Source organism: Argopecten irradians, chromosome 13, assembly GCF_041381155.1.
Source record: "Argopecten irradians isolate NY chromosome 13, Ai_NY, whole genome shotgun sequence".
NCBI lineage: Eukaryota > Metazoa > Mollusca > Bivalvia > Pectinida > Pectinidae > Argopecten > Argopecten irradians.
In genome coordinates this window covers 23,114,923-23,249,948 of record NC_091146.1, presented here as the reverse complement: position 1 = coordinate 23,249,948, position 135,026 = coordinate 23,114,923, and the positions used below count along the sequence as shown (strand labels likewise).

The 135,026-nt window shown below is 34.5% G+C and overlaps 2 protein-coding genes and 1 pseudogene across 2 annotated transcripts; all 3 read right to left on the bottom strand.

Moving 5' to 3' along the window:
- Positions 1-17,004: 17,004 nt before the first annotated feature.
- Positions 17,005-37,384, bottom strand: LOC138306654 (uncharacterized). The gene is given in 17 exon segments (XM_069247095.1): positions 17,005-17,358; positions 17,415-17,653; positions 17,963-24,846; positions 25,099-25,397; positions 25,814-26,122; positions 26,884-26,911; positions 27,021-27,472; positions 27,475-27,693; positions 27,696-27,904; positions 28,085-28,434; positions 28,634-28,752; positions 31,096-31,323; positions 31,467-31,517; positions 32,960-33,013; positions 33,260-33,823; positions 34,087-34,147; positions 35,296-37,384. Coding segments are annotated over 15 exon segments (3,048 nt in total). The 5' UTR covers positions 35,395-37,384; the 3' UTR covers positions 17,005-17,358; positions 17,415-17,653; positions 17,963-24,840.
- A 2,241-nt stretch (positions 37,385-39,625) lies between these two features.
- On the bottom strand, positions 39,626-90,290 carry LOC138306655 (ankyrin-1-like). Its single transcript, XM_069247096.1, has 12 exons — positions 90,200-90,290; positions 89,288-89,374; positions 88,163-88,246; positions 87,094-87,177; positions 62,928-63,011; positions 59,461-59,544; positions 55,319-55,402; positions 51,881-51,964; positions 49,908-50,007; positions 47,714-47,799; positions 47,282-47,365; positions 39,626-40,897 (listed from the first exon to the last, which is right to left on the bottom strand). Exons 1-12 carry the CDS (start codon positions 90,212-90,214, stop codon positions 40,799-40,801), a joined length of 975 nt encoding a protein of 324 aa, XP_069103197.1. The 5' UTR covers positions 90,215-90,290; the 3' UTR covers positions 39,626-40,798.
- A 12,256-nt stretch (positions 90,291-102,546) lies between these two features.
- On the bottom strand, positions 102,547-127,204 carry LOC138305530 (disintegrin and metalloproteinase domain-containing protein 10-like; annotated as a pseudogene).
- Positions 127,205-135,026: the final 7,822 nt, after the last annotated feature.

Sequence of the window (135,026 nt, the reverse complement as noted above, 5' to 3'; positions counted from 1 at the left end):
TTATAGCTATATATTATAGCTAGTGTAGTGAGCCAATTTATGTATTGTTAAATTTATAGGTTTTTAAAGTATAATTACGATAAAACTCTGTGAGCCAATTTTATACATGGCTTATGGACATATACTGTAAGAACTGTAATCCTACATAACCCATGGGCTGAATGACACAAGGGAATATCAACAATTTTTTTTATTTGAGGTATTTTAAAGTAATAATGAGAAAAAACAAAGCACAAAAAATTGGAGATACTTGTGTACACCTGGTCTCTTCTCATATCAAATATACATATATATTTAAAAGTACAATAATATGTATGTATGTATGTATGTATGTATGTATGTAGTATGTATGTATGTATGTGTGTGTGTGTGTGTGTGTGTGTGTGTGTGTGTGTGTGTGTGTGTGTGTGTGTGTGTGTGTGTGTGTGTGTGTGTGTGTGTGTGTGTGTGCGTGCGTGCGTGCGTGCGTGCGTGTGTGTGTGTGTGTGTGTGTGTGTGTATGTATGTATGTATGTATGTATGTATGTATGTATGTATGTATGTTTGTATGTATGTATGTATGTATGTATGTATGTATGTATGTATGTATGTATGTATGTATGTATGTATGTATGTATGTATGTATGTATGTATGTATGTATGTATGTATGTATGTATGTATGTATGTATGTATGTATGTATGTATGTATGTATGTATGTATGTATGTATGTTACTGACTGTGTGTATGAAAATGGTGTAGGTATGTATATATGAAATGAAAATTAATCATAATCTTTTCCCTCCAAAATACAACAGGTTATCATATTATTATTTTTTATTGTATAACTGATTTATATGACAGTGGAAGTGATTTTGTTTTGTTTGTTGTATTTTTTTTGATAAATGTCTATGTTTATGGTATGAATGTGATGAGTCATCTAGTACATGTATGTAAGCGGTGTGGCGAATGAGAGACCTCCTGTGCAGGGACATTTGTGTATATTTTTGAAGGCTGACCCCAAGGTCCCAACCTTGGCAGCCTTCAGATATATAACATGTCTGGGATATTAAATGCTATTTTTTAACTCTATTTTATTGTACACTGAAATGTCTGTCAGGTGTAAATGAATCATTAGATGCACCAACCGAGTACATTATCGTTATATTTACTTACCTAATCCTGTAACCATGCTAACATTGGTGTCACGTGTGTCGTTCTTACGTCATCAGCTCTGACCTCTCTATCACTACACTGTATGGGATCCCGAGACGTATATACTAAATATAACAGTGGAACTTTTATTATTTTATAGTGCTATCTCACTGAATCATACTGCCAGAAAGACAAAACAAGCACACCCCACACGGTCACATCATACTGACAACAGATATACCAGTCGTCCATCTCCTGTTATGCTGAGTGCTAAGCTGGATCAGAAACTGCACAACATATTTTAACGCGTTAACATTGTTTTCACTTTCTTTTTTCTAGTGTCTCTCTTGACATCGCCTCGCTTGTGTCCAAGAGTTAACGCCCGCCTCTCTGAAGAAGTCTTTTGGTTCTTTGGTTCTTTTGGTACCCGAGACACAAATATGAAAGGTCGTTTATGTCAAAAACGACATACTTTTAACGCGATAAATGTTAACGCGTTAAAATTAACATTTAACGCGTTAAAGGTCACTTTTAACGCGTTAAAAAGTCACCTTTTACGCGTTAAATCTTAATTTGTTTTAACGTGTTTTTGTTAAAGTGATGAGACTCCAGTTTGAGATATGTCTGTCTGTCTGTCTGTCTGTCAATATCTTATTAATTAGTAAATATTGAAGCGATGAAATTTGTTTTGCAAACTGTGTGAATAGGCGTAGCAGATTCTTGCAAAAGTTTGCTAACAAATATGTTTTCATAACTTGATGAAATCACAAGAAAAAAAAACTGTAACTTCAATGCTGATAATAATTTTTTAGACTATTTGGTCACACAAAATACATATAACTGTACGATTCAAGGGATTCAATACGCAACGTCAATGTATCTATTGTGAATTCACAATAACGTCAGGTGATTTCGGATGAAACCAAGGAAAAATATGATCTTGTGTGAATGTGTATTTACCTAAGGTAAGTTAGACTTCGTACCTGTGCTATCAGTACTTTATGAAGTATATAAATACAATGTTTTGTTAAACTTGACCCGGGATTACCCCTACAAAGCATATCTCCGCTACAGGTATACACAAAAATGTACATTGTATAACATCTAGTGGTACTATGTTTGCTGTCATTTTTAATATTTACCAATGTATTAAGAACAATGTTTTCGTATTGATTCTGTAATTTGAAGATTTTATGTCATTGTAGAAACTGTGCAAGAGGAATTATTGCTTTATTGAAAAAGTACCTATTTGTCGTCAAATTTCCCAAGGATAACATCAAGTTATTATCATTGTGTTATTCAAAATTATATCACCAACATATGTTAAGGTGACAATGCATACGGAATCGACAATTTGAGATATATCTGATAGTCTGTCAAAGTTTGACTAGTTAGCATACATAGCGTTACAGTATTTGTTAGAGGTTAGCGCCATTTTACAGGTACATTCTACATGTGGTTTTCTATCTAACTCAAATTCACGTACATACTGTGTAACCATATGATAAGCAGGTGAACTGTGGACATGTAAATATCACCTTTGATATATTAATAAACATGACTCAGAATGACCTTCAACACACGCTAGCATATTTCCCTCAGCTACGTAGTGATAAATATGACCCATCCTACCCGTATCTTGTCTAGTGTATAATTGAAAAATACATAAGTGTTATATCGTTACATTGTGTAGCCTTTTAAAAGTGTGCCCGTGTAATCTAGCGATACTCTCATTAAGGATTTGATTTGAGACTTGATTCATAAATGTTACAAGAGATCATGCAGCCATTTAAGATAATATACATATCACCTTTACCTTATCATATGAAGTTGTATACATATTATCGTCTGTAATCCACTTCTGAGGGTTTCTGTGGGGATATGGAGTTGTAAAATGAAGTTTATGACGAACAAATTTTATTATATTAAAGAGCATTAAAAACCAATGAAAGACAAAAACTGCAGAAATATAATATTAAGTTTTGGATATATGATATGTGTCATCATAATGTATTAGGGATTAGACAGAATATTTTTTTTCTCGTTATGAATATGTTTCGCATATCATCATAACCATATACACCTTATTATGATATTTTCTTTATTTATATCATAACATGCTTTGGGTTAAGCGTCTGTAAACTGATATCCCAGATGTCTCAAACTTTAATACGGTATACAAATACCACAGATACACTATTTTAACAATACACCACAAGTACATTGTGAATTTCACAATACCTCCATATACAGGTCTAATAATATTTGTAAGTTTGATAATTTGTCTTGCAACCTAAATCGAAAGAAAATGACACCAATTCTGTGTAACCATTCGAAAGTGATACCAGTAGTTTTAGTCAATAAAAATGCAAATACCCAAATACAGCCGAGGTGACATGTAGGTATTTCAATAAGTCATTTTCGATCTTGACCTGGAGCTACCATCTACACCTGCTATCTCTGCTAAATACTATACAGGATTCGGATTTATTAGTTCAACGTGCTATTAACAGCCAGCGTCATGTAAGGACGTGCCAGGTCTGTTGGTAGAGGATAGCCGGAATATCCGGAGAAATGTCACCGACCAGCGATCAGTACCTGGCAACTGCCCCACATGGGATTCAAACTCGCGACCCAGAGGTTGAGAGCCTGTGGTAATATGTTGAGACATCTGAACACTCGCCCACCGCGGCCCCATATATATTACTATACAGTGGTATATCTCAGAGACATCACTCTAGTAGATCGTGTATTCAATAATTCTTCTTCAAGTGCCACATAAAACTGATAATTTAATTCAATTACAAAATATCAATTTCATACTTTGACTAATAATTCAGAACAACGATAGAAAAGTTTCAATCAATGAAAAAAACCCCGAAAATTTGAGTATTCACTTCCTGATGAATGGTGATGGATCTCAAAAATAGAATATTTATAACCCAAAACAATTAATTGGGTGATGCATAAATTGATCATTCATGGTTTTGTTCAGTTCTTTTTGAAATCAAATACAAACATAGAAGATCCAATGTTATCAATAGGAATGAAAATTTTAAAATATAACTTAAGATTGTGTTTAGAAATATTGAAATATATTTTGACTGAATTAAATTGAATAGCATTAAATCAATTCGTATTTTCATAAACTTTTTAAAATTTGTTTTCAATGATTGAACAATGTATGGTACGGAACGAAATCACGAAATCCTTTCAGTTTTTTCGGATGGCTTAACACAATGTAGAATAAGTTATTCAAAATATTGATGGATGCATTTATCAAAGTGGTAGAAAGTACATTAGATAACAATCAAATATTATCCAAAACCTAATGGCCAATATTTGAAAACATCAAAAAGAAAACTTCATATAGACAAATATTTCAGAAGCGATAGGTGATTTACCGTCGAGTATTTGTGAATTTGCTGTTTAAATCTAAGAGTTAATAACTGATTTATGAACGTCAATTTTATGGAAGGCATTGTAGCGCGTTTTCCGTTATAAATCTAAATTAAATATCAATCACATTATTGATATCGTATATATATTTGATTATATGTTCAGTACAAATGTGAACCAATATTTCCATTGCCCCAGTATAGTACTTTTATGGTGTTACTAAACCAAATCTATGTCAATTTTCAGTATTTACATTGACAGTTACCGTGCGTTCCATTTATGGATTCCTAACATTTATACTTAAATTCATACGGCAACGGAAATTGGAACGCGTTTGAATTTTTACATGATGGCGGCACCAATATGAAAGACACGCTTTGAATATAAAGCCAAGTATTTTCGATGTTGACAATAAAATGGACAAAATAGTTGCGGCATACATTGAAATAAATTGTCCATGTAATCCTAATTGATATAAATACTTTCTGTCATGTTTTCAACATTCCAATGACAAATAAAAAATCTCGCCTCCGCCATCTTGGATACAAGTGGTACGATTCTGAAAACGAACCACTTGTACCGGTACATATTCTCTGGTACGGCGCGTTCCATTTGTGATACAGCTGCAAATGGAACGCACGGTATGGCTCTGGCGGCGTACTAATAGACATCTCTAACGTCGATCAGACACTGTTTTCAGGGATCTTTTGTTTGTTTGTTTGATTGTTTAAAGTCCTGATTTAGGTTACAACCTCTACTCTGGACTTGTTAGTAACCAGGGGTTATCCCCTCCTCCTTTCTCAGCACGGGCTTGGGACCGGCTACGGCGGAGTTTTTTTTTTTTTTTTTTTTTTTTTTTTCAGGGATCTTCTCAAAATGTTTAATGTAAATTGTTTGCTCGGACGTCGCCGAGGACATCCCAGCGGTGTATAATTTGTCGTTGTTACATACGATATAATGTTTATTGGACAAACGGATATCCCATAAGGCACGAGATGTAATGGTCTTGGGTTCGATCTTCACTTAATCCATATTATTTTTACTTTTCTTAATTATTTTTATTTGTGTCTTTTTATAATACCCATCAGCAACAGTCACCATACTGCTTTGTTGGCAAATAAAGATAATTCATTATCACCTTGATTAAGCATTTTTTTTTATATCTTTAAAAAGTTTTTAATTTTGTTTCAGTTATTAACCATATTTTATAACTATAACACTTTCCCACTATCAAGAATCTCTACAAAATTTAAACAAAAGTTATTCCTTATGGTTATAGTGTTGTAGCTATAAATAAAAAATGTGCCCATTTGTCCAACATATATTCTATACATATTCTTCATAATGTTTGTTATCCCTGCATCAAGTCATTGACAACTTCTAAGATTTAACAGCCTATTCAATCGGATTTCTGACCCTGCAGGTACGGCGTTAGAATTGTACCTGCTGCCCCTATTGCATGATCATAAAAGGCGACTAAATTTAGGATCTTATCTTTTCTCTTCTTCCTAACTGATTTTATCCTTCCTAATGCCTCCCTTGGCACCGCCTCACTTTTTACCTTGAGTTGAGCGTTCGCCCCAGTGAAGAAGGCTCTGGGTTCTGTCCCCTGGCCGAGACACACCAAAGTCTATAAAAGTGGTAGTTTCTGCTCCTGCTTAGCGCTCAGCATACAGGGAGTAGGACGACTGGTTCGCCCGTTGTCAGTATAATGTGACCGGGTGGGGTGTGTTGCTTGGTGTCTTCGGCGGCATGCTTCAGTGATATAGCACTATAAAAAGGGCAACAGTTCCACTATACAAGAAGACACAACATGAATATACCGCAGTCTCCCAAAACACGCACCTCGCACAACATACACGTAACACACCGCATACATGGGAGGCCGTCCTTACATGACCATAGCTGTTAATAGGACGTTAATTAATCAAACAAAGAAACGAACAAATCAATCGGATTTAATTTTCTTTTCATTAAGTATTCCGATTGCAGAGAGTGACGTTTGTATTAATACCCACTCATAGAATCAATTTTTTCGCTGTTCTATAATTATGCACTCATATGTTTATAACATTTGTATAAAAAATGGTAAATGTCATTGGAAACATTTAACATAAATATTTTGATTGAGAATGAGTTTTCAAAGTTTCTTTCTTTTTAAGAAAAAGCGCTTATTGATTTGATTTATTGATTTCACTGTTTCTTTCGGTTTAACTTATTTCAAAATACACGTATCTCTAAATTGCTTAATATTTGAAAACAGACGTTTATGCCACGTTTTGGGGTTGTACAAACTTAAAACCATGTCTGCACGATATAAAAATATGTACTTTATTTTACATCGATTGCAAAAGAAGTTATACAACTTATACAAATCACTTTCGATGGCCCGGATGAAAGAGCGAGCAGGGTCTTGGAGTGAAAGGAAACCGGAGTGCCCGGAGAAAACCAAAGTGATCGGGTAGGCGACCTTTGAGCTTCTCGCACGATATACGCACGATGTCTGAATCGAATTAGAGTGCGAATTGAACATTAAGAAATACTTTTTTCACGAAGCACTAAGTTGCCATCAGAGCTCAAGTTACGGTGACCTCTCGGATTGGCCAATCATAAAGGTAAAATGAAATATCGCCCAGAGCTAACATAATCTTTTTGTATATGTATAGTCGTTTCTCACTTACAGCATATGTATGATGTGATGTATGAAATAACATGTTCATATGATAGTATATCCAGCTTAAGAAAACGCATCTCAGCCGAGATTAGTGTACACGATTAGCGAATATGTAACTTTAGTGTAAGAGAAAGGTAAAAAGATAAGTTAATAATAAATTGTTATGCATTGTGAGATGACCCCTCAAGTCGTAGTCCGAGTCTGTGTCTCTGTCGATGTTAGAAAATGTCTATTACTTTCCTTCAACAAAACGACTGGGTTTACGTCAGTGTGAGGTTTCACTGACGAATATCAGAATAACATTAAAATTGATCAACATGAAGATATATTCTAGCTGAAATACGCTCATTGGAAATGCACCCAATGTATGTTTTACACAGATGCATGTAAAATATGACAACCGATACTTAATGATTGTAAACACGAACACCGAAGTCAAACGTGAACCTATTCTTGACCCATATTTACTGATAAATAATGATAACAAATCTGATCTACAGTACATGTATGACACAATTCATCATATATAGAACATGTATACATATACACGTGAATCTACAGTACATGTATGACACAATTCATCATATATAGAACATGCATAAATATGCACGTGAATCTATAGTACGGGTATGACTCAGATATCACATAATATATTACTGATATGTACGTGAATTTTAATTGGTTACATAAGATAACGGCTAAACCAATAGATCGACCCGTGGGTGTATACCCCAGACGGACATAAGTTACGTTCTGGACATTGATATTATCATTTGACTCATTATTTAGTATAGGTAAAGGGGTCGATTGAAATATGACTGGTTATTCAGATACAATTAATTGGGCAAGCACAATGTAAATGATCAGTTTGAAGCTGAAAAAGGGAAACCAAGATTTGAGGTGACATAGCGGATCAAGGTAAGCACTCTCTATTGTATTCATTTATCCCTTCAATGATATTTAGGTTGTTTGATAAATGATGACGGATATGGAAATATGAAGAATATACTTCTGGTTTTCTCTCTCTATGACTTCATAAACCAGAAAGACATTTTGAATAATGCTTAGATATCATCACCTTACTTTAAACCTTTACAAGATGATGGACGTCCCTTTAAGACCATTCCATCCACAGAATGTGGTTATTCTAGTACTGGAAAAGTTAATTTGAGATTCGGGGACATCAGGTCAAGATCTAGGTCCACTGATACTCAATCTGTTCTATCTTTGATTCAAATTATCTGGTAAGGACTTCGGCTTAGTATCGTTCTTATGGTCGCACTCTTTCCTGACGTAAGAAGTGATTCAAAACATATGCAATGCGACTTTCTAGATAAAAAACATGTTTTAAGAAATATAATAGATATGGAGAGAATTGTCAAAGTCAACGCTTAACATCCATTTCAAAATTGTACAGATACCATGTCCATAACTAGATATGTGCTAAGGCAAAATAGGGAATTAGCATCCACGATATGATACCTGCTTTATCTTGTATGACTTTATGAGTTTTAAAAGCCAGCGCTGTTAATGCTTAATGTCTCACCTCAAAATGCAAATAGTGAAACGAAATATAACTTAATTTATCTAGTTTTCTTTGTTTTTAAAATTCCTTCTTAAACTCAGTGTAAGTTAATTGACACTGTTCATTTCTGACACTACTGACGCACCAACTCCCAGACTTGGAAAGGGTTTGGAATATGTTTAGGTGATATTTGAACACATCTTCATCATTTTTCTAGATATCTCAAATTAAGTATATGAATTATACAGAGCAATCTTTTCGTTAATTAGATTTGGTTCATTATTTTGGTTACTAAGTTTTTTTGGTTAGTATCGTTTTCTCTAAACCAAATATAACTACGCACACACAGCATGGCGTAACAATCAATCCTATATAGCTAAAAATAATACAAAAGTAGGACATCAGTATTTATACATATGTAATTATATCTCAGTATATCAGATATAACAATCATAGCATCATTTATTTCCTTTTACAGAATTATTGAAAACAATGAATTTGTAACAACAAGCATCTTGACAATCAAACACAAACAGAAAAGAAACTGTCATCAAGATGGCGTCGGCCGCAATACCAGTCCGCGAGAAAAGTCAAACGACGTGTGCTCATCACAAGGGGAGACAACTTGAAATGTATTGTGAAAAATGTAACGATTTAATTTGCATGAAATGCCTTTCCTCCATTCATAAATCCCATACAGTTTGTGAGCTTAGTGAAATGACTTCTCAGAAGAAACAGGACATTAAAAACTTCATAGACAGAATAGAACAACAAGATTTGGTTCAAATTGGAAAATATTTCGCCGCTACTGATGAGCTTAATAAAGATAATGACAGTATTTTTGAAAATCTGTCACGTCAGTTAAGGAAGCAGACGGAGAAATTGAAACAGGAACTTGACAAGCTTGCAACAGAAGCACTGTCCTTTTATCAAAAATTGAAAGAGGACAATACTAAGCTGATACATAAATATAAACAGGACCTGGAGATTTACGACAACCAGCTGAAACAACAGATACAGGAATGTCACATGACGCTACAACAGGGATCTCACATAGAAATATACGACACCGAATGTGAAACAGATTCCCGGTTACATCTTCCTGTGAAACCTGTCTTAGGTACTGTAATCTATATCCAAAACAAGAATTTTCAGAGTCACCTGGAACACGCCTTAGGAAAAGTTGTGACCTCAGGCCAAGATCAAACATCCATTGAGAAGGATCTCTCTTTAGACGGTCAACCTCATGCCATTACACAGCAGCAGGAAGGGAATAACGATAACGAGCAGAGACAAGGAACACACTACTGACGGAAACCAGAGTGGTGGAGGAGTGGAAGTCTCCATGTTACATCACTTCTATATGTCCCACAGCTGATGACCAGGCCTGGGCCAGTGGCTTCAGTGAAACATTAATTTTGCTAGACAGGAAGAGTAAAGTGATACAGAAGATCGTACACAACAGTGTGATCAAGGATATTAGTTTATTACGTACAACACAGAGACTGTGGGCCTGTGATAGAGAAAACAATGTCCTGGAGCTGGTATCAGGGCGACTTACACAGAGATTCAGAACCAATGAGGTACCTAAATGTATATGTGTTACATCTAGTGACCACGTCATTTGTGGGCATGTCCAGAAATATCTCCAAATATAGCCCACACGGTCAGGTGGTGCTAACTACTGAGACTGCAGGGCCAGGGAAACGCTTAGTGTGTTCACCATGGAGGATCACAGAGTGTCCTCTAACTAACATCATCGCAGTGATTGATCATAGGAATGAACATGATGGAGGTGATGAAAACAGACGTGTTGTTGCTATGGATACTGACTTCCAGGAACTGTTTGTATACAAAGGTGAAATTCCCGCTTTATACACAAAAACACCACAAACAGTAGACAAACCATTTTACCCCCGGGGTATAGTGTATGACAGTCAGGGGAACATCATCATAGGAGACTGTAACAACAAGAGGATACTCATTTTAAGTGGAGACGGTGAAGCACTGAGGATGCTACATACATACAAAGACAGTGTATGGTCAGTTGGTATCGACAGACATGGTCTAGTGTGGTCAGTGTTTGGTAATTTTCTTGCTAGAATGTTTGGAGGAATGTCTGTTAAACTCCTACAATACAGTGATAAAACATAGCATTGACGGTGATAACTGTTGTACCAAAGTTATTAAAAACATTATACATATTCTTTTATACATCTTAATTTCAACTACGTCTACAAATGCTAACAATATCGGAGTTGAATTTAACTTGAATTTTTGTTGATAGTTACGTTTAGTGTGGCTTTAAGCATCAAAAAATTGATACTTTAAATATTATTGGAAAAACATAGATAAGGTATTTTGTTAAGCATCAGAAAATTTAATGGAAAGTAAGATTGACGATTATTGTTTTCCCAAATAGAATTCATACTAGATCACGTTCTACATTTGTATCAATCGTATTTTTAATCCATCTAATTAATTGTTTCCAAAGAGTTTTGATTTCATCATATTCCCAAAATAAATGAATGATACTTTCTGTTTCTATCTTATATTAAATTACTTTTGTTGCAATTCCTAACTCCAAGCACATATTTAGAGGAAAAATTCTATGTTGCAGCTTCAATTGGCATTATTATATAACAATGACTTAGTGTAAATTGGTTACCAATTTTCTATATGACTGCTGGGATTTAATTGCCATTTTAATTCTGCAGTGTTAACATTTTGTGTTAATTAAAAAGATTTCTATATATATCCTTGTATCCCTACCTGTGTTTTTTAAGAATATGTATATGAATTGTAATTAAAGTTTAATTTTTAATACTGCTTGATATTTTTCTATCTCATTTAACCTTAAGGCAGTTGTAATTGATCACACATACATCCATAAAACAAGAAATTTGAAAATTTGTTGTTGTGAAAAAAAAGTTTTGATCTGAATCTAGAAAGTTAGATACATATTTAACTTCTTTCTGATACCATTCTATCTGAAAGATACATAGACTAGTTTAGAGCTGTTCGTTGTGTAGTTTTCTTACATAACCTGCCTCAATACTAGTATCCATTACATTTAAAGTGCTGAAATGGTCTATTTCAAATAGACTGATCCATTTTCTTTCATCGGTCAATATTTAGGTTTCGCATCCAGGTTAAGTTTCAGACTTTTTATGATTTGATTGAGGTCAATCATATGTACATGTAATTTCCATTCTTCATAGTTCTTAACAAGTGTTTCGCGTTTTATTTTATCAACAGGCGATTTCCATACAAAATTAAATAATTGCTTTTATTCAACATACCATTTTTGTCTATATTGGGATTAGGAAGGGATAAAAGGATGGTTTTATTTTGCAATCAAAATGGATTTTAGCAGTATGGTTAATACACGTGTGATTGTTTATATGGAAGATATTATTTATGAAAGACACGGTCAATGGCTTCTGTATAGTTAATAAATTTCGAGGGTGTAAAATATCGCGATGTACTGTTTAGAACTTATTCGCGGGGGGTTATTTTCGCAAATTATTTTTCTAACCTTTTAAAGTCCCGTTATTACAACAGTCTATAATACGTGGAACCATAATTTTCATAAATATCAGGAGGTATTAAATATCGCGATTTTGGATGAATCCGCAAAATTAGCGAAATTAAAACCCCAGCGAATATCAGCAACTATACAGTATGTTATTGTACACTTAAATGACTTTCATATGTTAATAAACCATTAAATAAATCACCTAAACTAATTTTCCGTTATTTTTGTTAACACACTGTAGTTAAGTAAAACTAAATCTACAATTTAATGCTCTAAGTATCATTTTAGTTGGAAGAACGACCCATTTGATCAACCCTTGCTGTGTTATTTTGCTTTCAGTATCAGTAGTAAATTGTGTTATATACATGTAACTTGAGTAACTAGTCTAATTTTGCGTTATGTCATGTCATTGCTAATTGAGTACTGTATGGAATTTCATTAAAAAACAGTGACAGTTTTCCAATTCAGGATGGTATCAACTATCAGATTCCTTTCAAACTTTGTTCGGTTTAGCTTAAGCTCTGCTTAACACACTTATATACCAATGAGGAAAGGAAGGTGAAATAAAACATAGAGTCATATCGATAACTAATTTTATTACTGCAATTGTCTCAATAACCGGATATCGTTTAAAAAAAAAACCTCAATTATTGTTTTACGATACCGATACACACGGAAATAATTTTGTTATGTGCTAATTACATGTACTATTAAGATGTGTCGCCAGTAACACCAGGTGATGAAATGTGATCAATTTTGGTTGTCATATTTATTACGACTTGTTGAGATGGGAATTACTCTTTCTTCTTTAGACTTTTGTATTAGTAGGCATACTTACAATAAGCGATATACATATACGCATACGGATATAATGATATATATTGGAAGGGGAGCGACCATTATTCTTAAAATATTTCTTATTTTATATTTTCGCGTTTTGAATATTGAATTTGAAATAAACACATACTACTGTAATTTTCATGGTAGAACTACACTACTCGATTAGCGTGTCAATACATATATTATTATCTCTGGATCTCTGGAAGGCTACCCGCTCAATCGAATACGCACAATCACTGCATGACTGCCGTATATATTGTTTATTGTCACAGTGTGAACCGTGTGATACCAAAATAAAGGATAGGAGTATACAGTTGTTAAAACCCACTTTGAAAAATTAACGCACTTTGAAAAATTATTTTAAAGTGTGTTAGATATGGTGCAGGTTCAACGCACTTTGAAAAATATTTCATTATTTCATTTTGCGCTAATATGATACATATCAACGCACTTTGAGAAAAGTAGTTACATGTATGAAACAACCCTCATTACTTAAATATACAATTTAGACACATATACTAATGTAAAGGATATTTTTATACAAAATTAATGCATTTTATATAGATTTACATGTATGCTACAGAGCTAATGCGATAGGAATGAAATATTATTCGAATTATAGTTAGTTAACTTGAACCATATTATCTTTAAATCATAAGTACATAATATTTATTAATTATGCAGATTTGGTGAGGTCAATGTTGTGATATCACCTTAAACATCGAGGGTTTAGCCTTAGCTTATTACCATATAAAGCGAATCAAAGGCTCTTTTTTATATAAGATTTAAAGTTATTTTGCTTTTTATTAATTTGGAAAGGAATCTTTGATGTGCCTGTTAAATGGAAAACGATGGCCATCGGAGATCACCCTAATGAACGCACATTTGGGCAGTGGAGTGTCAAACTGGTTGCGATGTTACAATTTTAAATCTTTAAATCTTTATGGAGGGACATAGAGTTGATATGATTTATGCATACCCTTCTTGTGACAATGATATATTAGCCTATCATAATACTGGAAAATTAGAGCATATTACATATTTGAAAATACACGCCGCAATGCCAGTTAGATTATGTCTTATCGTTTCCACAGACAATTTTGAAAATTCAATATAATTTATTATGTCAGTTATAGCGTAAAACTTTTTGTAAGAAATTCTACCACAAGTTTGCGATTTTGCTTCTGTTTCACGTAATAACGTATATATTTTCTCAAAAAATGCTCCAGTTAATAGTGATATGTTATACATATAAAGATATGGTGGCATGCATCTGGCATCACATAGCGGTATAGTTAATACGACCTAGCTAGACAGTAAGTCGATTTGGCGAAATAATAATGTCTAGATGATTAATGTGTTTCGTTTTCATTAAAGATGCTCCACCGCTGACAAACGGTATTTTTTTCTCTACGATAAACAATAGCAGACGAATTAGTATTTTTCTTCGGTTGCAATTAAAAGTTTTGAGCTTCTAGTTTTACTTCAAGATAAAAATAATTAATTGCGTCCTGAAAAAAATCCGTAGCATTATGTCCTATATGGAATGAAGTACTGATTGTGCTACACCGAAAGCAACGTAAATTATTTTATATTATATTTTGTTTTAATCAGACATATACGTACACAATTAAACACCCATTACTGTTCAAATGAGGAATATCGTTTATGCTTTGTCGGCGGTGGTGGAGCATCTTTAAATTATCTTGACTTCACCTGACTTTGTTCAGAACTGCTATATTGCAAACGCGTTGAAAAACAAAAAATCAAGTGACTTGTCCCATGACGTAAATAAGCTGACTTCGATGTCTCGCTGTGTGGTGACAGGTACATGCCACCATATAAAGGCAGTGAAGTTAACATTGAATTACAGCTAGAAATATATGTTTCATCCGTCATAATAGTGTACACAGGAAGGGGAGATGACTCCGTGTGAAAGATGGGCCGCCACTTTGGGGGCAAACACCTTAGATAAACAGGGTGTTTCAACTTCAGACATCGTTATAAATATGAGGTATAATAATATAGTCAAATTTAATAACCTTACACAAATACTCAATGAATTGATTTTATTTTCTGTTGTTTACTGGTGTGTAGATAGTATTTGGTGGACAGATATTTTAAATGACGCGCGTTAACTGTCAAACAAATGCAGTTTACACACCAGTAAATAACAAAAAATAAAAATCATTCCTTGTATTTACATTTCAACCGACTATTTCTTATACATTTAATGTTCCGATGAAATAAAACGCGCGGAAATGTTGTAAAGTTCAGAAAGTACACAAAATATAGTTCCACGATAACACTATCTTTTTCATTCCATCGATGCAATATTTCTCAAATATTTTATTTTCTGAAATATATTCATTACATTCAAATTGTTTAATAGAAGAATAGAAAATACAGAAACAATATAGGCCAAATATCATGAGCATTAACACTACTTGCGGAAGTCAGTGTTCCGGTGTATGTATTTTTGAGCGAAAACCAACTGCGTTTACACAAGTGTAAACGATTTCCAAGTTGGTAAGGTTATATAGCAAATAAAAACGGAAATTTAAATATTCTTTCACTCAAGTGCTTTTGAGTAAATGGCATATCAGCTAAGGATGCAGACTGAGAAATTGAAACAGAGACTTGACAAGCTTATAACAACGACGCTGTCACACTATCAGAAAATGAAGGACAACAATGCCACTCTAATACAGGTAATACAAACAGGACCCGGAGATGTACGACAAACAAAAATTCGGGAATGGAAGTCATTCAGCAAGGCTCTCACAGAGAAATCTACGACACTAAATGTGCAATTGATTCTAGAATATACATCCCTGTGAAACCTGTCCTGGAAACCAAGAGCTTCATCCCGACCAAAAATCCTAATGTTCACCTGTAGCCATCCTCGATACTCCAGGGGTAATTATCACTGACGTTATATCAACCTCTGGACTATCGCATAGTAAAAACAGTAGATACAGGTAATTTGATCGTTTGATGTACATCGGTAAAACGGTACACTATGGTTGAATGTATTACTTTAAAGTTGGGCGTCGCTCTCTTTGAAAACTTCGAAGGAAGTCTCAGCAGACACGTAATTTATCTTTTTTTTCCTCTCGAACTGCCTTCACTATGCCTTACTATGATATAGTACAGGGATGGGTATAATGTCAGTGATACCCCTGGAGTATCGAGGATTCTCTTGAATAAACCTTAGTTAAGGTCATTGCACTAACGACAGAGACCAGGGTGATGGAAGAGTGGAAGTCATTGTGTTCGATAAATCATATCTGTCCATCCACAGTTGACTAATCCTGGACACGTAACCATGATAAGACAATAAATCTCCTTGATAGGAAACGCAAAAGTTGTACTGGTGGCGAAGAACTATGATCAAATACTGAGCATCACTCTATCAAAAACATCACACAGATTGTGGGCCTGCGACTGAAGTAACGATATCTTGGTACTCGTGTCAGGACAACTCCAACGAAGATTCAAAGCCTAGAAACTTAGCCGTATCACTTAAACGATCAAGGCAAATTACAAAAAAAATAAAATTAAGCGCAAATACACCGGAGCCCATCAATGCCTGACTAACTTATTTTTGTATTACTTAATATATGACATTAGATCAGGATATGAGACTCTTTACTGTCTCTCTGAATCTAAAACTAACTAAGGCTAACAGTACGACTGTCATCCGTGTGCGATCTAAGTGCAAGTTAAGTCATTACTTACAAGTGGAATGCAGTTGACTTCCGATGTTTAATAAGTACACCCAAATTCAAATTTATGTTCCAGAGATCTATGCTCAACTTCATGCCCTTTTGATGGTAATTATCTATAGAAACACTGTTCTTGGTTAAGATAAAAAGCAAAAAAAGAAACAACATACCATTCAAGTATATATTTTACTCCAATTTAAATCAGACAACATATTTAAGCATTACTATCAATATATTTTGGGTTATGAAGTATGAAGTATTGCTTCACAAAATTACACTCCTACTGTATCGCTGCCTCGCACAGTTACACCCTTATAACATATCGCTCCCTCACACAACTACCCGCATGTAGTATCGCTGCTTCACACAATTAAACCTTAACATTATCGCTGCCTCATACAATTAAACCTTAACATTGTCGCTGCCTCATACAATTACACCCTTACATTATCACTTCCTCACAGAATTACACCCTTACATTATCTCTGATTCACACAATTAAACCTTAACATTATCGCTGCCTCATACAATTACACCCTTACATTATCTCTGATACTTAAACTTAACATATCGCTGCCTCATACAATTACACCCTTACATTATCTCTGACTCACATAATTACATCTTTACATTATCTCTGACTCACAGAATTACACCCTTACATTATCGCTTCCTCACACAATTACACATTTAAAGTCTCTCTGCCTCACACAATTACACCTTTACATTATCTCTGACTCACAGAATAACACCCTTACATTATCGCTGCCTCAAACAGTTACATCTTTACATTATCTCTGACTCACAGAATTACACCTTTACAATTATACAATTACGCCCTTACATTATCGCTGTCTCATACAATTACACCGTTACATTATCGTTGCCTCATACAATTACACCGTTACATTATCGTTGCCTCATACAATTACATCGTTACATTATTGTTGCCTCATACAATTACACACCTTTACATTATTGTTGCCTATACAATTACACCGTTACATTATCGTTGCCTCATACAATTACACCTTACATTATCTCTGATTCACACAATTACACCTTTAAATTATCGCTGTCTCATACAATTACACCTTACATTATCGCTGCCTCATACAATTACACCTTTACATTATCGTTGCCTCATACAATTACACCTTTACATTATCGTTGCCTCATACAATTACACCTTTACATTATCGTTGCCTCATACAATTACACCTTTACATTATCGTTGCCTCATACAATTACACCTTTACATTATCGTTGCCTCATACAATTACACCTTTACATTATCGCTGCCTCACACGATTACACCTTTACATTATCGCTGCCTCACACAATTACATCTTTACATTATCGTTGCCTCATACAATTACACCTTTACATTATCGTTGCCTCACACAATTACACCTTTACATTATCGTTGCCTCATACAATTACACCTTTACATTATCGCTGCCCACACAATTACATCGTTACATTATCGTTGCCTCATACAATTACACCTTTACATTATCGCTGCCTCACACAATTACATCTTTACATTATCGTTGCCTCATACAATTACACCTTTACATTATCGTTGCCTCATACAATTACATCCTTACATTATCGTTGCCTCATACAATTACACCTTTACTTTATCACTGCCTCATACAATTACACCTTTACATTATCGTTACCTTATACAATTACACCTTTACATTATTGTTGCCTTATACAATTACACCGTTACATTATCGTTGCCTCATACAATTACACCCTTACATTATCTCTGACTCACAGAATTACACCCTTACATTATTGTTGCCTTATACAATTACAACCTTACATTATCTCTGACTCACAGAATTACACCCTTAACATTATCGTTGCCTCATACAATTACACCCTTACATTATCGCTGCCACGGATAATTACACCCTTTCAAACCCTCGGATAATTACAGTCTTACAAAATTGTAATCCATAACCACACACTTACAAATCTACAGTGTATTATAATTACAAGGAAACTAACATAATCATAGCCCGCTCCCACACGATGACACAACTACATAGTCGCAGCACCATAGTTCTATCGATACAGTACATGGGACACTCGATAATCCGGACACCGATTGTCCGGAAACCTCACACTGCGGATGGAAGTCGGGGAACATATTTAATGATTAACTAACAAAGCTAATTTCGTCACTCCAGAAAAACTTACAATCCAGACAGTTTGGACTGATTATCGAGGATTCACTGTCCGACATTAAAATAATAGATTTTGATGTTAATTCCATTCTAACATAATCAACACTAATATAATTACTCATGCATGTTTCAAACAAATATTACTGTTCTATGCCCTTCGGTTAAATATGCTTCACCGCTGACAAATGATGTTATTTTCTTTAACAATAACAGGTTCAGACGAATAAGTATTTATTTTCAGTTACAAAAGTTACGTACTTTACACCATTATTACCATTGAAAAAGGTTGAGCTTTTCATTGTACTTCAAGATAAAAATTTAAGAAAAAGTAAGAACTAATTGCAATTGATTATTTCCAGAAAAAAACCGTGGCACTATGTCCTATATGGAATGGAGTACTGATTACGCATACACCAAAAGCAAAATAAAGTGTTTTATATTATTTTTTGTAAATTAGACTGTATAATATACACGATTAAACATCACTTATTGTTCAAATAATGAGTATCGTTTATGCTCTGTCAGCGATGGATCATCTTTAAGCCATCACACATTCATTATACTTAGCCATCACATAATTTCAGTATAAAATACAAAGACATATCATTTCATGTAGTCCCGAATCCAGTCAATTTCAGTAAAGATCTAGCCTCACCCAACTTTATCATTTAAAAGCAGTGTAACCTATAACCATACACAATAGTACCGTTGTCTGTCACCTCAATGACAGTATTAAACAAATTATATAACATTACAATAACACTTTCCATTAAGTACCTTTTACTATTAAACTCATTAAAATATCAAAGCAGATTGCTACAAAACAGACTTTCTCGTGAAAACACTTTTAACTAGTAAGAATGCATCATACAAAAAACTCTTAAAATGGAAAAAAACGATAATTACATGTACAATGAAAATGTGTGCGGAGATTGTTAAACTCTGCCATAAGTTATTAATACAGCATTTTTGATATCGAATAAAAAGCACACAAGGCGATATTCAGTCTCTGTTAGAATAAAGTTATACAGTGATAATAATATAATTATTATACCTCAAGTAAGAATCCTGCATTCTGATTGGTCGAGAGATATTTGGTATTTTACACTATCACACGGCAGGTAACATTAGAACAATAGGAAACAATAGACACGTTCGCAGCAACCCCCTAGCAACGGGTGATAGTGTATTTTTGACAATGCAAAATATTAACCGCCCGAAAAAGATGCGCACTCGTTTCTTTTTTTCGACGCCATCTTTGTGTTTTGAAGCGACGCTTCAAAATTTATCTGGAGCTATTTAGTAACAGTTTTGCCAAATTAGTCTGTTTATCAATAAAAAAATCATATTAAGGACGGAGCTTTCCGTCCACGTCTTTTCGCTTACCGTCACAGCGCTATATGTCGGTTTTTATGAACCCGTCGGTGATTAGGTGAACGGAAGACATGCGATTTCAAGCGTCTTCGTGACGTTGCTAATGTTGTAAACAGACGACGGGACGAAACCAAAATTCATTGAGATTTACAAAAACGTTAAGATTTAAACAAACGCAGGAGACAAGACAACAAGAATTTTCACTAAATGCTTATTGTGAGTATTCTTTTTTTATAATGCAGTGCTAGTTAGCGCTACTGAGTAGAAGCTGATATACTGCCAACGTGACTGTTCGACTTTTGCTAAAATCAGTTAAAATGTTTCAATAGATTGTAAATACTTGAAAACTACTTTTGTTTCTAGAATTTTGGTATAATTAAATAAAGTGTCACCCCTCGGAATATCACTGTCACCCTCGGCTTCGCCTCGGGTGACAGTGATATCCTCGGGGTGACACTAGGCACTGTCACCCTCTAATGCAGGTAGTATTTATATATTAAAACATTTCAAGAGCTCTCCCTTGGAAAACTGAAAATACAATTTCAACAAAACATTTAACACATTTCTGCCGTTGTATTTATGCACATTATTTTTGTCAAGAAACCAAAACATTTAGTGTAAGGTACTAGATTATACCATTAATGATATTCTAGCCAATCACGATAACAGCAATAATATACATAGTACATGTAATATCGAATGGATACAAATAAAATAAATTCACTTTTGATAGGAACCTTAAGTTGTTCTTGTAACATGAAAACCCTATACAGATACCTTTCATTATTTAGCTATATAAACCATATTTCCATGTAAATAATGTCTATAATACCTTATATTTATATCGTCAGCATGTTTACATCAACTGCATATCTATTCTTACTTATATACAAAGCAATCTCTAGATCCGTCTCATTAAAAATTGATTTTGTGATTACATTGTTGCTATCACAATAAACCAATTTTACATATCAGCCTATAAGTAAAGCCGATGTAATAGGATAACCAGCAATCTGCGTATATAGCTCATCTTCTAAGAAATACGGATAATGTGGAAGTCAATACTAAAACATAATAAACAATTCCTTTAAACGATGGCGATAAAATATTAAAACAAATATATACATAAAGGCCCGGAATTGTATGACACATGAAAAAAAAACCATCCACCGGATAATTTCCTTTTTTAATCCTAATAACAAGTATGTATATTTAATGAAATGATAAAATTTAGATCTTCTATCAAGCCAAATTACCCAAGTCAGCTGTCTTTTATTGCCAAACGTTAGTTTCGAACTTACCGACCATGGGTACTACGCACAACAAAATGGAGTAATCACTCACACGAAAACACGACCAAATTGCCCGAATCTACTATTGTAGTCCTACATATCACCTCACCTTCACGTAGACATTCGGATAGTACCCAACAATACATTTTCTACAAATAGGGTTGCAAAATTCAAGTTAAAACTGCATTTGTGATGTTAATTTGAATTGTCCCAGGAAATTTTAAGTAGGTCATTATGACCTAATTTTGCAAATGTAGTGTTATATTATAGTAGATTGACTCTCTTGTAGAGTATACTTGCACTGATCAGTCTTGAAGATATAAAATAAATGATAATAATTATAAAACACATCTGTAAGGTAACTGTCCTGGCAGTCATCTTGAGAAAACAAATTCGCTTCAAATTAACAAATGGTTGATTAGGATTTTGTAAGTAGCCATACCATGTAAATTTCATAGCACTCTGTTGCGAAAGATAATAACCAACGCACGACGCATGACATGCGACAAATGCTCCTTCATAGTAATAATTCACACGATACTTTGGTGACATCAACATATATACACCGCGTCAAACGTTAAACACCATACATTTCAAGGATCGTTTAGGACTCCATAGCAGAGCAAGTGATCACTCAGTTCAAAACTTTCAAGATTTAAAGGCGGTACTCCATGAGGAATGAGGAAGAATCCCGATGATTTGGATATGTCTTCTGATACGTAGTATGAGAACAGAAACACTTACTGTTACCAGATATCGACACAACAGCTGTTTATAGATATATAAATATTTAAGTGATGGTGTCTGTTACTTTTGTCATTTATTTGAATGAAATTAATGTTTCATTTTTTGTTGTAATGATCATAGCCATACCATCTTATTTTGCAGTTTTGTCGAGTGTTTTTTTTCTGCTGGATGTCCTGACAGTTAAAGATGCTCCACCGCCGACAGAGCATAAATGATATTCATCATTTGAACAATAATTGGTGTTTAATCGTGTATATATATGTCTAATTAACACAAAAAATAATATAAAATAATTAATTTCGCCATTGGTGCATGCGCAATTAGTACTTCATTCATATAGGATATAGTGACACGAAATTTTTTCGGGATGCAATAAATTGTTTTTTATATTTTTAACTTAAAGTAAAATTAGAAGCTCAAACTTTTCAATGGCTGTAATGGTGTAAAGTAAGTAACTTTTGCAACTGAAGTAAAATACTAAATCGTCTGCTCCTGTTTTTGATAGCGAAAAAATACCATTTGTCAGCGGTGGAGCATCTTTAATAATGTTTGAACCTAAACCAATTCACTGAGAAAAGTTATGTGCCATTCTATCGTAAAATCAAACGATAATGTATAGAAAACCTGTTGTTTGTTTATTCGTAACATTGAAATTTGTCTGCGTTTAAAACATAGGGTGGTGCTAAATTTTTGACGCTGTGTATATATCAATTTCACTAAAAACAACTAAAAAGTGTGTGGCGGCTTATGTAGGACTTTTGAGGTTCCGTAAGCTTTTCTTGATAACACTTCATACGATATACCAAAATGTTCGATGACAAAGGTCATCTGATCAGATATGGCATTATACCATTATTTAACTCATTTTCGTTTTATTTAAGCCCTTTTAGTACGCTATCACTATATAGTGGAATGCTTTATGAGACTTGTTAGATAATTTTTTTAAAGAAAAAATAAATTTAGGTCATTTTATGGAAACCTGAAGGCACGTGAAATAAGACGCGTGATCTTATGAAGTTGAACATACTTCAGAATGATAAAGTATGTCTTTTAGAAATAAACCGAAATCAAAACATCGCTATATTCCATATCACTCCGCGCAACAAACGTTAGACGGGTAGTTTGCTTATGGGGTGGGGATTCAAAATGCAATTTGAGTACTATCCAATGCTTAGTTTCAGGGATGAGGTCATGTATATAGAAACAGACTAATTGTCTCTTTTAGCCCAAACCCTCTAGCCTCCGGGTCCTCAGATCAAGCATTTGTACAATTGTGTATACCCATTTCATAGGGATGCTATTATTGCAATACGCGTGTTTTCCTACACTTAGGTTTAGAAAAGAAGTAGTTTATATAAAAAAATAGCCAAATCGATCCCTTAAGCCCCCGCTCTCAGAAAATTAAATAAGTGGAAACGTATATAGAAAATGAACGCTATGGAAAATTAAAACTATGAATAGATGGTCAAGTCGCGCATATCAATAACATTGATTTAGAGTGAATATTTCATAAAAAGCATTTGGTATGACATTTGACCCTGACTCTGTCTGAGCCTTTCCCATATAATTCAATTATAGGCCGACAAAAATATTCAGTGAATAAATTAGAGATGTGACATATATTGAAGAAACAAAATTAAGCTACTTCCTTTAAAAGTTGAAGTATAATCTCACCCCCACCAGTTTTTACTGTAGTAGTTTTATTTTTTCAGCAAATATGGTAATAAGCTTGGAACCATCATTTGTATCGAAGAGGGTGACCTACTGAACATTTGAATATAAGGTGTCAACCTTCAACCAGAAAAGGTCTTGGAATAACATAAACTATCACTTTATAATATGCAATGTATCAGTTGTATTAACCTATAGTGCTTTGCTTTCTAATACTGAACGCAACATTATAATTCTAATGGATATAGAAATGCATTTAAAACGCATACGATAATAATGTACAACTCATTAGATATGGAACACATGTCTTGATATCAAATTAGAATAATAGAATGTCTGGATAACAAAATTGAGAATATATTACGGTCGGAGTCTGCCCCTGAGACTGACAATGCAGGCACGTGTACTAAGGACAATACTATAACAATCAACGCCGGGTTAAATCATTCCGATTTCACTCGGCATATATTTACATCAGATATATCTTAAAGGCTATAATAGCTATCATCTTTTTCTTCCATCAATTTGGCAAATTACTTGTTCGTTGTTTGAGTATTGTTCGCTTATAAATCTTACTAATGTCGACTCACTTTTTCCTTAAACGGATATAGAACCGGAGAACAATATATACAAATCGTCGTTCCATAAAGAATTAAGCTGGCTTTGCTCTGATGAAAGGACTGTTGTCTCCCATACACATAGCAGAAACCGCACGAAGTTAATTCTACAAACAGAAAAGTTTTCAAAAAAATGAGTTATCTCAAAGCATATGATAGAGCTGCAGAACTATATCCAATTTGACAACAACAACGGCAACAGATGTAACAATAATCGATCGTGATGGAGAAATACTTGATAAAAAGCAAACATTTTCAATAAAAGTTCCTATCATTAGATTAAGACAATTTTGATATGATTAAAGCAATCTAAGTAAAAAAAAAAAAAAAAAAGCAATCTAAGTAAATCTAAAAATTACCTTTACAAATGCATTGATTAAGGATTCTGTGTCCATGATACATTCCTGCATCGCAAGTAAAATTGTGTTCCTGGTAGGACGGGGTTTCGTCTCAGAAATGAAAGCTTCAAGCATGGCTGTTATCATATCGCTGATGGACTTGTTTCTATACTCGAGGTCAAATTCGTCGATCCATTTTGGCTGTAATCCGAGCTCCAGGAACAGGTTGAAGTATGCTTTTACGCCAATGTATTGTTCAATAATCGGGACATCCTTTTTAGAGAGAGTTTCTTGCAACCATTTATCAGGTAACCTTTCGTCTAAAAAGATATTACCACATTTAGAGAAAAATCGCATTGCTCAAAAGCTAATCGCAAATTAAATTTTATATTTATGAATCAGATATATGGCAGAGGAGTTACATATCCCCATACATAATTTCATGTTTCGATACTACAGAATATAAAAGTAGCGTTCATAATTTGAACACTCACATTGAAATCTGTATTGAAAACCGATTCACAGCTAAGCGAGACAGAGTATAATTATGTGAAGAACACAAGACGTTATGTTCATTCAAGATAATATTATAATTTTGGCATTAAAATATCATGTACGGACAAATAGATAGAAATATATGAAACAGTCTGGATGGTATGCATGTCTTTGTAATAGTAATTTGATCGAATGGGACACTCAGGAAGCAGACATTAACATTTTCGGCTAACATTCTTACCTATGTACCCGCTTTCTCTGTTAGAGTCAATGATATCGTTAAGCTTCTCTCGGTCCATCCCGTTTTGCGTCATTGCCTCGGCCATTGTCGTGAATGTTATACACGCTTTCATATTCATGAGTTTCAGGAAAATCTTCGTTATCCTAGATCTGAAAGCGAGATGTCTGTGTTCCTCCATCTCCTGCTCAAGCAACTCACTGGGACAGCCAAGTCCGACCAGGAATGTCTGATAAGCACTACCAATATATCTGGAAACTCTTCCGATTTCTTTGACCGTCAATTTTCTGTCTGGTAAATTACCAGATATCTCTGGAATTAATTTTAATCTTCAATAAAAATTACACATAATGATATGTATCTAAATCTGATTAACATAATCCTGTGCTCCTGATAATTTTTTTTATTTCAAAGTTTGTTAGCAACAAATTAATCGTTTAAGAATAACTCAATAACTTGATGATCCTAACTACTGTGCCAGTGAAACTTCTTTAACACGAACTATAACAAACCCTGTTAATAGTTCGGTGAATACGGGATATTCGAGTCATCAGAGGTTGGCCATCGACAGCCAAAAACTATAATATCAAAATATTAAAAACATGTCAATAGCATTTGAACAATTTGTTTTAAGCCATTTTAGTTTCTTATAAAGGTTTTCTAATCGTGGTAATAATAGCCTTGGATATAGTCCAAATACAAATATTGTAGAAAAAACAAAGTTAAATGGCCAAAACCTGTTCTATGCATTTGAAGGAAATGGGGATATATTTCTCTTAGGAAAATCAAGGATATTCGACGAATAGCTGTTGGAGCTATTCGGACTATTCGAACATGAAATATGAAGGGGGAATGTCAGGAGGACAGAGATCTGTTGTATTTAAAGTGTACTACATTATAGTTACTCATGCAACGTTTAGCAGCACCCCCTTTTCTCAGAACTATGAACGGTTAAATTAGTAATTATGTGAATGTTAATAATTTTTATTCTGCTCCAAGTTCTATGAAAGGGCACACATATTGATACCAACTTTGAGGAAACATTGGCAATGCAACTAAAGAAAAATGCTCACCAGCAGGTAATGCTGTAGTCCGGATTTCCTGTAAAAGCAATATCATAATGTCAGAACACGTTATTGTGAATAAAATATAAAATATAACTTGGTACAAGTTCTGTGCAACGAATTCACAATGCATTGCTATTACTCACCTCTCTTCCATGGTCTTTAAACCAGACGTACATATCGTCTTTGTTTACCCAGTCCTGATCTTTCGGTCCATTACATTGCAGGGGCGAGAACTTTTCAAGATCCTCTATTTTCACCATCTTTTCATCTGATGTCAAACGGTAGTTGTTGTGTAGAAACAACTGATACTTCAGGTGGCTTTGCTGATTTTGTTCAAGGATTCTATGCAAAAGGTTTTGGAGAATGCAGAATAAACTTGTTCCAGCTCCCAATGTTGAAGCGTGAGTGGCCTTGGTAAACATTGTAACCTTCATTGCATTATCCTTGCAGTGGATGACCATATTCCACAGTGCATTTACTGCCAGACAAATAAAACCACGTTGTATGAGCTTTATGCCATCATATCCTGGCTCATAGAGTCGTTGGAATCTATGAACGCATGATGCGATCATCTTGTCCCACACGGCTTGTGGATGAATGGGTTGTCGAATTTCAGGCAGAGAGTAGCTGTGGTGACAGTATCGGGTTCATCAAGTAATGGACGTATGACTCCGGGATTCGCCTTCTTGAGCATGCATGGTACTATGTAGTAATCAGCAACAGCATCAAGATCATCTGAAATTGGCTTTGCAAGAAGGTTAAGGGTTTCCATCACTATGAAAAGCGACTCCATATTTTCAGAGAACCTTTCTTTGCCCAAAGTTGCTTTAAGAACTCCACTTGAATAACGCCGGTTTTTTCATATTCGTTCCATTGAAGTCTCAACATGGTAGGTAGGTTGCTTGTGAACTTTGGATCGGTGATAACCAACTTGAACGCATCAATGGTCCATTGTGCTTGAAGGATGACGAAAGGCTTATTTCCATGGAGGTCAAAACATTGAAAGGATCCACTGAGACGCAGGTCTCTGTAAAGGACAAGTTAATGTTCTAATTCATAATGGGATAAAACATTGTATGATCCATATCTGCTCAATTCCGAAACGCAAATTGTTTGAATTTGGGAGGTCGAACTAAAGCCAATCAAATATATAAATAGTAAATATGACAATAAAGATATAAACAATCAGATGATAAAACAAGCTTACTTGAGCAAAGCCTTGATTTCCCTTTCTTCCAATGGAACTGGCAGCTTAAAGTTTATGTCAAGTAACTCATCATATGACAAGACGATGACACCCTTGTGCTTACGACGTAAGAGTTCGTGCTGTAGTGCAGTCCATTTGGCTGGCACTGGCTTTTCCCACTGTGACTGAAGGTGGGCGATCGCCAGAACTTTTTGCCAAATGGACTCATACAGTTCTTTGTTCCTCATGGAATCATTTAAGTTGGCAATGGCGAACACTGCTTGGACATGCTTGTCCATGATATCTTGCAAAATTGGATCTTGGTGGAGAGTTTCTAAAACCTTTAAAAAGATAGCTTCTTGTTCCTCTTTCTGTGGTGTAAATGAATGTATTGTAAAGTATTGCTGGTTTCAAACATTATTACAATGTACTTAATATGCGAATCATAATATACATATATCAAATGGGTTATACCTTAATGCTGCATACACTATATGGAATTTAGCTCTAAAGTAAGATTTAATATTTTTAGATATCAGACGACCATTCATTGATAAACTGATCACTTACGTTGGATGTCACCTGGTCGAGGTGTGAGCCGACCAGGATCACAGGTGGTGTTCTGACGTCATTTGCAGCATCATCGATCGCATAGGTGGCAATATTTTTTAACCACCAACTGGTTATTTCTGTCAACAGTAATTCATAGAAGTTACACACTACCATACGTGAACGAAAGGAATCTATTACATCATAGTGTAAACAGACGATATATTTGGGACTTAAAATATACACGTAGGTAATATAACCCGATACTTTTGAGAATACGATGGTTTGCTTAAAATTATGTTAGTTCACAAACTAAGTATTTCTATTTATTTGACTGTGTAAACCTTTTTTCCTCACTTTTTAAGATTGTTTAATATGGGCCTGGGCCAAATAATTGGTATCACGATTGTTTCCCGGCAATACTGGATCTTCACAAACGTATGTTTGTTGGATACAGAGTATGTCAATTAATAGTCACGGTAAGAAATCGTGTGATACGAGTAATGCAACTTTCCACGTTTTTTTTATATGATTTACTATCCAAAGCACACCCTGCTTAATGCTCAAATAGTGCATGGGTCATGTGGATTAATATGATCTTCCCCTACCTTAAAGAAAAATGTATATTTCTAAGAAGGTGATGTCCTGTTGTCCTACTGTCTAGGTACGGTAAGATTATAACACTCTTTTATATGTATACATGGAGGATAGGGATATTCCACCCGAGGGGTTCATAAAATGTGGTAAAACCCGAGGCTTTTTGTGACCCGAGGGTGGAATATCCCCTATCCTCCATGTATACATAATGAAAGTGTCTTATTATTACCAAATTTCCGTTAAAATACCTTCAGGTCCTTAGTTTTACTTCATTTTTCAGATTTTTTATTATTACATAAATTTATGTTAAAACAATAAGATATTCTTAAAGAGCATACCCGTTTTTGGCAAACTGAATGTTTGCGGACAAGATAAGATTATTTTGTTGTATCTTATGTAGGTGAATGTTTAATTCTCTGAAAAATTATTCATGACCTGACCGACTTTTTTCTTGCATCCGATCACATCGTACACGTATGCGCACATCCGCGAAATATTTAGCGCCAATATCCAAAACGAAAAAACAATCAAAGAGAGAATATTGATTTTATGTTTTACATGTATTTCAATTCTATGTTGACATTTTGAAGATATGTAGCGGTAGATTTTACTGTTTTGTCACTTCAGTCAAAGTACTGCGTCATACGTGACGTCACGACTTTCGTCGGAATTCCATTCATATATTGGCGGTCAAGGCTACTACGAGTCGCTCTTGATCACCATGATCAGACGATGTTTTGGTTCTGGAGCTTGCTTGGTTATATTAACATTTATTTCATGTTGTTCATATGGGATCCAGCGAACAAGATTTTGATATGAGTGTCCGACCTTTGTTGTGATACAGGATTGTACGTATTTAAACGGGATTCTTGTTTTGAAGTGAAGCGGAGGACTGTTCTCGCTCAGATTGTAGGCTACCGTACGCTAACTCTGTGGTTTTTATGTTCGACAGCATGTTTGAATAATAAATGTGTCTATCATTAAGAGTTCTATAATTATTCTTATTCAGTGATTGCGTGTTTTGTTGTCAGTAAGTTAATAGAAAATTGGAGGGTACAGTACGGGGCATGTTGGTCATTTTTGGTCTAACCGTACGTGTATCACGTTCACAACAGGCACATGGCACGCAAAATATTCACTAGGTATAATACACCTCTAGTCGATATACAAGTACGTCATATCCTAATAGGATACGATTCACCGTACTGATGCATGATCAAAATATTATGTTAACAGCATTTACGTGCCCCTGTATAACATGTAGACCTAGAAGGTATATCAACAGTTGTCTCCATACTTACACAAATTAATCCGCGCGCTATCTTACATAGCTATCTTACATGGGTAAACTCTATATAACATAGCGTGATATGATAGAAATGTTTTTCTGTCCTTGAAATTTCTAAATGAATCATTAGAAAGAATCCAAATACCCGAATATACAAAATACATATAAATAGAAATATGTGGTGACAAGCTGACGTCAGATTGTGTCATTAGGTCAAATTGCGCCTTAAGCACGAGGTAACAGGTGATATTGAATGTCCAAATGGATTACACAATCATGTTAATGTAGCTTACACATGACGTTTCAAAACTTCCGGACTATCATCGGAGTATGTTCTACGCGTGCATCCTTGCTGCCCTGGGTAAGACACATATATCTTGCCCTTACTGGAAATATATTATCTCTGTACGATGGGTCAGAAAAGGATATATCAACCTGAGTGAAATATGTTGGCAGGTCAATCTGAGACTAGACTTATTAAAACATAGACAAGACAGTGTATTATCGCCCAATTAATATATGACGTAAGCCTGGCGGTTGTAGTATGTAGCGAAGCCCTATAATTGCGGTTTTAGGAAGTCGTTAATGTGATACTTACCATAGCCCGCTGCTGATCGTTCTGGGTCTAGGCACATCCCTACGTCAAACACTACAACAAACACCATATTGCTTGATATGAAGCAATGGTGAGTGTTGTAGAAGACTTCCTCACCGCCGAAGTCGTATATTGTTATGAAGCCCTTTACGTCGTCGTCGTCGCCTTCTAGGGTTTCTCTGCCCATGACATCATTTATAACTTCACCTTGTTCTTGAGAAACTTTCACACCTATAACAAATATACAATAAGGCAGACAATTCTAACTTATTTATTCAATATTGATGTTAAGATCATTTCGATATTTTAGTGTACGTCTAAATACGGTATTAACGTAATTTATTTCAATTATACAACGAACATATGATACTGACCTTTTTTTCTTCGTAATTTTTGTATACTGTTTCTCATTGCCTTGCCAATTCCTGTCGTACAAAAATAGCTCATAGTACTAAAAATACGAAATACAATGTCATATTGCAGTCAGCACGAATACAGCCATTTTTGGTATACTTTACTTCCAATTCATGTTATATGCTTTGAGATTTCCTTGAGTTAAACATAATCGATAATGTGGGATAAGTTATACTAATGTTTTATTGAAAATAAGGCAAGTATGTGCAAGACGTTTGAGGGGTTCAACTCTGACTGCATGAGACCTCTAACAAATGTGCCCGGCTTATGTAGAACCTGACCAACATGTGTCCAGCATTAATGTGATTATCTACACACTACGGTTGGTGATGATAGTTTTATGTGGCATTCAAACTTGTCAATAAGTCATCCGTGATTGGTACAAAACATAACCGAAATGTTCAAGGCCAAAAGTAAGTTTATTCACATAGAAGACTTAAATCCATATATATGAACAAAGATCTCTGGCAAATAATCTATAAAATATATATAGGATCTTTCATGAGTAGTCATTTCATATGAAATTTTATGAAAGAGTCTAAGAGGTTTTTATTTTTGTGAGCCTTGACGAGCAAAAATTAAAACTTCGAGACGAGCGTCATAAAATTTCATATGAAATGAACACAAATTTAAGATACTTTTTATCACATAACTACAAATACCTACATAACAAAGAATATTTCACGTCATAATGTATTCCGAAAATCCAACAGAGACCGCCATTTTGTCCCGCCATCCTCGTAAACCTGACGTCACGTCATTTTTCTTGCCGTCATTATATTGTTTCTGTCCGACGTCACAATGAATTTCTAGCCAATGAAATTCGCCCCAGGTCATATTACACTAGTGACATACGCAAAAATATTACACTGGCAAAATCACTGGATATCAGTCGGATTATGTGATAAAATATAATATTATCGTTAGTCTTATTACGATGTTATGCTACTTTTTATATAGCTGGTCCAACGTATTACTTATACATATATAAATACGAGTGTACAAATACGGTTTACCGTCGATTGGTCGCCCTTCCGGTAATTATTACGTCACAAAAATCATGTCAAATTATTTTATCGCCTCATCAACAATGAAACACAACGCCATGCGTATTTTACTTCAAAATATAAATTCCTAATCAGATACAAATAAATCAAAACCATAACGAAATTTCAAAAATACTAGTCCTCCAGCGGGAGAATTTATATATCAACTTCAAAGAGTATAAATGTCTCTCACAAATTTTCGGCCTCTTGGCCATTTTCAGGTACAAAGAAACACAAGAAAAGCTAAGTGAAATCCATAACGAAATGTTTCTTATACATATATTTGCCAAATATCACTCCGATCGCCCCAATACATATCCACCGTACTATGTTGTTATAATATGCACGAGATCAATGTATGCGTTTGTTTAAATATTGGAATACAATTATAAACAATAGATACTGACCTGTTGTTCGCTTTCGAAATCTGAGGAAACCCTCTCCTAATATCTGCTTGATATCTATCATACAAAAACAAATTAAAAAATAATGCACCATGATTATATGGGCCATATTACATTATTTCGAAAAAAGATTTTTTGTTTTGTTGTATTAAGAAACATGATGATTTTGAGATAAGCTTGCAATATGTATGATGAAATAATAATGAATACTACTATCTTTGGCATTTTTATCTCTTTGGACCCTCTTAAAAACATTAATAGCAATCAATTATTTTTCCAACAGAAATAAAAAATAAATGTTACTTCTTGTTTCCGACGATGACGCGATAGCCGATGCAGATGTGACCATAGATTGCGATGTGCGAGTATTCTGGTAAGATAAATGTAAATTTGGTTCAGATTTCCCCACATCAATGTTGTTGCCTCTAGAACTTGTTTCTGCTCTATATTTATTGTGATGAGGTAAAGCAGATTCGCTTTTTTCAGCCATCTCGCCTGGTCGATGACTGATTGCTGTGTCCATAGAAGGTTGAACTGGTTCTGGCTCTCTTTCAATAAATTTCTCCCCTTTTCGGTATCGATGGATGACCTGTTGCAGTCGATGAAGACTAGCTTCCATCTCTCCATTCTCGTCAAGCTTTTGTCTTACACATGTGTTCGGGTTGTAGGCAATGAAATTTACGTAAAAGTCAGCCGTGTCTGTAGAGCCAGGTCCACCTTTCGGGATACTTTCTTGTTGCAGTTGTTTTACCAAACACGATTTTCCGACTCCTTTATGGCCCACGACAGTAATCGTAATATTGCAGGGTTTCTCGACAGCCTCCTTTATTCCTTCAGTATATTCCATCTGCTGCTTTTTTATTCGTCCTAAATATGTCGATCGATTATGAGTGCCATAGATACATTAGAACATGGTAAAATACGCAATTAAAAAGAAATTGCGGGACAGAATATGTATAAAACAAATACATATGTTATAACGATGTATTTAATACCAAGTTATATATTCGAAACATTTAATTTTACATTAACTTTCTAGCTCTAGCTCAGAGAATTTACAAATTTTGATCAGTAACACACTGTCCAATTTATGTATCTTAGGTTATTAATTAAATGCAAATGCAATTCACCTTGTTCTTTTGTGAGTACTCTTTTTGATCGTTTAGGATTCTCGAAGAACTCATTATCCAGCTGCAAATATTAAGACAAGTGTATTGTTGGGTCTTTATTGGGTCTATAATGCGATTCGATAATCAATTGAGAGATATTTCACACTACAGTTAGCATTAGAACAATAGAAGACTATTGGCACGTTCGTAGCAACCTCTAGCAACGGGTGATAGACTATCATTTTTGACAATGCAGAATATTAACCTCTTGAAAAAGATGCAAACTCGTTTCTTTTTTCGATGTCGTCTTTGTTTTTTGAAGCGACACTTCAAAATTTTGTTTGAAGCTATTTATTAATATGTTTTGCCAAATGTGTTTGTTTATCACTAGTTTCTTTTTTAAAATAAGTCCACAGCTTAAAAACTGGCGAGCAAAACTAACAACTTTAAGACTAGTATTATCAATTCTGAGTTGACATGAACACAGATTTAAGTTATATTGCTAGAAAAAAACCACAATATTTTGAAGACTTTTAACGTCAGCATGTGTTAAACCCCAACAGTGACAGCCATTTTACCTCGCCGTCCTCAAACCATGACTACATATCCTTGTTACTGGACGTCACTTCATTGTTTATCGCGTGTTTTTCAAGTTAATTTTTTTTCGTAAATTCTTAAGCTGGCAAACACTTGGCAAAGTTTCGTGTTTGACAACTTAAGAATTTTACCCTTTCAGTTGAGATTATCCTGTCACACCTAACAGGAGGTGAAATATTCTATATTTTTTCCTAACAACGGGAGGGCAACTGTCAAGTTTGGGATGAAGTCCTGTCCACGTTATGTTTACATCGTCGGTGGGCGAATGGATTGGAAATGTCCATGTCGCCTGTACTGTAACTAATTTAGTTACCAGTTATTTCTCAGTTACTTCCTTTACACTTAACAAGAGGCCCATGGGTCTTAATGGTCACATGAATATGACATATGACATAACTTTAAACTGTAATACTCAAGTTATTGTGTTCAACAAGAGGCCCAATCGGTATTTTTAACATTAAACGATTGATGTAACGACCAGTCAATTGATGGAATCCCGAAATAGTTGGCTTAAATTTACTTATATATAATTTAAGATTTCCATTATATTCAAACTGTCTTTTAAGCCATTTAAGCAATGAGAAATTAATAATGGTTGGAAATGTAATTGCATCTGATGGTTTGTATACATACCTTATTGGGGTCTGCTCCGTAGATTAATAACAGTTTTGTGATGTCCATATGACCTGTCTCTGCTACATAAACACAGCGCGTTACCCTAAAACAATACATGTCACTGGTTGTTGTTGGAGATTAAAAGAGATTAACTTATCCACAGGGATCTGGCACGATAAATTTTAACCAATAGTATACATATATATATTATAGTATCAAGGGTATGAACTCGGCGGTCGAGAAAAAACGGACCTATTTTTTTAAAACCGTGATTATTTTAATAAATGGGTTCTTTACAACAATGACGGATATCTTACCTTAAAGAGAAATAATATATCTTTCCATTGAGTTCTTGATGAACAAAATTGGCCAAGTATTGACGAAGTTATGGCTTGATGAATCGGGAAATTTACGACAAATATGCTAGGTAGACATTTCCCTGTCCGGTCGAAATGTTGTCTCGGCTCTAATGGGTACCTCAAAAACTAAGCCAAAATCTACGCTTGTGGTGGTAAACAGTACCCATAACTGTGTTCATCCACAATCTCCTTTGGAGGTGTCATGACCCGTACTTTGTAGAAACTCCATTTAAACATCGTGTAGCTCACTTACTTTAACCGTCGCCGCCATGTTCATTTTTCTCTCGGAACGCTTCTCGACTTTTACATATCGTGACTACATTATGCAAATTATGTAATGTTGTGCTTGTGGGTAAAGTCGAGAAGGGTTCCGAAGAACATTCTGAAATACTACTACACAAAATCAGTTATGATATGAAAATGTTTTACTTAACTGTCATTTGTATATCAAAACAGAAAGGAGTGTTAATATGCACTGTACACAACACACGTTTTATTCATTTGCGTGTTTTTCTGATTTAAGTAACTAATTCCTGGTTAATTACATTTGACTACTTAATAGTACGTCTATTTCATAAAAAATATCCTTCCAAGCATGTCGTGCTGCAGACGATCAGACAAAAGAGTTTTATAACCCCCCCCCCCCAAAAAAAAAAAAAAAAAAAAAAAAAAAAAAAATCAAATAAAACACAAAATCGAAACTGATATTTGAAACATGCTATATAATTAGAAACGAAATGAAACAATATAAACCCACAAGTGTTGTAATATAGCAATATAGTATGTTCCCGGCGGGCACGGCTATCCCATTTGCCTGAAACGTCGTGTGCCGTGGAAGTTTGGTCATTCGTTCATTTGCGTTCAAGTTGAGCTAGCTTTTGCCAAGTTTTTTTATGGATTACGTGGGTAGATATGAGGAAACTGTTGCTCCCGGAGGTTAAAGGCACGCTACGGTTTGGCCTACAACAGATGCCACTTTCAGAAAGATATAACGATATATGGCACTACGTATTATTCTTTCACTTACTACTTACTTTGTATATTGCCCAGAATAACATAATACCGTAGTATGACGTAACACGCTGTAGCGCGTCAGGATAGCAACTGTGGATGTGCCTTGATAGAACGCGACGAAACGGATACCATACACATTGACTTGCCGTGGAAACCGTGACAAAGCTGGACAAAACGCAGCAAAACGTTGAAAAACTTTAAAAGCACCATGAAGTACCGGGGAGTATATTGCTGCCCGTTCCACTAAGCACCGTCAATACTTCTGCTTAGGTTTTTAGGTTTTCTTGAACTTCACAAGAAATCATTTGAAGATAACAGGAGTATTGGCGCTGTGAACTTGAAGATGGCTTATATAGGGCTACATATGTATATAATATATGTAGGGTATATACAGGTTATCTTTTGTATAAGGATTAAATGTGTGTGAGGTCGTTTGTGTGTATGGGTTGTCAGGACGGAATGTGTATTTTCAAACATTTATTTTTGTATTTACATTGTATATATGAAAAAATTGTTAATTTGTTTGACATGTGTTGTGAAATCTATTCTCTGATAATGGCCGGTACCCATGATTCTTGTCAATTACCTAGATGAAATGCACGAAAACAATATATCTGACTTAAGTTAGTCAATAAGTTTTACTGTCAGTCAATTTGTTATATAAAGAAGATATTGAGGTGTTTAAATCAAAATATTATAACAGAATCTGACAAGGAGAACAAATTATCTCGATTTGATGAACCCCGCCCTACCCGCCCTTTGGGCCTATATCCATGGTTTAAACAAAATTGATTTCCTTATGTCTTTAGCAAAGGATGCTGCAGACCAACTATGAACCAAATGCTCCATTCCTAATGCAGAAGAGAAAAATGATTACATTTCAGAACTAGCAGTTATTCAAAGGAATGGTTGAGGGACACTTAAATGATACAGTCGGAACAAAATTGATCCAAATGTCAATGAGTTTTTGCTACAAAACCTGTAAATAGTGACCAGGTTACCACGGCAACCATGATTTCAGTAAATTAATAACTAGAACAGCCTCTACAATCCAAGTCGTATTGAAATCATCGTTGATCTTGCGAATCTCATAATGGATTCAGAATTACTCTACTTAAAAGCTTCTCTGCAACTTTGATTACAATTGTGTCTATTAATGAGAACATCTGCATGACTAGAATTAGCATACGACGTAAACACAGACAAAACATGGCAACTTGCTAGACCGAACCAGTACTTCATATAAGGGTTTTTCCATTGCTTATTGCGTGATGGCGGATATTGCCGAGTAGTGACCTGGAATGTTCCGAGAAGTGTCGAGCACTTTCACTTTCACATCGAACTATATTTATTTCACAGCGGTCGAAACACCTTTATTCTTCAAACGATTACTTGTGAAGTGATGGAATGCCTAGATACTTATATATATATATATATATATAGCATGCTGACATAAATGGCTAACACGTTTGTTTCTATGAATGACCTTGACCTTCATAAAGGTCACATTGGTCAAAAATCCTTAAATCTTTAAACTTCTTCTAGTCAAGTTCGTAAAGACTTAGGGACATTAAATTGGACCTGTAGTGTGTTGAGAAGAAAAGCTACCAAGTTTGTTATAATAATATCCTTCACCGAAATTCTGTCTTGGTAAAAACCCCGTCAATTTCTAGTTACAATCTGTAGCACAATTGTCACAAGAGTGAATTAGTGGGTTTGTTCCAGTACAAAATATGCCAACAACTGTTGACGGTATGTATGGCAATTTAAAAAAAAAAAAAAAAAACCAAATACCCGACAACATATGGAAACACGTAAATGTACTGGCTATTATATAATATAGATTTATACTGTAAAGTAATAAATCTATGTACAGGTATTTATTTATTTGTAATTCCACAATATTTGAAAAATCAGTACCTACACACAAAATTAACAAACTACTCTACTGTGTTGTAACAATAAATATATCTACTTTGAAATTTACTTCCTCATTTCAGCCTTGACACTCCTTCAGGTGTATTACTAGTTGCAAAAACATATATTTTCCTGTCAGGCTAAAGCACATTAATAATTGCTAGATATGTGATTGCAGCTGATGATTTGTAATATGCTTACATTATTGGCGTCTGCTCCGTTACTTAACAACAGTTTAACGATGTCCACGTGGCCTTTCATTGCTGCATATCCCAATGCATCACCCTAAAACAAAACGTGTCGGGAGTGTTGGTAGAAATCAAAAATAATTCGCGTCTTCAATCATACTTTATAACTGTATAAGTGTGTTTATAATTCATAGATAAATAGGTTAGGACTAGTTCTACATTTTTAATATATTATTTATTTATTGTTCGTTTTTGTTTTTTGTATTCGTAAACATTATTGTTTATAGCTGCTTGGTGAATGCATATACCGTTACGAAATTTAAACAATTGCTATTAATACACTTATATAAACAAATCGTATTACCGATCACTCGAGCGGTCAGTTAATTCCATTGTCTATGTGCGCGCGCTTTTGCACAGCTCGGCAACAGCATTAACAGGCAATTAACTTCCTCTCGTTTTCCTTCTTGTGACACGATGATAAAGGACAGACTACCAAGGTAAGTTCTCAGATATTTTGTTTACATGTACATGCACACATTCGCCAATATAACGATAGTCAAGCGTACGTAAAGAGATCATATTATGTAATCGGATACTCGGCGAAGATGAAGTAAACACTTGTGTTTTTAGTTGGGCATAAGCATGTTTGCGTGTTTCGTACTGTAAATAATGCATACATATATAACTATTTACATCAATAAAAAAGTTTTAATGATTGTAATAATGGTTTTTCACTCACTTAAAGAGCATTTTCTTGCCTGATTTCAGATATGTAAACAATGGAATGCACGGAGGCTGAAGTCAATATACTCACATTTTACTTCGTTCAAAGTAATACTAATTTCTGACAGACGAGGGAACATGTGAACACCGAACTAGATGAACAGTGTTGTGTCTTTTCATTTAAGGATATTACCTATATATATGCGTTTTGTTTCTTGCTTATATGTACATCTTCATAGGCCTTGAACGACAATTGTCAAAATGATATTTCATAATTATATATTGTTTCATTAATATTAAGTGGTAAGAAGATGACATTGCCTGTTTAAAATGAAGTTTAATACTTTCAAGTAACTGGAAAAAATGAAAAATACATTCAATTGAGGACAAAACTTAAATATTTAACTCAAAGGTTCATGTCAACTAATAAATCAAGATTTTTTTTGTCTTTCATAAGTTAAAAATCGTTCTGAATCAAGGATGTATATTGGAAAGATAATGATTCAGTAAGTATTAGAATTAAAAGTGAATCATGCTATTATATCTAAAGTTTTTAAAGTAAAAGATATATACCATGCATTTTTGTTTAAGAAATTAAATTTGTAAAATATACAGTTAAATTGCAATTTGTGTTATTTTTATATCACTTAGTACCTGAAGATGAAATGATTTATTCAAGTCAGTGTTAAAAATGAATGCAAATGTGCCAAGTGTCTTAATTTAATGTTAACAATATCAGTACTGTTGAGTTTAATTTAATTAAAAAAAGTATATATCATGAATTGCTGCAGTTTTGCATTCATTTTTATCACTGACAATTGAAAAGGACAAACTAGCTATGGATGTCTAATTAACACGTCAACATATAACGTCCATATCACGTCAAAACCTGAAGTCAGATTACAACGTCTATACAAGGTCAGATTCTGACGTCTACAAACTTTCACATCCAACTTGTATCTGACCAAAATCCAACGTTGGATTCTGTCGTCCCTCTGACGTCTATGTGACGTCCATGTGCCTGCTGGGATGGTATGCCTACCTTATTTTCGCGATATATAGACGTTCAGACTTTTACAAACAAAGTTTATACATGTGCAAAATATTATGCATAGAGAAAATATCGGGATTACGCGATCTTCCCTACGCGTACATTTCCACGTTAACATTATTTTTAAGAGTAAAATCTCTACTCCGTATATCACTTCATATCTTCCGTAACATTTCTTTGGATGTCACCCTACTGGTGTTAACCTATATTTTGCTTTCGGGGCACGAATAATTAACAATGGCTAGAGATGTGTTTGTAACTGATGGTTATGGTACACATACCTTATTGGGGTCTGCTCCGTTGCTTAATAACAGACCTGTGATGTCCATATGACCTTCCGCTGCTGCATTTTCCAGTGCGTAACCCTAAAACAATACGTGTCACTGGATGTTGATAGAGATTAAAATTTTACATTGCAATTCAATAACACATCAAATACGTAAACTATAAAGGAAAACAATTTGGTCTTTAAGACATGAACGCATCCTTCTGTAATATTATACAGAGGCTAATTTTGCCCAAAATATTTGTTTTATTTTCATTTTCTATATTAACATTAAATTCAATTTATGTATTAAAGGTATTATGCTTTCATTCATACATAGTTGCATTTATGTGTCTTTTTAATTTTGTATGTAAAAGAATAACGGAGCTATTTTTCTGAAATACAGTGTACTAACCAAAACTAGTTAAAATATGGAAAATTTTTACCTAACTGTCATTTTTTTATCAAAACGGAAAGGAATGTTAATATTTACTATACACATCACACGTTTTATTCATCTGCATGTTTTTCTGATTTAAGTAACTAATTCCTGATAATAGTACGTCTATTTCATAAAATTTTACCTACCATGTATGCCGTGCCGCAGGCGATTAGACAAAACAAATTTATGTATCACATCGGAATGTATACCTCACTATACTTAATCTTAGATAAAATTAAGGCATATGTGCAACAAGGTATCTATTGTAGAGTAATTCTTTGATTGGTAATTATTGTATTTTCATATTGTTTCAGGGATAGTACACATATACTTATACTTTTCCCACGATAGTAGGAAGGAGTATACTCTTACTTGGTTTAGTGAAAGAATCTTTTCCTTCATCAAAGATCATCTCTCTTCAAACGAAGACAAGTACATAACTGGCAATTTGTTTCTGTTTTGAATGGCATAATGGTTGCAGGATAAATTGAATACATGGTTACTATCGACACGAGCAAAGCCTCGTCATCTCATCTAAAACTTTCAAGATAAATCTACACAAAAACATTTATAAAAATGTCTAATTAGCTTTTATTTTTTGCGAGCAGAATTCGAGACGAGTTTCATAAAATCTCAGATGACATGAACACATATATAAGATACATAGCTAGAAAAATCCACATTTTTTTTAGACCTTTAACGTCAAAATGTGCACAACCCCATTGTGGTCATTTTGCCCTGTCATGCACCAACCCTGTACCCATGCCTTCGTTTCTTTACGTCCCTTGATTGGATTTCACGTTTCACGTTGCGGCACCTCTGACTAACCTTTCACGCAAAGGACAGCCGAACAGAGTAATCTGGACAAATGCGCAGGACATAGTCTTCAATACTCTTAAGAAACTACTGTCCCAAGATCCGATTCTGAAGCTTCCTGATTTAGACGCTCCCTTCATACTGCGAACAGAAGCGTCCGATTACGGAATCGGAGTGATCCTTCTTCAGGAAGAGCATAGCATTCCACACCCAGTCGATTATGCGAGCCGGAAGCTCAAAGGAGGAGTAATGTCATATTCTGTCATAGAGAAAGAGTGTCTAGCAGTCATACAGGGAATCGCCAAGTTTGAGAAATACCTCTTTGGAGGACAATTCGTATTTGAGACGGATCACCAACCCTTGCTCTACTTGAATAAGTCGAAAGGAACTAATGCTCAACTAATGCGATGGGTCCTGCAACTGCAACATCACAGATCCCGTATCCAGGCCATTAGGGATAAAGATAGGCGCAGATTTTTTTTTGAGTATGATGCAGACTATTTCCTTAGATTTTTCTAGAGATTTTCCAGTAAATATATCGTGACCTTCTTGCAAAATAAAAATTGTTGTATGCACCCCAACGTTTATTCTTTTAGCGGGGGCATATTTTTCGGTCACATATATATTATTTAACCATTTTACAGTTTTTATTATTTCATGCATTGTAAATACGGAATTTAGTTATCCACTCACGGGTCTATTAATAGCTATAACTGTGTAGCGACAGGCAGATAGCCATGCGTGAATGGTAGACTCAACGTGCAGAACAGTATACCAGCACAAACTACAGATTGTGGTGCGTTGTTACACATTTGCTAATAATATCTCGTGTATATATTTGCTATCTGTGAGTCTAACAAGTGACATGTTTAACTGATATAATGTAGCAAATCATTGTATAGATATAACATTTATGAAGTAAGTTAGTTAATAATTGTTTACTATTATTAGATGTTTACAATGCCACGTTAAATAACCATATAATCGTCACGGTTGAGTGAACCGCACCTGTTGGAATGCACAAGCCGTTAAGGCGGAATGAACCATCATTTTGAATCTTGGTGTTAGGTAAATATATATTGCTAAATAATATATTTTATTATCCTTTATAGTGGTATAAATAGAGGTTCCCCAACAAATGGCTGTTGTTTATCATTTTATCAAACTCGAGTTAGTTAATAGGTTTGGACTTTGATCTACGACAGATACCACTATGTTCTATCTAGGCCCTTAACAATCTAAATAGGTTTCCTACTTTTTACGCGTGTTGATCTAGGTCTTCCACGTTTGTCACGGTGCGTCAAGGCCGGGTAGTTTTGACGCAGGTATGTGTCCATAGTATAAAAGGAGATGAGTTATAATTAGAAATGCAACATTATTTATTGCTGGAAATGTAATTTCAAAAATGTTTAATTACAACAAATGTGTTACAAGAACGGGAATTCTATTATGCACTAATGAGTTAAGCTATAACAGCTGGGAAACAGGTCAACTTTACCATTCTATGACTCCCCAACGAGGTTACCAATGCCTTTCTAACGATATTTCTAATGCTGTCTTGGAAATAATTAATCTTGCCAGAAAGATATAAGGATAGAAGGCACAAAGTATTATTCCTTCACTTACTACCCTTACTTTATATATATTACCCCGGAATAACGTAAGACCTAAGTATGACGCAACACGCCGTAGCGCGTCAGGATAGCAAACGTTACAACTCGGGATGTGCCTTGATAAAACGCGACGAAATGGCTACCAAACACATTAACTTGCCATGGAAAAGCTGGACAAAACAGGATAAAACGCACATTCAACATGCATCAACCATGATAAAACACGAACAGAACGCTGCAAAACGTTGAGAAGCACCGTGAAGAACCGGTAAGTATATCCACCACGGACCGTCTCTAAATTCTGGTACGTCCTTCCACGTACTGTCAAGTCTTGTTGCTTCAAGTCTGTTTTATTGCGTCATGTTACGTTCACCATTTATACTGTGGCAATTTTTCTTGACAGTTTAAAAATTTAAACGGCATCCCCGGTAATCACGGCCGCTCACGTTTGTATATCACGTCCTTCTGTGACATCTCGGGCTGTCTCACGACCACTCCGTTTTGTTCACGATGGCTTGAAACGTGATTGCCGTGGTCGCCGGGAACATAGTGTAAACCTAATGCTAGGTTTACACTATGTTCCCGGCGACCACGGTAGCCCAGTTTGCCCGAAACGTGGCGCGTCTTGGAATTTTGGCTATTTTTGCATTTGTATTCAAGTTGAGCTAGGTCTTCTTATGTTTTGCCACGGTATTTTACGAATTACGTGGTGGATCGTTGCTATAGTGGAAAGGGCAGTTCCCGGAGGTTAAAAATACACTACGGCTTTAGCACGGTCTATCAAGGATACCACTGGCGTTCTCTCTAGGCCTGTTACGATATTATGAGGTCTGCTATGTTTTACACATTGTAAATTACCATTGTTTGAGTGTTTGAGAAAAAACAACCTCTGACATGTTTTCAGATATGTTTCTATCTGAATTATTTTGCTGATTCTTGCTATTAATGCACCACATTATCGTACATGTGCATGTAGGGGTCATTTTGATTCTGCTGTTGGATATGAGTAGTTAACGATGGTGTTGTTCATTGTTGAATGCTCAACCTTAACATCAAGATGGAGAATTGCAATTAAATCGTCACTAAAGATTTAAAAAGTTTAATATAGCCAAGTGTTTCAACGCAAATATTTTTGGTCTGTAATGGTTCTCACTTAATCTGCCTTTTGCAATGATAGCTTTGGTATTCCGAATTTGCATATTACAGAGTTATCTGCACTTGCGGGTAGGTATTGATTGTGACGTCATGTGTTTGCGATCGTAACGTCATACGTTTCGGAGACAACAACGTGAATTGTGCTCACAAAATAATGACGTAACAATCGATACCTACCCGCAAGGGAGCTAACTCTGTAATATGCAAAGACGGAATACATATACTGGTTAAAATGGGTTTGATAATGACTATTTGTATTTATTAATACAAATAATTCCAAGAGGTATCAAATATGTACCAGGCCATTATATATTGCTTGCAACGTAAGACCGTAATAGGACGCAACACGCCGTATCACATCGGGCTTTCAACCGCTACAAGCCGTGATGTGCCTCGACAGAATGCATCGAAATGGCTATCATCCACCTTGGCTTGACGTGAAAACCGTGACAAACCTGGACAAAACAGTACAAAACGTGCAGCCAATCTGCATCAACCGTGATAAAACGTGGTAAAAACGCTTCTCGTTCCACCACGGACCGTCTGCAAAGTTTTGTTATGGCCTCGTACGCGCTGTTACTTTTTGTTACGTCAATCCCGTTTTGTCACGTCTTGTGACGTTCACCATCTGTACCATGAATGCCGTGGCAAATTGTTTGACAGTTAAAAATCTGGCAGGGCACTCACGGTAATCACGGCCGCTCACACTTGTCTATCGCGTCCTTCTGCGTTGTCTCATGTTGTCTCATGTTGTCTCACGGTCACCACGTTTTGTCTACGGTGGCCTGAAACGGGCTGCCGAGGCCGCCTAGAACATAGTGTAAAACCTAGCATAACATAACGTCATAATGTATTTTCTGCTCTGTGCATCCATACAAAATCGTTTCAGATTATAACTCTTGTGCACAAGAATTACTATCAAAATGTCCTCATACGTATATATTGATGTAGTACCTGTTTCCATAAAGTGAAATACACAGTTTTCAGGAGACTGTGCTGAGGTATGAGAGATTGTAGTGTATGTGCAGTCATTTCAACCAGAGACAGCGACCAGACCAGTCACTTGTCAAGGACTGTCAAGAGGCTTATATTGAAGTGCATGAAATGCAAGGAGCTGAGGGTTTCTCATAGTAGGACTGTGTCCTCATGTAGCCACCTTAAATATTCCATTAATTACTATTAGACAGTTTAGCTGTGTGCTATGATATAAGATATTGTACTGTACTCAAGTTGTGTGCTTGTCAAGGAAGCTGTATGCTTGGAAACAGTTTAGTGAAATTAGTAGAGAGCTGTGTGCTCTTAAACTGCATTTAGAAGCTGTGTGCTATGAAGAAGGATGTGTGTTCATGAAGCTGTGTGCTAAATGGGAAAGCTGTTTGCTCGAGAAGACTGTAAAGTAAGTAAATGATTTGTACAGAATATGAGTTAAATGTGTAATTTAAGTATATCTATTGTATTGAAGATGTAGAGTTAGGTTAGAGAGATAATATGTCAGAAAATATCCCATATATACATGTGTAGCTGTATATGCCAGAATGTAGAGTAAAACGTTGCAAATCCATGAGTATGTGTTGGAATACTGTGCAGGAAAGGTTGTTTGGACATAGACTTAGTTTATGCATATCATTGTAGGTGACCATGATACTCGGGAGTCCTTGTCGTTATCTCGACCAACACCCCAGAAGTAAGGATAGCCTGTCACAGCGTGGGACAGTGGATCCAAATCCTTAGTGTGAAATATCAACGATGGTATGTGTTATGAGCAGAGACTTTTAGTGCTTGCGTGGGAAATGAAACCTTCTTATGAATGTATAACGCTACATGTGTATATGATATATGTAAGGTAATTATAGGTTATATTTTGTATAAGGACTATATATCAAATAGGATTAAATATATGTGAGGTCGTTTGTGTTTGGGTTGACAGGACAGAGTGTGTATTTCCAAACATACATGTGTTGCTAATCGCCGATACTCCTTATTCTTGGAAATTACCTAGGGGAAATGCGCAAAAACAATTTCAATCTGAATGTCCTCGGTGGGTGTCTCATTATCCAAGATCCTAGTAATTCAATAGGTTTAACTTTAAGAAGATATTGAGATGTGGTTTTAGATCAAAACATTATAACATAATTTGATCAGAGTTACAAGTTACCTCGTTCTGTGACATTTCGTTTTATGTTTTATGAGTGAAATATAATTTTGATTTTTAGAGGGACTAACTTTATTTTTCTTTTAAATCACTGCATTTTTTTTTAGTTTGAATTTTTTTAACTGACAGTCTACTCTACTCTACCGTAACAGTAAATATCTCGACTTCGGAATTTGCTCCATGGTTGCAACCCTGACACTCTTCGGGTGTATTACTAGGTGCAGAAACATACATTTTCCTGTCAGGCAAAACCACATTAATTATTGCTAGATATGTGATTGCAGCTGATGGTTTGTAATTTATTACATTATTGGCGTCTGTTCCGTTCCTTAAGAAAAGTTCTACGATGTCTATGTGACCTTTCTTTACTGCTTCTCCAAATGCATTACCCTAAAACAAAACGTGTCAGGAGTGCTGGTAGAAATTAAAAATGATTAGCGTTTTGAATCATACTTCATAGCTATATAATTAAGCTTTAAGAATTGTTCATTACTTTGTTAAAGTAATTTATATGCTTTTTAACAGGCGTTTTCGGTGAACTGTACAGCACGTATGATGATTCACGAACATGTTTCATAAGTATTGGATTTGAGTACCGTGGTAGTCTAGGCCGAATTGTCGATCATGTGCTAAAGTTTTTACCAAGGTATTACCAAGGAGAAAATAAAACCTTTCAGTCCACGACAAATCAATAATGGCTACAGATGTGATTGCAACTGATTCTTATGGTATACGTACCTTATTGGGGTCTGCTCCGTTGCTTAACAATAATTTTGCGATGTCCATATGACCTCTCTCTGTTGCGTATTCCAGAGCGTAACCCTAAATGGATGTTGTTAGATATTAAAAGAAATTAACTTAAACTAATCTATGTAAATATTGCGATACATTTATATATGCGATGCATTCAATTTTATATTGTAATTCAAAAACACATCAAACACGTATAAAGGCGAAACATATATTTTCTCTAAGACATCACTCTGTAATATTAGACAGAGACGTTTTTGTCCCAAATATATTTTGTTAAGCATTCACTTATTAGCCTTTGTATATATTTGTTTATTTTCACTTTCTTTATTGACGTTTTTTTAAATATGCATTTATTCATACATCGTTGTGTTTTATAACTTTGGCAATAGTAATCTATTTGCTTTAGAAATAGGCGTTAGGTGGCGATTTGTCAAATAGTTCACTACTATTTTAATACTTATTTTGACCATTACATGTACTAGCATTTTTCGTGAAACTGTATTGCACTTAAGATTCATGTATTGTAACGTTTATTATCTCTATATTTCATAAATATTGGATTTGAGTATCTAAATACTCCAGGACGAATTTTCGATCATTGGTTAATGTTTCGATATAGGAACTCTTCAATATGCCGTGGTAGAAAAAATGTATAAAACGCAGAAGCATCGATGCACAAATGCAGTGGATTAGGGTAGATAAAAAAAAACCCAAATCGAAACAAATATTTGAAACATGATACATGAGAAACGAAATGAAATGCGCCATTAACCTAGTGTTGTCATGACGTCATCATAATGTATTTTCTCCGCTGGTAGCTTCAGATTTAATTACACTTGTAAGAATATACAGAAATACAGTAAAACCCCTCTAACTCGAACCCGGATTCCTCGAATACCCCCTATTCGTCGAACTGGTCGTACGGTCCCGACCGTGTCCCTATATAATCTATGTAACAAAACCCCGGATAGCTCGAACAGCTATTCGTCGAATACCCCTCATTCCTCGAACAGAAATATGTCCCCGTTTCATCAAATACATAGTATTTACCCATGTTTTTTTCAACTTGATATTGCTATCAATAAAACACTTGAATAAAGAAATCCAAAATGCTGAAAGATAGGGTAATTAAAATTTCATTGCCGTGCATTGTTTGTCATAGTTTGAGACCGGACATTTTGACTGTCGATAGTAACGAACCTCGGATGAGTCGAATACCCGTATTTCTCGAACTATTGACCTGGTCCCCTGTTGTTCGAGTTATAGGGGCTTTACTGTATTACCTAGTAAAAATACATTAATTATCATGTGGTTTATGACAAAAAAAAATGTTTCATTTGTATGTAAGACTAACACTCATAAACAATCGTTCACAACATTTTGTCTTAAGGTTTTCACCCCCAAACGTCCTTGTTTCAAGTTTCGATGTATAAAAGAAGAAAAATAAGACTGTTTTATCTACCTGATGAACTGTTTCCGTACCTTCTTATGGACTGATACCGACTAATGAAATCGCCACCTGACCATTCGAGTGAATTGATCTTTATCAACCTTAACGTGCATAAAATATGTATAGGTTTTTACCTACATAATGAAATCGCCTTTCACGCCTCCTATTGCTCGTATAGAATTATCTTTACCGACCAATGAAATCGCCCACTGTACACTGGAATGGGATGATCTTTACCAACATAATGCAAATCGTCCACTGGTATGGATTGATCTTTTACAATATATTCCCACATATGAATAAATCTTTACCAACATGATACATTCGCTCGGATATCCTTTGATGTGAATTGATCATTAGCAAAATGGCGAAACCAGCTCGTAACGATTGATCTTTATCAAACTGAAAGAATCTCTTCCCGTATGAATTATGCGTTTCTAACCTGATGGGATCGCCACTTGTTCCCTCGTATTCATTGTTCTTTACCAACCAAATGCCGCCCTCCAATCTACTCTGTACGTGTTTATTTTCGCGAATTGCAGATATTTCGGAGTGTTTTCATTTTCGCGATATATACACGTTCAGACTTTTACAAACAAAGTTCATACATATATAAAATATTATGCACAGAGGAGATGTAAATTTCCATGTTTACAGTATTTAAAAAGACAATTAATAATGACTACAGATGTGTTGCAACTGATTGTCATATGTATAGTATACATATTTTATTGTAATCTGCTCCGTAGCTTAACAACAGTTTTGTGATGTCCATATGACCCCTCTTTGCTGCAATTTCCAGCACTTGACCCTCAAACAATACGTGTTGCTGGATGTTGTCAAAGATGAAACGATTAAGTAACCTATGTAAACATTACAATGGGATTGCATGCACGGTATTCAATTGATATTGTAATTCAATAACCCACTCTCGTTAGTTCAATTTCGAGAAAAACAAATAAATAAGAAATTGAAAAAAGGTAAACGATCGTTCAGAACAATTCGTCTGAAGGTTTTCACCCCCAAACGTCATTGATTCAGGTTTCATTTTAAAAAAGAAAGAAAATAAGACTGCTTTATCCATCTAATGAAATGTGTCCCTGCCTTCTTATGGACTGGTAGCTACTAAAGGAATTGCCACCTGACCATTCGAATTGGTTGATCTTGTTCGAATTATTGCAACCGGAACGTGCACATCATATGAATTGGTCTTTACCAACCAAATGAAATCACCCCTCTCGTCTCCTATTCCTCGTATGGAATTATATTTACCAACATAATTAAATCGCCAACCGTTCACTGATATGGGATGATCTTTATCAACATTATGAAATCGCCAACTGTCCACTGGAATGGGATGATCTTTAACAACATAATGAAATTGCCAACTGTCCACTGGAATGGGAGGATCTTTATCAACATAATGAAATCGCCAACTGTCCACTGGAATGGGATGACCTTTATCAACATAATGATATTTCCCACTGTCCACTGGATTGGGATAATCTTTATCAACAAAATGAAATCGCCAACAGTCTACTGGAATGGGATGATCTTTATCAACAAAATGAAATCGCCAACTGTTCACTTGAATGGGATAATCTTTATCAACAAAATGAAATCGCAAACTGTCCACTGGAATGGGAGGATCTTTATCAACATAATGAAATCACCAACTGTCCACTGGAATGGGATGATCTTTATCAACATAATGATATTTTCCACTGTCCACTTGAATGGGATAATCTTTTTCAACACAATGAAATCGTCAACTGTCCACTGGAATGGGATGATCTTTATCAACAAAATGAAATCGCCAACTGTCCACTGGAATGGGAGGATCTTTATCAACAAAATGAAATCACCAACTGTCCACTGGAATGGGATGATCTTTATCAACATAATGATATTTTCCACTGTCCACTTGAATGGGATAATCTTTTTCAACAAAATGAAATCGCCAACTGTTCACTGGAATTGGAGGATCTTTATCAACATTATGAAATCGTCAACTGTCCCCTGGAATCGGAGGAACTTTATCAACATAATGAAATTTCCCATTGTCCCCCGTGTAGATATATTGTGATCATTGTGTTTTTATCTTCACTGTTCCCACGTATAAATTCATCTTTACAAAGATGATAAATTTGCTCGGATATTCTTTGATGTGAGTTGATCATTGGCAACATGACGAAATCACTTCGTAACAATTGATCATTATCTAACTGATGGAATCTCTTTCCATATGAATTGAGTTTTTAAACATAATGGAATCGTCACTTGTCCCGTCGTATGGATTGTTCTTTACCAAACAAATCGATCCCCTTGCGCCCTCCAATCTGCTCTATACGTGTATATATGCGCAAGTGTTTATTTTCGCGAATGCATATGTAAATATTTCGCAGTGTTGTTATTTACACGTTATATATACACTTTCAGACTTTTACAAACAAAGTTCATAATATACAAACTATTATGAGCAGGGTTTTTTTCTGGGATTAAGCAATCGTCGCCAAAATTTCAACGTTTACAGTATTTTCAAGAATATAATCTCTACTTCGTAACTTACTTCATTTCATCTGTAGAATTCCTTCGAGTGTAACCCTACTGGTATTATCAAGGCGAAAATAAAACGTTTCAGTCCACGACAAACTAATAAAGTCTAGAGATGTGATTGCAACTGATGGTTATGGTATACATACCTTATTGGGGTCTGCTCCGTTGCTTAACAACATTTTTGTGATGTCCACATGACCTCTCTCAACTGCATAGTCCAGCGCGTAACACTAAATGGATGTTGGGAGAGATTAAAAGAGATTAAGTACAGGTCCACGTCAGAATCAGGCAGTTAATGTGTAAACGGTGATACATTCTATACGACTAAATTCAAATTTTTAGTGCTTTTTATTATAAAGAAATGTAAATAAAATTGGGGCAAATATTGTTTTTAGCCCAAGATATTTTTCTGTGAAGAAACTGTGTTGTTAATACCAAGATTTACAGAGGGATATTCCCTAGCAATATATAGTAAAGCACTTTAGTGGGGGAGGAGAAATGTACCCATCCTCTGACAGGTTTTTCGAAACATGTTTTTTTTAGGACCGGTATGATGCCTAGTTTCATTTTATGCTTGTTGCCATTGACAACTAATGTCCCATGGGGGTCATATGGCGGCCATCTTGGATTTCAGGTATCAAAAATGGCCAAAATGACACATTCGCATATATGCGCATAGATAGAGAACCAGACAACATTCAGAGGCAAATAAACACATTTTTTGATATGATTGAAACATGCTGAATACGATTAAATCATAATGATGACGCTACGTCTTCTCATTTTTTGTGAAATGACGGGAAAACAATAACATTTTCAGCTTTTTTTCCCTAAAAAATCGATAAATGTCATACTTTTTATCACAAGTAAAAAAAAATGATGGACAAATCACCTTGTAACAGTCATTGCGAATTGCACTAACCCTTGTGTAAACATATGTGTAATATAAAATGATAGATCACATCAATGATGTCGGAAAAAAAGAGGGACCCCCCCATAAAAATTTATCAAAAAATGTCCAAAATGATACATTCGCATATATGCGCATAGATAGAGAACCAGACAACATTCAGAGGCAAATAAACACATTTTTAAATATGATTGAAACATGCTGAATACGATTAAATCATAATAATGACGTTACGTCTTCTCATTTTTGTGAAATGACGGGAAAACAATGAAATTTTCAGCTTTTTTTCCCTAAAAAATCGATAAATGTCATAATTTTTATCACAAGTAAAAAAAAATGATGGACAAATCACCTTGTAACAGTCATTTCAAATTGCACTAACCCTTGTGTAAACATATATGTATTTTAAAAAGATTTTATGTTTTTTAGCAGAAGAATCGTGGACATCCCCCCTCCCAACACTACTCATAGAGAAACAATCTTATAATTATTATTACATAAATTACATATTTCCTGATCTATGATGCAGACAGTTCCAAACTACAATTACATTTTTAACAGCCAGGTTCATGTAAGGATGTGCCAGGTTTATTGGTGGAGGAAAGGCGGAGTTCCCGGATAAAAAAACACCGCCAGCAGTCAATGCCTGGCAACTGCCCCTGTATATTCGAACAAGCTAGCCAGAGGTAGAGGGCTTGTGGTAATATGTCAAGACATCATACCCATCGGCCATCGCGGCCCCAATTACAATTAGAACGTGGTTAGAGCCGTAATAATCCACTCTCTTTCAGTGAACAACTGGAAACATAGAATTTTTCATAAATTTTCGGCTCGTGCCAGAACGAAACGTACCACTGTGTTCGAATTATTATCCTTGATTTTTTTTTGTCCTGAATAGACGATGGTATAGCACAACTCATTACCACAAAACTAAATCCTTTCGGTATCACGACTGATACTTTGGTTTCCATGAATCTGCTGCAGGTTGGCGTAGGATTTCATCACTCCAGGAAAATAAATGTACACATCTATTTCGACGATTCCCTCATACTTCACCGAGTCTAGAAATGGTTGGCGTCTTACCTCGACGACCATTGCCATTCGGGGGAGTGGTCTGGGGATCAGGTCTCCGAGCACATCAACGTACTGGAGATAAGGCTGTTCGTTTGGCTCTGCAGGCTTTTCTCTTCTGTCAGGAAATGCGGTTGACTCTCTTAGTCAAGCATCTTCCAGACAGGTTGAATGTTCTGGCGGATATTCTTTCCAGACGTTGCAAGCCGATTGTGACAGAAAGGCAGCTAAATCTCCCGATCTTCGAGGGCATTTACTAGGTGTAGAACATACCTCATATAGACCTTTTCGCCACTTCGCCACTAATTATCTACTTTTGTCTCTCCGGTGCCAGACCAAATGACTTGGGATGTGGAGGCTCTATCTCTAGATTGGGAGGGGATACATGCTTCTGCATTCCCTCCATTCAACCTGGTGGGCAGGGTTCTAATAGAAGTTTCGGGAGCATAATTTCCCCCTCCTTCTGATAGCGCCCCTGTGACCGAAATCCTGGTTTCCGCAGCTTTTTTCGTTTCTGTTGGTGGATATTCCTCTGGTTTTCCCACTCACAACCAATCTCCTGCACGAGCCTCGGTCCCAGAAGATCCATTTAAGAGCGTGCAAGCTATCTCAGGAGGCCTCGCTCAGTACGGCTTCTCTTAAGACGTGTCAGCTCGCATCGCCCGATCGAATTGACTATATAGGGGCATATGTAAATATATGAAATTGCCCACTGTCCACTGGATTTGGAGGATCTTAATAACATAATGACATTGTCCAATATCCACTGGCATGACATGAATTTTACCAACATAAAGAAAACGTCCACTGTCCCCTTGTATAGATTGATCTTTTACAATATATTTTCATCGCCCCTGTTCTCACGTATGAATTAATCTCTTACCAATCTGATAAGTTCGATCGGATATCCTTTGATGTGAATTGATCATTGGCAACATGACGAAATCACTTCGTAACAATTGATCATTATCTAACTGATGGAATCTCTTCCCGTATGAATTGAGTTTGTTAAACCTGATGGAATCGCCACTTGTTTCCTCGTTTGGATTGTTCTTTACCAACCAAATGTAATCGATTCCCTTGCGCCCTCCAATCTACTCTATACGTGTATATATGCGCAAATGTTTATTTACGCTAATTACATATGTAAATATTTCGGAGTGTTTTTTTTTTTCACGATATATATATACACTTTCAGACTTTTACAAACAAAGTGTATACATATGCAAACTATTATGATCAGGGGAAATTTTTTCTGATTAAGCGATCTTCGCCCTGCAAGCAAAACTTTTTCCCTCGTGTATTTCAACGTTTACAGTATTTTCAGGAGTATAATCTCTGCTTCGTAACTCACTTAATTTCATCCGTAGCATTCCTTCGGGTGTCACCCTAATGGTATGTGCCACGACAAAATAAACAAAGGCTAGATAGGCGATTGCAGATTTCTGGAGAGGATATATATAGGTTTTGCCTGTTGTCTAATCCATTTATCAATACAATAATATAATATCGTTCTCTGTAATTCCTGTATAACTTGTATTGTTTAATAAAACATTTTTTTAATCAAATATGTGATTGCAACTGATGGTTATGGTATACATACCTTATTTGGGTCTGCTCCGTTGCTTAACAACAGTTTTGTGATGTCCATATGACCTCTATTTGCTGCATAATCCAGCGCGTAACACTAAATGAATGTTGGTAGAGGTAAAAAGAGATGAAGTTTAACTAATCTATATAAATATTGCGCTATATTAGAATGCGAGGCATTCATATTTATATTGTAATTTAAAAACACATCAAACACGTAAACTATAAGTGGAAAAAAATATTTTCTTTAAGACAGGGACGCATTCCTCTATAATATTAGACAGATACTTTTTTGTTCAAAATATATCGTTGTGCATTTATTTATAAAACTTTGTATACATTTGCTTATTCTCACTTTCTATAATGACATTATTTTTCAAATTTACTCATTTAAGTTAATATGCATTTATTTTATACATCGTTGTATTTTTTCATAATTTTGGTAATAGTAATTAATTTGCTTTTGAAATAATTTTAACCATCACAAGCATTTATTGTGAAACTGTATGCACTTATTATGATTCACGAATAATAATCTTTATTCTCTCTATGTTTCATATGTTTATATTTGAGTAACTTAATAGTCTAGGGCGAATTTCCGATCATAGGTTAATGTTTCGATAGCGGAACACTTCAATAATCCATGTTACGGAATAGCATACAAAGAAACATTGATGCACAAATGCAGTGAATCAGAATAGATTTAAAAAACCCAAACCGAAATAGATATTTAAAACATGATATAATAGAAATGAAATGAAACACGCCAATAACCAAGCGTTGTCATGGCGACATAATGTATTTCCTGCTCTGGACACACAATAATAAAAATCGTTTCATATTTAATAACACTTGTGACAATATGCAGAAATATTACCTAGCAGAAATACAATAATTATCAAGTGGGTTATGAGAGATAAATGGTAGGACTATTTCATTTGTATTTATGTCTATATAACGCCGAACTTGCTTTCCTACTATGTGGGTGTATGATACTCATGAATTTAGTAATTTGGTTAACTTCTCAACAAATATGATAACCAAATTTGACAAAAGTATCATATAAACGTGATTTTATGACAAGTATATTATTATTAAAATAGTATACAGAAAAAATTGAATAGAGTTACTTGATTATATCATTGCTAGCTACTACAGGTTTATGATACCAAGACAATCATGATAGGGTTTCAAAAAACAGGCTTGGAGATTTCTCGGTTATCTTTAACATACATATGTAAATATGTAAATTGTACGTTCCTCTAACTTACTTTTTCTTTTTTTGGACGGAATTCGAACAACATTGTATGCACAAAAGATACTATTATGTATTGCCAACAACAAATTATAAGATATACGTTTGATCTAATAGACCTTTTTTGCTTGTATTTACTTTACAATTGAAGGTTGTATTCAGGCAAATATTAATCAAAAATAATTTTATATAACACACGGTTATTATCTTACAGTATACAGGATACTGTTGTTCTCGACACGGAGAGCTTAGAAGACTCGGTAAAGCCTCTGCTTTTCGGTTTTACGAAGTAGCATACGTTTCAGTTGTAATTATTTGAGCAGGCATTTTATTTTGAAGATTATTGACATTCAGTAATGTAATAATATAGCATATCATGAGATATAAGAGTAAATAATAGGCATATAACTGTACATATGATAAATGTTTGACATATTAAATTTTTGTGGTCTAGAAAAAAACTCAGTAATTAACAATTTCTTGTTGAAGCAATAGAGGCAGATGTTGACTATGATCAGGTGGACATTCTCTTAACAACCAGTGTCATTAAAGTTGTGCCAGGTTTTCAAACATGAAAATGGCTAGTAATAGACATAAATCGCCGGGATACTTTGACTTCATAGCAATAGAGGCCTTTATTTGAAAGTCTTCAGCTTCAGCTTGCAACCTAGGTTAATTAGCCTAAAGGACAGGGCAGCTATTTAAGATAACAGGTTTGTTTAGTTCCATCCCATCCCATTTCAAAACATCGCCCCTCAGCTCAAATATCGCTTGATCTTTACCAACCTGATAGAATTGTCCTCTCACCTCTCGTATATGTGAATTTTTAATAACCTAATGAAATCGCCCCGTTCCTCGTATTGATTGATATTTACTGATATAATGAAATGGCTCCCATTTCCCCTCGTTTAGTTCAATCGTAACCAACATAAATAATTTGCCGTTAAAACTCAAAGTATATTGCTACGTATCGCGTAAAACCACTTATCACACGCACTTTTTTGATTTTTAGATATTGCAAGATATATATAAAATTGTGATAATAAGTTATCAACATTGTGAAGTTCAAAGGACAACGTCATCAATTAAAAATGTTCAGTTTTTCAGTCGGCATCTTTTTAAACTCAATAAAACATCCTGCAGTCATTATCAAATGAAAATTTTGTAAGAACCCAAAGTATTACTTCTTACCTCCAGTTTCAACAGAATTAATCAATATTTCAATATCTCCTGAAATAAGGGAGTTTTGACGATTATTCAACACCGATACATTATTGGCGTCGTTTGGCGTATCTATAAGTTAAGGGATTAAACAGTAAATATAGAAGAATACGTGTAGCGCTAACCATGTTCAAAAGTTAATTTATACATGAAATTTGCATCACCAGGAAAAATGGAATATATCTATTTGTACAATATTTGAATAATCAGTACCTACACACAACCTGACAGAAAAAAAAAACCCCTCTAAATGACGATCGTTTGTTGACAATTATTATTTGTTTCCGAACAACCTCGATTCTGGTTTTCTTTCTAAAAACAAAAAGCTGAAATTGTAATTTAAAAGCATTTGAAGAAGGCAAATTTTGCATTGCCAATCAGAACCGCCAAAATGTGTCAAACGACTGTGAAAATAAGTTTATGGAGATATTTTCAAATGTTTTATTGTAAGATAGAAAGAAAAACAACGGCGTAGGAATTAATCTTAACCAATCTGATGAAATCACCCTGTCCTTTTGTATGAATTTATCTTAACCAACAGAATTCATTTACACATTGTCCCTTCGTATGGATTCGTCTTTACCAATCAATAAAATCGCCCCACGATGAAATCGCCCCCTGTCACCTTGTATAGATTGACGTCTACCAATCTAGGATATCGACACCTGTCACATTGTATGGATTGATGTCTACCAATCTAAGAAATCGCCCCCTGTCATATTGTATGGATTGATGTCTACCAATCTAAGAAATCGCCCCCTGTCATATTGTATGGATTGATGTCTACCAATCTAAGAAATCGCCCCCTTTCACATTGTATGGATTGATGTCTACCAATCTAAGAAATCGCCCCCTGTCACATTGTATGGATTGATGTCTACCAATCTAAGAAATCGCCCCCTTTCACATTGTATGGATTGATGTCTACCAATCTAAGAAATCGCCCCCTGTCACATTGTATGGATTGATGTCTACCAATCTAAGAAATCGCCCCCTGTCATATTGTATGGATTGATGTCTACCAATCTAAGAAATCACCCCCTTTAACATTGTATGGATTGATGTCTATCAATCTAAGAAATCGCCCCCTGTCACATTGTATGGATTGATGTCCACCAATCTAAGAAATCGCCCCCTGTCATATTGTATGGATTGATGTCTACCAATCTAAGAAATCGCCCCCTTTAACATTGTATGGATTGATGTCTATCAATCTAAGAAATCGCCCCCTTTAACATTGTATGGATTGATGTCTATCAATCTAAGAAATCGCCCCCTGTCATATTGTATGGATTGATGTCTATCAATCTAAGAAATCGCCCCCTGTCACATTGTATGGATTGATGTCTACCAATCTAATAAAATCGACCCCTTTCACCTCGTATGTGTTATGGTCTAACAATCTAATGAAATCGACCCCTGTAACCTTATATGCATTTTTATTAACTATAACCCGCGGGTACTTTCGAGATTAAGCGATCTTCGCATAATAAGCGAATCTTTTCCCTCGCGTAAATTTCCTCGTTTTCAGTGTTTTTGCGAGTAAAATATATACTTAGTAAGTGACTTTATTCCATACGTAACATTTCTACGGGTGTCATCATACTTGTATTGCCAAAGAGTTAATAAACCTTTCAGTTCACAACAAATAAAAAATATGATGGTTATGGTATACATACCTCATTGGGGTCTGCTCCGTTGCTTAACAACAGTTTTATGATGTCCATATGACCTTCAGCTGCTGCATATGCTAGTGGGCAACCCTAAATGGATGTTAGATATTGCAAGGTATTATCTTTAGCAAATCTATGTAAATATTGCGCTATATTATAGAATGCGAGGCATTCACATTTATATTGTAATTTAAAAACACATCAAACACGTGAACTATAAGTGGAAAAAAAGTATTTTCTCTAAGACAGGGACGCATTCCTCTATAATATTAGACAAATACTTTTTTGTTCAAAATATATCGTTGTGCATTCATTTATTAAACTTTGTATACATTTGCTTATTTTCACTTTCTATGATGACATTATTTTTCAAATTTACTCATTTAAGTTAATATGCATTTATTTATACATCGTTGTATTTTTTCATAATTTTGGTAATAGTAATTAATTTGCTTTTGAAATAATTTTAACCATCACAAGCATTTATTGTGAAACTGTATGCACTTATTATGATTCACGAATAATAATCTTTATTCTCTCTATGTTTCATATGTTTATATTTGAGTAACTTAATAGTCTAGGGCGAATTTCCGATCATAGGTTAATGTTTCGATAGCGGAACACTTCAATAATCCATGTTACGGAATAGCATACACACAAAGAAACATCGATGCACAAATGCAGTGAATCAGAATAGATTTAAAAAACCCAAACCGAAATAGTTATTTGAAACATAATACAATAGAAATGAAATGAAACACGCCAATAACCAAAGCGTTGTCATGGCGACATAATGTATTTCCTGCTCTGGACACACAATAATAAAAATCGTTTCATATTTAATAACACTTGTGAGAATATGCAGAAATATTACCTAGCAGAAATACAATAATTATCAGGTGGGTTATGAGAGAAAAGTGTTAGGACTATTCTATTTGTATGTATGTCTATATAACGCCGAACTTGCTTTCCTACTAGGTGGTTGTATGATACTCATGAATTTAGTAATTTGGTTAACTTCTCAACAAATATGATAACCGAATTTGACGAAAGTATCATATAAACGTGATTTTTTGACAAGTATATTATTATTAAAGTAGTATACAGAAAAAATTGAATAGAGTTACTTGATTATATCATTGCTAGCTACTACAGGTTTATGATACCAAGACAATCATGATAGGGTTTCAAAAAACAGGCTTGGAGATTTCTCGGTTATCTTTATCATACATATGTAAATTGTACGTTCCTCTAACTTACTTTTTCTTTTTTTGGACGGAATTCGAACAACATTGTATGCACAAAAGATACTATTATGTATTGCCAACGACAAATTATAAGATATACGTTTGATCTAATAGACCTTTTTTGCTTTTATTTACTTTACAATTGAAGATTTTATTCAGGCAAATATTAATGAAAAATAATCTTATATTACACACGGTTATTATCTTACAGTACACAGGATACTGTTGTTCTCGACACGGACAGCTTAGAAGACTCGGTAAAGCCTCTGCTTTTCGGTTTTTTTCGAAGTTGCATACGTTTCAGTTGTAATTATTTGAGCAGACATTTTATTTTGAAGATTATTGACATTCAGTAATGTAATAATATAGTATATCATGAGATATAAGAGTAAATAATAGGCATATAACTGTACATATGATAAATGTTTGACATATTAAATTTTTGTGGTCTAGAAAAAAACTCAGTAATTAACAATTTCTTGTTGAAGCAATAGAGGCAGATGTTGACTATGATCAGATGGACATTCTCTTAACAACCAGTGTCATTGAAGTTGTGCCAGGTTTTCGAACTTGCGATTCAAACCTGAAAATGGCTAGTAATAAATATAAATCGCCGGGATACTTTGACTTCATAGCAATAGAGGCCTCCATTTGAAAGTCTTCAGCTTCAGCTTGCAACCTAGGTTAATTAGCCTAAAGGACAGGGCAGCTATTTAAGATAACAGGTTTGTTTAGTTCCATCCCATCCCATTTCAAAACATCGCCCCTCAGCTCAAATATCGCTTGATCTTTACCAACCTGATAGAATTGTCCTCTCACCTCTCGTATATGTGAATTTTTAATAACCTATTGAAATCGCCCCGTTCCTCGTATTGATTGATATTTACTGATATAATGAAATGGCTCCCCTTTCCCCTCGTTTAGTTCAATCGTAACCAACATAAATAATTCGCCGTTAAAACTCAAAGTATATTGCTACGTATCGCGTAAAACCACTTATCACACGCACTTTTTTGATGGAATCTTTGTTTCTGAAATTGTTTTTGTAGATATTGCAAGATAAATATAAAATTGTGATAATACGTTATCAACATTGTGAAGTTCAAAGGACAACGTCATCAATTAAAAATGTTCAGTTTTTCAGTCGGCATCTTTTTAAACTCAATAAAACATCCTGCAGTCATTATCAAATGAAAATTTTGTAAGAACCCAAAGTATTACTTCTTACCTCCAGTTTCAACAGAATTAATCAATATTTCAATATCTCCTGAAATAAGGGAGTTTTGACGATTATTCAACACCGATACGTTATTGGCGTCGTTTGGCGTATCTAGGAGTTAAGGGAATTAAACAGTAAATATAGAAGAATACGTGTAGCGCTAACCATGTTCAAAAGTTAATTTATACATGAAATTTGCCTCACCAGGAAAAATGGAATATATCTATTTGTACAATATTTGAATAATCAGTACCTACACACAACCTGACAGAAAAAAAACTCTAAATGACGATCGTTTGTTGACAATTATTATTTGTTTCCGAACAACCTCGATCCTGGTTTTCTTTCTAAAAACAAAAAGCTGAAATTGTAATTTAAAAGCATTTGAAGAAGGCAAATTTTGCATTGCCAATCAGAACCGCCAAAATGTGTCAAACGACTGTGAAAATAAGTTGATAGAGACGGTTTCAAATGTTTCATTGCAAGATAGAAAGAAAAGCAACGGCGTAGGAATTAATCTTAACCAATCTGATGAAATCACCCCGTCCTTTTGTATGAATTTATCTTTACCAACAGAATTCATTTACACATTGTCCCTTAGTATGGATTCGTCTTTACCAATCAATAAAATCGCCCCACGATGAAATCGCCCCCTGTCACCTTGTATAGATTGACGTCTACCAATCTAGGATATCGACACCTGTCACATTGTATGGATTGATGTCTACCAATCTAAGAAATCGCCCCCTGTCATATTATATGCATTTTTATTAACTATAACCCGCGGGTACTTTCGAGATTAAGCGATCTTCGCATAATAAGCGAATCTTTTCCCTCGCGTAAATTTCCTCGTTTTCAGTGTTTTTGCGAGTAAAATATATACTTAGTAAGTGACTTTATTCCATACGTAACATTTCTACGGGTGTCATCATACTTGTATTGCCAAAGAGTTAATAAACCTTTCAGTTCACAACAAATAAAAAATATGATGGTTATGGTATACATACCTCATTGGGGTCTGCTCCGTTGCTTAACAACAGTTTTATGATGTCCATATGACCTTCAGCTGCTGCATATGCTAGTGGGCAACCCTAAATGGATGTTAGATATTGCAAGGTATTATCTTTAGCAAATCTATGTAAATATTGCGCTATATTAGAATGCGAGGCATTCACATTTATATTGTAATTTAAAAACACATCAAACACGTAAACTATAAGTGGAAAAATCTATTTTCTCTAAGACATGGACGCATTCCTCTATAATATTAGACAGATACTTTTTTGTTCAAAAAATATCGTTGTGCATTCAATTATTTAACTTTGTATCCATTTGCTTATTTTCACTTTCTGTAATGATATTATTTTTCAAATTTACTCATTTAAGTTAATATGCATTTATTTATACATCGTTGTATTTTTTCATAACTTTGGTATTAGTAATTCATTTGCTTTTGAAATACTTTTAACCATGACTAGCATTTATTGTGAAACTGTTTTGCACCTATTATGATTCACGAATAATAATCTTTATTCTCTCTTTGTTTCATATGTTTATATTTGAGTAACTTAATAGTCTAGGGCGAATTTTCGATCATAGGTTAATGTTTCGATAGAGGAACTCTTCAATAATCTATGTTACGGAATAGCATACAAACAAAGAAACATCGATGCACAAATGCAGTGGATCAGGATAGATAAAAAAAACAACAAAATTGAAACAGATATTTGTAACATGATACATGAGAAACGAAATTAAACACGCCATTAACCAAGTGTTGTCATGGCCACATAATATATCTCCTGCTCTGGACACACAATAATAAAATCGTTTCAGATTTAATAACACTTGTGACATTATGCAAAAATATTACCCAGCAGAAATACAATAATTATCAGGTGGGTTATGAGAGAAAAGTATTCGGACTATTTCATTTGTATGTATGTCTATATAACGCCGAACTTGCGGTGGTTGTATGAATGCTCATGAATTTAGTAATTTGGTTAATTTCTCAACAAATATGATAGCCTAGCTGTTATAATCCATTGAAAAGTAAATAAGTATAAAGTACAAGGCAGCTTAAGATAACAGGTTTGTTTATTTCCATCCCATCCCATTTCAAAACATCACCCCTCTTCTCAAATATCGATTGATCTTTACCAACCGATAATGAAAGGGCTCCCCTTTCCCCTCGTTTAGTTTAATCGTAACCAACATGAATAATTCGCCGTTAAAACTGGCAATATATTGCTACGTATCCCGTTACACCACTCATCACACGCACTTATTAGATGAAATCTTTGTTTCTGAGAAAATGTTTTTTGATATTGCAAGATAAATATAAAATTGGGATGATAAGTTAATCAACATTGTGAGGTTCAAAGGACAACGTCCTAAGTTTATGGAGATATTTTCAAATGTTTTATTGTAAGATAGAAGAAAAACAACGGCGTAGGAATTAATCTTAATCAATCAGATGAAATCACCCTGTCCTTTTGTATGAATTTATCTTTTTCAACAGAATGCATTTACACATTGTCCCTTCGTATGGATTCGTCTTTACCAATCAATAAAATCGCCCCAAGATGAAATCGCCCCCTGTCACATTGTATGGATTGATGTCTACCAATGTAAGAAATCGACCCCTGTCACCTTGTATGGATTGATGTCTACCAATCTAAGAAATCGCCCCCTGTCACCTTGTATTGATTGATGTCTACCAATCTAAGAAATCGCCCCCTGTCACCTTGTATGGATTGATGTCTACCAATCTAAGAAATCGACCCCTGTCACCTTGTATGGATTGATGTCTACCAATCTAAGAAATCGCCCCCTGTCACCTTGTATGGATTGATGTCTACCAATCTAAGAAATCGCCCCTTGTCACCTCGTATGTGTTATGGTCTAACAATCTAATGAAATCGACCCCTGTAACCTCGTATGTATTGTTATATACTATAATCCGATGTTACTTTCGAGATTAAGCGATCTTCGCATGATAAGCGAATCTTTTCCCTCGCGTTAATTTCCACGTTTTCAGTGTTTTGCGAGTAAAATATCTACTTCGTAAGTCACTTTATTCCATACGTAACATTCCTTCGGATGTCATCATACTTGTATTGCTAAAGGGTAAATAAACCTTTCAGTTCACAACAAATAAAAAATATGATTGCAACTGATGGTTATGGTATACGTACCTTATTGGGGTCTGCTCCGTTGCTTAACAACAGTTTTGTGATGTCCATACGACCTCTAGCTGCTGCATATACTAGTGCGTGACCCTAAATGGATGTTGTTAGATATTGCAAGGTATTAACTTTAACAAATCTATGTAAATATTGCGCTATATTAGAATGCGAGACATTCACATTTATATTGTAATTTAAAAACACATCAAACACGTAAACTATAAGTGGAAAAATGTATTTTCTCTAAGACATGGAGGCATTCCTCTATGATATTAGACAGATACTTTTTTGTTCAAAATATATCGTTGTGCATTCATTTATTAAACTTTTTATACATTTGCTTATTTTCACTTTCTATGATGACATTGTTTTTCAAATTTACTCATTTAAGTTAATATGCATTTATTTATACATCGTTGTATTTTTTTTCATAAAGTTGGTATTAGTAATTAATTTGCTTTTGAAATACTTTTAACCATGACTAGAATTTATTGTGAAACTGTATTGCACTGATTATGATTCACGAATAATAATCTTTATTCTCTCTATGTTTCAAATGTTTATATTTGAGTAACTTAATAGTCTAGGGCGAATTTTCGATCATAGGTGAATGTTTCGATAGAGGAACACTTCAACAATCCATGTTACGGAATAGCATACAAACAAAGAAGCATCGATGCACAAATGCAGTGAATCAGAATAGATTTTTAAAAAAACCCAAACCGAAATAGATATTTGAAACATGTTACAATGATACTAAGACAATCATGATATGATTTAAAAAAACAGGCTTAGGGATTTCTCGGTTATCTTTATCATAAGAACATAATAAGATATACGTTTGATCTAATAAACCTTTATTGCTTTTATTTACTTTACAACTGAAGGTTGTATTTAAGCAAATATTAATAAAAAGTAATTTTATATAGCACTCGCTTATTATCTTACAATATACAGGATACTGTTGTTCTCGACACTGAGAACTTAGAAGACTCGGTAAAGCCTCGGTTTTTCGGTTTTACGAAGTTACATACGTTTCAATTGTAATTATTTGAGCAGGCATTTTATTTTGAAGATTTTTAACATTCAGTAATGTAATTATATAGTATATCATGAAATATAAGAGTAAATAATAGGCATATAACTGTACATGTGATAAATGTTTGACATGTTAAATTTTTGTGGTCCAGAAAGAACACTCCAGTAATCAATTACCAATTTATTTTTGAAGCAATAGAGGCAGATGTTGGCTATGATCAGGTGGACATTCTCTTAACAACTAGTGTCATTAAGGTTGTGCCATGTTTTCGAATTTTGGTTTCAAACCTGAAAATGGCTAGTAATAAATATAAATCGCCGGGATACCTTGACCTCATAGCAACAGAGGCCTCTATTTGAAAGTCTTCAGCTTCAGCTTGCAACCTAGATGTTGTGAACTAGCTGTTAGAATCCACTGAAAAGTTAATAAGCCTAAAGGACAGGGCAGCTATTTAAGATAACAGGTTTGTTTAGTTCCACCCCATCCCATTTCAAATCATCACCCCTCAGCTCAAATATCGCTTGGTCTTTACCAACCTGATAGAATTGTCCTCTCACTCCTCGTATATGTGAATTTATAACAACTTGTTTAGTTTAATCGTAACCAACATAAATAATTCGCCGTTAAAACTCAAAATATATTGCTACATATCGCGTAAAACCACTTATCACACGCACTTTGTTGATGAAATCTTTGTTTCTGAATTTTTTTTTGAAGATATTGCAATATCAACATAAAATTGGGATTATTAGTTATCAACATTGTGAAGTTCAAAGGACAACGTCCTCAATTTAAAATGTTCAGTTTTTCAGTCGGCATCTTTTTAAACTCAATAAAACATCCTGAAGTCATTATCAAAAGAAAATTTTGTACGAACCCGAAATATTACTTCTGATCTCCAGTTTCAACAGGATTAATCAGTATTTCCATATCTCCTGAAATAAGGGAGTTTTGACGATATTTAACACCAACACGTTATTGGCGTAATTTGGCGTATCTGGTAGTTAAGGGATTAAACAGTAAATATAGAAGAATACGTGTAGCGCTAACCATGTTCAAAAGATAATTTATTCATGAAATTTGCCTCACCAGGAAAATGGAATATATCTATTTGTACAATATTTGATAATCAGTACCTACACACAAACTGACAGAAAAAAGACTCTCGATGATGATCGTTCGTTGATAATTCTTATTTTTCTCCGAAAAAACGTTGATTCTAGTTTTCTTTTTAAAAACAAGTAGCTGAATTTCAATTTAAAAGCATTTGAAGAAGGCAAATTTTGCATGGCCAATCAGAACCGCCAAAATGTGTCAAACGACTGTGGAAATAAGTTTATGGAGACATTTTCAAATGTACGATAGAAAGAAAAACAACGGCTAAGGAATTAATCTTAACCAATCTGATGAAATTACCCCGTCCTTTTGTATGAATTTATCTTTATCAACGGAATGCATTTACACATTGTCCCTTCGTATGGATTCGTCTTTACCAATCAATAAAATCGCCCCAAGATGAAATCGCCCCCTGTCACCTTGTATGGATTGATGTCTACCAATCTAAGAAATCGCCCCCTGTTACATTGTATGAATTTATGTGTATCAATCTAAGAAATCGACCCCTGTCACATTGTATGGATTGATGTCTACCAATCTAAGAAATCGGCCCCTGTCACCTCGTCTGTGTTATGGTCTAACAATCTAGTGAAATCGACCCCTGTAACCTCGTATGTATTGTTATATACTATAATCCGATGTTACTTTCGAGATTAAGCGATCTTCGCATAATAAGCGAATCTTTTCCCTCGCGTAACTTTCCACGTTTTCAGTGTTTTGCGAGTAAAATATCTACTTCGTAAGTCACTTTATTCCATATGTAACATTCCTTCGGGTGTCACCATACTGGTATTGCCAAAAAGTAAATAAACCTTTCAGTTCACAACAACCTAGATTCTGGTTTTCTTTCTAGTAACTGAATTTCAATTTAAAAGAATTTGAAGAAGGCAGATTTTGCATGGCCAATCAGAACCGCCAAAATGTGTCAAACGACTGTGAAAATAAGTTTATGGAGACATTTTCAAATGTACGATAGAAAGAAAAACAACGGCTAAGGAATTAATCTTAACCAATCTGATGAAATTACCCCGTCATTTTGTATGAATTTATCTTTATCAACAAAATGCATTTACACATTGTCCCTTCTCCCTACCAATCTAAGAAATCGCCCCCTGTCACCTCGTATGTGTTATGGTATAACATTCTAATGAAATCGACCCCTGTAACCTCGTATGTATTGTTATATACTATAATCGCGGGTACCTTCGAGATTAAGCGATCTTCGCATAATAAGCGAATCTTTTCCCTCGTGTAAATTTCCACGTTTTCAGTGTTTTGCGAGTAAAATATCTACTTCGTAAGTCACTTTATTCCATACGTAACATTCCTTCGGATGTCATCATACTTGTATTGCTAAAGGGTAAATAAACTTTTCAGTTCACAACAAATAAAAAATATGATTGCAACTGATGGTTATGGTATACGTACCTTATTGGGGTCTGCTCCGTTACTTAACAACAGTTTTGTGATGCCCATATGACTTGTAACTGCTGCATAACTCAGCGCGTTATCCTAAATGGACGTTGTTTAAAAGATATAAACTTTAACTATTATATGTAAGTATTGCGCTACGTTGGAATGCGAGGCATTCAATTTGATATTGTAATTTAAAAACACATCAAACACTTAAACAAATAGGGGGAACATATTTATCTGTTATGGCCTGGTTGAGAGGGCACTATGGCCTCATAGTATTGTCGAGGGATGGAATAGACTATCCTAACACGAGACAATTTCCACACCACGCTGTTACATTAAAAGTACAACATATTAATTGTTGCAGAAATATGTGTTTCTATAAAACGGGATTCAGCTTCATGAAGATTAAAAGTAGTTTAATATTGAACATAAGTGAACTGTATTCTGTTGAAAAGCAACATTTGCTTCCATCCCCGCACACAGCAGCCTGTCCGCCATTTTGACGTCTTGGTCGAAGCGCAACGTTATAATGATGTCATGTAATGGTGACGTCACAATACATTCACGTTCAATTTCGCGCCACTTCAATAGTGCCCGCTTGCCCGGGCATTATTGCAAATAGTACCCATCTGTGTAGCCAATCAGAATCCAGCATTTTGTCACGTGATATCTAATTCTAATAATACTAATTTCTCTTAGACATGGACGCATTCCTCTGTAATAACAGACAGATACTTTCTTGTCCAAAATATTTCGTTATGCATTTAATTAAAAAAATTTATATATAGGAGATTTCAGAAAAGATGGCGTGACGTCACAGAAAATTTACATCCGGGTCCTCAAAGGTACAAACACTGTATGTCGACTAATGAAAACAATAACAGATACGTACAGCCCTGCTACACAATCGATACTGTGGCAAAAGTATACACTTTCATACTTGCAAATTCTGATTTTAAAATGGTTTCTTATTGTTTAAGAGGCTACAGACATTTATATTTTGATATTTACAATTGTTTATTGCTAAATATATTTCTGTAGATTTAGTGTTAAGCCAGCTTGCGAAGCGGTGCCGGGTCGTCACATCACACGAACCCGTTTTTTGTTCACACGTAGAAATCCATGTTGTGAAAAAGTTATGAATAGATAATTGATTTTATTGTCATGTTTCTGTTGCACATGAAAAAGCTGCTCACAACACTATATAACATAACGAAAGGTGGACCATATCTGGCTAGACCACGGCCGCTCGTGCATGGCTTCGTCGCTGGTAGATCACCGCAGGCCACAGCATTGTTTGGAAAATAAATCATATTAATAATTACCAACACTTTTATCTCAATAAGGACTTGTTTAAGATATATATTTTGTTATTTAATATGTACATGTTGTTTTAATGGAATGCTCTTGTATCGTAACAAAATGACGAATAGTAATTAAACTACTGTGTTACACGTACACGTATGGCTGCCGATCTCGAAAAATAAAATGGTGAAATCGTTCAGTTTTAATGCTGCAGATTTCATTTTTAATATTTCATTTTCAGCCGCTTTTATCCCATAGACTGCTATGTTAAGTCTCAATTGAAGTGATATTACTTTTAGAAAATTTGAAAACATATTAGTTAGACTTCATTTAAATTGATATAAATTATGGCAAGCTGTTTTGATATTTAATTCATAATAGCTTAAGTTAAAAAGTTATTTAGCTTAAGTTAAAAAGATTTTAGCTTAAGCTAAAAAGATTTCAACTTAAGTTAAAAAAAGGTCTTTTGCATTATCACTTTTTTTCACTTAAGTCAAAAAAAATCTTTTTGACTTAAGTTGAAATCTTTTTGACTTAAGCTGAAAAAAGTGATAATGCAAATAAACCTTATTCAACTTCAGCTAAAAAAAATCCGGTTGTAGATAAGTATATCGTATTTCCAATATTCCACCTGCCATCCCCTTCTATTTATAATGGGTTAGGCTAGTCCATTTGTACGTTCCCGACAAGTCTGGAGGAATTATTGTTATATATAAGCAGATATTGGCTGATGTTTTGCATTTTCATAAAACCGAATCGGAGTTTGTACAGTGGTTTGAAATAACTAAAAACAAATCATTAATACATAACAATGTTTTATTTGGATGTGTGTACATTCCTCCAGAATATTCCAAATATTCGTCAGAAAATGCCTTTACCGATTTGGAAGATGAATTGATAGCACTTTCTAAACATAATCATAACATAATATTAACTGGTGATTTTAATGCAAGATCAGCGACATTATCTGATTATATTGTACCGGATGAAAATCTTTTTGGTATACTAAATATTTCTGATAATAATAATGATAGCAATAACATGTATTCAATTCAACAGCTTCTTGATCAAAATGTTCCTTTAACTAGATATAGCATGGATAACAGTAATCCAAACAGGTATGGGACACGACTTATTGAGTTATGTAAGCGATGTTCTATATTTATAGCTAATGGACGTATAGGAAAAGATATATTTATAGGAGAAACGAACATGTCGAGATGTAAGCGTGGTAGACTATCTTCTTTTGTCAGCTGCAAGTTTTAAGTTTGTATCTGACTTTGAAGTCTGTGAATTTAATCCGATGTTCTCCGATGTTCATAAACAACTTCACTTCAAAGTAAATATTAACTATGAAATTTGTTCGCAATCTAAAAACCAAGTAAGTAATTGTCCTAGTATTAAGTGGAATTCTATGAAAACAGACGATTTTGTATCTGCTCTTAATTTAAATTCGAATATCAAATTGGGCCAAAATGACACATTCGTATATACGCTACGCATAGATAGAGATCCAGACAAACATTCAGAGGCAAATTTACACATTTTTTTATATGATTGAAACATGCCTGAAAAGAACGATTAAATCATAATGATGACGTCAACGTCACTCTACATCTCAATGTGTAAATGACGAGAGAAACAATAAAATGTTCAGCTTTTTTATCCCCCCTAAAAATCGATAAATGTCATAATTTACATCAGGAGTAAAACAATTTGATGGACAGAACACCTTGTAACAGTCATTTCATTCGAATTGCACAAACCCTTGTGTAAACATATGTGTACTATAAAAAGAGATATTCTGAATTGAACTGACACTTGTCTAAACATACATTGTATATGCATCATAAAAGGAGATATTTATGTTTTTAGCAGAAAAAACGAGATGACCTCCAACCCCCTCCCCAATAATTAAAAAAAAATCCCCGATCCAGTTAACATCCAAAGGCTACTTCACATGTTTAATACATAATATCAGGCAGTTCCCAATAACCGTAATAATGTATTTCTTTTTAGTGGAAACAACTGGGTTCGAATTATTCTCCTTCAATTTTGGATATACCTCCCCATGAAAAAGATGTACCATTGTGATGCCTGCTTGCATAAGTTAAACACTACAAATACATATAATATCTGCTGAGGGAGAACAGTTCACAGACTGGGACGCCACAACGGGACCCTAGGAAAACAGTCAATTAGAATAAGAAGACAGGGACCGTAGGCAGCAGACATGATGTCCTGGAACCAGGACTCATTATTGAGAGCCAAAGAAGCCACAAGGGCTCTAACGTCATGGGCCATCTCCTTTCATTTCGCCCCAGATTGATAATTAGACTACTATTAAGCAATCCTGATCACCTGACATATCCATTTGGAGATGTCCTGGGAGGAGAAATCCTGCTGACCCTGTTTAATGGGCAGGAATAGTACATCGCCCCCTTGTTTTATCAAGGGAAAACGTAAGCATCCGACTGGGACAAAGCAGCAGATCATTCTCCTTCGACTCAATAGAGATTGTGAATATTTACCATAAAGGCACGATCAGTGAATAGGGTACTAGATCTATATCTGGCCTAACGAAGTACGAAAAGTGAATAGATGGATATCACTCCTCCTACGGCCTGAGGCACAAGCAATCAGGAAGTCAAAAGTAAAAACCTTAATGGAGACCGACACCAAAGGCTCTTAAGGAGCCTCTTTCAGTAACACAAGTGCTAGATTCCACTGTGGAGCTAACTGCCGTACCATAGGCCTGTCCAGACTGAACCACCTAATCAAGGCAGACAAAGAGTTGGATGACCCTAACTCTGGTGTACCATGAGAATACAGTACACTGGAAATAGCCATGCGATAGCCTGCAATAGTACTAGAGGCAAGTTTGCTTTCCCTAAACAAATAATCAGCTTGGCAGGGGCCTTCACCTGATCAATCTTCCTGTCGATACACCAATCACAGACGATCTTCCCTGACTGTTAGACGGTAGGTGAGGAAGACTTATTGATCGGGCGATGCGAGCTGACACGTCTTAAGAGAAGCCGTACTGTACTGAGCGAGGCCTCCTGAGATAGCTTGCACGCTCTTAAATGGATCTTCTGGGACCGAGGCTCGTGCAGGAGATTGGTTGTGAGTGGGAAAACCAGAGAAATATCCACCAACAGAAACGAAAAAAGCTCCGGAAACCAGGATTTCGGTCACAGGGGCGCTATCAGAAGGAGGGGGAAATTATGCTCCCGAAACTTCTATTAGAACCCTGCCCACCAGGTTGAATGGAGGGAATGCAGAAGCATGTATCCCCTCCCAATCTAGAGATAGAGCGTCCACATCCCAAGTCATTTGGTCTGGCACCGGAGAGACAAAAGTGGACAATTAGTGGCGAAGTGGCGAAAAGGTCTATATGAGGTATGTTCCACACCTAGTAAATGCCCTCGAAGAAGATCGGGAGATTTAGCTGCCTTTCTGTCACAATCGGCTTGCAACGTCTGGAAAGAATATCCGCCAGAACATTCAACCTGTCTGGAAGATGCTTGACTAAGAGAGTCAACCGCATTTCCTGACAGAAGAGAAGAACACGAATGACGAGGTTACAAAGACGTGGGACATTGCCCCCCCCCCCCCCCCCCCCCCCCCCCCCCCCACACACACACACACACACACTCCCCACCCTGTTTAAACTGTTATGAGCAGGGGGATTTTTGGGATTAAGCAATCGTCGCCAAAATTTCAACGTTTACAGTATTTTCAAGAGTATAATCTCTACTTCGTAACTTACTTCATTTCATCCGTAGAATTCCTTCGAGTGTAACCCTACTGGTATTATCAAGGCGAAAATAAAACGTTTCAGTCCACGACAAACTAATAAAGACTAGAGATGTGATTGCAACTGATGGTTATGGTATACATGCCTTATTGGGGTCTGCTCCGTTGCTTAACAACATTTTTGTGATGTCCACATGACCTCTCTCAGCTGCATAATCCAGCGCGTAAAACTAAATGGATGTTGGGATAGATTAAAATAGATTAAGTACAGGTCCACGTCGAATCAGGCAGTTAATGTGTAATCGGTGATACATTCTATACGACTAAATTCAAATTTTTAGTGCTTTTTATTATAAAGAAATGTGAATAAAATAGGACAAATATTGTTTTTAGACCAAAACATTTTTCCGTGAAGAAACAGTGTTGTTAATTTGTAAGATTTACAAAGGGATGTTCCCTAGCAATCTATAGTAAAGCACTTTAGTGGGGGAGGAGAAATAGGTTCCCATGTACCCCTCTGACAGTTTTTCGAAACATTTTTTTAGGACCGGTATGATGCCTAGTTTCATTTTATGCTTGTTACCATCGACAACTAATGTCCCATGGGGGTCATATGGCGGCCATATTGGATTTCAGGTATCAAAAAATGGCCAAAATGACAAATTCGCATATATGCGCATAGATAGAGAATCAGACAACATTCAGAGGCAAAAAAAAACAACATTTTTTGATATGATTGAAACATGCTGAATACGATTAAATCATAATGATGACGCTACGTCTTCTCATTTTTTGTGAAATGACGGGAAAACAATAACATTTTCAGCTTTTTTTCCCTAAAAAATCTATGCGCGTATATACGAATGTGTCATTTTGGCCATTTTTAATACATTTTTATAGGGGGGGGGGGGGGTTCCCTCTCTTTTTTCCGTGGGGGGGGGGGGGGTCCCTCTCTTTTTTCCGACCTCATTGATGTGATCTATCTTTTTTATAGTACACATATGTTTACACATGGGCAAGTACAATTCGAAATGACTGTTACAAGGTGATTTGACCATCAATTGTTTTACTTGTGATAAAAATTATATTATATTGTTTTCCCGTCATTTTACAAAAATGAGAAGACGTAACGTCATTATTATGATTTAATCGTATTCATCATGTTTCAATCACATCAAAAATGTGTTTATTTGCCTCTGAATGTTGTCTGGTTCTCTATCTATGCGCATATATGCGAATGTGTCATTTTGGCCATTTTTGATACCTGAAATCCAAGATGGCCGCTATATGAACCCCATGGGACATTAGTTGTCAATGGCAACAAGCATAAAATGAAACTAGACACCATACCGGTCCTAAAAACCATGTTTCAAAAATCTGTTAGAGGGGTACATGGGAACCTATTTCTCCTCCCCCACTAGTAGAATATGTCTGTATCCCATTGCGTTCATACCACCTTTAACGCAATCAAAACACTGTTCAATATTTATATTTTACATAGATAAGTCTACTTTTACGTCAAATATAAAAACGGTGATGGTTGCTGAGTTGGGTAACTACGGTAGTCAGGATGACCGAAGATATAGTTCCGATTGTTGAATGTTATAGCTGCAGTTTGATTTGAAATATAACAATGACGCCTTTAATTATTTTTAAATAATGTCTTTCTTTTCAATTTGATAATGTATCAATAATGTCCATTTCGAAAAAAAATTGAGATAACCGAGGCGGAACGACTGTCAGGGTAGTGATGCGGTCCGAAGTGGAGCGAGCCGCCATATTTGATTTTCAACCGAGGAAAGTAACTGTGAAATAGCCTGTTGATCAAATGTTATGACTGTTGAGCTGCTGAATGTTTGTAATGTATGTATCGGTCTACGTACGCGATATAGTCTAAATTCTTCATAGTCACGACTTTTGTTTTATTGTACGGATGATAGATAAGTGTTTGCATGGTGTGTGACTATGGAATTCCTCGAACATTCCTGAGGAAAGCCCCCGGTTGTAGCCTCGACCAGCGATTCATTTTGTTGTTTATTACCGTTACAATGCTTGAACACATATAATCTATTTTGTTTTTATGTCAAATACATTTTAATTGGATCTAATAACAACTCTTTAATATTATTTTGAATCCGACAACGAGGAAACTTTGTTTACACTTTATAAAGTAGGCCAACCGAGTAGGCTAATGACGAGCATGATATTTTCTGTGCCGCCAAAGGATCAGTCTTTAGACAATAGAAGACAGAAATCGTTTTTTAGTTTATTTTCAAAGCAAATATGTCAACTGTGAAAAGGTAAAATGTTAATTAAGTAATTAAAGTTTATTTAGATTATCATATGACGCAAAATCTACCGACGCTTGAACTAGAAGTAGACCGATCCTACTCTGGGTTTGTATTCATACGCCGTTGCGTTTACCCTAATTTGAACGCAACTCTCCTCCAATTGACTATATAGGGGCATATGTAAATATATGAAATTGCCCACTGTCCCACTGGATTTGGAGGATATTAATAACACAATGACATTGTCCAATATCCACTGGCATGACATGAATTTTACCAACATAAAGAAAACGTCCACTGTCCCCTTGTATAGATTGATCTTTTACAATAAATTTTCATCGCCCCTGTTCTCACGTATGAATGGATCTTTACCAATCTGATAAGTTCGCTCGGATATCCTTTGATGTGAATTGATCATTGGCAACATGACGAAATCACTTCGTAACAATTGATCATTATCTAACTGATGGAATCTCTTCCCGTATGAATTGAGTTTGTTAAACCTGATGGAATCGCCACTTGTCCCCTCGTTTGGATTGTTCTTTACCAACCAAATGTAATCGATTCTCTTGCGCCCTCCAATCCACTCTATGCGTGTATATCTGCGCAAATGTTTATTTACGCTAATTACATATGTAAATATTTCGGAGTGTTTTTTTTTCACGATATATATATATACACTTTCAGACTTTTACAAAACAAAGTATATACATAGGCAAACTATTATGATCAGGGGAAATTTTTTTTGATTAAGCGATCTTCGCCCTGCAAGCAAAACTTTTTCCCTCGTGTATTTCAACGTTTACAGTATTTTCAGGAGTATAATCTCTACTTCGTAACTCACTTAATTTCATCAGAAGCATTCCTTCGGGTGTCACCCTACTGGTACATGTGCCACGACAAATTCAACAAAGGCTAGTTATGTGATTGCAGATTGGAGAGGACCTATATAGGCTTTGCCTGTTGTCTAATCCTTTTATCAATACAATAATATAATATCTTTCTCTGTAATTCCTGTATAACTTGTATTGTTCAATAAAATATTTTGAAATCAAATATGTGATTGCAACTGATGGTTATGGTATACGTACCTTATTGGGGTCTGCTCTGTTGCTTAACAACAGTTTTGTGATGTCCATACGACCTCTAGCTGCTGCATATACTAGTGCGTGACCCTAAATGGATGTTGTTAGATATTGCAAGGTATTAACTTTAACAAATCTATGTAAATATTGCGCTATATTAGAATGCGAGACATTCACATTTATATTGTAATTTAAAAACACATCAAACACGTAAACTATAAGTGGAAAAATGTATTTTCTCTAAGACATGGAGGCATTCCTCTATGATATTAGACAGATACTTTTTTGTTCAAAATATATCGTTGTGCATTCATTTATTAAACTTTTTATACATTTGCTTATTTTCACTTTCTATGATGACATTGTTTTTCAAATTTACTCATTTAAGTTAATATGCATTTATTTATACATCGTTGTATTTTTTCATAAAGTTGGTATTAGTAATTAATTTGCTTTTGAAATACTTTTAACCATGACTAGAATTTATTGTGAAACTGTATTGCACTGATTATGATTCACGAATAATAATCTTTATTCTCTCTATGTTTCAAATGTTTATATTTGAGTAACTTAATAGTCTAGGGCGAATTTTCGATCATAGGTGAATGTTTCGATAGAGGAACACTTCAACAATCCATGTTACGGAATAGCATACAAACAAAGAAGCATCGATGCACAAATGCAGTGAATCAGAATAGATTTTTAAAAAAACCCAAACCGAAATAGATATTTGAAACATGTTACAATGATACTAAGACAATCATGATATGATTTAAAAAAACAGGCTTGGGGATTTCTCGGTTATCTTTATCATAAGAACATAATAAGATATACGTTTGATCTAATAAACCTTTATTGCTTTTATTTACTTTACAACTGAAGGTTGTATTTAAGCAAATATTAATAAAAAGTAATTTTATATAGCACTCGCTTATTATCTTACAATATACAGGATACTGTTGTTCTCGACACTGAGAACTTAGAAGACTCGGTAAAGCCTCGGTTTTTCGGTTTTACGAAGTTACATACGTTTCAATTGTAATTATTTGAGCAGGCATTTTATTTTGAAGATTTTTAACATTCAGTAATGTAATTATATAGTATATCATGAAATATAAGAGTAAATAATAGGCATATAACTGTACATGTGATAAATGTTTGACATGTTAAATTTTTGTGGTCCAGAAAGAACACTCCAGTAATCAATTACCAATTTATTTTTGAAGCAATAGAGGCAGATGTTGGCTATGATCAGGTGGACATTCTCTTAACAACTAGTGTCATTAAGGTTGTGCCATGTTTTCGAATTTTGGTTTCAAACCTGAAAATGGCTAGTAATAAATATAAATCGCCGGGATACCTTGACCTCATAGCAACAGAGGCCTCTATTTGAAAGTCTTCAGCTTCAGCTTGCAACCTAGATGTTGTGAACTAGCTGTTAGAATCCACTGAAAAGTTAATAAGCCTAAAGGACAGGGCAGCTATTTAAGATAACAGGTTTGTTTAGTTCCACCCCATCCCATTTCAAATCATCACCCCTCAGCTCAAATATCGCTTGGTCTTTACCAACCTGATAGAATTGTCCTCTCACTCCTCGTATATGTGAATTAATAACAACTTGTTTAGTTTAATCGTAACCAACATAAATAATTCGCCGTTAAAACTCAAAATATAATGCTACGTATCGCGTAAAACCACTTATCACACGCACTTTGTTGATGAAATCTTTGTTTCTGAAATTGTTTTTGTAGATATTGCAATATCAAGATAAAATTGGGATTATAAGTTATCAACATTGTGAAGTTCAAAGGACAACGTCCTCAATTTAAAATGTTCAGTTTTTCAGTCGGCATCTTTTTAAACTCAATAAAACATCCTGAAGTCATTATCAAAAGAAAATTTTGTACGAACCCGAAATATTACTTCTGATCTCCAGTTTCAACAGGATTAATCAGTATTTCCATATCTCCTGAAATAAGGGAGTTTTGACGATATTTAACACCAACACGTTATTGGCGTAATTTGGCGTATCTGGTAGTTAAGGGATTAAACAGTAAATATAGAAGAATACGTGTAGCGCTAACCATGTTCAAAAGATAATTTATTCATGAAATTTGCCTCACCACGAAAAATGGAATATATCTATTTGTACAATATTTGAATAATTAGTACCTACACACAAACTGACAGAAAAAAGACTCTCGATGATGATCGTTCGTTGATAATTCTTATTTTTCTCCGAAAAAACGTTGATTCTAGTTTTCTTTTTAAAAACAAGTAGATGAATTTCAATTTAAAAGCATTTGAAGAAGGCAAATTTTGCATGGCCAATCAGAACCGCCAAAATGTGTCAAACGACTGTGGAAATAAGTTTATGGAGACATTTTCAAATGTACGATAGAAAGAAAAACAACGGCGAAAGGAATTAATCTTAACCAATCTGATGAAATTACCCCGTCCTTTTGTATGAATTTATCTTTATCAACGGAATGCATTTACACATTGTCCCTTCGTATGAATTCGTCTTTACCAATCAATAAAATTGCCCCACGATGAAATCGCCCCCTTGTCACCTTGTATGGATTGATGTCTATCAATCTACCAATAAGAAATCGCCCCCTGTTACATTGTATGAATTTATGTGTATCAATCTAAGAAATCGACCCCTGTCACATTGTATGGATTGATGTCTACCAATCTAAGAAATCGGCCCCTGTCACCTAAGTATGTGTTATGTGTTATGATCTAACAATCTAATGAAATCGGCCCCTGTAACCTCGTATGTATTGTTATATACTATAATCCGATGTTACTTTCGAGATTAAGCGATCTTCGCATAATAAGCGAATCTTTTCCCTCGCGTAACTTTCCACATTTTCAGTGTTTTGCGAGTAAAATATCTACTTCGTAAGTCACTTTATTCCATATGTAACATTCCTTCGGGTGTCACCATACTGGTATTGCCAAAAAGTAAATAAACCTTTCAGTTCACAACAACCTAGATTCTGGTTTTCTTTCTAGTAACTGAATTTCAATTTAAAAGAATTTGAAGAAGGCAGATTTTGCATGGCCAATCAGAACCGCCAAAATGTGTCAAACGACTGTGAAAATAAGTTTATGGAGACATTTTCAAATGTACGATAGAAAGAAAAACAACGGCTAAGGAATTAATCTTAACCAATCTGATGAAATTACCCCGTCATTTTGTATGAATTTATCTTTATCAACAAAATGCATTTACACATTGTCCCTTCTCCCTACCAATCTAAGAAATCGCCCCCTGTCACCTCGTATGTGTTATGGTATAACATTCTAATGAAATCGACCCCTGTAACCTCGTATGTATTGTTATATACTATAATCCGATGTTACTTTCGAGATTAAGCGATCTTCGCATAATAAGCGAATCTTTTCCCTCGCGTAACTTTCCACGTTTTCAGTGTTTTGCGAGTAAAATATCTACTTCGTAAGTCACTTTATTCCATACGTAACATTCCTTCGGATGTCATCATACTGGTATTGCCAAAGGGTAAATAAACTTTTCAGTTCACAACAAATAAAAAATATGATTGCAACTGATGGTTATGGTATACGTACCTTATTGGGGTCTGCTCCGTTACTTAACAACAGTTTTGTGATGCCCATATGACCTCTAACTGCTGCATATCTCAGCGGGTTTTCCTAAATGGACGTTGTTTAAAAGATATAAACTTTAACTATTATATGTAAGTATTGCGCTACGTTGGAATGCGAGGCATTCAATTTGATATTGTAATTTAAAAACACATCAAACACTTAAACAAATAGGGGGAACATATTTATCTGTTATGGCCTGGTTGAGAGGGCACTATGGCCTCATAGTATTGTCGAGGGATGGAATAGACTATCCTAACACGAGACAATTTCCACACCACGCTGTTACATTAAAAGTACAACATATTAATTGTTGCAGAAATATGTGTTTCTATAAAACGGGATTCAGCTTCATGAAGATTAAAAGTAGTTTAATATTGAACATAAGTGAACTGTATTCTGTTGAAAAGCAACATTTGCTTCCATCCCCGCACACAGCAGCCTGTCCGCCATTTTGACGTCTTGGTCGAAGCGCAACGTTATAATGATGTCATGTAATGGTGACGTCACAATACATTCACGTTCAATTTCGCGCCACTTCAATAGTGCCCGCTTTCCCGGGCACTATTGCAAATAGTACCCATCTGTGTAGCCAATCAGAATCCAGCATTTTGTCACGTGATATCTAATTCTAATAATACTAATTTCTCTTAGACATGGACGCATTCCTCTGTAATAACAGACAGATACTTTCTTGTCCAAAATATTTCGTTATGCATTCATTTATTAAACTTTGTATATATTCACTTTCTATTATGAGATTGTTTTTTTAATTTATTCATTTAAGTTAATATGCATTTATTTATACATCGTTGTATTTTTTCATAACTTTGGTATTAGTAATTCATTTGCTTTTGAAATACTTTTAACCATGACTAGCATTTATTGTGAAACTGTATTGCACTGATTATGATTCACGAATAATAATCTTTATTCTCTCTATGTTCCATAAGTTTATATTTGAGTAACTTAATAGTCTAGAGCGAGTTTTCGATCATAGGTTAATGTTTCGATAAAGAAATTCTTCAATATGCCATGTTAGGGAATTGGATACAAACGATGAACATCGATGCACAAATGCAGTGGATCAGAATAGATTATCAAAAACCCAAATCGAAACAGATATTTGAAACATGATACATGAGAAATGAAAGGAAACACGCCATTAACGAAGCGTTGTCATGGCGACATTATGTATTTCCTGCTCTGGACACACAATAATAAAAATCGTTTCAGATTTAATAACACTTGTGACAATATGCAGAAATATTACCTCGCAGAAATACAAAGGGCCATTGCTCTGCTAATTTAGATCTGCCTAGAGTGGCGATCGAACTTGAATAAGCCCTTAAGGCATTTAACTCTGTTACCTAGTTTTAACAATATTAGTTTTAACATTTGTTAGTTATTACACAGAAACTGCAGAAAAATGACATTGATGGTAAATTAAAGGGCCATAATTCTGATAAATAACATCCGCTGAAAGGGTTGATCGAACCTGGCAAGGCACTTAAGGCATTGAACCTTGTTACCAAGTTTGAAGTAAATCGGTTAATATTTATTACAGTTATTGTACAGAAGTGGCAGAAAATGGCGATATTAGTAATTCAAAGGACCATAACTCTGCTAAATAAGGTCCGTTGAAAGTCGCGGTCGATCTTGGCCGAGCCCTTAAGGCATTTAACCTTGTCACCAAGTTTGAAGAAATTCAGTATACATTTGTTACAGTTATTGCCCAGAAACGAAGTGTTACAAACAGACGGACAGACAGACAGACAGACAGACAGACAGACAGACAGACAGACAGACAGACAGACAGACAGACAGACAGACAGACAGACAGACAGACGAATGAATATCAAATTGTAAAATGGGACCTGGATCAGCAATATCCGGAATTTGAATCGTTAGGTCAGTATCGAATTTCGCGATATCTCCAAAACTTTTCTAAAAAAAATGAAAGCTACAATACTACTCTTGATTACATTAGTTTTATATCAAAATTGATTTTATTTTTATATCTATGTCCTAATATGGCAGAAAATTAATACGAACGAGACATAAACATGACCCTATTTAACCAAAAAATGCTCTTAAAAACTATATTGCTTTTGAATTTTTTTTCATATGGAAACAATAGATATGACCATGATATTTTAATAATAACACTGATACCACAAAGTTGACACGTTCAGGTATCAACACAGACAAAGCGTGTGGTTCCATTTTTTTTTAATTTTGACAGAATGTACACACCAATATTATATATTCATGAACTGATTAAAATGAAAATTAAACGATGGAAGATATTTTGACAATATGAGACTATCACCTTAAATATGAAAACATCTAAATTCCAACCAATCAGAGGCCCCGTTTTGTTACCTTGGCAACCAATATTTCCAAAGGTGTTACCATGATATTTAGCATTTAAAATTATAACTACACTTATTTTCACTTACATACGACTAAGGAATAATAAACTAGAAATGTATTGCTAGGTATACTAACAAAGAAGTGGTTCGTTGCTTCCTTCACTCCCTGTTTTCAAATCACTCAAAAACTGCTTTCCCGGATATTAATTTCGACATTTCTTTACACATAGACAGAAGATGTCTTAGGAGTATTTTTAATGCGGGGTAAAATTTTGGACAATACCAGTAACAGGGTGGAATGAGATGATAAAGACCAATGTTTCGTTTTCTTTTTTCCCAAAAGTGTTTACTTTTTGTAAAAAAAAAACAATATTTCCATTAAATATCAAAAAAGAAATGACTTAAATACAAAGTATACGATCTACTTAAATGATTTATGAATAACACATGGAGAATATTCAAAAAAAGCCTTACTCATTTAGGCATTTGTGTGCAAGCAGTTTTAATGGAAAATCAATACAAAGAATTCAGGCCCTTTGGGCCTCTTTAAATCACAAAAGGAAAAAGTAACGCATTTTAAACGGATAACTTGTGGGCAGTTTTTAAGATTTTTTTTAACATTAGCTTAAACACCACCTTTGCATAGAAACATCGATGTATAAATACAGTGGATGAAGATAGGTAAAAAAACAACAAAAAAGAAACAAACCAAACAAACAAAAATAAATGATATTTGAACCATACTTTATAAGAAACGAGATGAAACAAAATAACCCACAAGTGTTGTCATATAGGTGTACATTATGTTCCCGGCGGCCACAGCAACCCCGTTAGCCTGAAGCGTAATGTGCCGTGGAAGTTAGGCCATTTTCTCTTTTGTATTGAAGTCTTTTCAGGTTTTGCCACGCTCTTTTACGGATTACATGGCGTTCCTCGGGTACGGGGGAAATTGTTTCTCCCGGAGGTGAAATACATGCTACGTATTGGCATACGGTCTACGACAGATACCATTATGCCCTATCTAGGCACGTAACGATCTGATAGGGTTTCCTAATTTTTACGCGTTTTGATCTAGTTCTTTCACGTTTATTACGGTGCGTCAAGGTGTACTACAGATGGACGTCTGATGCCGGGTAGTTTTAAAGTAGGTGTGCGTCCATGGTATAAAAAGAGAAATGAAACATTATTCATTGTTGAAAATGTAATTTAAAAAATATTTAATTACAACAAATGTGTGATAAGAAATGAAATTTTATTTTGTAATGTATTTATTACTAATGAGTTAAGCTATAACAGCTGGGAAGCAGGTCAACTGTTACCATTATATGACTCCTAAACGAGTTTTCAATGCCTTTCTAACGATATTTCTTATGATATATCATGAAAGAATTAATCTAGCCAGAAAGATATAAGCCACAAAAAGTTGTGTATTCGACTTTTGCATCATTTCAGGAAAAAGTTTTGTTTGCTATGCACTGAAATTTGTAAGTAATTATCTATAAGAGGCCCATAACAAGATCAGGTCAGTCTCATATTGTTGTACTGACATTCTATCACTAGAAATGGGAAACAGTTATGATTCTCTGAATAATTTATTTAATAATTCTATTATAAATGATAATTTTGTTATTGCATGTCCAAAGGAGAAACAATCAGACTGACAATAAAAGAAAGCATAACCATTTTCTAGAGAATAACATCACAATCTAATGGAATCAATAATTTACATAAAATTATGATCCAATGTTGAAACAATTGTGATGTATTTCATAATAGACTGGCGTGAGCAGTCTGTAGGATATGGAAACCATCATTTAATTTGTATGATCCTTAGTTTAAAATCATTGCATTTAGATAATCTAGTGAAGAACTATGTTGAGAAAGTTTTCTCAACAACTTGGAGTCTGGTAGCTAGCCTATGAACGTTGTTCAACATTTTGCTGAAACATGAAACTGACTGCTCCTAAATCTGTTCATATACCTTTTAGACTCACGGAATGACCCTAGAACGAATATACGTACCCGGCCTACTATACCTTTCGGCCGGGTACGAATTGGTCCCTATGTGTCTTAGTGGAGCACTGCCTCCGAAAATCACTCGGGCATAGTTTTCTTTACTTTTTTGTAGGTTTCCAATTATTTTATGCGTATACATGCATTTACATATAATTTTTGTCCAAAAACAAGCATAACAACCATTCTTAATATTTACCGTACCGCTCAAAAGACGTCAAATTCACAATTTGTGGACTTGCTGTATAGATTCTCTTCAGAAAGACCTTCATATGTATTATGTATAAAAATAATGCCTCGATGAGAATTCGATATTTTATGTGGTTGAGTTTTATTGCCTAGTAGGTAAGCGATATCAAACAAGTACGATAAAAATGCAAACAAACGTTTTTATAATGGTTTGCATAATCATTACTTTGCTCCATTAGCAGTAATAGCACCAATTGTAGCTCTAAAGACGACAACATTTTCTGTCAAAAAGTCTTTTGAGCTACAATTTGCAGCTAGAATGACCCTAGGAGTTTATTCATAAATATGAAAACTAAGGCATGCAAGGCTTACATTATTGAACAGAGTTCATTAGTATGTTCGATTCTGATGTTTCAACACAAACTGGAAGGGAAAATTAGAATTGTAGGGGAATTTAGAAATTGGAAGGTATAATGGACCCTGAACGCAAGTGACTATGACATAATGAAATCATCTCTACTTATCATCGACATAAAATAAGCCAGGGTTTTGGTTTTGCAATGTTTATACAAAATTAGATGTGGTGGAAAAGCACATTACACAACACGCATAATAAAATAAACTGGTGATTTTACAAAGACTACAGTGGATTGTGTTAGACATTTACCAATCACAAAAAATGATAAATAACTCTCTCGAACTTCAAAATGGTAAAGTATTTGGATGGTACTTTTAAATTCATCACGTTGTAATTAAATGACAATCTTACATAACACAAAGATAGTTATTTTGTGTTAAACACCGCAAAACATTAGCCCTAATGGTAGTGGACTTATGGAGCCTGTGAATTAGAATGTTTGTGTTGTGATTTGTGCCAGTCAGATTCATTATTGGATTATATGTAATGCATATTAAAAAATCATGGTTTACTGTAATCGTACATTTCCTGCCTGGAGTCGGGAGAGGGAGTTATTTTGGGCAAAATATATCCGAATTCTATGGTGGCATATTTCTGCCATCGAGTTAGTTTAGGTCGACTTATGGTAACTCGACTTTGACCAGATAGTTATGTCGGCAAGTCGTGCTATTGAGATATTTATGTCGGTAAGATGACTTTTAACACGACAAATCCACATCTTCACATTGGAAAGTCGAGTTACACTATCGCGACTGACTATTGTGGATCTCGTCGTAATAAGGTAAGTCAATTTCCAGAACGTAAGTCGACTTTCCGTGATGTAAGTCGACTTGCCGACATAAATATCTCAACAAGTCACGATATAACTCGACAGGACGACATACAAAATGTAATTATTTCGGCAAAGTTACGTTACATAACTCGACCTAAAATAACACGATGGCAGAAATATGCCAGTATACTATGAATTGTAGTATAAATTGTAATATAACGGATATTTTTTTCCTATATTGATGAACATGTCGATAACAAAAAATGCATTTATTCTCAATTAGAATAATTTGCTTTAGTTAATAGCGGCATTGATGTTTATAGGAATTGGCCAAATATTTAAGATTGGACCTTGATATGACCAACTTCTCGGTTTCTAATAGTTAAGAATATGTATATTGACAATTAGTATTATGTATTCTTTAAATACAAACACGTGTACTTGTACAGTAACAGAAAGCTGTAATATATCATATACACTAGTTACTACCATTCTTAAGGAAATGTTTCCTACGCTACTAGATTGGTATTGAAGTGATATAAATAACATTGGCATGCGTTGTTACACTCACCTTATTAGGGTTTGCCCCATGGCTCAACAGCAGTTTTACAAGTTCTATATGACCTAATCGTACTGCATCTGCCAATGGATTACCCTGAAAACAAACAATTCTTAATGAAAAAATGGTAGATTGAAGAAATTGCAAGTACATTTTTGCCAAGCACTTGTAAAAATATGAGTTGAAATTTCATTTTGGCAACACACAAGACAACTAAATTGTGCGGCTATGGCTAATCGCCATACGTTGCATGTCTAAGTCTCCGACGCATAACGACATATATGATAGAAGACGCGGTTAGTATATGGAAGGACAGTTCCCAAGATGACGTTGTAATCTATAACATTCGAAGAAAAATAAATCAAAATTTCAGAAATTGAAATATGTACATGAATTTGATGCTTGTTTTCGAAATTAAAGTGTTATAAAAGGGAGCATTTGCTACAAAGATAAATACATCTATCTGGAGCTAATTGTACGAAACACAAAAAGATTCAGATGTGATCCACCAAAACCGTTTCTAAATCTTGAGATAATGTCCATATCTAAAGTAACCACTGATCATCATAGACGGCCCTCTTCACAATCGTTTATTGACATTAAAAAGCTTGTCGTCAAACAAGCGACTATCGACCACTTATCATATTAGAACCAATGACAACATACCAATTCTACCATCTATCAACACCAAATTCATATGGTACCATTTAAATATTCTATCAACCATGTATTTTTAAAACAACAAATTAAACTATTTTGATCATGTCTGTATGCCTACTGTAAACAAATAAAAAAATAATTTTGAACCGGGAGGTCAAAATAATAAAATTATCAAAAATTAAACTCTTTAGTTAACAGTGGTTTTGATGTTTGTAGGAATTGGCCAAATATTTCAGCTTCTAATAGATCTGATGTTTTTTCATCGACATGTAGTAATATGTACTAAGTAAATACAAAAACTTGTGCTTGTACAGTAACCGGAAGTTGAAAAATATCATATACACTAGTAACAATCATTCAAAAGCTATAAGATTGGTATTGAAGTGATATAAATAACATTGACATGCGCTGTAACACTCACTTTATTAGGATCTGCCCCATGGCTCAACAGCAGTTTTACAATTTCTGTATGACCTGAATTTGCTGCCTTTGTCAATAAATAACCCTGAAACCAAACAATTATTAACGAAATGCTTGAGGTATATTGAAAAAATTGCAAGTAAATTGCTGCCAAGCTTACTCACTTGTAAAAATGTGAGTTGGAATCTCAGCAAACGAGACAACTAAATTGTGTGGCCATTGACGTTAAAACTCTTGTCGATAACACAAACAAACGACTATCGACCACTCATTACATCAGGAGCAATGATAACATACCAATGTTCCCATCTATCAACACCAAACTCATACGGTACCATTAACATATTCTATCAACCATGTATTTAACAACAAAAATAACATAATTGTTATCATGCCTATATGCCTTATGCAATGAACATAACTTTTTATTTTGGACATGAAAAAAACAGTAAATAAGTTTCATAATTCATTCAACTTGTGTACTGTAGTCTTGATAACCATGATATCACGGGATGAGCGCGTAGACTGTGGGGTACCATTATCGAGCAATCTGAATTTCTAGTAATACTAAATGATTGTAGTTACTCGGTTGCGACTACAGTATAATTGGAGCGTAATTGTGTAGAAGTGCCATTATTTGTCCAAGCTTAAGTAACACACATTTCCAAAATGACCCCAAAAAACACTACAAACAATAGAAGTTTATTTTTGCCTCAGTTTTCAGATAACAAATATATATGAATACTACTCATATGAATTTTAATGTTTTAAAATTTAATAGGTGATTTAACACCCTTTGACAAATACAATTTTATATAATGATTTAACTTCATTTTGTGTGTGTATACAGTAGTACGAAATCGGTTGGCAACGACCATATTCTGTGTGGCGGGCGCAGTAGTATTCCTTTACGTGCTTCATTAATGAATCCTTAAAATTATACGATTATATATAGTTACGCAATCAGACATTACAAAACCGAAGAAAAGAGTGGCGATTTTCCTCTGTTAGACGTTAATAAACCATTAAGCATGTGTACGCTAAACATAAAATACCCAGAAAGGGGTGTTGAATACAACCAAAGCGTCATCTAAAGTTCTATTCTGTATTGTATGCTAAATCCTACCAAGTTGGGGCTTGCTCCTTTCTGCAAACATGTCTTCACACTGTTTTTGTCTACACGTCCTATGGCATCTTTCAGTCGTTGATCGATCTTTAAAAATACAAAAGTATTATATGTAAACAGGCTGAGACAATGTGATGATGAGAAAACACTATTTCTGAAAAGTATTATTGATTTCTTTTATAGGTTTAACTTTTCTTTTTACAAAATGCGTATCTATGATTAAATAACGGTAATTGCACTATCGATATAAATATTGTTTATGAAATACTTGAAATAATCAAGAGCCAAGTATGACAAAGGATATTTTGCTTCAAACGTTAACGAAACCATAGCCTGATATTCAATTTGATATTTGTTGGATGCTTCAATAGTCTTGGTCTCACTTCTAAGGAAGGTATCTCCAGATATGCCCCAACACAACGAAAATTGACATTTTTACTATTTTTAGTTTTACGTTTTGATTTTTTAAACATTTTCTAACAGTATCATACTAATTTAATTTCAATGAGAACACTCCTTTTCATTGCAATGTTTTCCAACATGTATATTTTGCAATGAAATTTAAACATAATAATGTGTTTTAAATCCAATCTCAAAACACATACGGAGATTTAAAAAGAATGATTAAAACGGTAGTACAAGACACGTTTTAGAAAATTGTGTCGGTACATGTTAAGAAGAATGTAATGTGTCAAACAATTTACACGACTGTTTCCTTTTTAACATCACATCGAGAATGCATTCTCAATCGAGAGTCAGTATGTTCTTCAACAATTATTCCTGTTAAAATTCAAACATCGTTAGAGATCAAACAACCATTTATATGTGGTATGTCAACAGACGCGTACTTAAAAGTCTAAAAACGAAAGTTGATAGAATTCGAAAAAAAAGCAAAGCATCAAGTCTACTTACGTCATCGTCCGCCATTGTCCAAATCAAGTTATATTACAGAAAGGACTTTGTGTACCACGCTACATAGTGTAGCTGGCGTTCTCCGAAACCTACAAAACAAATGATACTAAGAATAAATGTGCAAATGAATAATTAGGAATAGGGCCTACATGTCATTTGTTTTCCTACCGTCCCATAATTTGGCTAAATAGCTATTAGGGTATTTAAATATAAATTCCAGTCAGTCAGGAAAATTTAATTACATGGTAATATCTGAGGGTCAGATCCACAGACACCTACTTAATTTTTGGTTCTATTTTGACATTGGAAACTGTATGGAAAAAAATTCCACGTTTAAACGTCTGATAGCAAAGTGATGTTATAATGTAGATGCAAGAATTATGTTCCAACAAAAATATACTTTGGTCACACAGAACTGGTGTAAGGTATGGGGCTGGTTACATGTATATATCGACGTAAACAGCTAAACATAATGTTAAAGATGATCCACCGCTGACAAATAGTATTTGTTCTCAATAAAAAAACAATCGCAGACGAATTAGTATTTTTCTTCAATTACAAAAGTTACTTACTTTACACCATTACCATCATTGAAAAGTTTACTTCAAGATAAAAATATTAAAAATAAAATAGTGATTACGCATGACATTATGTCCTATATGAAATAAAAAATAGTGATTACGCATGCACCAAAAGCAAAATAAATCATTTTATATTATTTTTTTTGGTGTTAATTAGACATATATATGTACATGATTAAACACAAATTATTGTTCAAATGAAGAGCATCATTTATACGGAGGTGCATCTTTAAGGGAACTCTATTTGATTATTTTAAATAAACGTTTAAGGATTATTTTATAACTAAATACATTATCCTTGAACGTGTCAATGGGGATGGAAACGCAAAATAAGTCGCAGTAAAAAAAAGAATTATGTCGTATATACACATATGTTCAGAGTACGTGCTTACCTAATGTACTTTTTTCACATAGTAGAGGCCCTTATGTAAATGCTGTAGTTTGCCCGACATCTCTGCACTGTTTGATGATTGTTTTCGTCATTTCATATCAACATGTTCCGCATATGTGCTCCATGGAATCCTAAGAGAAAGTATATACAAATACAATTAACAAATTTAGTCTTTATAGTTCCTTCCATGTTTCTAACCCAAACTAGATTTTCGGCAGACTGTATAGGGCGCTATTTTGACATCTCCTAACAATCATTTAAACAGGGCAGCACGAATTGCTCATGGCCGCATTTTCTTTTTTCAAAAAATAATAACAAAGCCATTACTACAAATATCAGTAGAATTTGCTATCCTTTACAATCTAATGTTGAAATATCTGCAACGTGCCTGGTTTTCTTGTTTTCATTTACTAAGGATGCCTAATATTACTTCAAGAATTTATCGGGTTTTTTTCCTCGCGGGGCGTTTGTATATGACGAATTGTTAAAATATATGAATGTAGTACAGCATATCCTAGACCTTTACTCAGTTTGTTTCTTACGATAAAGAACATGTCTGTATTCGATACCTTGTTTAATGGTTTATGTGACCTTTTTCCTTGCCAGATACACAAAACCTGTTGACTGAAAAGGTATCTGGTTAGTTTTGCTCATTCTAGTTTCCATCGTAGTTTTATTAAGCTTCAACGTTTAAATTTAGAATTGGATATAGTGTTTCTGTTTGGTTATGATGTAGGGAGGAAATGACTTGCGGTACAGTTGATATATACAAATACAAAGCAAGTTGATTATTCGTATTTTTTTGCCGCCCTTAAAGAATACGGTGGTTCTAACGTTTTGAAAATGTGCATATCCGTGTCAACCAAAGCGTCGCCTAACTTGGATCCAATCTTATCGTCGACATTGTTACAGAGTGTTACTATCAAATGTAACGTTACTGTCTACATCTCTCTTTTTTAGATACCGTAACTGCCTAATAGCCAACATGAGAACCAGATGTGTCAACTGTGACGTCATGCTGCGTCAGCTAATAATGGTCCTGCCTGAGGGAGAGGGAGATATTGCGCGTCGAATATACCCAAGCTGTCTCCTTCTCTGAGGCTCGCCTTTTTTGTGTGCAGTCTGTAGCTTGAAAAACGAGAGCCCACTGCTTTAGATAAGAGCCTTAACTAAAACATTAAACCAGCGTGATATCTGTGTCATTAGGCGTTTGAAACCATCAACTGTTGAAAGACCTTTCATTCTTATTTGATTAGCATTAACTTATACGTACGTCTGTCACGACATTTATGAATAAGAATTTACCCACATCAACCCTAATGAGAGATCCTATGAGATGACATGTGCATACGTAAATAATTCAGTACATTCGAATCATTTGATTCAGCATACAGGACTATATTCTCTAGAAGACATCATTTAAAGAGTTTTTAGGTTATTAGCATAGGGCTAATTTATACATTTGATGTCAGTGACTGATGTCAAGCGTTTTGTGACTCGTGTGTATCGATAGGAACAATGGCGTCAGAGCCTTCCAATGGATAATGCATTCGTTAACCGAGGAAAGTATCGCTTTGTGGTTCCAGTTCTGAAGTGCGGACCAATTTCACGAATAACGCAGCTTTCGTTGCCAGAAAATCAGAGATTCTTCTGATGACGATTCGATGTTATCTCCGAATTTTGGGGATGTCGTTTCAGTGGAAGGAACTGTAGAGGTTTTTGATATTTGGCATATTCAGCCACAACTTCTATTCGTTTACTTCGGTACGTTACCAGCCCTAACGGCTTTTGCACTGGCGGAGTGTTAGTATATCGTCGGTAGCTGTAGGTTAACTTCCGGTAAATAGCGACATTCAACCTCTAATGTCATCGCACAATACGATAACACATGTTTTATTTGAGACTCAACAGAAAAAACACCTGGAGTGACTGTACCATCGCCCCAAAAACCAGTAAACGTACCATTGCCTCAAAATCACAAGATAGATCGTTTTCCGATCGTAATGAATTGTGGTAGTTTGTTAACGAAGACAATCCGTCGTATTTTCACGAGGAAAATGTTCCCGTCAGGAGTCCATATTTTATGAATGAATTAACTATTCTGCCTCCGAGAACATTAGCGATGAGCTTGCTAAGGCTGGTAATGCCCGTGCCAGGGTGCCGAAGAAAAAACTGGAAACGTTATTGGGGACATATCCTAGACGAGCTAACTGTCCCACTTTCAAGACTTCAAGAGTTCGTAAGACTGTTTGGAAAAACATGACGCAAAAGGGACATGACTCCGATGTCGTTTTCCGGTAATTTCAAACGCAGATCTGTTCAGCAGCGTTTCCTTTGCTTTGACTGATGGACAAACTGAATGAGGCAAACAAGTTGAAACATCCGAGCTATTGGGCTGAAATTCGAGATTGTCTGACATAGCATATAGTTAGTGGGAGATAAATTTATATCCCTTATTAACTAATTATTGATTCTTATGTTTGATATATTTAGAATTATGACAATTTACCCTGAATACATGTAGAATGTTTCATGTTATGGGGATATAACAACGATCTTTTAAAAGTAATCAAACAAAGCCGCGAAGACGACTAAGATTGTTGTGATTCATCTCCATAATTTTTACCATGTTTCTGAAAGAGAGCACAGTACACACACACAAATGTCTTTCAACGTTAGACGTTTAACCTTCGTACCGGATATCTGGACGATTAGATATAAGTGTGTGTGCAGTATGAACAATTGCAAAGTACTTAAATCAGTACTTATATCCTTCAATACATGTCCCTCGTGATACCAGGACGTATTTCACTAGTATTTGGGCGAATGGTTAAAGTCGCATTTTTAGCAATCATCATACAAACGAAGATTTTTAGTGAAATAAGATAAGAAAGTTAACAAATGGCATTGTTTCACACTTTAATTATAATTATATAATTTAGTGACCACGAATTGTATCATTAGGGTGTTCTAATTATAAAGCTATATGCTAATTGTAGCAGCTCTGCATCGTTCCAACAAGACATGTAAAACAAAAATCCGTTAATCAGCCTATTATAAGAATACTGATCATTAATTTAACACTTCAAAAATTATCGTTGCATAGCCATTACAGATCCCACAAAAATGTGTATTTACTATTTTTAACTAATTTCACATAGTTGTACACCAAACGATATAAAATTGATTAAACAAAAAAAATGAAAACAAATATTCGTTCTTTCTTATTTTGTTCTGATGAAATAATCAGCAAACTGATTTAAACCATTTTGAAACTAATACTAATTGTAACGGGAGAATAGTAAGCTAATGTAGCGACGTGAGATACAAATTGGTGTTTAAAATCATTGATATTAATTCGAAATCTGTTTAAGGCCCTTAATATAACAGACTGATATCTGATGGTGTAATTTGACTATCTTCAAATTTCTGGTTTTAATATTAGCGAAACAGACAACTTTAAAACGGTTGTGAATTAGCATTATTTATTATTACTTCCAATCATACACCTATTTTCAAATCATGCAATGCATACATGATGAGGCACTGTTGATGTCAAATGGTCCTGTTAAGTTAAGATATGCGTTTGATTTGGTTTGGACTACTATGTTAACAGGTAGAGTGATTTAAGTGCGACCTTAAGGTAACTCCATACTTTTAAGAAAACTTATGCCATTTTGTAATAAATCTTAATTTCCTGCATTTTTTATGTATATTTCAAATATGTAAAGAACAAGTGTTATTCTTGATCTACTTTTTGAGATATGCGAGCTTGAAATCTACCATTTGTGCAAACCTGCTGATCAAAAATAAACATGGATAAACTTATGGTTTCTGTAATATTACGATGGATCAGTCCCGATGCTGTTGATGTTTTGACTTGAATTTCCAACAATAGAAAGAGTAAAAAGAAAACTAAAGTATTTTTCCAAATGCTGTCTTAAAATTGTCAATGAATAAGGAAACAATTAAAGACCAAATCAATTTCACAATATGTCATACATGTTTATACCTTAGGGAATAAATGTATTTTGTTAATGATATATAAAAACAAATTTCACAATTTTGCAGACTTGAAGCTCGTAACTTATAACCATACCCCCATTTCATTCTGTGCTAAGATGGGCCATATCTGTCTATAAAAAAAAACAAAAAACGATGCATAAACACCATTCCACATCAGTTCATATGTTTTTATGATGTTACATACAGTTTATGTCCGTTTATTTTTATGATTTTTCCATATTTTGTGTTTTAATGAAATCCGTATGTCATTATTTTGGACTTTAAGTATATCAGGTATTTCTTGATATCTTATCTAATTGCTGATTATATCAAAATCATACGACCTGCTTACCGGAGCATTCCATCGACGTTGGTCGCAAGTCGAGGACGGAGTCCTGGGAGCACTATTGCATTTAATTTACGTTATTTATCATCAATATAATCAATTATATGAAATTATTATCAAATGATATGAAGATCAGTGCGTATTTGTGATTGAAACATATCATAGGATAATCGATTTATTGTTTATACTTTTTTTTGCCAGCACGTCTATCTGTGACGGTTTCATAAGCTTTTTTAAATCACATGCAATTTAGGTAAGTTAAACTCGATTGACACTATTTAAATGCGCCTTGTTTAATCATAATCCGATCGAATTGATTTCTCAAAATAATATACATGTCAGAAGAACCACACAAGAAAATCATACTTTATGTACTTGGGAAGTAAATAATATTGATATAGGTTCAATTCCAGATCATTTTGTTTTCTAGTACATGTATTATACGCAATGCTTAGTATTTGCATATACAATGCCTTTGTAATATTATACTACACCAAATAGATTTGTTAAAGATGCTCCACTGCCAACAGAGCATAAACGATACTCATCATTTACAATAATTTGTATGTTAACATGTAAATGTATGTACATAGGCCATGGGCTAGGAGGGTCCCACATGCACCCCCCCCCCCCCCCCCCAAACCTCCGAACCAATATTTTTCTGAACCCTTATGACCCACTGATCACAAATCAAAATTTTAACATTGCATAAGTTGGGATGAACTTCCGGTTATGACGTCATCAAGATGGCCGCCATCTCGAATTGCACTAAAAATTGAAAAATAGTCATAACATTGACATTTTTCATCTGAAGTAGACAAATGAGTATCAAAATGACCACAATAGAACAACAAATATATATCAGGACCAAAAAATCCAATATATGTAGTGATCTCCTAGCCCATGGCCTATGTCTAATAAACACAAAAACAATATAAAATAACTTGCTTAAATTTTAGTGGGTGTGTTATCAGTGCTTCGTTTCATATAAGGCATAGTGTCATGGACATTTTTTCGGGGCACAATTAATTATTCTTAATATCTTTTTTAGGTAAATAAAGAAGAAGCTCAAACTTTCCAATGTCGGTAATGGCGTAAACGAAGTAGCTTATGTAACTGAAAAGAAATACAATACTAACTTATCTGCTTCTGTTTTTTGATAGAGAAAATAAATCATTCGTCAGCGGTGCAGCATCTTTAAGAAGCTTTATCTCATACTAATTGTAGGTGATTCCCCTTCATTAAAAGATAAACATAAATATTATTATCATATTAATAGAGGATCTTACATGAGCGGCTACGTAATATGAAATGTATCAAACGAGTTCACGAGCGTTTAGGCGATATTTTATAGCACTATAAAGGGACAAGAGTTCCACTATACAAGAAGACACAACACGAACATACCGCATACATACATCACACATGCAACACACCGCATACATTGAAGGCCGTCCTTACATGACCCTTGCTGTTAGTAGGACGTTAAGTTAAGCAAACAAACGAAAAAAAAACAAAGAATGGCATATCAAATTATTGAACGAGTTTGATAAGTTTTATACTACATAGTCAGAAGTGTAAGATTCTATTTATCACATTACTTTTATTAATAGAAATATAAGTGAAAAATAAAATTTCGTCTCTATATAAAACAGATGATATCTGGCTAGGATGTTACGTTTCCGTTTACTGAGACAATCATGCGACGTCATATATAAAGTATGACGTCAAAACTACAATAGTGTGTCTTACAACATTTATGACATACCCGTATGACATGACTAAATGACAAATCATGTGATAAAAACATTTATGCAAGTAATTCAAAATATCTTTTTTCGTTTGTGTAGTTTAATTGTTACCACATCTAACAACAAAACCTTGCAAGCTGCATACGTAATGAAAGCTTTAAAACAAATTTGATAAATTCGTCAAATGCTAAATGACTATTAAAATGATGGGTAAAATGTACTCACCAGCTATGTGTCAGCTTGCTTGAAATGCCATCATCGACATGAAGAGACAACCATATGTATTATATTTAAAATTACTTAAAGTTGTGTAAGTGATAGTTTCCGGTGTGTTTAGTAACAGCTACGCTCTGCGTAAACAAGTGTAAGTCATGCGGATGCTACATGAACGGAATTGTAAAATTTAGTTAAATATACATCAAATATATACAATGGAAAATATTTAAATATTAGGTGTATGGTGTATGCGTATGACTCCATGTTGGTGGCTTTGTTTTGTTTTATATTTATATAACCGTATCGGCAATTAGCCCCCTCCCAACCAGACCTACGTGATGCCAAAGTTTATGTCTCAGTGTTTAGTGTCTAGAAATGAAGATGTTGACGGGGGTTAGATGTCGAAATTATCAATAGTTTACTGCTTAAATGATATAGTTTGCGTCTCATTTTAAAAGACCGATCATCAGTTTCAAATCATTTTGGTTGTTTCATAAGGAAAAAAGTGCTTATTAGAACATGTATGTACATTCGATGCATTATATTATTCAAGGCGTTTAATTACAAATTTTCGCTAAATTATTTGAAATGTTGTACTGAAATACTTAATTCATCTCTTTGATATTGCTTTCGTCATTCTTTGGTTTATTGTTGTCTTCTTAAATCTGTAGTAATCATCATATCTTGAGTAATATTAAGAACACCGGTCCAACCAGAGGGGTGTTCAGGATGGCGAGCGCTCGCGAGCGTAAGTGGGCGCTTGCTTCTGAACGGACATGAACGGCGCACTGTTTAGGGCATTTTTTAAATAATATTTATTCTGATAATAGGCCCAGAGCAAGTGCACGAGAAACTACCATATCGATTGCGCGCCCGATCACACACTACCGTTCAGGAAATTTCTTGTCGCACGAGCGATCGCCATCCTGAACACGCCTGAAGTATGACACTTACACCCAGGACAATCGACACGCTAATTAATTCACCTACAGGGCGACTGACTAGTGAGACGAATTCAATATGTTCATATGTTAATCTTTCGTTTGTTTGTTTACTATAACCTTATGTGTTGTATTTTTATAATCAAATAGGGTCTAGAGCTCGGACAGCATGAGATTTCCGGATACTCCGGGAATCGCCTACCGAATTCTAGGAATGGTTATATTTAATAAATTCATATTTGGGATTTTTTTCTGCATCTTCGGAATTTTTACTTTTAGTCGAAATACATCACAACGACATTATCTCTGTTGTGAAAGTTGTTTTAACTACACTTTTCTATCAAATATCTCATTAGGTCGTCTGTATATTAAAATCGTATGCTTGATTTCTAACCTATCACATGTGGCTGTCTATAAAACACGGTGCAGTAGAATATAGATTACCATGTCCTGTATCAAATATGGTCTTGATTAACTTAGTGGGTTGTTTATATTTCATTGTAAAATACATGTATTTCATTAACATTAATACATGTTTCTTTAAACAGAGTAAACAGAACAGATAAATATAGAATACAATTACATAGATTTTACAACACAAAGGAAGTATCACTTTGGGCCGTTTTACGGCCACTCTGTGTTAAGCAAAATATTTTGCATGAAGATACATTAGGGTCAGCTGCATATTGTATGCTATTCAGAATATTCGATTTTTTTGCGCTCATGGTAATTTTCAGAGGTCAAAGGTCAAAGGGTGAAAATTAACCTTTTCATTGTTTAAGTCCTAATTAACTAAATACTAGAATATAGATAACATTTTTTGCAGATTTTGCGTGTAAATATTGGGTTCATGAAGTTCAGTTGAGAAAGCTGATGAAAAAACTCAAAAAGAAGGTCACAGTGATCTAGTTAAGCATTTATTCTATTTAAGCATTAAAAACTTTAATATTATTGCTAAAACTTAGATTTTTCAAAGATTTCATAGCTTGAAATTGATGTTTAGTACTGCATAAAGATCTGACATAATTTGCCTTAAGATGATTACATTCTAAGGACACATTGGCTAGGTCACGTGCATAAATAACTCATATTCAATTAATGATATCATCTGTCCACTAAGATATGTTATTTTCCAATGTTCAAAGTATGATTCAAAATTATTTAGACTTGTTTTATGAGCTTAATTTCAAACAACGCCTTCCCTGAGGTAGGAATTTTCATTATGTTAGAATTATGTAACCACAATATATACAACTAGAATATAGGCTGGGTGTTTATTTATTTTATTTATCTATTAATTTTTTTTATTTATTTATTTAGTAATTTGTATATAATAGTTGCAGACAGAAAGCTGAAAAGCAATGTTAAGGAAGTGGCGGAAGGCAGAAAGACCGGGAGAAAACAGCAACTAGAATCTATCAACCACCCTAAGCAGGTTTCGATAGTACATTATATGTTGAAAAATCAGCTACCACAGAAACATTCATATACTATTAAATATTGTAAAGAGTCATTGTAAAATTGTGAAATTAACCAGATAAATGTAACTGAATTCTGCTTTACAACACCAGAGAGTTACTGTAGTAGTCGGTGTGTAATTTATATTTAAGAAAAACTTAAAGATGCTCCACCGCCGACAGAGCATAAATGATATTCATCATTTGAACAATAATTGGTGTTTAATCGTATATATATATATATATATGTCTAACTGACACAAAAAATAATTTAAAATTATTCATTTTGCCTTTGGTGCATGCGCAATCAGTACTTCATTCCATATAGGATATAGTGGCACGGAATTTTTTCGGGATGCAATTAATCATTTTTTATATTTTTAACTTGAAGTAGAATTAGAAGCTCAAACTTTCCAATGGTGGTAATAGTGTAAAGTATGTAACTTTTGTAACTGAAGAAAAATACTCCATTGTCAGCTGCTGGTTCTGATATTGAGAAAATACTATTTGTCAGCGGTGGAGCATCTTTAATATAGTTTAAAACGCTATAACAGTACCGCTATCACGGGAAAGGGATCGGATGACTAATACACCCTGATGACTAATACACCCTGATGACTAATACACCCTAAGACGGGAAAGGGATCGGATGACTAATACACCCTGATGACTAATACACCCTGATGACTAATACACCCTAAGACTATGATGTGGTTCTTCGTATGATAGGCCCTATACCGGATATCATAGAGTGGGTAAAGCCGTGATCATCCCGTCCAAACATCCTCATATGTACCGACTCGTGCAAACAGAACTTATTTGTGTAATGTAAAATACAATGAGGGCGAGTAGAACTGTGACAATCACGGAGTACTTCGACAAAACTCAACTAATTTATATATCACGTAGGCACATTATGCAGATGAGTTTAACTTTGCATTGTAGTGGAGTGGAATTAAAAGTCCATTTTGAGTTAGATTGGCAAATTACACATATTTTTTTCGAAAAAAGAATAACATAAAGATAATTAAAGATTTACATTACTTTGAATTATAACAATAGCGAAGCAAAATAGAAGAAGCTATAGATTTTCAAAATGCTGAAAACTTTACGTGTCCTAAATGTCCTTATATTAAGAAAAATCAACAAAATCTATTGAAGGAGGTCTAAGTTCTCCTACACAAAGATTACGTAATTTATTAGATACACTACTAAAACCATTGTGTACTAAAGTGCCAAACTATGTGCGTGATGATTTGGATTTTTTTAGCCATCTCCCAGAAAAAGTGGACACTCACGCAATGCTAGTAACAATGGATGTTATATACCAACATCACAAGCGAACTTGGACTTAAAGCCTTAGAATAGAAAAACTCCCAGCTGAAATAAACGAAAAATTCAAAAGGAGTTTTTTTTAGAATCAGTTTTGAAGAATACCTCATTCTCGTTCAATGGATAATATTATGAACAAATAAAGGCTTTTGCCATGGAAACACAAATGGCGCCGACTTATGGAACACTCACACTGAAAAACCAACTTTGCAAAAAAGAAAAAAAAATCGTGACCTTTGGAGAGAAGTTTTTAAAACGGTCAAAATGTTTCTAGACGATTGCTGCTTAATTTAGAACATGGAAAAAGAAAAACTAAATACATTAACTTACATGGCTTTGCTAAGTTCGCCGGATGAAAATATCAAGTTTGCAATGGAAACCAGCGTCCAAAACATTTTGTTTCTTGATGTCCCGGTAAAAAACAGCAGAATAAAATATGTACAGGCTGACATATATTTTAAGGTCACTGATACTCACCAATACCTCCCTTTTGGATCCTGCCAGCCCACACACAAAAGACGGTTGATACCTTACAATCTAGCCTGGATGATATAAACGATCGTAAGCGACGATTCTAAAAGACAACTCCGCTTAAATGAGTAAAAGCAATTTATCATTCCTCAAGGATGTCCAGAATGTATTTTTGAAGGTGGAATCAAACGGGCAACGGGATAGATAGAACAGATCTAATCAATCCAACCCAAATGAACAACAAACAAGAATCCGTAATAACACTGGTTACGAATCGGATGCCGCGAAATAAAAATAGTTCTTCTTCGATGAACCAAATGCATAACATACGTGACCTTCATGTACTTGCTAAGATTTTCCGTCATACAACAGCAATCCCTCCAGTTAAGGGGTCTCGTGTTCGAATCTCATGCGGTTAGTTGTCATGTACTACCCGGTGGTTTGCCCTCGGGTATTGCGGCTTTCCTCCACCTAAGAATCTGGTACGTCTTTAAATGACCCTGTCTGTAAATGGGACGTTAAACCAACCTAACCAAAGTTAACCATATATATATATATAAGTCAACACCAGGGCCTAGTTGTTCAAAAAGTGATCAGACTATTCGCAGTTTAACGACAAATTTTAAATCAAGATGAAATATATTTCTAGTATTACGAATTTTACGGAAATCTAATAGGTTTCTAAAAAACGACATTCTTTAGTTATGTGCTAATTTGTGAGATAAATCACAAAATTTTCAGTAAATGAGAAATGATCACAAATCAGGTGATTTCATACATAATTAGATAGTTAAATAAATTAATACTCTAATAAAATTAAAACGACTCCAGAAAAAAAATCAATCGGTATATAGTAACTTAAAGCTCCAGTTTATTACATGCAACAAAAGAAAATTACAGTAAAATAACATCTGTATTGTATTTCAATCACACAAAAAACACTATATTAACATTTGTATTGTATTTCCATCACAAAAAGTAAAATAACATCCGTTTTGTATTTCCATCACACATATAACTATGACATCCATGTTGTTCTATATTTTGAGAATGAAAACGTAAACATTAAGATTAAAAATATATTTACAACATTAGCAGCAACGTTTGCCAAAATTTCCTGTTTCGACATTCTAAGGCGTTCATTAAGAACACAGCATGTTATTCAGATTCTAATTACCATGACGTTTAATAAGAACGGAGTGGTTATAAGGATCTGCGTTTTGATAAGATTGGTATATCGCCGACAGAGTATTGATGATATTCATCAGTTGATAATAACTAATGTTTAATCGTGTACGTGTCCAATTAACACAAACATACATTTAAAATGATTTATTATGCTCTTGGTACATGCACAATCAGTACGTCATTCCATATAGGGCAAAGTGAGCAAATTTACTAAATATATCAAATAAGTTTAATAATGGTAATGGTGTCAATAAGTAATTTTTGTAATCGAATAAAATTAATTATTCATCTGCCTCTGTTTTAGATAGAGAAGATACCATTCAACAACGGTGGATCATCTTTCAGGCGAACTTTAATCTCACTGGTCTGAAAACAAACTAAGTCCTTTGCATTAAACAGATATCACAGTTTTGTTGTTAATTAATACGAAACACTATCTTGCTATAATTATAACAGAAAACTGCACTTCTATGGAAAATAAATCAAATATGTTTACGGAGATTGGTATTTAGTCATCATTTGTTTTAAATGTTTTAAAGATATCATCAAATAATTGTCACATATACACAAATCAAATAATCATGTAAAATATTCGTACCTTTTTTGTTTTCATCTGTTACTGATATAAATATAGAATTTTAAATGAGTGTTCATTAGATGTGAGATTTTATGAAAGAAGATTTTTGCGAGCCTTTGCGAGTTCCATAAATTCGTATATAGAATGAACACAAACGCTTTAAGATACTTCTTTAACACATAAATACAACAAACTACATTCCGAAGAAACTCACGCCAAAATATTTTGCGAAATTCAGCAGAGACCGCCATATTGTCCTCGTAATCCTGACATCACGTTTTTTTCACTGACGTCATTTTTTGTTTATGTAATGGCGTCACAATGGATTTCTAGCTAATGAAAATCGTTCCAGGTCATATTACACAAGAGACATTAATACATTTATTACACGGGCGAAATAATTGGATATCAGGCGGATTATGCAATAAATACTTAATATTACATTTGGCACAATGTAAATCTCTAATAAAAAGAGGTCAAACTACTTGTAGATCGAATGAGAAATGACAGGGATGTTTGGCAAACAAATTCAGTTTGGTGACTTTTAATATATGAAAGATATAAGAATAGCAAAACACGACGATGTAATAATATATGATTCTTTCCTATGTGGATATGAAGGAACACGATTTTCTAACCGAGAGTCACAAAATGTTGTAAAACCTGAGGCTTGTCGAGGGTTTTATAACATTTTGTGATCCCGAGGGTAGAATATCCCTATCCTTCATATCCACTTATGAAAGAGTATTTTCCTCTCATACCTCGAAGTTTTGTTGCAATTTTACTATTATAATTTTCCACATTTTGAAATAAATTGGAATAAAACGCGAATGCATTTCAATACTCCATATATATACAAATCAAGTTGTTTGTATCTTTTAATCAAAAGTAAATGCAGCCTACTTTCTGAAAAGTGTTTTAAATTGCACCGAGAAAATAATAATTTTGTTGACACTGCAACGTCATAAGGCTGTATTGCATGAGTAGCCATGCGATACAGCTTCAGGCGACATAAGTGTATTGCCCTGGACCAGCCAGTATGACACATGTAGGTATGAGAGAATACACTTTCTTGGCGATTTTTGTATTGGAGCGTCACGAAGAGCATCGAAGTGGAGAGAAATTGAAAGTCACAAGATTGGAATGAGGGAATAATTGATCATTATCTCTACCCGTCAGAACATAACAATTGTATACTAACTGGTATGGGAGGAGAGATAATCATTATCTCTGCCGTCAGTGTGGAGTTCTTAATTATTTCGACATTAAATGATAAAATGTATTAATATCTTTGACGTTTTTCCATGTGGTGAAGTTCTCTGCCATGATACTGGTCACGTGGCGCTCTATGTTGCTTTGGCGACGGGTCATAGTCATCCTGCAACAGATAATACAAAGGCATAAGAGAGACATGTAATAAAACAGATTGTGTAGGGCCTTATATTTAGTTCATACTTTCAGTATACAATTGAAAGAAGTTAGGTTTAAGTTTATTTATCATATGCAATACGAAAGCGATGGGTTTATATCACAGTTCATGCGTCACGGTAAAGATCGATAGAAACTAGCTCTATATCTTTGTCTTGCAGAAGAAAAGAAAATGCATATTATACATAAGTTAACACTGGCTCTTTGCCTCAATTTGTATGTGGACGTCGTATTACGGTTTAGCAGCACGTTGCGATGACATTCACGTTTACTAAGCAAAATGTTATTGCTGATTTATTCAAACATTGGAAAAGGATTTGAAACCAAAAAAAGCAGGGAAAAATAACATGATCACATATACATATATTCTAGTCTAAATCTTCTTCTGGCCTTTAAAATGATAGAATGTCAAGGTCAGACTTACCAAATATTGGTCACGTGATCCATGGGCCTTTTGACGGTTCCTAGGCGGCAGTGGTGGCGTAGGTGTTACCTTGGTAACGGTTTTATGTTTAGGGTCAAAACCGGGGGTGTTGACACCACAAACTTTGATGAAGAGCATCATAAAAAGGACAACTCCTACCGCCATTAGCATGACAATCCACCAGTGCTCCTGGAATTGACAATATAACGAAATTAATTTTTTTTTTGTTGTTGTTAAAGAGTTGATTTATAGTTGACTGCAGCGTTGTTTACCATGGCTCGTCAGATCTGGCATTTAGACTCTTAAGATGATAACGTATGGAAAGGTCACGTAATATTACAGTAAAAAAGCTTTTGAAATTTCCCCTCATGAAGGTCTTACAAACTCATAACTTCAGAGACTCACCACTATCCATTCTCGGATCATTGACCATGTCTCATTTCCGAATATCAGATTCTGTAACCTTGCCAACGGTCCGTTGTTATTGACGGTCCGACAGCGACTGAACACGTCACAGTATCCCTTGAAATCATCACAAGGGGATCCTATATAGAAACAAATGATATTACAATGGAGTGATGCATGACATTAATTATTAAAGTCACTTAAGGCGAACTTCTTTATATTCTGCTAAAAGAGCTGCTTTCTTTATAACCAACCGAAGCCTTTTGAAGTTAAATAATAATGTTAATAGTAACAGAGATAGGAACAAACATTCGGGTGTCCGGACACTAAAGTCAAAACCATATGGAAAGGCCATCTTAATGACAAAGAATAATAGAATCTTTAACTCCCTTTTGTGTAAGATAGGAGAAGATTTGAGCAAAGCCTTGTGTTTGACAGTTTGATATCTTATCCCAGGGGTTGAAATCTCCTGTCTCACCACAAAGAGAGTTTATGATTCTGTTTGTCTTACCCTATTTATGCTCATGGTAACAGAAAACGTGATTTCCATGCCATGACGATCTCTACACATTACATATCATGTATAACTAGTCCTTTTGGAAATAACAAGCTATATCATTAAGGAGATGGTCACTAAATGAGATTTCACTGTACTTCAAACAGGTAGATCCTTATGTTTCTATATGATTCGTATTTATTTATTTATTTCCCAATAGATCCCGGTACGCTAAGTTAAATCTTGGCACTGCAAAATCGACATCTACGCCCCAAGTCCCAGGTATATTATTCAGATAATTCGCACGCAAACATGATTTTTTAAGGTAAATGATATATCTTCGAACGCGCACTTCGAGGCAGTTAATAACATGTTTAGCAAACAAAAAATACAAAAAAAGGTATCAAAACATTACATATAGAAAGTTTAAAAGAGTTGTATTTAGTATCACAATTAACGGGAGCTCGTTTACAGTCTTTACAACATTATCCGTTTATATAATATAGACCAAATGGAGTAAAAATAAAACAAAGTGTGTGTTCTCTTCCATTTTACAGAGTTATCGGCCCTTGCGGGTAGGTATCGATTGTTACGACATTACTTTATGAGCACAATTCATACTTTCCGAAAAAAATATGACGTTAAGCTCGCAAACATAAGACGTCACAATCAATACATCCCTGCAAGGGCCGATAACTCTGTAATATGCAAATAAGATACATTTTACATCTGGCAGCTCTTTCGCTGATATCAACTTCCATCCTAGTTTCATGTGTGTATGCGAATTTTCTAGTCTTCAAGAAAAGAAATATTAAAGTAGCTATGATTTTTGGAATATATCTGCCCTATAACAAGATATAGTAAAATCTTTCGAAGGAACCTGTTCCGTGAAATGTCAATAGAAAGGGATAAGGGGCGATTTGCAGTTTGAACTTTTCATAGATTTCCTACAGGTGAAAAGAGTTGACGAGACCTGCTCCATGATACATTAAGGGGAAGATTAAAGGGATAATTTAGAAATATATGCCTTACCAGCTGGTAGAGACACTTTTGAAATTGATCCAGTGATGTTTTTCACTAGATTCCTGAACGCGTCGTTGTGGTCATCATTAAGAATATTGTTAGAACTAATGCAGCTGTTTGATGAATTATCAGGCCCAATATCTGCAAATATTGCATATGTTTATGTATTAATATCTAGGACTGAATCAGTAAATTTACATATATTATATGTTCGTGAACAGGCGTGGTATTCAATGTTGAATACAACAACATTTCCACATTGGTCAAGTTATAATTCAGGTTTATTTACTACGCAGTGATAGTTACCATGTTAACACTAATTATTCAATATTATATGATTATATATATAAAATTAAATTACAAATGCATCTTAAGATATATTGATATACAAAAACTATTCTTTTATTGAACCTTTCAGACTTACATTGACAGGCCAGGAAACATTGAGCAGAACTGCTTTCGCTTTCGCATTCGGTCCATAAGGATCCATTATTTTCTATATATCCGATCTTTTCACACAGTGAGCCGGTGCACTCCTGTAGTTAGGGAAGCAAAAGATGCTTATAAGACTCTATCATAGGTACAATGTAGCTATGAAGGATAGGGATATTCTACCCGTTGGTCACAAAATGTTGTTAAACCCGAAACTTGCTGAGGGTTTATTTACTTCAATTTTACAATGATAATTGTCCGTCACTTTGAGAAATACTGCACATCAAATTTCCACACATAAAAATAATTGCGAGATAATCGTTAACTCAAACAAACACTGAACACAAGAAATTTCAAGTAGAACATGTTATTGAGCAAGATAAAACATAATACAGACCTAAGGCTATAACCCAGATTCGGAGTTTATGGTTACCCAATTAATTAAGAATGATAATTTGTTTAACTCCATATCTGATTGTATAAGCCTACGTTTTAGACTTTTGTCTTATTTGATTCGTGACACTGGAAGCAGATATACATGTGTCTTTGCGAAGGTATTCTTCAATACCTTCAGATACAATCTAAGCATTTCTTACCATTGCGATCGCATTCTTTAACATTTGCCACTTGAGGCAAGAAAAAAAACTGACGAATCGCAGGTCAGTAGAAACGACCTTTGAAATGTAAACAAACCTACTTGAAAGCCACAGAGTCAATCACAATGTACCGTCATTTGAATTTTGTGATGGACTTCAAAGAAAGTTTCTGCTGGCCTGCGATTACACAGTTTTTCCCCCTCCTGAACTGTCCTCAGTTCTACTATGAGATAATCCAGGGACTGACATAGTGACAGTGAAAGTAACCCCTGCAGTATCGCGATGGACACAGTTATGATTAGCTTTATAACTATTTCACTATGACTTACCCCTTTTTGACAAACAGACAATTTATCGTTACACAGTGTCACTACGTCAGGCTTGTTCTTCGGTGAAGGACATTCCGATGAGTTTCCGCTAAGAAATTGTTAAGGTAAGTAAGAGTTATCGTGTTTATTTTTATCAAATAATAGACCCTTTCAACCGTGTCGTATAACTATGTAATAAATATCGTAAGACACACATCTAATAACACTAGTGTAATGATACAGGTAATAATGAAGTCATGATCAAATTATGACTCCGCATGATTGTCTCTGTAGACGGAAACATCAAATCCGAGTCTGATTTCGATACTAGAAACGAAATTGAAAGATTTTTCTTCATTTCCCTAGATACTAGTTATGTGACTATATTACACTCTTGCCTATGTATGTGAAATTTATAAACTCGTTCAATAATTGTTAAATGATTGAACTTGTTTAATGAATATCATGTGTTATAGCGATTCATGAAAAACGTCGATCTCTTCTCTATCTGCCTGCAGTTATCACGTAGGTCAGACGAAAACAAAAAGTGTGTACCAATTGTGCTTATATACAGTTGTAATAATCAAAAGATGGAAGCTGGAGTTTATCTTTGCCGACTTGTTCTGACAGATGTCATTAGTAAATTAAATAATATCCAATAAACTGAATGCAGATTACACTAAAAAGAAGTAAACATCTATTGAAAATGTTAAATTAAGCTGTAAAACCAGCAACCGACATCCAATATATTCGACAGTGGCAAGGCAAAATATTCATTGAGTGCTTTATGCTCCCTACCGATCTAAAATAGCGATTAGTTTTCCTTGTATAATGAATAACATTTTTCAATTGCCATAATATAATCTAAGAAATATTCCATTTGCTTGGGATAAATAGTTAAGCGTAGAAATAATCGATAGGAAAATAGTTTGATTACCTCGGTATCTCTCAGAGCTCATATATGTCATATAAGGATTGATTCTTGATTTGGCCGATTTCATGGGGTGATGAATTGATTCCTCTTGAAACATAGTTAATGATCTGTAAATATTTAAGTCTAGTAGCTAAACGGAGGCAAAAGTAAGTCTAGTCTAGAATATTTTCTTGTGCAAAGAACGATGTTCAGCTACCATAGTTCATGAGCAAATGAAACAGGATTTTTTAAGTAGTTTCATTGAGTCAGCTCTCTAATAAGAAAAAAATATAGAATATATATTTATGAATAAGAGCTCGAGGGTACATATCCATAGGTTGAGTATATTTCTTTCCATTACTGAACTTTTCATATCAAAAGTCCATAGAATAACGTAATTATAATTCATAACCGATGATTATAATGTCATGAATACCTGCGTTTCTGATTAAAGAACGTCTTGTATAATTAAACATGATTTCTTCAACCTGCTAACTTCATAACAGATAATTATCAAGTCAAATTAATTAACATTTAAATCCTTAAATCCTTATTGAATTTGTTATTACATATTAAAATTTGTTAAAAGGAATTGTCTGCGTCTGCTTATTTTATGTAAGAGTTGTCCTCCCTGATATTAGTATACTTATGAAATTAATTATCTAAGTACTGTTTGAATTGATGTTAATGATTGAGATACATAAATCTGTAAATGCTGAATATATCTGTGATAATGTGATAGTGGTGTAAGTTTGTGTTTAAAATTTAAAATAATCAAATATGGAAGTTGCTTTGAGAGCCCTCCTGCGTAAAGTTAAGTATTGTTTTTTAAGTGGTTTATTATTTTTTATTATATTATTATTATTATTATTTTTTTTTTGTAAAAAAATGTTTATCCTCACACCGTTTCATAAAGCATTTGGCAACATCGCATTCGGGAACACGTTTTGAAGACCTTCATATTCCAGTACTCGAAATGTATTCCACTCAAAGCTGCATAGACAATTCATCACAGCATGCATACATATGTACCTATAATGCTCTATAGACGTTTAAAACTATTTCCTCTCTGGCATATATGGCAAGCTATTCTGTACAATTTGTCATTTTGATGATAAGATGGTGCAATCAGCCCTATAGTTTTAGGAAGCTATTCTGTCCTTTTTTATTTTGATAGTACGGTGATGTAATCAGATAACTATTGATAGGATTGTAGCGGGATTGGACTGGGTCGATCATCGGTGACTAGTCAATAGAGCACTCGGCTGCTATTCGGAGGGTCCCGGTTCGAATCCCGGTCTGGCCGCTACATTTTCTCATCTCCTGTTACATGATTAACAAAGGATACAGACAGTAGGCGTGGTCAACACAGTCAGTAGCCGCTCTACACATTTTGTTACTGGTAGCGCTGATGTAATTACATTGTGGGGTACAGCATGGACCCTGTGATGGACTGAAACAAAATTACAATTAATGTAAGATAAACAGTAATCAGTTTGGTGAATAATAACCTCAATAAACCTCTCGATGGCTAGGGAGAACTTTTATTTAGGCTTGTCGGTAGAGCATAGGAACGATACATCAGGGATCCAGAGTTCGATCCTTAGATCGGAGGCAGCATACAAATATAATCTATGAAAGCAAACTGCTAAATAATCCTGATTTTAGATTAATCGTGTTTATAACAGATTTGTAGCAGATTTGATAAGCAAGGAATAGAACGTCATTGAAAATTGTTGAATTTGTCTGATAAGTGTTGGCAAGAAGCCCGTGGCTTATATAAGACAGTTTCAATACAATGGCCGTGGGCAGGTGATAATATAAGACTCTATCATAGGAGGATATGAAACATAGGGATATTTTACCCAAGGGTAAAAAAATGTTGTGAACCCCAAGGCTTGTATTTTTCTCTCATACCTCAACGTTTTATTGCAATTTAATTACTATGATTTTATGATTTTTTGAAATAAATTCGAAAGAAAACGCGACTGCAAGTCAATTCTCCATATATGAAATTTGAGTGATATTTCCAACTCATTTCCTATTGTTTGAATATTGTTAAAATTTTTCCCCGAAAAATAATTATTTGTTAACGCTTTGACGTCATGAGGCGTTATTGCATATGTAGCCATGCAATACAGCGTCAGGCGACAGGAGTGTATTAACCTAGACAGGCCAGCATTACACGTGTAGGTATGAGAGAATACTTTGAACTACATCTAAATCAAAGCACCACTGACGTCCATATACAGAAAACATCCATTAACCACACCCGAACAGAAAACTAAGCGTATATTTCACAATGATTTTACCTACCTGCATTGTTTACCATGCACGAGTTTACAATCTGTGGGCTTCATTGGCTCGTGACGAGGGTTACAGCAACTTTCATCACAGTCGTCTTCATACCCACAGTCACATTCCTCACCATCCTCCAGTATCCCGTTTCCACAGAAAGACCCCTCCTGGTCTGTAGGAAAGTTACATATGATGCTAATGTATACTGAATATCAATTTGTATCTGCATGGGATAACCTTTTCCGGATTTCGCAGCCGGTATGGAAATGTGAGAATTAATCACCACGGAACTATATATAATACAGTTTAAATAAAATCCTACATGTGTCTGTTAAGTGGACAGGGGTATCTTAACCAGAGTGAAAAACGTTATTCCTGTTGACTTGGTAGATTCATGTTTGATTCTTTTTCTCCCAAACTTTGTAGAAACAAATGATGAGATTTCACTTGCGTTCCAGCTTTTAAATCGCGCGATTATCACAGGAACGTCCTTAAACGGCAAATTTGATGACGTCATCGACAATTCATGTATTTTAAATGGACCTTCTTTTTGTATTATACAACACAATATAGAAAGTTAAAATCGTCCATTGTGTAATACGGTTCCATGTCGATTTCGGCGTGATTACATGGTATTGTCTGAATTCACAATTATTGAATATATGTAACCCTTAACCTGTCTATAATGACCAAATATATTGATATATTTTAGTACATTTACAGTATATTACGTTTCTGAACCGGATGTCTTATTTTTAGCGCAAAAGACATCCGGTTTAAACACGTAACATACAGTCAATGTACTAAGTGATATTTTAGCGCAGTCAAATCAAAACATAGATGCGAAAAAAACTACAAACGATAACTTGTACATGTAAATTCGAAGCGCAATTCGGAGGTTCAAAACGAACATACGTTTTTAAAAAGAAAGGAGGAGTGTCAATTGAACAAAATTTGGTCACTGTGACCTATTTTTTTGACTCTCAGTTATATTTTCCAAAATGTTTTATTTTTAACATATAAATGCATTATAATTCATAAAAAATCATTCAAAAATATAATTTGGTTCCAACAAAACTGGACGAAACAAAAAAGTTCCCCTCCGGTTTAACACCCCCAACCCCATAACTCACAAGGGACTTCGACCTGACCTTAATCACATGTCATATCATGATATCCTAACCCCCGGGTATCTGTAAACAAAAATATTACTTATCGGTCATGGCCAGCAGAGGACCCAAATTGACACTCCTCTTTACCGCTGAACATAAATCAGCGCTTCAAAGACAGCGCGAAAGCGCTAAATTTAAACTACAGATAATATAGTTAGTACGATCGTAGTGACGTAGTGTTCTGTTTTTTCTGAAGACTTACTCTGTAAACAATTTGTCTTAAATGTTTCTTTGAGCAGTGAATTCAGAACACGTGTCATGTTGTCCTTGCTACAGACCGAGAACTCATGATTATGTGGAAGGTCCCCATGGGTAGCGCTAGCATACATGATGTAGTTTCCATCCGACGCCCCGGGGTAACCGGTATTGTAAGGTGCACATATCCCGGTATCATGCTGCAAATATGAACATAACATCGCGTATAAATCTATGTTTGGGCTATCCATTGGCAATCGGCACTCCTCAGATGTAACGGTCGTACATTGACCTAAAAGGTGACACAAAGGCATTCATTTTGAAACTAGGGACTATTATAACAACTGGGTCCAGATGTGCAAAAGGTGTTAAGGCTAATAGCAGTTTAACGACAATTTTCAAAATATTTCAAATATCATTGTTGGTATAACAAATTTTGCAAAATTTTATTAGAATCCTAAGAACTCCATTCTATACTTACATGGTAAATTTAGTGAAAATATATTTGCATATTTTGCAGTAAATAAGAAACGAAAATTTCACTAATCATGTCATTAAGCATCATGCTTTGAACAATCGGCTCCTGTTGCCACTAAGGATACAACCCATCGAAAAGTGTAAGTTCATCGATGATGTGTGATGTCCATCTCGAAGGAGAAATACTTACATTCAATTTCTTTAAATGTGTCTTTAGAAGTATAACATTTCAATAACTATTAATTTTTTGTGTGCGTAATTAGGACGTAATTAGATTTTCAGGCGAAGAAAAATATTTGATTTTTTAGATATTCTTACACCTATAACATCCGAGGTAATGTTTTACATCCGAGGAGTTCCGATTGATCCAATGGAGGACGTACTGATACACATGGTCAGCACACCCTGCGGTCATGTTGTTTTAAAATTGTTTGAAATAAATGTTTTTGACCATAATTTGGTTTATTTACTTATGAAGACGATTTCTATTGCTTTGATTTCAGATTTTAAATTTAAAAAAAAAAAAAACATAAAAAATGTCATTATGATATATCAAAAATTAATAGCAATAAAACATGATATCTTATTACTTGGACATAGAAATTTGGAACTTCTTGTTTTCTTTGTAAATGATTGACACCTTTTAACTCTTCAGATAACACAAAAGGAGCACCCGGGGATATATAATATATCAATAGATATTCAGTATTTGAATAACATAGAGTTATCTGCCCTTGTCGGTAGGTACACAAATGTGTTGATTGTGGTGTCATGTGCTTCAGAGAGTAATTTCATCAGAGAAACCGACGTGGAATCCTACCCAAAGGGAAATAACTGTAATATTCAAAACTGAATATGTTGAAATGTTACCGGTGATCCGAAGTTGTGTCCCACTTCGTGCGCGAAGGTAAGATGAGACACCGTCGGGGCCACACGTTTACCGTAGTTAATGATGGTGACAATCCCGGTGTTCAAACTCTTACTAACAAGCTGTCCGTCCTGCTCTGGGAATGACTTGTACTTCTCACAGATACCGCCTGCTGAATCTGAATTAAAGTAATTTCATGAAAACGGAGATTAACAAATACCATTCTTCTTAACGATAGGGTAATTTCATCAAAATGGAGATTAACAAATACCATTCTATTTAACGAATTAAGGTAATTCCATCAAAATGGAGATTAACAAATACCATTCTATTTAACGAATTATGGTAATTTCATCAAAACGGAGATTAACAAATACCATTCTATTTAACGAATTTTCATCAATAATGGAGATTAACAAATTTAATTCTTTTTAACGAATTAAGGTAATTCCATCAAACGGAGATTAGCAAATACCATTCTTCTTAACGAATTGGAGTAATTTCATCAAACACACAATCATTTTTAACATGATTTTCTTTCTATTACCAATATATATAAACGAGGATATCGAATAATTAGGGTAGGTAGGTGAAAACATCGCCCTGTATAACCTATTTGTTTATACAGATGTATTATATCCTTGGCAGTGATATGTTCAGCAGGGTGCTCTACTCAATAGTACAAAAATCAAATAAATATCCAGCCACTTACTTTCAGGGGAGGCTACCCAAGCGAGTCCTAAGGTTCCGCCAGAGAAATCTCTTGCTGTGAAGGTGAATGCCAGACAGAATTCGTTATGATTTTCTCGTGACGTCAGATCTAGGAAGTTACTGACGTCGATATCTGGATTACAAAACTGGTTTGCTTTCGTGGTGTTACAATTCTCCGAATTATCAGTCATGACCTACGATAAAATTAAAGCATAAAAAATTACACATCTTAGCCACGCCATTACATGTAAAGTACAGGGTGTTAGTTAATATCTGCGCATTCGCGTTGTCTTGTGTGGCTCTATGTTGATTTATGGATGTGGACAAATTTACTTCTTACTACTGCAGGCATTGGAAATATGGCATTCTCCGTGGCGTAAACTATATAATGTAACATTTTGAAACACGCTTAACCGCCAACGGATGTTATTTCTTCTTTTCAGAAGCAGGCAAACAAGTTGTGTTTTCATTACCACGATCGAAAAAAGAAATTGCATTATTATTTTTCCTCAAGATAAAAGTATTTAAAATAATAAATTGCGTCCCGCCAAATGTCCATGGCACTATGCCCTATATGAAATAAAGTACTTCTTGTTTACCCAGCAAAGGCAAAACGCATTATTTTATATGACGTTTTGTGTAAATTATACATTTTACATGAGTTGAGTAAATTCTTATTATAGATCCAATGATGAATATCATTTATATCTGTCGGGCCTACTTAAGGATCGAAGTCCTTTCTATATATGCTAATCACTACATTGAACGACAAAGAAAAACTTACATGTGAGGATTTGTTTTCGTATTTTATATGTTACCTATACCATGCTGTAGAGCTATTGACATGAGTTAGACCGACTTCACATTAACAGTATGTCTCCCATGTAATAGTGGGAACACATGTTCTCTTTATATCATGGTGCTTCCTCACTGAAGCCATCCTCGATACTCCAGGGGTTCCGATCACTTACAATCTCTACACCCCTGGACTATCTCATAGTAAATCTGGAGGCAACAGAACAGAACAGGTAATTTAGTCCTTTGATGTACATCAAAAGAGCCGTATAATGGTACCCTGTGGTTGACTGTGTGGCTTTGGAGTTGGGCGTCGCTCTCTCTGTAGTCTTCAAAGGAAATCTTTGCTGGTCTGTGATTGGTCAAATGTTTTCCGCTGAGCTGTCTTCAATTTCACTATAAGATAGTCCATGGGTGTAGAGATCGAAAGTGATCGGAGCCCCTGGAGTATCGAGGATGCACTGAAGCATACTAGACTCGAAAGCAATCGTTCAATTATATTGTAAACAAAGGGACAAAAGAACAACAGTCATGATTTAAGTGCTGCCATAGACAAAATGCATAGGAAAATAGATCAACTGTTTTTTGCACATTTGTAGGATGGGTAACGCATAAATGATACAAATTTGATTGACATAAGAAAACATTGTGGCGGTGATCATATACTTACTGTTGTCCGTTGCACCCTGAACTGAACCCCGAGGTAGTAATAGTTGTCGTGATCATCAGGGTATGTCGAGAAGTTGGTCGTTTTGTAGATCTCGTTTATAGCTGCTACATGACTCGCGAACATCGCTAGTATCTCGTTCTTAGCTACGCTGTCATCCTTTAAACAAGTCAAAAGAAAACATTGACATGTTCCTGCAACCATCCTATAGGTAGTATTTACAATTTGAATATGTCGTTCTGTTAGTTGAAACACTGACCCCGATTTATTTATTGAAATAATATCCATATTTGTTTCTCTTTAGTCTTGAAACAGAGTTAAATTGTAAATCCCTATTTCAATAAATGTCATTTTGTATGCCTGAATTGCACTTCTATGTACTTTTATTTACTAAACATTCAAAATGTCACTATTATACATTGGAGCTAATACGTTTGATAAGATGATACGTAAGTATCTGCATTACTTCCTTTAACTGAAGTCCGTTATTTACTTCAGTTTTATACTGAAATCGAGGAAAGACATTAAAGATGGGGTAGTAAGTAAATGATAGATGAACATATTGTTACACCCCTAATCGTTGGCGTTTTATTTTTAGTATAAAGAAATCGATTACAATATTTGCTGTAGTATTGCCATCAGCCGCCCTTGTCATTAGGACATTATAATTTATTTAGTATGTACAGATATATCTTCTAGCCATTGTATCACGCCTAGTTTTCGACGCGATATACAGCTTGTGGTATATTTTGCGAATTTTTTTTTTTTCATATAGGCCTAATATCTGGAGACAATGCATATTTCACTGATGGTAGGTCTCGAGACATCATGACCTTACTCAAAAAATGTATTTTACTTTTGTTGAGGTTATGAGGGTATAATGATAATGGGGCATGTGTAAATTATGCAACTCCGGCGAAGCCGGGTAACATAAAATTTACAACGGCCCCATTATCATTATACGCTCTTAACCTCAACAAAATCAAAATATATTCCTTATAATTTCAGTTTTTCACGTTGATTAATAATATTTATTCTCGCGACAGTTGCATATTATCCATAAAAATACCGATAGTTTTCTCTCTCCCGTCATCGTCAACTATTACGATTGAACAGCTGATCGGAATAGAGTCATTCATATGTTCCCGCCAAAAATGGGGTCATGACCCCGTGTTGCCACGCAAGCGACTATTCTTGTAACAATAAAATCGCCGCACGTGTTGCATTATCATTATATACTGATAATGATAATACTAGAAAACATGGTTTTTGAATCTATGTCAGTGCAAACTGTAATTATAAAGGTATGATATAATTTTAGATAAAGACTCTTTACCTATCTGCAAGCGCAGCAGTTCATCTATTGTTTGCTTATTTGGACTCGCTTTCATAACCTCTTATTGAATAGTTATATGATAAAAATTGTTATGAATGCAATTTGATGACAGGTAAATATATAAAGGGTTTTCATAGGCGAAAGAGTTATCTCCCCTGACCCATCAGATAATTGATCTCTTATCGAAGTCGAGTGTTTCGTTCATATTGCTTATTGCGTGTATTGACTTACTTTACTGTTATGAATCATTTAAAAATTAGAATCATAAACATGCTGAATTAATTCATGGCATTGAATATAAAACAAGGAAAACTTTATATAGTGTAGAACACTTCTACTTTCACTTTATACAAAAATACCTTACTGTGGCTACAAAATATATCTTAGCATCATTATCCCCTGTCAGGCGGAAAAGTCAGAAGAGGTAGTGTCATAAAAAGACTTTTAAGTTAAGATCTAGGACAAAAATGTAAATGTTAGATTTAGTTACCAATGCATTAGAAAATTTACCCTTACTCTTGTTTTGACCTCTGGTTTCCGGTTACTGAGAAAGTTTTTCTATTCTACATAAAATGGCTGATTTACATAGAGTAACGTTACTGAGACACCTCTTTCACAAGAGTTCGCTTCATGCTGCGAGAAATATGAATGAAATATACGTTCATTGAAATCACAATAGCGTTTTAACCGTATACTACATATAAATGATTTGCTCACTGCAAAGCATCATACACATGGTGATTTTTACCCACAATCCCCACATGAATCTAATATGGCTTCGAAAGAATTACTTACCTTTGCCTGCTGTTTTATATATTTCCACATGATTGGGTCTGATCGTAGATACATATAGCACGTGTTTTTTGCCCCAAGGCGTTTCGTGTTCGGTGCAGTTGTTTCGTGTTCGGTGCAGTTGTTCGTCTCACCCGCTTGGCATAACTGTCCTCTTTCGTGGACATTTTTGATGGATTATTCCTTAAGTTGGTAGAGTCCTGTGTGCTATGTTTCATTCTTTGTGAGTCATTGTTGGCATGTCTACTGTATTTATTTGACTGAAATATAAGGATCAGACGTGTCGTTACATATGTGACAAAATACATTCGGTGATACATTTGACTGCCACAAACTTTCGAAACGAAAACAAATCTTAAACACATTGATAATATTATTATAAATTAAAAAATAAATACGGTAAAAAAGAGTGTAGGTATAGTTCCAGTTTTGGATCCCTAGTGAAACCTTTTGGATTCACAGCTACAGTGTGTATCAAAAATTTCATCAATTTCCACATTCTAAGACTCTGTGCTTCCAACCTTACCCCTTTACCGTAGTAAGATAGTTTTATGTAAAGCCTAAGATGTTCAGAAGGTGATGATAAATGTGGTATAAAAGTTAAGCTTGTAACGATTGTAACTGTGCAAAATTATCCCATTTTTAAAAGGCGTTTCGGAAACAATTTGCACCACACAAAAGCACGTGGTTCGAAATGGATTTACATTTGTAAACCAAATCCTTAATCGGAACTTCATTTCGTTTCGTTAAGCTGCAATGCATCTCATAATTCAGATGGCCCATACCAGTGACTTGCTGCAGCAGACTTTCGATGGGTGACAATACCTTTTGATTGGTCGGGGTTGATCTCTTTTCCATCCATTGACGATGTCGGTCGAGGCCACACACTCCTTCGCCAGCCGCCCGGCGATATCTGGTATGGTGTAAAATGTCAATAGATTAGCAAAATGAAAATTGTATATGAAGGCTACAGCATATACTTAAAAAATGACGGCTTAAATATAAATGAAAATTATTTCATAACTTAAAAAATAATGGTAATGTATTTTATGTGCAAATCGATGTTGCGACGGTACGTATTGAAAATGTCTTCTCTGAGAAAGGTTATTAGCCTTAAACATAATGTAACAGCATAGAGTATTAAACTAATGACTTATAAATGTTCATTGGTTTAAACAGTATCGCGATACATTGTTTGACTTCGAACTGAAGCATTTACTTATGTATAGGGGGTAGGATTTTTTTCGAAATATAGTTGAAGGTAAAGTATGTGTTTTTTTTTGTAGTGAATGGTGTCACTAAGATGAAAGAATTACAAAACAACTATATTGACGGCTGAAATTCTCACTGCTTGTGAACAATAAGATATTATCAATATATGAAAGTAGTTCTTAATAGCAAACGAAGTACGCGATTATTTATCGAAATTAAAAACGCCAAAATAATCTGATTTGTAGTAGCTTCATTATTGAACCTTAATAATGTAATTTTATTATATATAATTACTATACGTACCGGTAGGGGTCAAGGTTAACGTGTTCCCCTTTGTATATTATTGAGTGGTAGGGATTGAGATGTCCAACCGGAGAAAATCTCCGCGCATGCTCAATGTGGTAGATTGTATCTCTGTTGATGATAATGAACCCCGGAACACGCCCTCTAGTACACTCCCGTGTACGTACGAGTTGGATTCACCTGGAATATATACCATTAGCCACATCATTTTAAAATACAAACAAAAGAAATACTAACACTAGTTCGTAATTAACGCCACCTAGTGAGTAGAGTATTATTAGTTTTTCCCCTTGATATAACAAAGGATGACAATGTATTGAATATTGACTCGTGGTCCTATCCGTGACTCGAACTCACAATCTACGGCACCTAATCGCCTAGCCAAACATTCATGCGCCGTTTACCACCGCGCCACATCCACGTCCCAAAAAGTACGTTTCAATGACGAAGTGATAGTCGGTTCGATATGTTGACATGATCTCTATGGAAACTGTCAATTAGATTGTTTGAGTTCCTGGATGGCATTGTATTCCGTCTCTGCATATTATAAAGTTAGTTCCCTTGAAGGTAGGTATAAATTGTTACGTCATTATTTTATGAGCGCAATTTACGTCATTTTCTCCAAAAATGTATGACAGTATGATCGTAAACCCATGACGTCACAAACAATACCAACCTGCAAGGGCAGATAACTCTGTAATATACAAATATAGAATATACATACATTGATACGAATTGTACACGTATATGGCAATACTGGTAGAGTTAGTGCTAATTATATGCTATAAGTATGTAAGCTCTGTATTCTGTATTTGGTGTATTAATTAGGGAAATACAAATCGAATTCATGAAGCAAAACGAGTGATATATAGCTTTGTGTATTGCTATTGACCGAGAAGATAATATTAATAAGCATTTGTTTCTATGAAATATCGAATTGTAGGAAATAACATTAAGTCGCAGGTTAATTATACAAACATTTTAAATACTGACCTTTGACCTTTATCGGGGTATGAAAAAAAAATTGTTTGCAAACTGTGTGAATCCGCGTAGCGGATTCTCACATAAGTTTGCAAACAATTTTTTTTTCATAACCCGATAAAATTAAAAAATAGTGACATCAATACTTATAATTAATTTTATACTCTATTTGATAAAATGAAGTATGTTTAAATGTAACATTATAGTGTTTTTTCAAGGGATTCTTTTTTCCGAATCAATACGCAACGTCAATGTCTCTATTGTGACGTCACGTTAACGTCGGGGTTTCGCGCCATTCTCGGATTTTTTTTCATAGTGGTATGCAAAAACATTAAGTCGCAGGTTAATTATACAAACATTTTAAATACTGACCTTTGACCTTCCCTTTGTATATAAATGATATGTCTGCAGGGTAAGAGGATCCGTTGCTGAACTGTAGTGAAAAATCAGTTGTAAATATAGAATCGTCTGGGACCAGCTCTAACTCGAAGTCTCTGAAATGAAAAGGTTCGAGATAGAAGTTGGGAATGACTTGACGGGTATAGATGGTGGAGAGAAGCGGGAGTACCTGGAGACAAACCAGTTAACATGTAGTCTGTACATGTACATGACAAATGCCTCACATGAGATTCGAACTCGCGACCCAGAGACGTTGGGAGCGGCAAGTGGTAATACGATGGACGTATTCAACATTCCGTAATCGCATCCCTCCTTTTCTATTTCGCTCAATTTCAGAAAAGAATTTTTATTATATGTATAAACTTCCGATAATTTTATGCATGATATACTTTACCTGCCATAAGCCTTGAAATTAAATACCAGGTGGCGCTGTGTGTTTGACCTCCTGAATCGAAGATGACGTTGATGTAAGGTGTCTGCGTCATACTGAAGTCCTTCGTAATGTGAAATGTAGTCATCGAGATGTTTGCTTTGAACCGCTGAAACAGATGATCTTTATGAATGAAACGCTTTAGTCGTGTGTTTTGATATCATATGTGGTATAAAAAGGGCAACAGTTCTACTATACAACACACAACACGAATCTACCCAATACCGCAGTCTCCCAAAACACGCATCTCGTATTTCACACACACAAGACACCACATACATGGGAGGCCGTCCTTACATGACCCTGACTGTTAATAGGACATACTTATAATTAGTCCGCTAAACCTGCCTATATTATTAGGCTTTTTGATTTTTTGTGCATAATATATATATTTGCAAAAAAAACACACCTAATAATATAGGCAGGTTTAGTGGACTAATTATAATAAACTAGACCAAACAATGAACTAACATATTATTCAACAGTTTATTTGATACAGTGGGGGTAACATATCTTTCTTGTACTATGTTATAATACTTATTTGTATTTATTTTACTTTAACTATAAAGCGCTGGCGATGTTTTCCTGTTAAGTAAACAGTTTAACGCAAGTGGAAGACGTGTAATGTTATATTGCCTATTTATCGGTTCAATATTTGTTTTCGCGTGGCGATGGAAAGTAAAGATTTGTAATTTATGACCCAAGCAGAGAATGAACAGAGCAATACAGTGATATTTCATACACGTTCCTTTCGATGGCATATTAACTGTGATTATGGCAGACTGTCCTGTACACGTAGTGGTAGTGCACTTGAATATTGCAAATGTATTTTCAACTGTTATACAATGGTCATACATGAATGTAGGTTGTTGAGGAAAGTACTATAAGGCAAATAAAAACAAAGATGTAACTAACGTTTAAAGTGCTAATTGTTAAGAACAATATATCATATTTAATTTTTTTTTACTTTTCATGGTGTTTGATGTACTAAGCAGTGATCCGAATTTTTCGTTCATTAATTACTAAAAATATACTCGTATTGTTGTGCTTTTAATGGAGCTATGACGTCAATTTCTAACAATGTTTAAAAATGCATGAACTCTAAATTTGATCTTCCTGGTAGAGGTTTCACTATATTTGATAAATAAAATCGATGACAAAGGTAATTGTTTGTACAAAATAGTCATGATAATGGCGGTATGATATGAGATCAATACAATGGTATTACCTAAAGCTCACCTAACAACAAAAAGTTTAATTTTAGATCACCGTTTATAATACACATTATAGTTACATTTGACTATTCCGATCTCAAAATCGGTCCGGTATTCGGAATTGGGAGGGATCGGTTTTGGGAAGTTTTATATACTATTAATAAAGAGGAATTAATTCCGTACATGACATCCATGTTCGGTTTCTAGAGGTGATCGGTTTTGAGAAGGTTTGGTTTTGGGAGGTTCCACTGTACATCGAATTACAACATTAATTAGTCCCACATTCCGCTTATGGTGACGTCACAAAAACACATTAAAGGTTGACGTCTTAATGATCGAAGGTAGGACGAGTCGACGGTAAATCGTACTTTAACACTTTTTTTTTATCGAAATCAAAGTTATGACAGAAATGAAAAAAAATTCAAATTTACTAAAAACCTGCGACCTGTTTTTATTTTATTTTGATTATCTTATATTTTTTTCGTTTCTTAGTAAAATTCAACATATTCCCCCCAAAAAATTGCGAATATACCAATCAATTAAGCTAACATTATATTCATATACCTTTAGTAATTATATTCTGTACAATTAATCAAGAAATGTTTAATTTCGCATTTGAGATCTCTACACAATTAAGGGACTAATTTCCGAGATAAAATGGTTTTCAGTATTTCATAAGTTTAGTCCCTGTATAGTTTTATCGTCCTGCTTACCTGTGTGTTTTGTTTTGGTTCCACTAGAAATGAATAACAAGAGGGTAACCGCATAAAAGAACCATTCATGACTTGCTTAAAGATGCTCCTCCGCTAACAATTGTTATTTTTTCACTATCAAAAACACGAGCAGACGATTTAGTATTTTTCTTCAGTTACTAAAGTTACTTACTTTACACCATTACCACAATTGAAAAGTTTGAGCTTCTAATTTTACTTCAAGTTGAAAATACAAAAAATAATTAATTACATCCCGAAAAAATCCGTGGCACTATATCCTTTATGGAATGAAGTACTGATTGCGCATGCACAAAAAGGCAAAACAAATTATATCATTTTTTGTGTTAATTAGACATATATATACAAGATTAAACACCAATTATTGTTCTAATGATTATTGCCATTTATGCTCTGTCGGCGACGGAGCATCTTTAAATAGATAATTTGAAATAAGACAACGATTAAAGTATAATTTATGTATGTTTGTGTATGTTGTTCCTATGATTATCGGTGTGTAATTTATCATTTAACACGATCATTAATATAGAGCCGCCAAAATGATTCAATGTTAAATAAACCCTATCTTCCTATAAAAATAAACAAAATTAAATTGATACAGATAATTATCGTAAAAGGCAAAATATCGCATTTGATCGTTTTTTCCCCGCCATTTAGATTATTTCCATCCAAAATGTTAGAAACATTTTAGATTGTATGTTTAAATATATAGTAACCTATTGCGTTATGATCGTACCGTAAGTTAGAAACAGAAATATGCCATCAACACCTATCTCTAATAGGAGTGCACTGGTGACACGACAGTCTCGATCAATTCCGTATTAGCTTATTACATAGTTATCTGCCCTTTGCGGCTAGGTATTGATTGTGAAGTCATGTGTTTCATAGGGTGACGTCAGAGAAAACGACGTGATTGCGTTCACAAAATAATGACGTCACAATGGATATAAACCCGAACGGTAATATTCAAAGACGGAATACCTATCTACAGTATCATTGTAAGAATAGTATCGCATCCTTTTGCTTATTCAATATATTCGCACAATGGCAGTAATGCGTCAATATGAATAATACATGTATATAGTCATTGCCGACTTGTGTAGCAAGAACTGTTTTAGTAATATGACTGAAGGCCATGCCTTAAGGGGCGCAGCCATATGTTTCAGTAACCATTAATTATGCAATATTAATACGTTCAATTTATGGAAATAACGGAGCCGAATTTTCCGTTTATTTTTTTATTCATATATTCACACCTCACAATTTATTCATATATTCACACCTCAAACCCTTATTTGGTAAAGGAAATCCACATAAGAAAAGGAAGAATTTTTTATTTCTGTTACAGATATTCCGTTTTTGACCAGCTGATTACATTGGAAGGTGGTCTATCACTTAAACGCTTGCAAATAAAGAGCAATAGCAAATAAAAAGAGCAATAGCACTGAGCTGCTTGATTATAAAATGAGCTGATTTCAAAGCACCGCATTGACGCTGATGGGATTTTTTATAGTGGGGAAAAATGGCGGCCGCAAACTGAAGTTGTCAGTGTGTAGTATTGAATTGGAAAGATCGTGTTTTTTTCATGTATGTGTTACCTTAGAAGTCCTTCGCACTTCGTGCCCTTCGGGCACGAAGGGCTGTGCCCTTATTAGTATGATTAGTTAGCTGGTTGGTTATTTTACGTCCTAGTGACAGTCGGTGTCATTAAAGGACGGTCGGGTATTTATAATATCCACGTGAATTGCAACAGAGGAAGGAACAACTTCAAATAGCATTGTAATAAGATTTGTATGCTATCATGACGAGTTCATAATGTCATTGACTGGTAAAAACATTGTACCTTTAAATCACAATCAAGCTGAAATTAAAACAGACATTAAGTGTTTGGTACATTGTATAAAAAGATTCATTTTTATTTATAATTTGCGGTCATTATTCTTCTAGTCCATGATCAATGAAGCATTTTGATTAGATTGAGTACCCGACATACTTCTTCAAAAGCCTCATCAACTTAAACCTAATAAATACACCGATTGATCAATAACAGTGATACGGACATATCCTACATGTATACTTTAGGGGGAAACAGAATAAATGATAAAGTGAAAAGAACGATTATTAAATAAATTTGGTCATTCATAAGATAAATTGACCAGTGTATAAAGACCACTTGCCTATAGTTTTATATTCTATTAAAAGCCAGAGTCACACAAGGATAGGACAGACTTGTTGCTGGAGGAAAGCCGGAGTACCCGGAGACAAAACACCGACCAGCAGTCAGTACCTTGCAACTGCCCCACATGGGATTCGAACTAGCATTCCAGAGGAGGGGGACTTGTGGTAATATGTTGGGACATCTTGACCAATAACCACTCGATCACCGCGGCCCCACAATAGAGACAGGTTTGGCGGTACCAGTATATATCAAGATGTAATATTAAATTGTCTCATTTGATAAATAATGTGTTTGTGTGTATAATTCCTATTCTATCTTAGGATTCGACCTTTTGACAGTTAACTTATTAATGTCTTTGGATCAGGAAGTTATTTCAAAATCCACTCGTGACATCTAGATGTACCTGTATCAATTTACATTTAAACCTGTCTTAGCTACAACCCATGTATATTAATCACCTTCTTAATGAGACCACTTCTGTTAAGTCCCAGATTTCAAACTTCAACACAATATAACCTGTGTACAAGGACAGCCTGGCTATACAGACAATGTTTCCCTATACCCCTTGGGTGTTCTTTATAGACAGGTTTGACTTTATGTCAATCGTGTATCCTACCGTATTGATATGACATTGTATTAGCCCCAAACTAAAACGATTCAAAATGTCTATCACATGGCGTGTTCATAATATTACCAGCCATTTGTGGATTGACAGGAGAGTATGTATACGTATAGCTAGATCTACATATAAACAGAACCATATCTAGTGACTATACTAGGATATGATAGCAAATATATAACTTACCTGTGCAATTATTTAGAATTCCAATTAACACGAATATAAAATAATTTAAACAATCCATTGTAGTATCGTATGATCACCTGTCTTTCTACACTACCCGGATCAATACCATTGTTTATTTTTGTTTCCGGGTTAGACTCTCCCTGATAACGACCGACCTCTCGAACCCCTTATCTCGATTTCGTGTGACTGTACAGGTACGGCTACATATACGGACCCTAGGATCATTTAACAGGTAGTTTATTTGCTTGTATGGAAACCCCCGAGCTTCAATATGTCCCTTTTATATGTCTGTTAGGCTACATGTACAATGTAACAGCATACATGAAGGAGATAATGTCTCGGAAATCTTGCTGGGTTATGTGGTAAGAATGAATGTATTACTATATTAATATATCTATATTTATTAGCTCAGGTCATTTAATCTTACAAATAATATTCGTCGTAAAGGTCCACTATTTCTCCGAAACCAAAATTCAAAGCTTCTTTCTAAAAGACCAATTTCGTTCCGACATAGCTTTAAATTTTTCCAAATGGTTATGTAAAACGAGATTAATTTTGTAGAGTTTCAGAAGTTATGAGCTTACCGTTAATACTACACTTATTATCACCTTCTGAACAATTTTATTAAGATAAATGAATTGTTAATTTGAATAACGCGGGTCGTTTTATATGCCCGTCCCCATCCTAGGTACTGCGAGCTAGTTAATTATCACTGACTAGACGGTTAAACAGCGAAATTAATTCTAATTGATCATTGTTAACATAGACTACACAAGAAATCTTGCTTTTGTTTGATGTTGTAACTTCATCTTAGAACATCGCTATATATTTTCTTATGTTGTTATTGTTTTTAAGAAACTTGATTTTTTTTCTCGGAAAGATAGGGGAACTTCAAAAAACTAATTAAACCAGATAATTTATATTAATAACCTAAATGAGTTTGCTACACAAAACTTTAAATCATTTCGTTATTAGATATATAGTTCCAGTTATAAATGTTAAACACATCTCGGATTTGCATGTTAATTGCAAGAAGAACGAAGAACACAGGGTGCCACTCCGAAGAACTCGACGTTTAGACAATACAGGAACAAGCTTAGTATCGACTTGGTGGTAATGCCATCAAAGGAATATAATTCCCTCGGTATTCGGAAAACTCATTTTGTTGTTTGAAATATTCATGGATAATCGATGACATGTGGATTTGAATAGTGTATATATACAACTATCATTTTCGTAGTCATATCATACATTGTTTATATTCCTCATGGATATTCAAAAATGACAAAGTCTTTGTTTATGTTGGATACGAAAATAATGAGGGAGGTGTTTATATCTTTTTTTTTAAATCAATACTTAACACAAATTTAATACAGTTGCAATGCCAATAACGCGAATATTATTAATGACAACTGTTCGTCCTGTTACCATTATTCTGTAAATCATCACCAGTATGTTGTTTTGATATTACGTTCCCAATAGACAGAATCAATTATTTAGGATACCGTTTTGGTTATTCTGGACATCCAAACTAAACATTAGTTAAACGTAGGATAAGAACAGAATGATGGGGATTTACAATTATTTGGCTTATGGTTTGCATTGTTTAAAATTATAAGTGTCATAACTAGGCGAAAATTAACATGTTACTTTTTCTTCAGAAATCTATTAAAAGCCATAAGGTTTGGTGATATAAGCTGTGAAAATCATCTTAATAGACAGAAAAAGATCCATGCATAATTTATTATAAAATGTTTCATAAAATGTATGTACTGTAAAAAATGTTGTTTCTTTATGCATTACGTATGTGTAGATGGAAATACACATGTTCTGCAGAAATCACTTTACAACATACAATAACACTGAAAATGTGAAAAGAAATTGTAGTCCACAAATTGGCGTCTTGGTCAGACCGTACCGTGTGTATTTATTTCAGTGCACCATATACAAAACAAAGACATATTATGATTTTCATTTCATGGTGAGGATCGATATGTGCTATTAATAACGAAAAGATATATAGAATCTTAATGAGTGTTCATTTCATATGCAGTTTAAGGAAACGAGTGTAAGATGTTTCTATTTTAGCAAGCCTTGGCGAGTAGCAAAGTAAACTTCGAGACCAGTTTAATAAAATATCATATGAAATGAACACAGATTTAAGTTTTTTAAGATCATATAACTATAACAAACTACTTTTCGAAGAATTTTTTGTCAAATTGTATTGCGAAATTCCAGTGCAGGCCACCATTTTATTACACCGTCATCAGAATTTTGACGTCACGGCATTTCTTCTGCGTTATTTTAATGTTTCGTTCATGAAGTCACAATTAATTTCCAGCCAATGAAAATTGCACCAGGATACATTACATTAGTTACATATGCAAAAAATAGTACACTGGTGAAATCACTGGCTACCAGGCGGGTTATTTGATAATTTAAAAGATTTTTATAAGATAACTAAATTTATTCGTACGCATAACATGATAAACAAATAAAACAAAATTATAATATTTTGATTGTGGATATGACTCTATTATGATGTCTGTATCGGTTATGAAATACGTTAGATATTTCATAGAGATCAAATTGTATTCTAAAATATAGATATCATCAACAGTGAACTTGTGTTATTATTGAAATTTGTATGTGCTGTAATTAACTTCATACTAAAAAAAAGAGGCGCTTTTGACTTTATTCACCACCAAAACATTGGCAACATGTTGAGAAAAGCAATACTTTCCGTGCATGTTTAAATCTTAAGAGTAGAAATAAGAACTGAAAATGGTTTTAAGCAGTACTGCCAACAACCATTATATTCACATCTACAGTGCAGTGAAATGAGTACATACGGTCAGATCATGAAGCCAATTTATGGTATATTATTTATTCAATTTCACAATTTACAGTATCATTAACAATTGTAGCGTAATGTCTACATATTTATCTGTCCATTTTACGCTTAATTCATCAGACATGATTGTTTAGTTGATTGCTGAAGACAAAATAACATCATCAAAATTATCGCCCAGTTATGGCACATATTTTAAGATCTCCAAATAACAAATCCAGTTATTAGTGCACAGGCATTAAGTCACGTCACTTATTTAAAAGAAATTAAATAGTTTTAACATGGGAAATAACCCTTTTTAATTATTATAAATTAACTTACAGTACAAAGTACATGCCATGTATAGTTATAGTTAATTGTAGAACATGTCTTTTTACGTTATTTGCATGAAGGAACGTATCAAATGTATATTACAAAATTTTTACCAACATAATTATTTTTGTAAAAATATTTCATATAAATTACACAATCGTTTATTGAATTGCATAGGGACATCACAAATGTCCCCTTATATATATTTAAATATACGTTATGTAAAAGAAAGCCACACCAAACCAAAGGCATATTATAGAAGATTATATGTCGATTGTAAGTTTTTTAAAGTTAATAATTGAAGATTTTGTGATGATAATTGTCAGGAACGACAAAGTTCATTGTTCCAAATGGAAACCCGATATGGCTAAATATCCATACAGCTAACAAAATCGATACACAACACGTGTTGATATTAATGAGTTGCACGCATTAAAAGAACTGTCCCATTCATAGAATATGATATCAATTGATATTGACTTTGATATTGATTTGAATATTAATGTATGCAGATATATGACACAGTACCGCTACAATTAAGCGACTACGTAACCAGGTGCGTTTCCATAGACGATAATGTTAACGCTTGCTACCGTTGGGGTCTGTTGAAATGCATTGCGACGAAGCTCATCACATACAACTATGTATTGAAAATTTTAAAGAGCGTTCATCTTTTTACACTTATACGCGAGTGCTGTCATCTTGTATAAAAATCCACAAATTTACCAAAATTTTCAAAATTAGACACTCTTGTTTATCCCCTGACAACAAAAACTTGAAAGAATATTCTTTTAAGTTTAGTTCTGAATTTCTAATGGCAATATTCACACTGGACTCTCATTCCTGCATCATAAAGTTTCGAAGTGGTCTGAATATTGCGCTTTTTAAGCAGGAGTTTTATCGTTATGTGTTTCTACCATATGTTGAGCGGTTATTCATTTCTAACAAATTTGTGTTTGGTTGACATTTATTAACAAAACGATCTTAATACATTTCTGTAGAAAATACGGAACTCGTTGGATGACATCTAAAATAATTAACCTGGTTTTATGCTTGATAAATATGGCATAATAACATTGATGTTGGAATTTCCTTTCTCTTCTTTTCCTCTTTTGGAACAAAGGCAAATACATCAATAGTTGAGGACAATAATGTGTAGTACTTGAAATATGCCTGTTCGTGCGTAAACATGAAAGCTTGCCTTAGCTCTAACTGTCTAATTGTCTAATAAGTCTTTATTAAAAAGCTAAGAGACTATCAAGAGGGAAAACTTAAAGAAGTCATAATAGTAGATTAATTTAAATCATATCTGATTTCATCGCCTCATCATGTCTGTCAGTGAAATCACAAAATAATGTTTTAAAGGCCACTAAATCTGTATATGTTATCATTGCCATGGCGCTAATCAACAGTAACAATAAGAAAATGAAATTATCGGAGGACGAAATCTGCTCGAAATATTAAATTATTATTCAAAGGTGATTAATCTGACTTATGCCATGATGGACTCGACAGATTAATTAGGACTATGGAACACAGTTTATTACTGTAAACCAACTTTAAATTTAGCAATAAATAAGCGAGGTTTACATGTATTTGCGAAGATAAATATTCGCGAATTTTATGCGAAATTCGCGACAGTAAATCGCACGCGAATGAAAGTTGGTTTACAGTAAGTAAGTGTTCCCGTAGAGCTCTAGTCAGAAGTATGAAAAGAACAATGTGATGAGCACATGGTGTCAATGCTGATTGTTTTTTATGTAATACATATTGTGTACTATGTTACTGTTATAATATGTCTCCATTTACGTTAATAATTAATTTGGCATGGTGATAGATATTTTTGTTTTATACACGAGCAACTGCGACATCATTTATTATACATTAGACTTGTTTTATTCTTTACACGGGTAATAGTTTGGTAGGTATGTAATGAAGTGTTATTTGATACGCTGATGTCATCGTACTCTTTTGTACACAGTATTAGCACTGGGTGTTCTTATAGATATTGATATCTAAATTAGATAAAATACATATCTGTCATTGTTTTGATTGACAGCAAGTTAAATCGTTTCCAAAAAAAATATCCCGTTGTTACAGATAAGGTTGACGTAATCATCGCATCAAAATTAAACTCGCACAAATGAAAAATATATCTCATTACTCTACAAACTTTAAAATATTCATCAAAGTAATACTATGAAATATAGTATTTATATCTGTGAAGGCCTATTCTTTTTCCCTTGATAATATTTTTCATTTTTTAGGCCAATATGAAGCTAATATTAATTTCCCTACAGTCAACCAGTGCCACTCTTTGTTGCGATCGATTTGGTTGTTAAACTCCAATCTTAATGTTTGCACTCTTTACCACTGACAACGATATGTCATCTCTCCCTAGCATACTCTAAGATATTCACCTTATACAGTGCATCGACACGAACTACTCTATCAAGTGGGAATATCATAAACAACTGGGTGCATGATTTGACCCTATAGGCTTAAAAGTTATTTACCACTGCTACTCTCTTGAATTTGTTAAATCACGGTGACATTCTATAACGACATAAATTTGATATGTTGATTAAATTAACGTCTAATTGAGAGCCAGGGTCATATTAGGATGGCCTCTTCCCTTGTATGTGGTGTTTTGGTTGCTTGAAGTGTACGGGATTAGGAAATCTGCGGTAAATCCATATTGTGGCTTATTTTAATAGTGGACCCCTGCCTTTTTTCATAGTACTGAAGCATGTCGGTAAAGATATCAAACAAGTAAAATCCACCAGGCCACTTTACACTTGATAACGGTCAAGGCAGTCATCCTACCTTCTTCATACTGAGCGATAAGGAGGAGCAGAAAACAATAGTTTTATAGCCATGGTGTGTCCAGACCATCTTCTAATTGGCTGAGTTAATGGCGTAATGAATTGCCAGAAACAAGTTCCTTCTTTGAATTTTGAAGATATTTTCTTTAGTAAATTGAATAATAAGGATAAATTTGAATACATGAATATGTTTTACGTTGCGGATATATATATATATATATACCACAATAATCTGAGTGAACTCTTAGATAAATGCCTTACTCAGAGTACATTAAGATTTTATGTTATATTCATATCCCCATAACATAAACATAAATGCCTTACTCAGAGTACATTCAGATTTTATGTTATATTCATATCCCCATAACATAAACATAAATGGCTTTTAATTCTAAAATTGAAATGTAAAACGGGGTCAATAATTTTGTAGAGTCGCAAAAGTTATGAACTTACCGTTAATACTACACGTATCATCACTTTCTGAACAATTTGATTAAAATAAATAAAATGGTAATTATCAATCTGAATACGGTTTAATGTAACTGCAAGCTAACGTTATGAAAGCCAGACAATGATGATTGCAGGGCATATATATTCCTTTTTCCGTAGAAGTTTGCAAAAGAAAAGAAAAATATGTATCCGCTTAGAAAATATTCAGTGATTGCATCACACACTATAAGTATTTCTAATTTAATCTAATTTTATTTTTACCATTATCTTCGTTGTTTCCAAACCTTTTGACTATTTTTCCAATATTCTCCTATTTAGATAAATTAGGATATATGTTTTCAACAATAGAAAGCGATGACTTTGTAATGCCCTCCATTGTTACATACAACAGACATTTCGTTCCTTATTTCCTTTCTTCAAGCGTTCAATAAGTGAAATCATGCATGTTCAATTATATAAGGATAATCCAATCAAACTCACTAATGTCATTTAAAGGGACAATTCCTTGAGGTTAATGCTACTTCCGGTACTATAACCCAACTTCCCTTCGCGTGCTATTTAATTTCACGAATTTCGCGATCCTAGTAAATTCGTGAACATAAATTTCCGCGAAATAATATCTAGTGCACTTATATTGAATGGATTTTTTTTCTTTTCAAATTTCGCGAATGTTAATCTTCGCGAACTTGTTTTGAAAGGGAAATCGCGAAATTAGTGGCTGCGAAAGGAAGTTACAGTATCTAAATTACAGGGCAGCCTTAGTGTAAATTGTGACTTTAAAATACGGATAACAACACGAAAACTGCATAAGCTAGATATTAATTTATTAGTAATACGTTTAATACATTGTACATTAATTGAAATATTCCACCAAGATTCTAAATCTGTATTTTATAAGGCCAAATGTGCCTGTAAAAATCATCGATAGAAACTACAAGCATGGGACATAAGTATTCATTGTTTTTTCCCTATATATTCTATGTATTTTGGAGTTTTTGCCTTTGAATTTTCCTGATTTCATCTATTGATACATTTTCGCCCAATTTAGCATACTTTAAAATTTATCTATACTTTCATCTCATAATATTTGTAAAATAAATTTCCCGATGTTTCATTTTTAGAATAGCATTATTTTTGTTGATACTTTGAACTTGATGACGTTATTTCCTTCTTTGTTCTTACCAAAAAGGCAACGAAAACGTTTTTCTTGCTAATAAAACACTTTTCTAAAATTTCGTAACGGATACTTATGCAAATATTATGAGCTAAAACCTAGACAGTTATCTATAAGTTTGCCAGATTTGGCGAAAATCAATAGATCATTTTAATTTACATATAATATAGAATATAAAGAGAAAAACAACAGTGACGAATACTTCTTTGTATATACATATATTATATCCGACTCTTATTGATGGTTATATGGATCGATTGTGTAGATTTCTATAATATTAGACTTAGCAGTAGACATTATTTAAGATTGGTCGATTGAATATTAAATGTTTATTATCTTTCGAAAACGAAAAAAAAATCTTAAAAGCAA

What these genes read in the sequence shown, in the direction of transcription:
- LOC138306655 (XM_069247096.1), bottom strand. An exon ending in ACGGAGCAGACCCCAATGAG is followed by an intron (nt 55,403 to 59,460) that starts GTATGTATACCA and finishes ACATTCATTTAG; the next exon opens with TGTTACGCGCTGGATTATGC. An exon ending in ACGGAACAGACGCCAATAAT is followed by an intron (nt 40,898 to 47,281) that starts GTAATAAATTAC and finishes GTATTGTTTTAG; the next exon opens with GGTTACGCACTGGAAAATGC.